Consider the following 123,174-nt stretch of genomic DNA (forward strand, 5'->3'; position numbering starts at 1 on the left):
CCAGTTAGTTACGGTACGCGCTACCACTGAGTTTTGACAATAAAAAGGCCCGGGAAAAAAAATCCCGGTTTTAACCATATTTGTTGACCGTTTTCAACCAAATAAAGTGCAATGCATTTCCCGTATATATTCCTCACAATCTCCGGACGATTCATAGGCCTAGAATAAATAATGAAATTGTACACTGACTGTCTGCACCCCGGGTCTCCACGCAGGCACTATCACCACTCTAGACTACCAGACCACTGTTTCCTACGTTACCTTAGTGATGACGCAAAGACCTGATTCACGCGTCGTAGCCTTAATTTCTTGGCTGCCAACCTTGATGCAGTGGCGGTAAATGGGGCGCGTAGATCTGCGTAGGGACGAAAAGCTCGTAAGATCATTATTAAATTATGCGCTGTTGTGCATCTAGATAGCCTGAATCATTTCTTGGCCACCTCGCAGTTGGCAGAAAACGGGGCAATGTTGCTCTGCGTAAGGTTTTTTAATGGAAATATTATTACGCGGTTCACACTGTCCTTATTACCCACAATGCCACTGCGATCGATTTTGCATAGCAACACGACAGTTTTTTATGTTATTCTCTTAGTTACCACCAATTTTTGCAAAATGAACCTCAGATGGTTTAATGGCAATATGTACCCGATCAATGTACCAATAAATCAGAGCTGAAAGTGAAATCATCTCTGAGTCTATTCGCGCACAAGATTTAGCGACTTCCTTTTATTTATATAGATGGCGGTTTGCATTGAAGCTTGCCTCAAATGCTTTACATCGTTTGGATTTTTCATTCATTCACTTGCATCTCCAAGCTTTTTCAAGTAACATTGGCAACTGGAATTCGGTCGATTCACAATACGATGCGCCTCCAGCGGTCGATGGGGAAAGGCCAAAATACGCAGTGCATCATGGGCAAATGTCGACATCCAAAGCCCGCGTAATACGAATACAAAGCTATACAACACAGGAACATGTCAATGTGTGTTTAAATGTCAATATAATTATGGCACACGCGTATGTACACCAAACAGAAGTTTACAATAATTGTATAGATCCATTTCCGATCAATTGATCACACGGAATCCTTTGTGGAACTGTTTTCAGCATTATTATTATCACACTCGCGTAAAACCCCAATGGTGGTTATGAAGGCGATGTCGACCCTGGAGGTCAAAGTTTGGACTAGCAAGAGCAACCGTTGGAGGCGCATTGTGTTGTGAATCGCGAGAATTCAAGTCGTTTTCAGAAAGCAAACTTGGAAATTCAGACATTTCTTTTATTGAAAAGCTGCTCCTCTATAGGGGGTGTGTACTTATTTTCTGAAATAGCCCATTTCTTCTCTAATTACGACAATTCAATAACATTCTAGTATTTTGCTCAGTCACTTGTAAGGATTGGGACTGTTCTTTCGGCTTTCTACGGATTTGAAAGCATCCAAAGTCGCTCTTCTGTAAAACGGGTTTATCAGAACGGAAAGAAGAATATTAATCGCAGAATACACATGAGTTCCATATCCCGTGAGTGCAAAGGTCAGATGTGCCTTACAGGAAAGCTGGAAATCGGTAAACCTGCGGATAGTGTTAAGAATTATTCTTAGTCAGTGGGATCGGGATAGTGGTCTAGTTCGTAGACACATTTTTGATTGGACACATTTCGGGTGCCGTTTATCAGGCCGTAGACGACCCCACGTCATCATGCGTCTTGATAATGTACGCTTGTAGAGGTGCGCGTATGTATCGCGCTGTATGCGTAGACTAGTGCGGAATACGCGACGCGCTAGCAGTACGCGCAACAGAATACGTGAAAGTTGTAAACAAGTTTCGTTCATTTTATAATGAGGGGAGTTTTATGACGGTAACTTATTTTTGCTTTAAAAATTGTTTACAGTTATTAAAATAATATTTAACTGACTAAGAATGAGAATAAACGATAGGAATTTTTATTTTGCCTATCCTCTACCTATGATAGACGACAGGCAGGTCCAATATTTTTATCGTAGTGGCATCCACTACTCAAAATATTGGACCTGCCTGTCGTCTATCACACGGTACAGGATAGGCAAAATAAAAATTCCTATCGTTTATTCTCTAAATAGCAGTCAAACGAGACAGCGATGACAACCGCGATAGATGAGTGATAACAAAAAGTGACACAAAATTGTTCTAAGAAACAACCGGCTCGTGACTCAAAATTGCTGACCTGAGACGAGATCAAATTGTACCATATCCCGCGATTGTCTGGTCCTGCTCTGTACAAGTTAAGAACGCGCCAAAATGACGGACCAATTTGAACGATCAGGTAAAGACAATCAGTAGTCATGGTAGTGGCTTGCAGAGAAAGGTAAAAGTTTGGTATCGTACGCATGCGATCCAAGCGAGCCACGACAAATAAAAACGCCAAGTTGATTATTAAACCAAATACAAGAATATATGGAACAAAATATTTTGTTATGAAATTGGCGATTTCAAATGAATTCACGAGACTTTTTGCGACGAAAACGTAACTTAAGTTGAATGTCACATCACAAGTAACCATAACGAGATTAAACTAGGAATAGCTCTCACAATGTTCGGAGACAATGTGAAACTGCCGCAGAGAAGAATCAACTGGTGTAACAGCTTAGCAGTGCGTAACAATATAAGAAAGTTAGTATGTGACCGGACCTACCTTCCTCCGACCATGCGCAGTAATTAGGCTTTTGGCGGAATACATGTGGGTAATTGTCTTTAAAGTAATTTTTTTCAACAAATAAATATCGAAGTCGGTAAAGAAATGCTGCCTGCCTCTGGTAGTCAAAGCTCTTGTGTTCCATAACTATTGTAGCCATGATCTTTCTTGATGATTTGTTTTTACAGTATTGACTCTTCCAATCGCTCACTGAAATTGAAGGAAAGATTATTGGGGCTGAGCGGTGGGGGAAAATAATTACAATACCACTAAAGTTGATGGATCCAAACTCTATTTAGAGACGTTGAGATCAGGATTGAATGGACAACTTGTTAACAAATGACGCCTTCTCTAAAATGACCAGAATGTTATTGTCATGAAGTTGTATATTAAATAATTTGTGTATGTAATGTTATGAAATTTGTGAGTTGTTAAACTGACTAAATGGAAATGTTTCAATGTCATGTGACGCGCATGAGAGGCTGGTGGGTAACATGAGGAGTATGTGGGAGCCTGTGATTGGCGCAAAGTTTGAAGAGGCTTTTCTTGATTCCAATCACGCGCGCAGAATGATAACAGAACTTGATTATGTGCTACAATATATCTGCATTGGGGCGCCAATCCCTAGTAAGGGCACAAATTGTTTAAACCTGGATTTTGACACGTCGCGCTTGCACGAAACGGAGGGAGGGGTTATGCGCTACCAATTGACAATGGGGTAGTGCTATATTAATTGACACCAAAGTCACCGTACACAGTTTAAAATTATTTGGAAGGAAGATTTGTAACAAAGTCTGGTATATATCGCATTTCCATAATCAGTGGACATTTCTCCTCTATACTATGTTCCCATAACCTTCTCAAGCATGCAGGAGCTACAATCAGACAATAAGATAAGTGGCACACTTGCTCAAAACAATTCAAATGCATGCAATACCAATGATATGAAGATGATATGAAGACGGTGAATCAAGTCTGTCATGTATTTGAAATGAAAGACTCTGTCCAGTATCTCATCCTTCCAGGGGCGTAGCCAGCTTTCTTGGTCGCGGGGGGGCAAAATAAAATTTCGGGGGGCACAGACGAAAAAAATTGCAGTTGCATCATACAATATATAGAGACTGTATATGTCTTCGAGCTTCCCGAAAAGGCCTTATTTGGATGATGTGCGCGGTAGCGCGAAAAAAATGGTATTTTACACTATTTTCGCCCATTATCCGGCTGAAAAGGGTTTTATTGTTACAATGTGCGCGCGTAGAGCGAAAAATTTTGTATCTTACACTATTTTGGCCTTAATTTTGCTAGAAAAGGGGCTCCTTCTTTTCCTTTCCCCTGCTGATTTTCTCTTTCATTTTTTGTCAGAGGGGCACTTTTTTCTTTAATTTTTTGTCAGGGGGGGCACTCTGACCCACCTGCCCCACCGCTGGCTACGCTACTGCATCCTACCCCATACCCTATCTTTCAATTTTGGAGAGGTTCTCGGGGAGTATGCAGTTGTTGGCCAATGCCCATAACAGGGGTCCAACTAACATACTTATTAAATACCCATCCTATACAGCTGACCTGATCTCCTAGCCCTACCAGAAAAAGCTGACAGAAGACTGCATTTATGTTTTGTCTTCGGCGAGTTGCTGCCACTTTTAATGAATCTGCAGGTTTCCTCAACATCACTCATTGGTGTTGCATGCACCAGGGGACTCGAACAGTGCAGTATTACAATCTACCTCAAATGGATGATTTTTATGATATTACTTTTTCTTTGGGTCATATCCCGGATAAATGAAGTGCACCAAAAACCTCTAATTCAAAACCTGTTTTATCATTCAATCAATTTTTTATCTGGACACTGATAAGAGTTTTATGCCATATACATTATTTAAGATGGAATTTTGTATTTACAACTAAGACAAGTAATGCATATTTACAGTCTATGTCTCTTTCCAAAAGTTTAAACTGACTTTCAGCACAAAAATTCACTAACTTTGAATTTTCGATGTGTGATACACATCTTCATCAGAAGAAATCCTAAGATGTTGTGATGGACTTGCCCTTTTGTTGATCATTGGCAACTTTTGGTCGGATGAGGGCGTTGTATAAGGTTGGCAATTCCAGTCCTTGATCGCGATTTAGTTCTGGCGATTTCTTCTTGATCTGGATGGCTTCCCGCACTAAACGGGGGTACTCTCTATCATCCTTGGCTAACACATTTGTGGATTCCCAGTCAATGTTGTGGTGAGACTCTGTTTTATGCTCTGCAACTGCAGAGGGTTTGCGGCTGGGGGCAGTTGACTTTCTCCTTCAGTCTATCTCCGAGTTGTCTACCTGTCTGGCCGATGTATGAACTTGTACATTCGCCGCAGGGAATCTCGTAAAACACACCTGATTTTTTCTCAGTTGGCGTGGGATCCTTAGGTGAGACTAGTAGTTTTCTCAGCGTATTGTGCGGTCTGAAGTTTGTAGCGACACCGTAGGATTTGAAAATACGCTGGAGTTTCTGTGACAACCCCTCTATATAGGGTAGGGTGATGTAGGTCGACGATTTCTTGCCCTCTCCTTGATTGGCATTTCACATGTTAAACCTTCCGTGTGGCTTCGTTATGTGGATGACACCTACGTTATCAGTCGCGAAACTGATGTGAAAATTGTTTATTACCAGCACGTATGAACTTACATTCGAGTCTATGTCTGGTTGAGAAAACGAAAATACAATGTCAATTATTCTAAGTGGATATTCGAGTTCCATTTTGTAAACCGCCCTCTAGCAGAATCTTTCAATTAAATAGTATGACGACTTAGATTACTATGGAACCCAACTGCAGCACGAAATTACATAAAAGCCATGGTAATACTTAAAAATGGCTATTTGTAGTACATTTTAGTCCTTAAGGCGACGAAAAAAGAAAACCCTGTTCTACGGGCCCGACCGAGCCAGATTTTGAACAAATTGGGAAAAAAAATTTCCTGTACAAATGAATACCGACCCAAATTTCGGGAATTTCAGGAATATTATTGTTTTGTGTGCATTTTCCCAAATTGCAAATATTTACAGATTTTGGTTATTTTTTGGGTTCATTTAAAAGGAATTTTGTTGTTGCCTACGCGACATTTTGACGGCCATGTTTTTAAAAAGAGCCCTTTATCGTTGCTTTTTATTTACAAAAGTAGGCTTGAGTCTATATTACACCATATCTGCAAATAAAATAAATTAAAAATCTAACCATTACTCCAAATTGCTATTTTAAATGCCATTATATGAGATTTTAAGGCATTTTGGCGGCCATTTTGAAAAAAGCGCCCTCAGTCAATGCTTTTTATTTGCCAAAGTCAATATTACACCATATTTGCAAAGAAAAGAAAATAAAAAAAATGAGCCTACTTCAAATTGGTATTTAAATGCTATTATATGGGATTCTGTGGGCCATTTTGAAAAAAGCGCCCTCACTGTTTAACCCAGGGTCGACATTTTTGCAGACAACCTGATTTCAATTCCCTGGGTAAGGTTTCCAAAAACAGTTATCTCCAAAAATCCCTAGGGGGGGGTCGGTTCCTAGCCCAGGGCATGAATAGTTTGCAACAAAATTGCAGAATTGTAAGAGACACAGCCATGAGAAAGGGACTCAACCATGAGAAAGGGACTAACTCAGATCGCGCGCCAAATAAATTAGTAGTTTAGTCTAAACTTTAGAACTTGAGAAACAACTTGAGTTGGGATTCAAAAGGTTTAATCGAACTCCAGTGCATGAAACAAATATCAAAGAATATCAAATCGAATTTATTTCCATATCATACTTCAAACATAAACATACCGTATACATGTAAGTCACTACTACTGTTGTGGTTATATTACAGTGTATTAATGTAGAATGATAAAATTGGACAAGTTGTTTTGTTATTATGATATGAAGGAGCAGTTCGAAACGCCAAAAGGCCAGCAGTGAATTAGACTACTCCGTAGTCCACTTGCCCATTGTGCATACTCTGGATATTGTATTTAAGCTTAAAACTCTGATTTAATTAATGTGTGCACAATTGATAGATTTTCACAACTGATCTTTTCAGTCACCGTACTCCCTCTGTTTGTTAGCTTTCGATTTTTAACTCGGACTTTCGCGATTAATAAACTGGTAGATTCTAAAATCAGAATTGTTCAGTATTGAAGTGCCAATATAATTATGACATTATGATATGTTGCATTCAATAATATAATATAAGCCTACGTACACTTTACTTTTACTGTCACTAATAAATTATAATTATATAAACCTTTTCATAACAATTTATACTAGTATTTTGATGTAATAAATATCAGTATAATTTCGAGTTCAACTGAATGCTTTCATCATGATTAATAACATGCTTTTATTTATCAAAAATCGATGATGAAAAAATGAATGACCCCTTACTTACGTTACGTTACGTTACGTTACGTTTCGTTACGTTACATTACCTTATATTATAACTTATATTAATTTGACAACAAACATGAAAAACCCAGATAATACCTTAACTATAGTCAACTAAGTCAAATATATAAACACGAATAGCCTGGACCCATGAAAGATTGCGAAATACTCTCCTGACTTTTAAATCTAGTAAGACATGATAATTGTATTTTTACATTGTGATTTAAACATACTAAGAGGTGTAAAAGTTTTGGCATCAGAAGAAATATAATTCCAAAGAATGGGGCCGGTGGTTCCAACTCCTTTAAATGAAAAAGTGGTGTTATTTCTTGCCAGTTGGTAATTATTAGCTATTATTGTACTGTATTTATAAATGTTTTGCATTAAATTGAAGTACCTAAGCAGTCCCATGGAATACTTACACAAAGATAAAATTTGTACATATCCTTTATTTTGAAAACCTTGAGATCTTTAAAAAAGAGGACTGGAATGAGATCCATAGTGAGACAAAGTTATATTTCTTAGTGCTCTCAAAGTCTGAATACTTTGTTTAAATAAATATTGTGAGAGTTACCTCAAGCCAAGAAACCTAAAGTTGTATTAAAAAGTTATAAATACATACACTCCAGACTTGTAGTACCCGTACTCGTACCCGTACTCGAGTCCCAATTTCCGCACCCTTACCCGTACTCGTACCCGTGGCTTCGGACACGTACCCGTACTCATGCCCTATTTTGACTTCGGACCAGTACTCATGGCACGGCGTGATTTTATTGATTAGCACGAAAAACTAGCGTCGTGCTTTCATTGATTAGAATACAAAAGTGCAACTTTTTATTTCGTATCTTCCTTTGGTTTTGGATCACCGTTTCTTTAATTCTCAACCAATTTCAACAAAGAAGGTCTTCAATCAGAGCTAAAGCGTACAGGCGTCGAAACACGTTGAAATCGTCCCTTAATAATTCATATATATATAATACGGGCCAGCACTTAAGCCCCAATATTGAATTTAAAAACCGTTATGGAGGGGAAGAGTGTAACATTATTTCATCAATAGATGCTGATGGAAAAAATTAATATCCATGTTAATTATCTGCATTATTTGTTACGTCCGTCCTTTTCTCGTTCACGTAAGCTTAAATCAGTGAGAAATACCACTCCTTGTGCCAGTTTACCAATGTATGCTGATATACTAAAGACTTGGAATGGAAGAAACAAGAAGTAAACCCAACGCACTAATCCAATGGAGAAAACTGTAAAAAAAAAACAAAATAAGAGGCAAAATTAAGCTCGTTTATATTAAGTCAGGCAACGGATTGTAAAGAGCCAACAAATAAACCTATTACTATTAGTCGTTTAAATGGCATACATAATATTGTAACATAGACAGAAAGGTGGTGTATATGTACGCGCATCGGACACCCAATTTCACTCAATATGAACAACACGATAGTTTTTTAGAGAAAAAACCCGAATTTAAGTTGATCAATGGTTACGGCATGTAAAATCCGCCATCATCTTCGCGGTAAACATATCTCAATACAACTTATACAACTTCCGGCAACTTTTTAATTCGGGGTTTTTTTCTTTTAAAATAATGCTGTTATTGTTATATCAAACGAAATTTGGCTAATGGGGTACCAGAATGCGCGTACCAAATGAACCCCCTTTCTTTCTATGTTTAAATTTTGTGAATACGATTTATGGTTCTGAAGCTATAGGCGTATTTGTAACGGCTCCTGTCTTACTTTTTCTGAGGTCTTTATATAAATGAAGTCGCCTCTGGACTTCTTTTGCAATAAAGTTTTAGAGATTGTATTTTTATTCGGGAAAATGAATTTGTGTTATATATACATATATTTTATGATACTAACCTGTAGGGCCATCAGTAAACCAAATGAGGTACTGAGCACAATCAAATATAGCCACAGAAATTACTGTCACATCCAAAACCCACTGAAAAACAAATCACAAATCCATTATCTCCATAATAACGGTACAATAGTTTTATTCATTCTGAAATGTCTTTTTGTTGTGTTAATGGTGGTGTGGTGAAAATAATACTAAATTTTGACCTTCCAAATTCTAAATATGCATATCCCAAAGTACAAAATGATATGGTCGACATTTAACTTCTGGGTTTCACGTACGCAATGCTTGTCGGACAATTTGGTAACAGTAACAGTTGAGGCCTATCAGGAAAATCCCGGAAAGCAATTCTGGAAGTGTGTCAGTGGGAAGACTTGTATTTCGCCTTGTACGACACTGTTGGTCGCATCACAGTTTATCTGACTTGAGCATTCATGGTCAGGGCGGTGACACTAAATTCACGATATTACTAATGTAAACCATTAACAAATTCCGCTGGTTTGCGAGCGACAAATTGAGGCAAGCTGTATGAATGATTCTCTATCGACCCCTTTCTTAAAGTCACCATAGGTTGCCAATTCAGTTCTCGTTTGCAGTTTCCCCCATGCACATACGCCCCCCCCCCCCACCCCATCCCTGTTGCGCCACATAGAGTGGAAGCTTATAAGTTGACTTACCGGAGTATAATAGATGGCCGTTAACCTGTTGACTTCATTTCCAGTTAACTTGTGCGTACCCGTATTCATCATAGCTGAGCTGTAATAAGAAGACAGGCGCAAATAAGACAATGAGTGACCACAAAGGTGTTTGGTCTAAAAAACAATCTTGAAGTTTAAAGTTAGCATGAAATCCACTAAGCAATTTTCAAAGTTTGCAAAGACCACCGGGTAAAGACACTTTTTGCAATGACTTTTCACCAAATCCCCTTTTCTCTTTTCATTCAAAGTCGAGAACAAAATTGAGTTAAAATACCCTTTTTTGTGGATTTTACATGACTAGAATTTCAAGCACTCCTTTTCAATAACACTACGGGAAGTTATGGACATATCTTCCTAACCATGCTGTCCCTAAGCTAACATGACGTCCGCGATTGCGCTTATTGCCCAGCATTCTTAAACCCCAACATCGAAGGGATGAGTATTATACATTTCGCCGAGAAATAATTGGGTGGTTCTGCAACGTTGAACCGTCCTCAGACCCTCTGTTGAGTGCCGCAATGGTCGACTTATAATTTCTTACAGTGTTCAACTACAGACCGGGATCAAACCTCTCAAAGGAAGGCATGCAGCTATTTGATGACGGAGTTGCTCTGGTTGGAGAGCAATTCGCCTCATCGCGTCACTGATAGTAGACACTCAAACGTCCAGAATACATTAAGCGTTGAGTTTCTCCTACTGTGGGAGACGATATTGGTCATGTAGTCAATGGCCTGAACTCCCGGCATTCGCAGGAGGTCTGTCAGCTACATGGATTGTACCAGAAGATCTACCATGGGTCGAAACCACAGATGTCTGGGCCAAAACCGCGATATTAACAGCACATTGTAGGTTTCGCGTGCTATCTTTCTACGACTCTCTAGCAGCGATATTGGTGCAAATGCGTAGGCAGTCATTCCCCTCCAACTCATTGACAGTATATCCACGCCTAACGCCCTCGGATCTCGCATCCTCGAGCAGTAGACTGACAGTTGGTGATTGGACGCTGAAACAAACAAGTCCACTGTCGGGTGGAACATCTTGGCGAATACGGTTTGTACTACTTGCGGGGACAGCAACCACTCGATTTGTTGGTCTGCCCCCCCCCCCCCGACCTCTGGAGAGGGATTCTGCCAAGATATTCGACACCCGTCAATATGAATCGCTTTGAGTGACATGCCCCGACGGTGACTTCGCTCCAGCAAGCATACACAGTCGAAGGGGACTTTGTGTGTTCTTTGTCTATTGATGCTACCACCGTCGAGTTGTCAGACTGAACTATGAACTTGCACCCTGTCAACTGAGTTTAGAACGCATAGAAGGTCTTCTTGCTACCCATAGTTCTAACAGGTTGATATAAGAACAGGTTTCAAATGCAGACCATTGTCCTGAAACCACATTGTCCTGATGGATTTCTTCGCGTTCAGATAAAACCACACTTCGTCACAACCCGCTGGACCAATAATGTGTTTCTGTGCCTCCTCGTGTGATCGACGACTGTATACCAGTCATTTGTCGAGATAGACACACAAATTGACCTCGTTTGTCTGAATACGCCACCACTCTTTCCACTAGTCGGCTAAAACCTCTGGTGGCAGTTAACAGCCCGAACGTTAAGCATTGGAACTTGAATGCTTGACTGTTCACCTTAAACCTGAATCAGTGCTGTTCTTCCAAATGTATAGGTACGTGTAGGTAGGTCCAGTCCAGTGATGATCGGTATACATAAAACTGATACCAGCATCTCCATCCATCCTGAATCTATGCGGTTTGATATACTTGTTAACCGGCTTGAGATTGAATAGGTCAAAATGTCAAAAATTGTATACACATAGGTCAAAATTTAAAAATGGTTCGATTTCATCGAAACTGGTGTCAAATTACTTCCCTTAACATAAGAAATCTCAAACATACACGTAATTTACCAATTTGGTGCAATTTGCATTGTCATGTCCCATTTCAGAGTTAATGTAGCCAAAGTCCAATAGAAATATGTACATGCGTAACCTTTGACCCATGGTTTCATCCGACTCAGAGGTTATAAATTTCTCAATCAAATTGTTTTCCTATTTCGTTTGTCAATAGGAGTAATTTGAGAAAATTCGGCCTCTGTGCATGAGATATTTGACATTTGACCTCATTTACTCCTGAACTAAACACCCTAGTGCAATATGACAATTGACTTTTTTTTATTCCTAACATGGAGAAGAAGAATTTGATGTATATTACAACATGATAAAACAAATTAACATTTTGTCCCCATTATGACCTTCGACTACTCTTGGGAATCACTTGAGGTGTAAGGATGCCAAAAATCATTGGTTCTACTAATGTAGCAAGACAAAATGCTAACCCAAATATATCCACAGAGCGTCCTGTACAAAACGTTACTTGGTTTCTTTACTAGTTCGGACTCAAACTCTATGCCATTAACTAAATCATCCAGAAAACGAGTTTGGCTACTTTTGACATTTTCGCGCATATCAATCTTGCATCGTGTAAAATCGACTACCAATGATTAGCAATTGCACTTTTGCTTTTAAGAAAAAACCCATGTGTTTCGGCATTCATAAAATGACCTTTGAATGAGTCCAGTACAAAACCTCATACTCCACAATTTCAGAAACATGAGTTCTGAATTTTAAATATAAGTTAATAACGATCTTCGCCATTGAACATGGGACCATGAGTGTAAAGATAATGATACAAACCCCTGCATTAACATCCAGTGGCTAGTTACTTTCAGTATTATCTGGAGCCACATGTAGAATTTATAAACTTGGCTCGTAGCTGCTGCATATGTTACTGTATACATTAATGCCATTGCGATGTGATCGAAAATGGCATCAAGAACTTGGCCAAATTTAGTACCTATAAAAGAACAAAGACAGTGGTTCATTATCAATCGCTTGGAAACATTAATGTTGCATTAAAGATCATTGCGTTTTTCAGAAAGGAGCTGGCATTTCCCAGCTTAAAAACCTTTGGCATTATTCAGGGACGCAGCTCTATACAGCCGCAGAACCCTAATCAACCTTTATATAAAATAACCATCGCAGCCAGGATCAGCTCCCCGAGTGACTGAGTCAATGAGCAGGGGAATTTCGATTTGAGATAACTGGAATTGTCGCGATTTGGGTCTATATATAAAACTATACATAAGTACCCGGGGTGGAGTAAGCCCCCGGAGTGGGCCTATATAACATTTATTAAAAGTTTATCCAAACTTCCAAACATGATAAATCTAGAAGAGTCTTTGATGTTCACTTACACTGATTGAAATATCTAGCGGCTATACCATCAGCATAGTCAAGAATCACGTCAGACAAATAAAGAACAGCAACAAGTAAGTAATATTCTTTACTTAACGCTCCCATCACAATGATTAACAAGATACGACTAAATGCTGAAAGACAAAATAAAAAAATGCAAGTGATTAACAACTGCAACTTTATATAGTTATATTATGTTGAGTTTAAAACAATAAATGTCTGAGCTGTGCAATAGTTATGAGCCATTCCAAACGGCATGCCAAAATGCTATCCCCCTCACGGCTTGTCAGTAATCGCCCCCCCCCCCTGGCCTGCCCAAAAATCTTTGCCTCCGCCTTTGCAAATGCCAATTTGTTTGGATATCATTCTTTTAGTAAATGCTAGAGTGAACAATAGCCCATGAGGAGTGACACAAGTCGCATGGGCCAATCAGTGGTTCACAGCAGCTTAGGAACAACAAGAGCGAATGTGTACAGTAACTTAAGCATCAGACACATGAAATGAGGTGCTTATGCACTCGGCTCTTGAAGGAGATGATTCACCGTTGCACACCGTCATCGTCCCTATATCTTCGTGTTAAAAATTGCCGTGATAGTACGATGAATCCTCACGTTTTTTCAATAGCTACGCATGGTGATTTTATTCGAGATAGGCCGAGCGACTTAGGCTAAGTATACAATTTGAGATTTTGAGAGCCTGCCACACTGTTTCTATTCTATGTTTTTACGATTTTCGCATGATCAGTATAGACGAATCCAACGAGCCAAGTCATGGTCAGGATTTGGTCGGCCATCTTTGGTTTCCCGCTAGCACCAACCTGGGGTTTTGAGCACCCGATTGTGCAAATAAAAACCGCCTAACACCTAGAGAAGATGCAAAGACGAGGAGGGTTAATAGAATAATAATATACAATAGAAGTAATCCTGTCGCATCTATTCATATACATAGTCCTTTTGTTCATCCATTTGTACATCTATGAATAGATGCGACGGGATTACCAGCGGAATTATCTCTATTGTATTATTCTATTAACCCTCTTCGACCTTCTCTAGGTGTAAGGCGGCTTTTATTTGCACAACTGTTGGAACTGTATTGTGTTGTAAACTTCTTTTGTCTACCTGTGTTTTCGCGGAAGGTGTAAAACGGGTGATGGAATGCAGTTTAAAATATCCGCCATGGCCGAATCATTTCACATTTTGGATGCATTGTAGCCGACGGGGACCCAACTAAAGGCTGCTAGTCGCCACAACGTGGAGCTGCTACGCGTAGCTTGCTTTTCGCTTCGCGGAGCTAAATTGACCAATCATGTTAGATCTTTTCATTACGCGGAGCCAGTGGATGCATCCTCGTTCCAGAGAGAGAAAACTCTTGCCAAAATTAATGTTTACTATGGGGATTTTAAATGAATCGATTGTAAATAGGATCAATACCATTGTTTGATTAGTGTATAGTCAATGTTACCTTGCATGCATGTGTCATGTGTGTGGCGTGTTTGTTTGTTTGTTTGTCTACTGTGTCAGGCCAGGATCACTGACACCCACGGTACTGATACTGTCATACTATCACGGTGATCATATTGTTGAATGTTGTTGACTTTAAAATAATCATGATGCAGTCATGTCTACAGTAGAATTCACCACGACCTTTGAAGGACTTAAACCCCATTAAAAGCTATTAAACCAAGATAACACTCAATGAAAACAGCTCAACTATGTTACATCAGATCTTCTCTGGTTAAATACACACTGCACTTGTGTCTGTTTTACCTGTGCAATGAGCAATGAGCTGGTATTATAGTTTCAGTTGGGTGAACGATTATAAAGCGAACGCAAGGTAACAATACTGTGGGCTTTTGTCTACGAAATGAGACAATAGTCTGCTTATTGTTAACCAGCGTTCTTGAAAATGAGAAGCTTAATGACTTAACACGGTTTAGAAATAATGTCTTCATATTTTTGGTGTTATCTGTCGTTTACATATCCTTCCTAAAACACTAAAGTACCAATATTTCCAAACACCTAAATTAGCTAAAAATTTAGACATGTTACAAAACTATATTTTCTAGAATTTCAGAGAATACTTTAAATATTGGCCGGTTATTTTTTACACAGTGACGTCAACTAGGCAATGGCCTATACTTCTAACATACACTATTTGTAGAGGTCACGCGTCAATGGTGAGCGCACTGAGTATTGTGTATAGGAAAACGGACAGTAACTACAGTATGTATGTCCTACTACTAGTATATAAAGTAAATCCGAACTGGTTTGCAGTTTGCTGAAGGTCGAATTCCGCAGGGACACCGCACAAGTTATACAAATTAGCTCCCGGCGATACACTGCAGATCGCAGAACTGTGTGCATAGTTTACCACCACTCTGCCTAGCTATATAGTTGTGTACAATACTGTATGAGTTTCTTATGAGTGCATGTCCATCTTAATAATAAGTCAGTTCGTACTTTTCATAAACTACTTTTTGAATCATAACTTTCGTGACCGAGGATATCTTGCAACTACGTGACGCTCGTCTGGCAAATTCTTAATGAATAAATTCGCTTCACGTAATGAGTAAGTCGTACTTAATTGGTCAGTTTTACCTCCGAGTAATGAAAAACTCTAACATGATCATGATTGGTCAATTTGGCTCCACGGAGCAAAAAGTCAGCTACGCGTAGCAGCTCCACGTTGTGGCGGTTGCGGCCTACCATATCAGTATCCCATATGATATTTCTATTGCAAGAAAATTTTATTTGTTGTCAGGTTTTATCTTAAATACACTAACTGGAAATTAAATACACTAATTAGTGAGGACCGGTATTTTGCTGTGGATATGTTTAACTGCAATTTGCGGGTAAAACATTTGAAATCCTGGGTAAAAATTGTGATCATATTCAACTCTTTGAGAAAATAATAATATAAAGGAATGGATGTAAAATCCAGCTGCAATACAATGTACATTATTGACACACTATCACTCTCTTTATCTACGGCAATAATAGAATATCGATTTCAATCGAATTGAATACGTTGCTCAGTTTTGAGTTTGTAGTTGACTACTAAGCGACCTAAGCGATCGATTGCTGGCCAATCAGATAGAATTCCTTTTATTGCGTTCGGTGAAATACCACTCGCCCGTCGCTCACCAACGGAGTATTAAATTTATATTTATCGTATAGGACGTCGACACTGTGCGTTGTCAGTTACGTCTCCGACTAGTCCATCTGGTAGGCTATTCCAAACGTAAACTGCAGTGTGGATGAAAGTCCTGCCAGTATATATATATATGGTTCTAGAAACTGGTACTGTGAGAGCATGGCAAGGCATGGACAAGCTGGAGCGGGTAGCTCTTCTGACTACAAATGGCTTTGGTAGCAGTGCCTTCAGATCTGGTGGGCACAAGCTGGTGTGCATTTTGTAGAGGACTGTTGCTGCAGCAACTTGACGTCTTTGATGGAGAGATGTAATGTTCAGCTCTGCAATCGCTTCCTCATCGCTCACACCCATGATTCGAAAGGCCTTCCTCTGGATAGAGTCTAATAATCCTAGAGTGGTAGCGCTGGCACTCATCCAAGACAGTTGAGCGTGTTCCATCACACTGCGAACTTGGGCCTTGTAAACGGTTGCTCTGCCTCTCACATCAAGTTTGTTTGCAACTCTCCTCAGAGAACCCTGCTTCTATCCTGCTGTGGATGTGACGTTGGAGATGTGCTTTGTCCAGTTCAGCTTGCTGTCAACTGTGACTCTCGGGATCTCCAGCTCCTCCTTCTCAGCCAGTTTTGTGGTACCAAAAGATAACAAACAGAAGATCTAGCTAGGTTGGATACCTCTTTCTTGATATTGTCATTGCCTTACATTTTGATGGCTCGAAGGTCACCTTCCATCTGTCTGCCCAGATCCTCAATTTCTTCAGGTCTCTGTTTAGGCTAACAGTAACGGCTTCGGGTTGTCTCTCGCAAAACAAGACGGAATCATCTGCGTAGAGGTATAAGAGCTGGTTTTCATTCTCATCACCCAGGTCGTCAATGAAGACAGAGAATAAAAATGGGTCCAATATTAACCCCTGGGTAACTGATGCATTGATGGAGGAAGTACTTGATGACTGGCAGGATAAGACAACTTTGATGGAACGATCTGTCAGGTAGCTCCTAATCTAGGTGAGCAGCTTGCCGGATACTCCTTTTGCCATGTTTGCCATGAGTTTTGAGCAAAGGTCATTATGCCAGACCTTGTCAAATGAAAAATCTGAAATCAATTGGTTTCAAGGAGGTACTTCTGGAGTTGGTTATGTACAACAGCCTCCATGACCTTGCCGATGATGCATAGCAGAGAGATAGGGCGGTACATAGATAGATTAAACTTCGAATCTTTCTTGATGACAGATGCAGTCTTCCATTGGCTTGGGAAAACTCCCTTGGAGAAGCAAAGCTCAAACAGCAGTCTGAGTGGGCTTGCAAGTTCTGCACTGCACTCATGGCCGGATTTACCATTGGGCCAGATGGGCCCGGGCCGGGAAATGTAGCAAAATTTTGCGCGCTTCGCGCGCACTGCCCCTTTATATAGCAAAATTGACCTTCATTTTGAGCTAAAATTGTCTGAAATTGAATTTTTTTCGGAACAAAATATATTCGTCCCTCTGATGTAATGCTTCCGCCCCGATCGCTCCCTATTTGTAAACCAAAACTTAGCCACTTGAGTGCACATATCTCTCTCATAGTGAGTTTGGGGCCTCCAACTTTTGCCTGGCCCAGGGTCCCCAAAAGGTAAATCCGGCCCTGCCTGCACTCCTTCAGGACTCTTGCAGGGTGCACAATAGTAATAAATTTCCCTATACTTTGTGTACAAAATGGCCTCTATTCAAATGGCTCTACCTACCTTACGAAGCGACTCAATTTTTCAAAGTGATGTTTTCCTGACTGACAAACATACAAGCAAGTAAACAAACTAAATTAAATATATTGGTGACCATTGAATTTTCGAGCTACCGGACCACGAATGCAATACACTTTTTTCACCCAATTTTCAAAATAGAAGCACTTGTGATTTTACCTAGAAGCAGCCGGTTTAAGAAATACATGAAAAATCTGAATAAAAGCCCAGCATCTTTTCCAATCTTGGTAGATGCTTAGATTCAAGCCTACATTTATTACCTGGCACAAATTTTTCACAAAATCTGCACAATTTTTTTGGTTTTTAATATTGATTTATAGTTGGTTAACTTTTACCGAAAAGTAAAAACAGCGCAGATCAGGACGGAATCCCACAAGAGACATTATTTGGTGATGTGAAATCTTCACGGACCTCAAGATGTTTGATTTTATAATTTCCTAAGAGTTTTAATACTAATTAACATTATATAACTTCACTTTGAGTGACCGATCACAAGTTGACATTTTTGGGGCCAAATTCAACTTGGCGCCAAATTCAAATAGGCCTAATGTGCTATCTACTGTAGATAGCACATGTAATGGAACAAATTAAAATCAATTTATTTTGACAATGTTGATCCCAATCTGTAGGCCTATAATGTCTGAGACATGAAGTTAATTTGGTAATGCACGCAAACAAACAAACATAAAGGCTGCAGGAGCTCATGACACGGGCCTTGGATCAGGTAAACTTACCTTATGTGTGTGTAGAAGGGGGGGGCAGGCAGGCTAAACCTATGACAGACAGCAAGACAGACACACAGTTATGACAGAAGCAGCAGGGAAAACATGACCACAAAGGCAAATGCATGAATTATACAAGTGTTGAATTACATGGGTCTTTGATCATGTTGGTGAAATCATAAGCTTAGCCTAGCCACCCCCCCAATCCAGGCAGTTACATAACAGTGCCACCATACCGATGTTTTCTCCATTTCCAATTTGGCTGCCTGTCATAATTATGCTTAGCCTACCCTACACACACACACACACACAAAAGGTAAGCTTACCTGTTCATGCATTGACCTAACAGTGCCTCTATACTGATATTTCTCCAAGTCTCCAATTTCGGGCCATAACTCACCTTAGCACTGATAGCCTAGTAGGCCTAAATGTTGCTTTTTTCTGTAATTTTAGCTATAAATTATATGAATTACAATCAAAACACCTCATCAGTCAATATGCAAATGCTAATCAAAACTTGTTTGGCACAGGTCTAACTTGCTGAATCAAAACGTCTTCCGTATAGGCTCACACACGTACTCTCGCTTGAGGGTGCACAATAGTAATACATTTCCCTATACTTTGTGTACAAAATGGCCTCTATTCAAATGGCTCTACCTACCTTACGAAGCGACTCAATTTTTCAAAGTGATGTTTTCCTGACTGACAAACATACAAGCAAGTAAACAAACTAAATTAAATATATTGGTGACCATTGAATTTTCGAGCTACCGGACCACGAATGCAATACACTTTTTTCACCCAATTTTCAAAATAGAAGCACTTGTGATTTTACCTAGAAACAGCCGGTTTAAGAAATACATGAAAAATCTGAATAAAAGCCCAGCATCTTTTCCAATCTTGGTAGATGCTTAGATTCAAGCCTACATTTATTACCTGGCACAAATTTTTCACAAAATCTGCACAATTTTTTTGGTTTTTAATATTGATTTATAGTTGGTTAAAATTTTACCGAAATGTAAAAACAGCGCAGATCAGGACGGAATCCCACAAGAGACATTATTTGGTGATGTGAAATCTTCACGGACCTCAAGATGTTTGATTTTATAATTTCCTAAGAGTTTTAATACTAATTAACATTATATAACTTCACTTTGAGTGACCGATCACAAGTTGACATTTTGGGGCCAAATTCAACTTGGCGCCAAATTCAAATAGGCCTAATGTGCTATCTACTGTAGATAGCACATGTAATGGAACAAATTAAAATCAATTTATTTTGACAATGTTGATCCCAATCTGTAGGCCTATAATGTCTGAGACATGAAGTTAATTTGGTAATGCACGCAAACAAACAAACATAAAGGCTGCAGGAGCTCATGACACGGGCCTTGGATCAGGTAAACTTACCTTATGTGTGTGTAGAAGGGGGGTAGGCAGGCTAAACTTATGACAGACAGCAAGACAGACACACAGATATGACAGAAGCAGCAGGGAAAACATGACCACAAAGGCAAATGCATGAATTATACAAGTGTTGAATTACATGGGTCTTTGATCATGTTGGTGAAATCATAAGCTTAGCCTAGCCACCCCCCCCCCAATCCAGGCAGTTACATAACAGTGCCACCATACCGATGTTTTCTCCATTTCCAATTTGGCTGCCTGTCATAATTATGCTTAGCCTACCCTACACACACACACACACACAAAAGGTAAGCTTACCTGTTCATGCATTGACCTAACAGTGCCTCTATACTGATATTTCTCCAAGTCTCCAATTTCGGGCCATAACTCACCTTAGCACTGATAGCCTAGTAGGCCTAAATGTTGCTTTTTTCTGTAATTTTAGCTATAAATTATATGAATTACAATCACAAACACCTCATCAGTCAATATGCAAATGCTAATCAAAACTTGTTTGGCACAGGTCTAACTTGCTGAATCAAAACGTCTTCCGTATAGGCTCACACACGTACTCTCGCTTGAGGGTGCACAATAGTAATACATTTCCCTATACTTTGTGTACAAAATGGCCTCTATTCAAATGGCTCTACCTACCTTACGAAGCGACTCAATTTTTCAAAGTGATGTTTTCCTGACTGACAAACATACAAGCAAGTAAACAAACTAAATTAAATATATTGGTGACCATTGAATTTTCGAGCTACCGGACCACGAATGCAATACACTTTTTTCACCCAATTTTCAAAATAGAAGCACTTGTGATTTTACCTAGAAACAGCCGGTTTAAGAAATACATGAAAAATCTGAATAAAAGCCCAGCATCTTTTCCAATCTTGGTAGATGCTTAGATTCAAGCCTACATTTATTACCTGGCACAAATTTTTCACAAAATCTGCACAATTTTTTTTGGTTTTTAATATTGATTTATAGTTGGTTAAAATTTTACCGAAATGTAAAAACAGCGCAGATCAGGACGGAATCCCACAAGAGACATTATTTGGTGATGTGAAATCTTCACGGACCTCAAGATGTTTGATTTTATAATTTCCTAAGAGTTTTAATACTAATTAACATTATATAACTTCACTTTGAGTGACCGATCACAAGTTGACATTTTTGGGGCCAAATTCAACTTGGCGCCAAATTCAAATAGGCCTAATGTGCTATCTACTGTAGATAGCACATGTAATGGAACAAATTAAAATCAATTTATTTTGACAATGTTGATCCCAATCTGTAGGCCTATAATGTCTGAGACATGAAGTTAATTTGGTAATGCACGCAAACAAACAAACATAAAGGCTGCAGGAGCTCATGACACGGGCCTTGGATCAGGTAAACTTACCTTATGTGTGTGTAGAAGGGGGGGGAGGCAGGCTAAACTTATGACAGACAGCAAGACAGACACACAGATATGACAGAAGCAGCAGGGAAAACATGACCACAAAGGCAAATGCATGAATTATACAAGTGTTGAATTACATGGGTCTTTGATCATGTTGGTGAAATCATAAGCTTAGCCTAGCCACCCCCCAATCCAGGCAGTTACATAACAGTGCCACCATACCGATGTTTTCTCCATTTCCAATTTGGCTGCCTGTCATAATTATGCTTAGCCTACCCTACACACACACACACACACAAAAAAGGTAAGCTTACCTGTTCATGCATTGACCTAACAGTGCCTCTATACTGATATTTCTCCAAGTCTCCAATTTCGGGCCATAACTCACCTTAGCACTGATAGCCTAGTAGGCCTAAATGTTGCTTTTTTCTGTAATTTTAGCTATAAATTATATGAATTACAATCAAAAACACCTCATCAGTCAATATGCAAATGCTAATCAAAACTTGTTTGGCACAGGTCTAACTTGCTGAATCAAAACGTCTTCCGTATAGGCTCACACACGTACTCTCGCTTGAGGGTGCACAATAGTAATACATTTCCCTATACTTTGTGTACAAAATGGCCTCTATTCAAATGGCTCTACCTACCTTACGAAGCGACTCAATTTTTTCAAAGTGATGTTTTCCTGACTGACAAACATACAAGCAAGTAAACAAACTAAATTAAATATATTGGTGACCATTGAATTTTCGAGCTACCGGACCACGAATGCAATACACTTTTTTCACCCAATTTTCAAAATAGAAGCACTTGTGATTTTACCTAGAAACAGCCGGTTTAAGAAATACATGAAAAATCTGAATAAAAGCCCAGCATCTTTTCCAATCTTGGTAGATGCTTAGATTCAAGCCTACATTTATTACCTGGCACAAATTTTTCACAAAATCTGCACAATATTTTTTGTTTTTACTATTGATTTATAGTTGGTTAAAATTTTACCGAAATGTAAAAACAGCGCAGATCAGGACGGAATCCCACAAGAGACATTATTTGGTGATGTGAAATCTTCACGGACCTCAAGATGTTTGATTTTATAATTTCCTAAGAGTTTTAATACTAATTAACATTATATAACTTCACTTTGAGTGACCGATCACAAGTTGACATTTTTGGGGCCAAATTCAACTTGGCGCCAAATTCAAATAGGCCTAATGTGCTATCTACTGTAGATAGCACATGTAATGGAACAAATTAAAATCAATTTATTTTGACAATGTTGATCCCAATCTGTAGGCCTATAATGTCTGAGACATGAAGTTAATTTGGTAATGCACGCAAACAAACAAACATAAAGGCTGCAGGAGCTCATGACACGGGCCTTGGATCAGGTAAACTTACCTTATGTGTGTGTAGAAGGGGGTGGTCGGCAGGCTAAACTTAAGACAGACAGCAAGACAGACACACAGATATGACAGAAGCAGCAGGGAAAACATGACCACAAAGGCAAATGCATGAATTATACAAGTGTTGAATTACATGGGTCTTTGATCATGTTGGTGAAATCATAAGCTTAGCCTAGCCACCCCCCAATCCAGGCAGTTACATAACAGTGCCACCATACCGATGTTTTCTCCATTTCCAATTTGGCTGCCTGTCATAATTATGCTTAGCCTACCCTACACACACACACACACACAAAAGGTAAGCTTACCTGTTCATGCATTGACCTAACAGTGCCTCTATACTGATATTTCTCCAAGTCTCCAATTTCGGGCCATAACTCACCTTAGCACTGATAGCCTAGTAGGCCTAAATGTTGCTTTTTTCTGTAATTTTAGCTATAAATTATATGAATTACAATCAAAAACACCTCATCAGTCAATATGCAAATGCTAATCAAAACTTGTTTGGCACAGGTCTAACTTGCTGAATCAAAACGTCTTCCGTATAGGCTCACACACGTACTCTCGCTTGAGGGTGCACAATAGTAATACATTTCCCTATACTTTGTGTACAAAATGGCCTCTATTCAAATGGCTCTACCTACCTTACGAAGCGACTCAATTTTTCAAAGTGATGTTTTCCTGACTGACAAACATACAAGCAAGTAAACAAACTAAATTAAATATATTGGTGACCATTGAATTTTCGAGCTACCGGACCACGAATGCAATACACTTTTTTCACCCAATTTTCAAAATAGAAGCACTTGTGATTTTACCTAGAAACAGCCGGTTTAAGAAATACATGAAAAATCTGAATAAAAGCCCAGCATCTTTTCCAATCTTGGTAGATGCTTAGATTCAAGCCTACATTTATTACCTGGCACAAATTTTTCACAAAATCTGCACAATTTTTTTGGTTTTTAATATTGATTTATAGTTGGTTAAAATTTTACCGAAATGTAAAAACAGCGCAGATCAGGACGGAATCCCACAAGAGACATTATTTGGTGATGTGAAATCTTCACGGACCTCAAGATGTTTGATTTTATAATTTCCTAAGAGTTTTAATACTAATTAACATTATATAACTTCACTTTGAGTGACCGATCACAAGTTGACATTTTTGGGGCCAAATTCAACTTGGCGCCAAATTCAAATAGGCCTAATGTGCTATCTACTGTAGATAGCACATGTAATGGAACAAATTAAAATCAATTTATTTTGACAATGTTGATCCCAATCTGTAGGCCTATAATGTCTGAGACATGAAGTTAATTTGGTAATGCACGCAAACAAACAAACATAAAGGCTGCAGGAGCTCATGACACGGGCCTTGGATCAGGTAAACTTACCTTATGTGTGTGTGTAGAAGGGGGGGTAGGCAGGCTAAACTTATGACAGACAGCAAGACAGACACACAGATATGACAGAAGCAGCAGGGAAAACATGACCACAAAGGCAAATGCATGAATTATACAAGTGTTGAATTACATGGGTCTTTGATCATGTTGGTGAAATCATACGCTTAGCCTAGCCACCCCCCCCCCCCCAATCCAGGCAGTTACATAACAGTGCCACCATACCGATGTTTTCTCCATTTCCAATTTGGCTGCCTGTCATAATTATGCTTAGCCTACCCTACACACACACACACACACAAAAAGGTAAGCTTACCTGTTCATGCATTGACCTAACAGTGCCTCTATACTGATATTTCTCCAAGTCTCCAATTTCGGGCCATAACTCACCTTAGCACTGATAGCCTAGTAGGCCTAAATGTTGCTTTTTTCTGTAATTTTAGCTATAAATTATATGAATTACAATCAAAAACACCTCATCAGTCAATATGCAAATGCTAATCAAAACTTGTTTGGCACAGGTCTAACTTGCTGAATCAAAACGTCTTCCGTATAGGCTCACACACGTACTCTCGCTTGAGGGTGCACAATAGTAATACATTTCCCTATACTTTGTGTACAAAATGGCCTCTATTCAAATGGCTCTACCTACCTTACGAAGCGACTCAATTTTTCAAAGTGATGTTTTCCTGACTGACAAACATACAAGCAAGTAAACAAACTAAATTAAATATATTGGTGACCATTGAATTTTCGAGCTACCGGACCACGAATGCAATACACTTTTTTCACCCAATTTTCAAAATAGAAGCACTTGTGATTTTACCTAGAAACAGCCGGTTTAAGAAATACATGAAAAATCTGAATAAAAGCCCAGCATCTTTTCCAATCTTGGTAGATGCTTAGATTCAAGCCTACATTTATTACCTGGCACAAATTTTTCACAAAATCTGCACAATTTTTTGGTTTTAATATTGATTTATAGTTGGTTAAAATTTTACCGAAATGTAAAAACAGCGCAGATCAGGACGGAATCCCACAAGAGACATTATTTGGTGATGTGAAATCTTCACGGACCTCAAGATGTTTGATTTTATAATTTCCTAAGAGTTTTAATACTAATTAACATTATATAACTTCACTTTGAGTGACCGATCACAAGTTGACATTTTTGGGGCCAAATTCAACTTGGCGCCAAATTCAATAATGTGCTATCTACTGTAGATAGCACATGTAATGGAACAAATTAAAATCAATTTATTTTGACAATGTTGATCCCAATCTGTAGGCCTATAATGTCTGAGACATGAAGTTAATTTGGTAATGCACGCAAACAAACAAACATAAAGGCTGCAGGAGCTCATGACACGGGCCTTGGATCAGGTAAACTTACCTTATGTGTGTGTAGAAGGGGGGTAGGCAGGCTAAACTTATGACAGACAGCAAGACAGACACACAGATATGACAGAAGCAGCAGGGAAAACATGACCACAAAGGCAAATGCATGAATTATACAAGTGTTGAATTACATGGGTCTTTGATCATGTTGGTGAAATCATAAGCTTAGCCTAGCCACCCCCCCCCAATCCAGGCAGTTACATAACAGTGCCACCATACCGATGTTTTCTCCATTTCCAATTTGGCTGCCTGTCATAATTATGCTTAGCCTACCCTACACACACACACACACACACACAAAAGGTAAGCTTACCTGTTCATGCATTGACCTAACAGTGCCTCTATACTGATATTTCTCCAAGTCTCCAATTTCGGGCCATAACTCACCTTAGCACTGATAGCCTAGTAGGCCTAAATGTTGCTTTTTTCTGTAATTTTAGCTATAAATTATATGAATTACAATCAAAAACACCTCATCAGTCAATATGCAAATGCTAATCAAAACTTGTTTGGCACAGGTCTAACTTGCTGAATCAAAACGTCTTCCGTATAGGCTCACACACGTACTCTCGCTTGAGGGTGCACAATAGTAATACATTTCCCTATACTTTGTGTACAAAATGGCCTCTATTCAAATGGCTCTACCTACTTTACGAAGCGACTCAATTTTTCAAAGTGATGTTTTCCTGACTGACAAACATACAAGCAAGTAAACAAACTAAATTAAATATATTGGTGACCATTGAATTTTCGAGCTACCGGACCACGAATGCAATACACTTTTTTCACCCAATTTTCAAAATAGAAGCACTTGTGATTTTACCTAGAAACAGCCGGTTTAAGAAATACATGAAAAATCTGAATAAAAGCCCAGCATCTTTTCCAATCTTGGTAGATGCTTAGATTCAAGCCTACATTTATTACCTGGCACAAATTTTTCACAAAATCTGCACAATTTTTTGGTTTTTAATATTGATTTATAGTTGGTTAAAATTTTACCGAAATGTAAAAACAGCGCAGATCAGGACGGAATCCCACAAGAGACATTATTTGGTGATGTGAAATCTTCACGGACCTCAAGATGTTTGATTTTATAATTTCCTAAGAGTTTTAATACTAATTAACATTATATAACTTCACTTTGAGTGACCGATCACAAGTTGACATTTTTGGGGCCAAATTCAACTTGGCGCCAAATTCAAATAGGCCTAATGTGCTATCTACTGTAGATAGCACATGTAATGGAACAAATTAAAATCAATTTATTTTGACAATGTTGATCCCAATCTGTAGGCCTATAATGTCTGAGACATGAAGTTAATTTGGTAATGCACGCAAACAAACAAACATAAAGGCTGCAGGAGCTCATGACACGGGCCTTGGATCAGGTAAACTTACCTTATGTGTGTGTAGAAGGGGGGGGGGAGTAGGCAGGCTAAACTTATGACAGACAGCAAGACAGACACACAGATATGACAGAAGCAGCAGGGAAAACATGACCACAAAGGCAAATGCATGAATTATACAAGTGTTGAATTACATGGGTCTTTGATCATGTTGGTGAAATCATAAGCTTAGCCTAGCCACCCCCCCCAATCCAGGCAGTTACATAACAGTGCCACCATACCGATGTTTTCTCCATTTCCAATTTGGCTGCCTGTCATAATTATGCTTAGCCTACCCTACACACACACACACACACAAAAAGGTAAGCTTACCTGTTCATGCATTGACCTAACAGTGCCTCTATACTGATATTTCTCCAAGTCTCCAATTTCGGGCCATAACTCACCTTAGCACTGATAGCCTAGTAGGCCTAAATGTTGCTTTTTTCTGTAATTTTAGCTATAAATTATATGAATTACAATCAAAAACACCTCATCAGTCAATATGCAAATGCTAATCAAAACTTGTTTGGCACAGGTCTAACTTGCTGAATCAAAACGTCTTCCGTATAGGCTCACACACGTACTCTCGCTTGAGGGTGCACAATAGTAATACATTTCCCTATACTTTGTGTACAAAATGGCCTCTATTCAAATGGCTCTACCTACCTTACGAAGCGACTCAATTTTTCAAAGTGATGTTTTCCTGACTGACAAACATACAAGCAAGTAAACAAACTAAATTAAATATATTGGTGACCATTGAATTTTCGAGCTACCGGACCACGAATGCAATACACTTTTTTCACCCAATTTTCAAAATAGAAGCACTTGTGATTTTACCTAGAAACAGCCGGTTTAAGAAATACATGAAAAATCTGAATAAAAGCCCAGCATCTTTTCCAATCTTGGTAGATGCTTAGATTCAAGCCTACATTTATTACCTGGCACAAATTTTTCACAAAATCTGCACAATTTTTTTGTTTTTAATATTGATTTATAGTTGGTTAAAATTTTACCGAAATGTAAAAACAGCGCAGATCAGGACGGAATCCCACAAGAGACATTATTTGGTGATGTGAAATCTTCACGGACCTCAAGATGTTTGATTTTATAATTTCCTAAGAGTTTTAATACTAATTAACATTATATAACTTCACTTTGAGTGACCGATCACAAGTTGACATTTTGGGGCCAAATTCAACTTGGCGCCAAATTCAATAGGCCTAATGTGCTATCTACTGTAGATAGCACATGTAATGGAACAAATTAAAATCAATTTATTTTGACAATGTTGATCCCAATCTGTAGGCCTATAATGTCTGAGACATGAAGTTAATTTGGTAATGCACGCAAACAAACAAACATAAAGGCTGCAGGAGCTCATGACACGGGCCTTGGATCAGGTAAACTTACCTTATGTGTGTGTAGAAGGGGGGGTAGGCAGGCTAAACTTATGACAGACAGCAAGACAGACACACAGATATGACAGAAGCAGCAGGAAAACATGACCACAAAGGCAAATGCATGAATTATACAAGTGTTGAATTACATGGGTCTTTGATCATGTTGGTGAAATCATAAGCTTAGCCTAGCCACCCCCCCCAATCCAGGCAGTTACATAACAGTGCCACCATACCGATGTTTTCTCCATTTCCAATTTGGCTGCCTGTCATAATTATGCTTAGCCTACCCTACACACACACACACACACAAAAGGTAAGCTTACCTGTTCATGCATTGACCTAACAGTGCCTCTATACTGATATTTCTCCAAGTCTCCAATTTCGGGCCATAACTCACCTTAGCACTGATAGCCTAGTAGGCCTAAATGTTGCTTTTTCTGTAATTTTAGCTATAAATTATATGAATTACAATCAAAAACACCTCATCAGTCAATATGCAAATGCTAATCAAAACTTGTTTGGCACAGGTCTAACTTGCTGAATCAAAACGTCTTCCGTATAGGCTCACACACGTACTCTCGCTTGAGGGTGCACAATAGTAATACATTTCCCTATACTTTGTGTACAAAATGGCCTCTATTCAAATGGCTCTACCTACCTTACGAAGCGACTCAATTTTTCAAAGTGATGTTTTCCTGACTGACAAACATACAAGCAAGTAAACAAACTAAATTAAATATATTGGTGACCATTGAATTTTCGAGCTACCGGACCACGAATGCAATACACTTTTTTCACCCAATTTTCAAAATAGAAGCACTTGTGATTTTACCTAGAAACAGCCGGTTTAAGAAATACATGAAAAATCTGAATAAAAGCCCAGCATCTTTTCCAATCTTGGTAGATGCTTAGATTCAAGCCTACATTTATTACCTGGCACAAATTTTTCACAAAATCTGCACAATTTTTTGGTTTTTAATATTGATTTATAGTTGGTTAAAATTTTACCGAAATGTAAAAACAGCGCAGATCAGGACGGAATCCCACAAGAGACATTATTTGGTGATGTGAAATCTTCACGGACCTCAAGATGTTTGATTTTATAATTTCCTAAGAGTTTTAATACTAATTAACATTATATAACTTCACTTTGAGTGACCGATCACAAGTTGACATTTTTGGGGCCAAATTCAACTTGGCGCCAAATTCAAATAGGCCTAATGTGCTATCTACTGTAGATAGCACATGTAATGGAACAAATTAAAATCAATTTATTTTGACAATGTTGATCCCAATCTGTAGGCCTATAATGTCTGAGACATGAAGTTAATTTGGTAATGCACGCAAACAAACAAACATAAAGGCTGCAGGAGCTCATGACACGGGCCTTGGATCAGGTAAACTTACCTTATGTGTGTGTGTAGAAGGGGGGGTAGGCAGGCTAAACTTATGACAGACAGCAAGACAGACACACAGATATGACAGAAGCAGCAGGGAAAACATGACCACAAAGGCAAATGCATGAATTATACAAGTGTTGAATTACATGGGTCTTTGATCATGTTGGTGAAATCATAAGCTTAGCCTAGCCACCCCCCCCAATCCAGGCAGTTACATAACAGTGCCACCATACCGATGTTTTCTCCATTTCCAATTTGGCTGCCTGTCATAATTATGCTTAGCCTACCCTACACACACACACACACACAAAAGGTAAGCTTACCTGTTCATGCATTGACCTAACAGTGCCTCTATACTGATATTTCTCCAAGTCTCCAATTTCAGGCCATAACTCACCTTAGCACTGATAGCCTAGTAGGCCTAAATGTTGCTTTTTTCTGTAATTTTAGCTATAAATTATATGAATTACAATCAAAAACACCTCATCAGTCAATATGCAAATGCTAATCAAAACTTGTTTGGCACAGGTCTAACTTGCTGAATCAAAACGTCTTCCGTATAGGCTCACACACGTACTCTCGCTTGAGGGTGCACAATAGTAATACATTGCCTATACTTTGTGTACAAAATGGCCTCTATTCAAATGGCTCTACCTACCTTACGAAGCGACTCAATTTTTCAAAGTGATGTTTTCCTGACTGACAAACATACAAGCAAGTAAACAAACTAAATTAAATATATTGGTGACCATTGAATTTTCGAGCTACCGGACCACGAATGCAATACACTTTTTTCACCCAATTTTCAAAATAGAAGCACTTGTGATTTTACCTAGAAACAGCCGGTTTAAGAAATACATGAAAAATCTGAATAAAAGCCCAGCATCTTTTCCAATCTTGGTAGATGCTTAGATTCAAGCCTACATTTATTACCTGGCACAAATTTTTCACAAAATCTGCACAATTTTTTGGTTTTTAATATTGATTTATAGTTGGTTAAAATTTTACCGAAATGTAAAAACAGCGCAGATCAGGACGGAATCCCACAAGAGACATTATTTGGTGATGTGAAATCTTCACGGACCTCAAGATGTTTGATTTTATAATTTCCTAAGAGTTTTAATACTAATTAACATTATATAACTTCACTTTGAGTGACCGATCACAAGTTGACATTTTTGGGGCCAAATTCAACTTGGCGCCAAATTCAAATAGGCCTAATGTGCTATCTACTGTAGATAGCACATGTAATGGAACAAATTAAAATCAATTTATTTTGACAATGTTGATCCCAATCTGTAGGCCTATAATGTCTGAGACATGAAGTTAATTTGGTAATGCACGCAAACAAACAAACATAAAGGCTGCAGGAGCTCATGACACGGGCCTTGGATCAGGTAAACTTACCTTATGTGTGTGTAGAAGGGGGGTAGGCAGGCTAAACTTATGACAGACAGCAAGACAGACACACAGATATGACAGAAGCAGCAGGGAAAACATGACCACAAAGGCAAATGCATGAATTATACAAGTGTTGAATTACATGGGTCTTTGATCATGTTGGTGAAATCATAAGCTTAGCCTAGCCACCCCCCCCCCAATCCAGGCAGTTACATAACAGTGCCACCATACCGATGTTTTCTCCATTTCCAATTTGGCTGCCTGTCATAATTATGCTTAGCCTACCCTACACACACACACACACACAAAGGTAAGCTTACCTGTTCATGCATTGACCTAACAGTGCCTCTATACTGATATTTCTCCAAGTCTCCAATTTCGGGCCATAACTCACCTTAGCACTGATAGCCTAGTAGGCCTAAATGTTGCTTTTTTCTGTAATTTTAGCTATAAATTATATGAATTACAATCAAAAACACCTCATCAGTCAATATGCAAATGCTAATCAAAACTTGTTTGGCACAGGTCTAACTTGCTGAATCAAAACGTCTTCCGTATAGGCTCACACACGTACTCTCGCTTGAGGGTGCACAATAGTAATACATTTCCCTATACTTTGTGTACAAAATGGCCTCTATTCAAATGGCTCTACCTACCTTACGAAGCGACTCAATTTTTCAAAGTGATGTTTTCCTGACTGACAAACATACAAGCAAGTAAACAAACTAAATTAAATATATTGGTGACCATTGAATTTTCGAGCTACCGGACCACGAATGCAATACACTTTTTTCACCCAATTTTCAAAATAGAAGCACTTGTGATTTTACCTAGAAACAGCCGGTTTAAGAAATACATGCAAAATCTGAATAAAAGCCCAGCATCTTTTCCAATCTTGGTAGATGCTTAGATTCAAGCCTACATTTATTACCTGGCACAAATTTTTCACAAAATCTGCACAATTTTTTTGGTTTTTAATATTGATTTATAGTTGGTTAAAATTTTACCGAAATGTAAAAACAGCGCAGATCAGGACGGAATCCCACAAGAGACATTATTTGGTGATGTGAAATCTTCACGGACCTCAAGATGTTTGATTTTATAATTTCCTAAGAGTTTTAATACTAATTAACATTATATAACTTCACTTTGAGTGACCGATCACAAGTTGACATTTTTGGGGCCAAATTCAACTTGGCGCCAAATTCAAATAGGCCTAATGTGCTATCTACTGTAGATAGCACATGTAATGGAACAAATTAAAATCAATTTATTTTGACAATGTTGATCCCAATCTGTAGGCCTATAATGTCTGAGACATGAAGTTAATTTGGTAATGCACGCAAACAAACAAACATAAAGGCTGCAGGAGCTCATGACACGGGCCTTGGATCAGGTAAACTTACCTTATGTGTGTGTAGAAGGGGGGGGTAGGCAGGCTAAACTTATGACAGACAGCAAGACAGACACACAGATATGACAGAAGCAGCAGGGAAAACATGACCACAAAGGCAAATGCATGAATTATACAAGTGTTGAATTACATGGGTCTTTGATCATGTTGGTGAAATCATAAGCTTAGCCTAGCCACCCCCCCAATCCAGGCAGTTACATAACAGTGCCACCATACCGATGTTTTCTCCATTTCCAATTTGGCTGCCTGTCATAATTATGCTTAGCCTACCCTACACACACACACACACACAAAAAGGTAAGCTTACCTGTTCATGCATTGACCTAACAGTGCCTCTATACTGATATTTCTCCAAGTCTCCAATTTCGGGCCATAACTCACCTTAGCACTGATAGCCTAGTAGGCCTAAATGTTGCTTTTTTCTGTAATTTTAGCTATAAATTATATGAATTACAATCAAAAACACCTCATCAGTCAATATGCAAATGCTAATCAAAACTTGTTTGGCACAGGTCTAACTTGCTGAATCAAAACGTCTTCCGTATAGGCTCACACACGTACTCTCGCTTGAGGGTGCACAATAGTAATACATTTCCCTATACTTTGTGTACAGAATGGCCTCTATTCAAATGGCTCTACCTACCTTACGAAGCGACTCAATTTTTTAAAGTGATGTTTTCCTGACTGACAAACATACAAGCAAGTAAACAAACTAAATTAAATATATTGGTGACCATTGAATTTTCGAGCTACCGGACCACGAATGCAATACACTTTTTTTTTTTTATTTTCAAAATAGAAGCACTTGTGATTTTACCTAGAAACAGCCGGTTTAAGAAATACATGAAAAATCTGAATAAAAGCCCAGCATCTTTTCCAATCTTGGTAGATGCTTAGATTCAAGCCTACATTTATTACCTGGCACAAATTTTTCACAAAATCTGCACCATTTTTTTGGTTTTTAATATTGATTTATAGTTGGTTAAAATTTTACCGAAATGTAAAAACAGCGCAGATCAGGACGGAATCCCACAAGAGACATTATTTGGTGATGTGAAATCTTCACGGACCTCAAGATGTTTGATTTTATAATTTCCTAAGAGTTTTAATACTAATTAACATTATATAACTTCACTTTGAGTGACCGATCACAAGTTGACATTTTGGGGCCAAATTCAACTTGGCGCCAAATTCAAATAGGCCTAATGTGCTATCTACTGTAGATAGCACATGTAATGGAACAAATTAAAATCAATTTATTTTGACAATGTTGATCCCAATCTGTAGGCCTATAATGTCTGAGACATGAAGTTAATTTGGTAATGCACGCAAACAAACAAACATAAAGGCTGCAGGAGCTCATGACACGGGCCTTGGATCAGGTAAACTTACCTTATGTGTGTGTAGAAGGGGGGGTAGGCAGGCTAAACTTATGACAGACAGCAAGACAGACACACAGATATGACAGAAGCAGCAGGGAAAACATGACCACAAAGGCAAATGCATGAATTATACAAGTGTTGAATTACATGGGTCTTTGATCATGTTGGTGAAATCATAAGCTTAGCCTAGCCACCCCCCCCCCCAATCCAGGCAGTTACATAACAGTGCCACCATACCGATGTTTTCTCCATTTCCAATTTGGCTGCCTGTCATAATTATGCTTAGCCTACCCTACACACACACACACACACAAAAAAGGTAAGCTTACCTGTTCATGCATTGACCTAACAGTGCCTCTATACTGATATTTCTCCAAGTCTCCAATTTCGGGCCATAACTCACCTTAGCACTGATAGCCTAGTAGGCCTAAATGTTGCTTTTTTCTGTAATTTTAGCTATAAATTATATGAATTACAATCAAAAACACCTCATCAGTCAATATGCAAATGCTAATCAAAACTTGTTTGGCACAGGTCTAACTTGCTGAATCAAAACGTCTTCCGTATAGGCTCACACACGTACTCTCGCTTGAGGGTGCACAATAGTAATACATTTCCCTATACTTTGTGTACAAAATGGCCTCTATTCAAATGGCTCTACCTACCTTACGAAGCGACTCAATTTTTCAAAGTGATGTTTTCCTGACTGACAAACATACAAGCAAGTAAACAAACTAAATTAAATATATTGGTGACCATTGAATTTTCGAGCTACCGGACCACGAATGCAATACACTTTTTTCACCCAATTTTCAAAATAGAAGCACTTGTGATTTTACCTAGAAACAGCCGGTTTAAGAAATACATGAAAATCTGAATAAAAGCCCAGCATCTTTTCCAATCTTGGTAGATGCTTAGATTCAAGCCTACATTTATTACCTGGCACAAATTTTTCACAAAATCTGCACAATTTTTTTGGTTTTTAATATTGATTTATAGTTGGTTAAAATTTTACCGAAATGTAAAAACAGCGCAGATCAGGACGGAATCCCACAAGAGACATTATTTGGTGATGTGAAATCTTCACGGACCTCAAGATGTTTGATTTTATAATTTCCTAAGAGTTTTAATACTAATTAACATTATATAACTTCACTTTGAGTGACCGATCACAAGTTGACATTTTTGGGGCCAAATTCAACTTGGCGCCAAATTCAAATAGGCCTAATGTGCTATCTACTGTAGATAGCACATGTAATGGAACAAATTAAAATCAATTTATTTTGACAATGTTGATCCCAATCTGTAGGCCTATAATGTCTGAGACATGAAGTTAATTTGGTAATGCACGCAAACAAACAAACATAAAGGCTGCAGGAGCTCATGACACGGGCCTTGGATCAGGTAAACTTACCTTATGTGTGTGTAGAAGGGGGGGTAGGCAGGCTAAACTTATGACAGACAGCAAGACAGACACACAGATATGACAGAAGCAGCAGGGAAAACATGACCACAAAGGCAAATGCATGAATTATACAAGTGTTGAATTACATGGGTCTTTGATCATGTTGGTGAAATCATAAGCTTAGCCTAGCCACCCCCCCCAATCCAGGCAGTTACATAACAGTGCCACCATACCGATGTTTTCTCCATTTCCAATTTGGCTGCCTGTCATAATTATGCTTAGCCTACCCTACACACACACACACACACAAAAGGTAAGCTTACCTGTTCATGCATTGACCTAACAGTGCCTCTATACTGATATTTCTCCAAGTCTCCAATTTCGGGCCATAACTCACCTTAGCACTGATAGCCTAGTAGGCCTAAATGTTGCTTTTTTCTGTAATTTTAGCTATAAATTATATGAATTACAATCAAAAACACCTCATCAGTCAATATGCAAATGCTAATCAAAACTTGTTTGGCACAGGTCTAACTTGCTGAATCAAAACGTCTTCCGTATAGGCTCACACACGTACTCTCGCTTGAGGGTGCACAATAGTAATACATTTCCCTATACTTTGTGTACAAAATGGCCTCTATTCAAATGGCTCTACCTACCTTACGAAGCGACTCAATTTTTCAAAGTGATGTTTTCCTGACTGACAAACATACAAGCAAGTAAACAAACTAAATTAAATATATTGGTGACCATTGAATTTTCGAGCTACCGGACCACGAATGCAATACACTTTTTTCACCCAATTTTCAAAATAGAAGCACTTGTGATTTTACCTAGAAACAGCCGGTTTAAGAAATACATGAAAAATCTGAATAAAAGCCCAGCATCTTTTCCAATCTTGGTAGATGCTTAGATTCAAGCCTACATTTATTACCTGGCACAAATTTTTCACAAAATCTGCACAATTTTTTGGTTTTTAATATTGATTTATAGTTGGTTAAAATTTTACCGAAATGTAAAAACAGCGCAGATCAGGACGGAATCCCACAAGAGACATTATTTGGTGATGTGAAATCTTCACGGACCTCAAGATGTTTGATTTTATAATTTCCTAAGAGTTTTAATACTAATTAACATTATATAACTTCACTTTGAGTGACCGATCACAAGTTGACATTTTGGGGCCAAATTCAACTTGGCGCCAAATTCAAATAGGCCTAATGTGCTATCTACTGTAGATAGCACATGTAATGGAACAAATTAAAATCAATTTATTTTGACAATGTTGATCCCAATCTGTAGGCCTATAATGTCTGAGACATGAAGTTAATTTGGTAATGCACGCAAACAAACAAACATAAAGGCTGCAGGAGCTCATGACACGGGCCTTGGATCAGGTAAACTTACCTTATGTGTGTGTGTAGAAGGGGGGTAGGCAGGCTAAACTTATGACAGACAGCAAGACAGACACACAGATATGACAGAAGCAGCAGGGAAAACATGACCACAAAGGCAAATGCATGAATTATACAAGTGTTGAATTACATGGGTCTTTGATCATGTTGGTGAAATCATAAGCTTAGCCTAGCCACCCCCCCAATCCAGGCAGTTACATAACAGTGCCACCATACCGATGTTTTCTCCATTTCCAATTTGGCTGCCTGTCATAATTATGCTTAGCCTACCCTACACACACACACACACACAAAAAGGTAAGCTTACCTGTTCATGCATTGACCTAACAGTGCCTCTATACTGATATTTCTCCAAGTCTCCAATTTCGGGCCATAACTCACCTTAGCACTGATAGCCTAGTAGGCCTAAATGTTGCTTTTTTCTGTAATTTTAGCTATAAATTATATGAATTACAATCCAAAACACCTCATCAGTCAATATGCAAATGCTAATCAAAACTTGTTTGGCACAGGTCTAACTTGCTGAATCAAAACGTCTTCCGTATAGGCTCACACACGTACTCTCGCTTGAGGGTGCACAATAGTAATACATTTCCCTATACTTTGTGTACAAAATGGCCTCTATTCAAATGGCTCTACCTACCTTACGAAGCGACTCAATTTTTCAAAGTGATGTTTTCCTGACTGACAAACATACAAGCAAGTAAACAAACTAAATTAAATATATTGGTGACCATTGAATTTTCGAGCTACCGGACCACGAATGCAATACACTTTTTTCACCCAATTTTCAAAATAGAAGCACTTGTGATTTTACCTAGAAACAGCCGGTTTAAGAAATACATGAAAAATCTGAATAAAAGCCCAGCATCTTTTCCAATCTTGGTAGATGCTTAGATTCAAGCCTACATTTATTACCTGGCACAAATTTTTCACAAAATCTGCACAATTTTTTGGTTTTTAATATTGATTTATAGTTGGTTAAAATTTTACCGAAATGTAAAAACAGCGCAGATCAGGACGGAATCCCACAAGAGACATTATTTGGTGATGTGAAATCTTCACGGACCTCAAGATGTTTGATTTTATAATTTCCTAAGAGTTTTAATACTAATTAACATTATATAACTTCACTTTGAGTGACCGATCACAAGTTGACATTTTTGGGGCCAAATTCAACTTGGCGCCAAATTCAAATAGGCCTAATGTGCTATCTACTGTAGATAGCACATGTAATGGAACAAATTAAAATCAATTTATTTTGACAATGTTGATCCCAATCTGTAGGCCTATAATGTCTGAGACATGAAGTTAATTTGGTAATGCACGCAAACAAACAAACATAAAGGCTGCAGGAGCTCATGACACGGGCCTTGGATCAGGTAAACTTACCTTATGTGTGTGTAGAAGGGGGGGTAGGCAGGCTAAACTTATGACAGACAGCAAGACAGACACACAGATATGACAGAAGCAGCAGGGAAAACATGACCACAAAGGCAAATGCATGAATTATACAAGTGTTGAATTACATGGGTCTTTGATCATGTTGGTGAAATCATAAGCTTAGCCTAGCCACCCCCCCCAATCCAGGCAGTTACATAACAGTGCCACCATACCGATGTTTTCTCCATTTCCAATTTGGCTGCCTGTCATAATTATGCTTAGCCTACCCTACACACACACACACACACAAAAGGTAAGCTTACCTGTTCATGCATTGACCTAACAGTGCCTCTATACTGATATTTCTCCAAGTCTCCAATTTCGGGCCATAACTCACCTTAGCACTGATAGCCTAGTAGGCCTAAATGTTGCTTTTTTCTGTAATTTTAGCTATAAATTATATGAATTACAATCAAAAACACCTCATCAGTCAATATGCAAATGCTAATCAAAACTTGTTTGGCACAGGTCTAACTTGCTGAATCAAAACGTCTTCCGTATAGGCTCACACACGTACTCTCGCTTGAGGGTGCACAATAGTAATACATTTCCCTATACTTTGTGTACAAAATGGCCTCTATTCAAATGGCTCTACCTACCTTACGAAGCGACTCAATTTTTCAAAGTGATGTTTTCCTGACTGACAAACATACAAGCAAGTAAACAAACTAAATTAAATATATTGGTGACCATTGAATTTTCGAGCTACCGGACCACGAATGCAATACACTTTTTTCACCCAATTTTCAAAATAGAAGCACTTGTGATTTTACCTAGAAACAGCCGGTTTAAGAAATACATGAAAAATCTGAATAAAAGCCCAGCATCTTTTCCAATCTTGGTAGATGCTTAGATTCAAGCCTACATTTATTACCTGGCACAAATTTTTCACAAAATCTGCACAATTTTTTTGGTTTTTAATATTGATTTATAGTTGGTTAAAATTTTACCGAAATGTAAAAACAGCGCAGATCAGGACGGAATCCCACAAGAGACATTATTTGGTGATGTGAAATCTTCACGGACCTCAAGATGTTTGATTTTATAATTTCCTAAGAGTTTTAATACTAATTAACATTATATAACTTCACTTTGAGTGACCGATCACAAGTTGACATTTTTGGGGCCAAATTCAACTTGGCGCCAAATTCAAATAGGCCTAATGTGCTATCTACTGTAGATAGCACATGTAATGGAACAAATTAAAATCAATTTATTTTGACAATGTTGATCCCAATCTGTAGGCCTATAATGTCTGAGACATGAAGTTAATTTGGTAATGCACGCAAACAAACAAACATAAAGGCTGCAGGAGCTCATGACACGGGCCTTGGATCAGGTAAACTTACCTTATGTGTGTGTAGAAGGGGGGGTAGGCAGGCTAAACTTATGACAGACAGCAAGACAGACACACAGATATGACAGAAGCAGCAGGAAAACATGACCACAAAGGCAAATGTATGAATTATACCAGTGTTGAATTACATGGGTCTTTGATCATGTTGGTGAAATCATAAGCTTAGCCTAGCCACCCCCCCCAATCCAGGCAGTTACATAACAGTGCCACCATACCGATGTTTTCTCCATTTCCAATTTGGCTGCCTGTCATAATTATGCTTAGCCTACCCTACACACACACACACACACAAAAGGTAAGCTTACCTGTTCATGCATTGACCTAACAGTGCCTCTATACTGATATTTCTCCAAGTCTCCAATTTCGGGCCATAACTCACCTTAGCACTGATAGCCTAGTAGGCCTAAATGTTGCTTTTTTCTGTAATTTTAGCTATAAATTATATGAATTACAATCAAAAACACCTCATCAGTCAATATGCAAATGCTAATCAAAACTTGTTTGGCACAGGTCTAACTTGCTGAATCAAAACGTCTTCCGTATAGGCTCACACACGTACTCTCGCTTGAGGGTGCACAATAGTAATACATTTCCCTATACTTTGTGTACAAAAATGCCTCTATTCAAATGGCTCTACCTACCTTACGAAGCGACTCAATTTTTCAAAGTGATGTTTTCCTGACTGACAAACATACAAGCAAGTAAACAAACTAAATTAAATATATTGGTGACCATTGAATTTTCGAGCTACCGGACCACGAATGCAATACACTTTTTTCACCCAATTTTCAAAATAGAAGCACTTGTGATTTTACCTAGAAACAGCCGGTTTAAGAAATACATGAAAAATCTGAATAAAAGCCCAGCATCTTTTCCAATCTTGGTAGATGCTTAGATTCAAGCCTACATTTATTACCTGGCACAAATTTTTCACAAAATCTGCACAATTTTTTGGTTTTAATATTGATTTATAGTTGGTTAAAATTTTACCGAAATGTAAAAACAGCGCAGATCAGGACGGAATCCCACAAGAGACATTATTTGGTGATGTGAAATCTTCACGGACCTCAAGATGTTTGATTTTATAATTTCCTAAGAGTTTTAATACTAATTAACATTATATAACTTCACTTTGAGTGACCGATCACAAGTTGACATTTTTGGGGCCAAATTCAACTTGGCGCCAAATTCAAATAGGCCTAATGTGCTATCTACTGTAGATAGCACATGTAATGGAACAAATTAAAATCAATTTATTTTGACAATGTTGATCCCAATCTGTAGGCCTATAATGTCTGAGACATGAAGTTAATTTGGTAATGCACGCAAACAAACAAACATAAAGGCTGCAGGAGCTCATGACACGGGCCTTGGATCAGGTAAACTTACCTTATGTGTGTGTAGAAGGGGGGGGTAGGCAGGCTAAACTTATGACAGACAGCAAGACAGACACACAGATATGACAGAAGCAGCAGGGAAAACATGACCACAAAGGCAAATGCATGAATTATACAAGTGTTGAATTACATGGGTCTTTGATCATGTTGGTGAAATCATAAGCTTAGCCTAGCCACCCCCCCCCCCAATCCAGGCAGTTACATAACAGTGCCACCATACCGATGTTTTCTCCATTTCCAATTTGGCTGCCTGTCATAATTATGCTTAGCCTACCCTACACACACACACACACACAAAAAGGTAAGCTTACCTGTTCATGCATTGACCTAACAGTGCCTCTATACTGATATTTCTCCAAGTCTCCAATTTCGGGCCATAACTCACCTTAGCACTGATAGCCTAGTAGGCCTAAATGTTGCTTTTTTCTGTAATTTTAGCTATAAATTATATGAATTACAATCAAAAACACCTCATCAGTCAATATGCAAATGCTAATCAAAACTTGTTTGGCACAGGTCTAACTTGCTGAATCAAAACGTCTTCCGTATAGGCTCACACACGTACTCTCGCTTGAGGGTGCACAATAGTAATACATTTCCCTATACTTTGTGTACAAAATGGCCTCTATTCAAATGGCTCTACCTACCTTACGAAGCGACTCAATTTTTCAAAGTGATGTTTTCCTGACTGACAAACATACAAGCAAGTAAACAAACTAAATTAAATATATTGGTGACCATTGAATTTTCGAGCTACCGGACCACCACGAATGCAATACACTTTTTTCACCCAATTTTCAAAATAGAAGCACTTGTGATTTTACCTAGAAACAGCCGGTTTAAGAAATACATGAAAAATCTGAATAAAAGCCCAGCATCTTTTCCAATCTTGGTAGATGCTTAGATTCAAGCCTACATTTATTACCTGGCACAAATTTTTCACAAAATCTGCACAATTTTTTTGGTTTTTAATATTGATTTATAGTTGGTTAAAATTTTACCGAAATGTAAAAACAGCGCAGATCAGGACGGAATCCCACAAGAGACATTATTTGGTGATGTGAAATCTTCACGGACCTCAAGATGTTTGATTTTATAATTTCCTAAGAGTTTTAATACTAATTAACATTATATAACTTCACTTTGAGTGACCGATCACAAGTTGACATTTTTGGGGCCAAATTCAACTTGGCGCCAAATTCAAATAGGCCTAATGTGCTATCTACTGTAGATAGCACATGTAATGGAACAAATTAAAATCAATTTATTTTGACAATGTTGATCCCAATCTGTAGGCCTATAATGTCTGAGACATGAAGTTAATTTGGTAATGCACGCAAACAAACAAACATAAAGGCTGCAGGAGCTCATGACACGGGCCTTGGATCAGGTAAACTTACCTTATGTGTGTGTAGAAGGGGGGGTAGGCAGGCTAAACTTATGACAGACAGCAAGACAGACACACAGATATGACAGAAGCAGCAGGAAAACATGACCACAAAGGCAAATGCATGAATTATACAAGTGTTGAATTACATGGGTCTTTGATCATGTTGGTGAAATCATAAGCTTAGCCTAGCCACCCCCCCCCCAAATCCAGGCAGTTACATAACAGTGCCACCATACCGATGTTTTCTCCATTTCCAATTTGGCTGCCTGTCATAATTATGCTTAGCCTACCCTACACACACACACACACACAAAAAGGTAAGCTTACCTGTTCATGCATTGACCTAACAGTGCCTCTATACTGATATTTCTCCAAGTCTACACTTTCGGGCCATAACTCACCTTAGCACTGATAGCCTAGTAGGCCTAAATGTTGCTTTTTTCTGTAATTTTAGCTATAAATTATATGAATTACAATCAAAAACACCTCATCAGTCAATATGCAAATGCTAATCAAAACTTGTTTGGCACAGGTCTAACTTGCTGAATCAAAACGTCTTCCGTATAGGCTCACACACGTACTCTCGCTTGAGGGTGCACAATAGTAATACATTTCCCTATACTTTGTGTACAAAATGGCCTCTATTCAAATGGCTCTACCTACCTTACGAAGCGACTCAATTTTTCAAAGTGATGTTTTCCTGACTGACAAACATACAAGCAAGTAAACAAACTAAATTAAATATATTGGTGACCATTGAATTTTCGAGCTACCGGACCACGAATGCAATACACTTTTTTCACCCAATTTTCAAAATAGAAGCACTTGTGATTTTACCTAGAAACAGCCGGTTTAAGAAATACATGAAAAATCTGAATAAAAGCCCAGCATCTTTTCCAATCTTGGTAGATGCTTAGATTCAAGCCTACATTTATTACCTGGCACAAATTTTTCACAAAATCTGCACAATTTTTTTGGTTTTTAATATTGATTTATAGTTGGTTAAAATTTTACCGAAATGTAAAAACAGCGCAGATCAGGACGGAATCCCACAAGAGACATTATTTGGTGATGTGAAATCTGCAGGGATTTCATCAGGACCAGTAGCTTTCTGGTTGCAGATTCCCGAGAAGCTTCCTAACATCTTTGATCTTGAAGGCTATCTTTTCCATTGAGCACGTTGCTGAATGCTGAACTTCAGGAGCAGATTCTTCTGCGCTGGCAAGCTGACATTTAGTGGCAAAGGTTTGACAGAATTTTTATGCTTTGTCGTTTAACGTAGTGTAGACTTGACAGTCATCCTTAAGCACTGGAATATCAACTCTGGTGGACTTACCAGCTAGGGTGTTAACAGTGTTTCACCATTTCTTGCTGCTGGGGCTACCATCTGAGAGTTATTTCCTCAACTTGCTGTTATAGCTCTTTCTACTTGGATTTTTTGGGACTTATGATATGTTTTTGTGTTAGCTTTTGGGGAAATGAATGCATGCAAAATGGATTCTGTTGCAGTTAGTGGTGGGTAATTTTGATAATTTGATTGGCCTAATACATAAAGATTGCTTTACGTTTTTACATTTCTGAACCCACGGACATAATAAGAAGTACAAAATTAGAATAATGATGATAATAACGAAATTTGATATAACAACAAATCATGTAACCAAAACGAAATACTAGTATATATAAATCATGATTTACTTGATCAGTTTAGCCGCGTTTACCCATCCGAAATACCGTTAGTGTTCACCAATCAGTTCAAGTTCACCTTGCTTTAGCCAAGTCCTTTATTTAATGTTTGTTTATTTTCCTAGTTTGCGCTTTGTACTTGGAGGGGCAAAATAATTTATTGGTGAGCACCTTTTTGTATAAGTAATATTCGTGAAAATGGTTAATTTTCAGAATTATTTTAGACTTTTTCCAACAAAAGTGTATAAAGTACACCAAATGGGTTCAATTGGGCCTTCATTTTGAAAAAAAGAAGAAAAAAATTCTTAGTGCCTTGTCTTGTCTTGATGAATACTGCCTAACACCCCTTTGCAGGAGTCACTCAAGCAGGTTTAGGTGGGCGCGTATAGTGATATTTGATGCTATTCTTCTTCCGTGTTGTTATACAGTTTGTTGACTGCTGATTTGAACTTTTGTTTCTCTTCTATGGTAGTGATTTCTTTGGGCAGATTATTCCAATCAATCAGTGTTCTTGGAATGAATGATTGTTTATAACAGTTTTTATTTGCTTGAATTTGTGTGAAGTTTCTTGAATTTGGTGAAGTTAGTCAAGTGGACCAATCCCCCTCTGACATCCCCTGCGTCGCATACGACGCATTAGCCGCCATTTCAAACTTTGTTTTCATTTTTGGGTGATTCTCTGAAGTGAACTTTTAAGTCCCGCGACTTTCGGCGCTCATAAAAGTTTTAAAAGCGGATTTCTTTTTTCTTTTTGGCTTAGTCATGGACTTTTGTATGTATAAAAATAGTTAAGAACATCCAAGTGGGGAAAATAAATTTCTTGGAGTCAAAAATTCTTCAATATCTGACGACCCCCTGAAAACCCCATGTCCCGATGTCACGCACCGAATTTTAGTGATTTTGTAGTATTTTTGTGAGCAAGTGTGGGAAGTGAAAATTACCACTGACTGGGGTGAATATCATGTCTAAGAAGGTTTAAATGCTTAAAACCACTTCTAAAGTCAATTTTATGGAATAATTCAAAATTTGTGTCAAAAATTGCTGTCCCTTAGTTTTGCATCATTGCCGTCACATTGGCATCAAAACGGCTGGAGGTGAAGACCAAATATCAGAGGTCAATAATTTGACCCCGTACGCTGCCGTTTACAGACGACGAAAAACATCAATCCGAAATAGCTGCACATTGGCACTCTTTATTCAACATCATCTCCAAACGTTTCTGATCAATTTGATTGATTTCTGATCAAGTGTTATTGTTGAATTTTCCCGGAAAATAATGATGGTTGAATATGTCCCACAAGCTGTTGTGGTGATATGTAACACGTGGGTAAGCTTAACCCTGCTATTAACCGTAAGCAATGTCTGAACCATCATCTCCGCTACATCAGTTGGCGTCACAATTTGCCGTGGCGAAGATGATTCTCTATAGGAATTCGTGTAGAAATATCATCTCCGTCACATCACCATCATCTCCATCACAGCAATGTCATCTCCATCACAATTGTTGTTGACCTTTATTTGACCTTTGACCCAGACAACATGGAATTTACTATTTGGAAATGTAATTGATATTGTATGTGTTTACTATGTCAATAGAAATTTATTTAGTTATTTCAAGCAAAATTATGAATATACTTAAGTTTGTATAAAAAAAAATACCAACAGACATGACTTTTTCCGTACAGCCTGCCTCACATTGTCCCAACTAAATGACGAAAGTACAAAATCATATTTTTTTAAATGAAAAAAGCAAACATGAATCAAGCAACTTACAAGTTATCCATAAAACTCATAATTAAGAGTTTTAACAATTTTTTTTTTCTTTTTTCCTTTTTGGCCTAAATGTGACGGAGATGATGGTCACCTAGCTGGCACAACCTGCAGATTACGCCCTCTATAATATAGAGGGCACCCCTAAAGATTGCGCCAAATATTGTTTTCATGCACTAGAGACTTACATCCTTACAGATATGTAAAGGAAACATTTTTATAATCATTTTCAAATTCATATTTGCCTATCTTCCAATAGTACACCTTTTCAGAGAATTACCATTTTATGTTACAATAGATTGGTAATCCAACTAAATAATTCGTGGCTATTAAAGCGTCTGGTGCACAGGGGCGTAGCAAGCAGGTGGACAGGATGGACGAAGTCCATGGGCCCGAGAGTTCAGGGGCCCCGAGCAAAAGCGAAAATGAAATAAGGGTTCAGCTTGAGGTTCAGATGGATGAAAGCAGAGCCTTCATGGCTGAAATTGTAACACTTACCATACTCTCACTTTATTATATGTAAGTGCAGTGTTTTGTCAAAACTAAAGCGATAGAGTTGTTTTTCCTATTGTACCATATCTTGATGGGCCCCTGTAAGATTCGCCATAAGGCAGTTTAATAAAATTACACGCCAAAATGATACTCTTCAAATTTATCATTTCGATCTTTGTGGTATTTACAATATTAATAGCAAGGGGCCCCTAGTATGTCGGAAATTCATGAAAATTGTGTTGCCATGTTCAAAATAATTAAAGAAAAAACAAAAAAAAAAAATTGCCTTCATCAGGCGTGGTACTAATATATTCAAGTTTGACAATTTTGTTATTGTCATGACTGTGTAATAAAGACAAATGTGACGTAGTTAATACGGTTATATTATGATGAATCTCAATACAAGGAAGTATAGTAATCTTGGTGTGTAGAAATTTGAAATATAAACTTTAAGGGAATAACCCAAGTTTGATGAAGTCATAATCGAAAGTCCTTTTGTTTAGGGGGTGTGGGTCAAAAAGGCCGAAGACGTTAGTAAAAAGTAGTTAAAAGCTAAATTAACCGTATATTTAAAGCCATAATGTACGATGTTTTTGAAACGAGTTTGGTCATTTTTTTGGTCAAAAACTGATTTTTTTGCCATAATTGTAATGTTTACACATGCCAGTCCCAATTGGATTCAACCAAATTCATTGTGTTTTGGGACAAAAGCACACTGCCGTTAAGCGGATGAGATAATGAGTTTTCTGTAACATTCGTTACCTCATTAGTTTGGATTAAAATGGCCAGAAAACTTTTTTTATAATATTGCATAATTGTTTGGCAAATAATAATCAAATTAAAATTTGACTGAAATCGTATATTAATACTACTATTATTAAAATGCATAGGTCCATGGTAAAAGCAGCCCTCTACATGTACGGTACGTACAAGTGTACGTGGGAGTTTTTTTCTTATTTCGATGTAAAATATTTTCTATAGAACATGTAAATCGTTGACATGGAATGATTCATATAACTGGGATTTATGTATACATTATTTTTTCAAAGGTTTCCATGACTACTTGATTCAAGAGAATACACATGAATAATTTTCATAATGATCAAATGACCCGTGAATTCTGTAAAGCTCAGAATAAAGTTCATTACACATGTTAGAGGTAGACTTAGGACTATTAAATTTAGTTACGATGATAAAGATATGGAATGACTTCCTCTTCAATTTTTTTGCAGTCTATTAAAGCTTCAAAATTCATAACCATAATTCAATACATTTTAGGACAGGGATTAGACTTTAGAAACGTGGAAATATATGAATTAATTTACATAGTTTACAAAATTAATATTATTGTAAATGGTTTTAATAGTGCACTTTGAAAATAAAAATGTGCAGCCTATGCAGTTTATTTCTAGCCCAGCGTGTTAAAAAAGTCGCCTACCCCTGCTTTAGATGGATGAGGATGACACTCTCATCATCACATCAATGACAGATGAATAAGTACGAGTACGTTTAGCATCATTCCTAGCCATATAATAAACCAGCAACAAAGATTCATAATGTTTGCCTGTTGTTTCATGTGTGTTAATTACTTAATGTAAAGTATTTTACAGCGGTCTTAAAATTCATATATTAAGGTGGTACTACACCCCTTGATAAATTTGTGACTATTTTTGCATTTTTCTCAAAAAATAATAGTACACTGATATCATAGTCCAGGAGCAGCAACCTCAAAAAAATGAGTTCGTTCATCCCCCACTACATACAAGGTTTGACACCATAGATAGTTAGTATGGACCATCTAGATCACTGCTAGGTAGGTAGTGGTCTCAAATTGTGGTATCACTTTTTTTACAGGTCATTTTATATATGGACGTATAATCGCATAAAATCACAAAAAATAGGACAAAATTAAGGGGTAGGGGAGATATAAACTCCAAGAACTCAACTTTTACTCGTGATTTTGAATTCATTTTGGTATCAATATGTAGCTAAATGATTTCCCTAACTTTCTAGTATTATTTTTAAACAGGTTTCATTTGAGCATATTTGGAAGTATATAGTCCATAAATGAGTGGTAATCTGATTTTTTTTTAAACCATGTGTGAAGTTTGACATTGACCTCAAATCTCACAACTATACCACTTTATATTTTCAAAATTGATTAAGTTTCCATTTTTAATTTTTTAAATTTCAATTTTAATGTTTTATTTTGTTTTTCATGTTAAGCATATCAAGGGGAAACATTAATGTAACAGTTCTGTGGGACGAGGTGTGTGTGTGTGGTGCAGGGTGTACATAGGGTATGTGAGGGATGGGGTGAGGGAGGGGGGTGTGTGTGTACATGTCTTATTATCTCACTACACTGCACCAACTTCCATTTACAAAATCCGTTAAGTTTCCATTGATGTAATATTTTGAATATTTATGTGTAGGACGTGAGTAACCACTGGGAAAAAAGACAAAAAATGTTTTAAAACACAAAAACAAAAAACCGACAACAAAAACTGATGTTGATTTCCCTCGTATATCAGCATAACATAGAAAAATATTAAGGGGTAGGGAAAATAAATCATCAGAACTCAATATTTTACTCATGATATTGACTTCATTTTGGTATTAATTCTATTCAATTAAATTCAATATGTATCTAATTGATTGTTCTAACTTTTTAGTATTATTTTAAAGCAAAGCGACCATTAGTTGTCAGGTAGATATACAGAAACTGCGAGGAAAAGGTAAATTTTCTATGTCTAACAGCGTAAAATGACAATATTCAGGGTAGGGGAAATTTATAACTGCCATAATTCAACTTTAACTCATGAAAATGTGTTCATCTTGGTATCAAAATGTATCTAATCGGCTGTTCTAACTTTCTAGTATTATTATAAACAAAGAGATCATTAGTTGTCAGGTCGTTACACAGAAACTGTCAGAAGAAGTCATTTTCTATATCTAGCAGCGTAAATATGACAATATTAAGGGGGTAGGGGAAATATAAACTCCCATAACATAACTTTTACTCGTGATAATGAATTCATCTAACGTTCTAGTATCATTAGTTGTTATGTAGATACAAAGGAAATGTGAGAAAAAAATTGATACCAAAATGAATTCATTTTCATCAGTAAAACTTGAGTTTTGGTGATTTGTATGTCCCCTACCCCTTAATATTGTCATATTTTACGCTGTTAGACATGGAATATTAACATTTTTCTCATATTGTATGTTTAACTACCTGACAACTAATGATTTAATTGCTTTTAAAATAATGCCAGAAAATGAGAACAATCAAATAGCTACATATTGATACCAAATTGAATTCATTTTTGTCAGTGAAACTTGTGTTTTGGTGATTTGTATGTCCCTTACCCCTTAATATTGTCATATTTTACGCTGTTAGACATGGGGTATTAACATTTTTCTCATATTGTATGTTTAACTACCTGACAACTAATGGTTTAATTGCTTTTAAAATAATACCAGAAAATGAAAACAATCAAATAGCTACATTGATACCCAAATGAATTCATTTTCATCAGTAAAACTTGTGTTTTGGTGATTTGCATGCCCCCTACCCCTTAATATTGTCATATTTTACGCTGTTAGACATGGAATATTAACATGTTTGTACATTTTATGTCTATCTACCTGACAACTAATGGTTTAATTGCTTTTAAAATAATACTAGAAAGTTGGAACTATCAATTAACTACATATTGATACCAAAATGAATTAATTTTCATCAGAAAAACTTGAGTTTTGGTGATTTGAATGTCCCCTACACCTTAATATTGTCATATTTTACGGTACTACACATGCAAAATTAACATGTCTATCCAGCTAAGAATTAATGGTTATTTTGCTTTAAAAGATTACAACAACCAAATAGCTATATATTGATGCCAAAATGAATGAATTATAATAAATAAATGTCGAGTTACGTTGGTTTGTACGTCCCCTAACCTTTAATATTGTCATATTTTACGCTGTTACACATTAGAAAATTAACATTTTATCATATTTTATGCCTATCTTATGGTTTTTCTGTCAAAAATAATACTGGATAGTTAGAACAATCAATTGAATACATGAATACAAAACCCACCCAAGTCCATGGGAAGTGATTTTAAGAGAAACACACGTGTATCGTTTTAATTCCTTCAGTTATATTTACCTGGTCAATATGGTAAGTTTTACGTGCAAATGAGTGGGTTACACTGTATTAAGTATGACGATTAGCATTTCAGGGACTTCGTGGGGTTCATTTTAAATTTTGGACTTGGGTGGTTTTTTGAATCATATACAAAGACAACAATGTTTGAATGAGATTACCACTAGTAAGATAATACAAAATAAAGCACACAGGTATGTATAATGTTGATAAGCATTCTGCCATGTAATATAAACCACACACTTTCCTTTATTAAACCCATTTTTTTTCAAAAGTCACTCTGAAGCAATGAATGTGTTACAAGCGGACTTTTATACATACTGGATTTCAATCAATGTGTTACAAAACTCAAATCATGGACTTGGGTGGTTCTTTCATACATGCTATTTTTCACATGCTCAATAGACACAGTGGATGAATTTGAGTTGTTTTTTCATACATATGACAGGCCTATGCATAGCAACAAAGTCCCATGCTTAAATCAATTTGGCCACAGTATGGACTTGGGTGGCTTTTGTATTCATATATTCAATTAGCTACATGTTGATACCAAAATGAATTCATTATTATGAGTTATGGTGGTTTGTATTTCCCCTACCCCTTAATAATGCCATATTTGACATGGTTATACATGGAAAAGTAACCTGTTCTCATATTTATGTCTATCTCTCTCTCTCTCTAGGTGCCATATCCTAAGATGTTGGCGATCATGTCATGCCACAATTCTCTGTTATAAGCCATCTCCAGAAGCTCTGTCGCTTTATGTTCAGCTCCCCTTCTTTTAGCCAGTCTTTCAGATTTGTTAACCACATCACTCTCTTCCTGCCTCTGCTCCTTGTTCCTTCTATTCTTCCTGTCAATACTAGGTTCTCGAAACCATCCTTTCTGAGGATATGACCAAGGAATTTGAGCTGCTTAACTCTGATTTCACGTAACAATTAATGTTAGCTTTGCTTTATAATAATACTAAAACGTTTGAACAATCAATTAGCTACATATTAATTCCAAAATGAATTCATTATCATGAGTTGAAGTTGAGTTATGATGGTTTATATTTCCCCTGCTGCTACATGTGGAAAAGTAACTATTTTTTTACATTTTCAGTCTATTTTCCCGACAAACAGCGGTTGATCTTACCCCGCACATATAAATATTCAAAATATTACATGAATGGCAACTTACCAAACAAATGTTGTTAATAGAACTTATATAGTTCAGCCAAGTGACATATTAAGACACGTAAACACCCCAACCCTGAACCCTATACACACCCCACACCCACCCCCACATACCCACACACACCTACCCCAAACCCACACAACACGCAAGCAAACATGCACATACATAATATTTGAACCAGAACATCAAAGTTTGCCTAGATATGCTTGATATTAAAAACAAAATTAAAAAATGGAAACTTAATTAATTTTTGAAATAGAAATTGGCACAACAGTAAAATTTGAAGCCAATGTCACAAAAACACACATCCTGCGCATTGTTGTGAAAAATCTGATTTTTCACTAGTGTATGGACTGGCCACTTCCAATCATGATCTAATGAAACCTAGGTTTGCTTTCAAATAATACTAGGAAGTTAGAACAATCAATTAGCTACATATTCATACCAAAATAAATTCATTATTATGAGTAAAAGTTGAGTTATGGGAATTTATATCTCCCCACCCCTTAATTTTGTCCTATTTTTTGTGATTTTATGTGATTATGCGTCCATATATAAAATGACCTGTAAAAAAAAGTGATACCACAATTTGAGACCACTACCTACCTAGCAGTGATCTAGAGGGTCCATACTAACTACCTATGGTGTCAAACCTTGTATGTAGTGGGGGATGAACCAACTCCTTATTTAGGGCCCCTGTGAGATCTTGCTCCTGGACTATCAAAAGTTATGTATATTATAGGGGCAAGGAATCCAGTTACTGCACTGGAATGTCGTTGACTCAAGACACGCGGTACGTTATTTATGAAAAGAAAAGAGGTAGCGCTACAATCTAACTCATTTCTTAACATATATATTGAACCACTCGTCTTGAATCACTAAAAAAATTCAGTGAAGTAATTGGATTAGTTGCCCCTATTATAGTATGGTCGTTGAAGAGGAAAAACAGTGGCTAAAAATTGGTAAAAAATTGGTAAAAGCTGATTTTTGCACCAGACAAGCAGAATATAGCATAGAACATTATATCCAAAATCCGAAAAAATCCTCCATGGGGAATTCGTTTTATCCAAGATGGCCGCCAAAATGGCCGCCACAACATATAATTAGCTGTATCGTAGCTTCTAAAGCAGGTATGATGATGATTTTAGTGTCTTTGAATAGGTGTAAGAGGTCAGAGAATTCAAATTTGTACAAATCTAACACACTGATGTCTTCAATCACACTGAAATTCAAGATGGCCGCCAAAATGCCCACCACCACATATGATTAGATATATCTCCGCTTCTGAAGCAGATATGTGATGATTGTTCTGTCCTTGAATACTTTTCAGAGGTCAAAGATTCAAATTTGTACGTATCTAAAACACTGATGTCTTCATTCACACTGGAATCCAAGATGGCCGCCAAAATGGCCACCACCACATGTTATATTCAGGTATATTTTGGCTTATGAAGCAGATATGATAATGATTTTAGTGTCTTTGAATAGGTTTTAGGTGACACAGAAGTCAATTTTGTATTTATCTTCATAAGTGTATGTCTTCACTGACACTGTAATCCAACATGGCCCGCAATATTGCTAAAATCAAACATGAACTAAATATCTCAGCTTCTGAAGCCAATATAATGGTGATTTTAATCTTTGAATAGGCTTTTAAGAGAATGTAGGTTTTAAGGGTCAGAGAATTGTTGCAATTACTTAAAACCCGGGCTTACAAGACTGAAGTACAAGTCGCAATAGAATCCCAAAAAGCTGCCACCACCTGTGAATATATATCTCAGCTTCTGAAGCAAAAGTAGCTCTCTTCGTTCTCATCTAAAAGTATAATCGCCTCAGCGTTTTGGCAATGTTCTCCTGTGTAATCTTGACAAGCTGTGACACATTTAAGTCCATTTTTGCGACAGGATCATCCGTTATTTTCACAAGAATTCCTGGAGGAAAGTTTACATTTGTATCGTACAAACTTAAGCAAGCTTTGTGGTGCTGCATCTAAATTTCGTAAGGACCGGTGCTAGTACGATGTCAGAGTGTTTCCAGCCCCATTACTTTAAATTGGAATCAAGTCATTGTTTGTTAGCTTTCTCCAAAGTATGACCTGTAAAGAACCCGCAGCGAACCGTAGACTGTTTAAAGACTCTTCTTCTACGCAACCATATAAGACAACAAATAATCTGATGCCAGCTGTACCAATCTGTTCTAATGTCGCCTCAGGATCGCTCATCTAGGATGATATCTGCTGCAATTCTTTTACCTTCTTCAACAAACTTGTCTTTCCATGTCCAAATGTTGCAGAAGTTGAGTTGCAACCACTCCATGCATGGATAAACAGGAGATGGGATGTCACTACTTCACCAGCTTTGTTAACAAGGTCTTGAACTTTCCAAACCACCAACCCTTTCTTCTCTGAATGGAAGTAGATATCAGCCATAGTCTGGTCTCAGTGGTACATCAAAAGGACAAGTATATCTGTGTCATCTGCTACTACAGGTACTTCTCTTCCTTGTCTTGCAAATTAAAGGGTACATTCCACTATTAAAGTGTCAGCATCTCCAGTATTATTGTGCACGATCTGACCATTGGTTTCCAAGTAGCGAGATAAACTGACTGTTGTTCTTCTCATTCGAGAGGAAGGTCTGCTGGTCATGGTGAGAACCTTCATAGATTCTGTGAGCTGAATATGAGAAGAACAAATGTCAGTTTATCTCGCTGCTGAGTCGATGGATGGTGCACAATAGTACCGGAGATGCTGACACATTGATAGTGGAATGTACCCTTCAAGACTCCTTCAATGTTCAAGACAAGGAATAGAAGTGCCACTGGGGACCAGAATATGGCTGATATCGGTGGGTTGGAAAGTTCAAGACCTTATTAACAACGTTGGTGAAGTATTGACATTCCATCTCAGGTCCTGTTTATCAATGCATGGAGTGGTTAGACTCCGCTTCTGCAACATTTGGACATGGAAAGACAAGTTTGTTGCAGAAGATAAGAAGAATTGCCGCAGATATCATCCTTGATGAGCGATCCTGAGGCGACATTAGAACAGATTGCATGGTACAAATGGCATAGAGTATTTGTTGTCTTATCTGGTGGCAGAGAAGAAGATTCTGCGGCCTGCGGTTCGCTTATTAATAGTATCATCATAAAGCATCACTTGATCCACAAAAGCATCCACCTAGTTAAAAAGATCAGCGTATTTTCACAGTCTGAGTGTTCTTTTGCAGGTCATACTTTGGAGAAAGCTCACAAACAATAACTTGGATCCAAATACAATGGGGTTAGATACAGCACCACAAGGCTTGTTAAGTTTGTACGATACAAATGTAAACTATCCTCCAGGAGTCCTTGTGGAAATAACGGATGTTCCTGTCGCAAAAGGGGACTTAAATGTGTCACAGCTTGGGGAGATTGCAGAGGAGAAAATTGCCAAAACGCTGAGGCGATTATACTTGCAGATGAAGTCGAAGATAGCTACTATTGCTTCAGAAACTGAGATATAGAAAATCATGTGGTGGCAGCTGTTTTGGATTCTATTGTTACTGAGCACTTACTTCCGTGTTTTAAGTAATTGCAACATTGAAATCTGCAATTGAAATCTGCAACCCTAAAACCTACATTCTCATAAAAGCCTATTCAAAGATTAAAATCATCATTATATTGGTTCCAGAAGCTGAGATATACAGCTAAGCATGTTTGATTTTAGCCATATTTAGGATCATCTTGGATTACAGTGTGAGTGAAGACTTAGTACTTCAGACAAATACAAAATTGACTTCTGCATTACCTAAACCTATTCAAAGACACTAAAATCATTATCATATCTGCTTCATAAGCCAAAATATACCTAAACATAACACGTGGTGGTGGCGGCCATTTTGGCGGCCATCTTGGATTCCAGTGTGAATGAAGACTTCAGTGTTTTAGATACGTACAAATTGGAATTCTTTGACCTCTGAAATATATTCAAGGACGCTAAAATCATCATCATATCTGCTTCAGAAGCGGAGATATATCTAATCATATGTGGTGGTGGCCATTTTGGCGGCCAGCTTGGATTTCAGTGTAATTAAAGACATCAGTGTGTTAGATTTGTACAAATTTGAATTCTCTGACCTCTTAAACCTATTCAAAGACACTAAAATCATCATCATGTCTGCTTTAGAAGCTAAGATACAGCTAATTATACGTTGTGGCGGCCATTTTGGAGGCCATCTTGGATTTCAGTGTGATTGAAGACATCAGTGTGTTAGATTTGTACAAATTTGAATTCTCTAACCTCTTAAACCTATTCAAAGACACTAAAATCATCATCATATCTGCTTTAGAAGCTAAGATACAGCTAATTATATGTTGTGGCAGCCATTTTGGCGGCCATCTTGGATAAAACAAATTCCCCAAGGAGGATTTCTTCGGATTTTGAATATGATGTACTATGATGTATTCTGCTTGTCTGGTGCAAAAATCAGCTTTTTACCAATTTTTTCCGGGTCAAAATGTCCAACGACCATACTATTAATATACATAACTTTTGTTAGCAGTGTGTAGTAATTTTTTGAGAAATATGCAAAATTAGTCACAAAATTTATCAGGGGCTAAGTAAACCATATAATTTTGGGCTACTTGGTTTTCATTTTTGCCTAGAAATACTGGAATTTTCGATATATCACATTTACGTTTAGCGGGAGGGGAGGGGTTCAGCCTCCTAACGAAAGAACGTTCGTTTATAGGACTTCATCGAACTTTCGGGTTGTTTCCTTAGGAATAAAGCTTATAAAAGAGATGTTAAAAGGGCCCCGTATTGCTCCTTGTCCATGGGCCCCCGAGGCTCTTGCTACGCCCCTGCTGGTGCAAATGGGCCAGGGGCCACGGCCGCCAACAAACACCAGTCCGCCACTGAACAAAATGTGATTAAGACTATTATACTAGTACATACTTATCAGATTCGGAATAAAGAGAAAGATATTCTCCTTGTCCTGATGACCGGCATGTTTGGTGTCCATTTCTATAGCTTCTTCATGAGTTTCTACATTTCGATGCATTTTCAATTGGCGTTGTCTGATATATCTTGCAAGAAAAATCAGCTATTTACACAACACGTCCAGTCTCCCATATACATGTAAAATAATATATAGGCCTATAGAATCAGCCAGTGTACATGTATATTAAAGCACCAATACTTCAAGTTTGGCCCGGCTTCCTGGCATGGCTTTCATCTCAGGTCAACTCTGGGTCAACATGATCAAGTCCATTTACAAGCTTTCACAAACACACAATATTTGGATTTTTAAAAGATCAACTTATGATAATAGATTCCCATAATTACAGAGCGTTGTTAAAAGGTTTTAAAAAGCATTGGACCTCGACCAGTAGTTGTCAGAAATAATGATTATAAATAGTTTTAAACGGAATTGAAATATATTATAGTGATGAGCCAGTCAATTGATATTTTAATATCTTTTCGAAAATGAAGGTTATTCCAAAATAATGTATATGAACAAGAAAAGTCGTGAAAAAGGACAGCACGTGCAGGTTATCAGGCCAAATTATTGTTCATTGTGCATCTCGGAAATCCCCGAGATTAAATTTAAATCTTGGATTTTGTCACTTTTTAGGCCAATAACTCTATGTCTCAAAACCGCCGCAAGTGTTCGTTTTTCTTAGCGCGCCCATGTCGCCTGAAACGGCAAATTCATATTTTTTTCAATACTTTACTCGATACTCGCATTGTTTAGGTTTAAAACAATTGATATTTGTACTTCAAATGTGTAAATCCCGGGGTGTAAATATACCAGTTTTATGCTGTGTACTTTTGAACATTCTAAAATGACATCTTAGGCCCTAATTCAAAATTAAGTTTTTAAAAATCTAAAAAATCTATAAAAAAAAATAATAATAAATAAATTTAAAAAAAAATTAAAAAAAAAAAAAAAGCATAACGCATTCGTTTGTGAAATTACCATGGGCTTTGAGACATAAAGTTTGTTTGTTTTCGATTGAAGGAGGTTTTTAAGGGACACACCATTAGATTCTCAGGGGGTAGGAAGTTGGGGTGGGGGAACATTTAGATTCTCAGGGGGTAGGGAGTTGGGGTTCGGGGCAAATTTTGCGGCAAGGTTTTTCTTTTAATTTTCATGCATTTATACACTGTGAATTAGGTGGGGAAAGTTTTTTTTTAGTGTTGGTGGGGAAAGTTGGTTTTTTTTGCTCATGTAGTGGGTGATTTTTTTTTTTCAAAAACTTCCTACCCCCCGAGAATCTAATGGTGCGTCCATAACTTCAGGAATAAACTGAGGAAGCAAAATGGTTTTGTAACAGTAAATCAAATTGTAACGGACCTGTACACAAAGAAAAAAGGGGTGTAGGCCTAGGCCAAGATTATTTATTATTTAGTGGGAAAACCACTTTTATCACCTACTATGCGTGCCGACGTAGCAACTTAAATATATCTTCCAAGATTATTTATGATATTTTGTTGCAAGTTCAATACGGTATAGATATACAGTCAGTATGGCATCCAATTGTAATGGACCTGTTAACGCCAAGTAAAAACTAGCCAAGATTATTAATGATATTTTGTTGAAAGCATGATAGATATACAATATGGAAAGATATTTGCAGTCTCAATTTCAAATTTACAAATGATGTAACATTAAGTTGGTTTCCGGATATACTAATACATGGAATTCTCGGAACAGATGAAATGCTGTTTAAAATGAATAAACGTCACGTCAAAACGATTTATGGTAATACTAATAAATTTCCCTATACTTTGTGTACAAAATAGGCTCTATTCAAATGGCTCTACCTACCTTACGAAGCGACTCAATTTTTCGAAGTAATATTTTCCTGAAAGATAAACAAATAAGCAAGTAAACAAACAAAAAGAAATATTGTTGACCATTGAATTTTCGAACTACTGGACCGCGAAGATTATCAAGTTTGTTCACCTAATTTTCAGAATAGCGTTTTTTGTTTGTTGAAATGAATAAAAATCTATAAACATTGAAATATAAAAAAAAAATCAGAATAGCGCCACTTGTAATATTACCTAGAAACTGGCGTCTTGAGAAATGCATTTAAAATCTGAATAAAAGCACTGAGTCTTTTTTAAATCTTGGCAGATGCTTGGATTCAAGCCTACATTTAATACCTGGCACAAATTTTTCACAAAATCTGCCAATTTCTTTTTGATTTTTGATATTAACTTTTACCGAAATGCAAAAACACTGAATCGGGACGGAAAGCGTTTAGAGACATTATTTGGTGATGTGAAATCGTATGTATTTTGCAATGAAGAGAAAGAGATGGAGACTAGACTGCTGCTCTTGTGATGTGACGTTTTTTCTGCCAAAACTAAATATCTACAAAAAATATAGACTTTGAAAGTGCATTTGACTCGATTTTTTATAGTTTTGAAACTATCTACAGCTCGATGAAAGTACACACCTGGTTCACTAATACCACATTAATGCTAGGCCTACTATGTTTTACAAAATGTTAATCAGAAAATATATTACTGGGAGATATTTAAATAAGTATAGGTTTTCATTTAAAATGTAAATCCATTTAATTGACTTGTCATTATTTTCACTTAGCTACAGCTTGATGAAAGTACACACCTAGCTCACTAATGTCAAGTTAACGATATTATAATGTTTTTAAAATGTTTAAAAACGTTATTACGTTTTTATGTTAATCAGAAAAGGTGTTATTTAGTAGGGTATGTTTTCATTTTAAATATAAATTCATTTAAGGGATCTGGAATGAGCGTTTTAAGCGTTTCGACAGTATTTTTTGTGGGACATGAGAGCACATCAGACATGTCGAATTGCATTCTGAATACGAAGCATGTCTTTCTGATATCAAATAATTTTAATTTTTTTAAATTCACGATATAATACAAATTTTATGACAAATTATTAAAATTTGATATTTTTCACATTGTTGATATACTAAGTATAACAGTCCTCGAAGTAAATTTTATAAATCAATGATATATTCTTAAAGTGTATGTAGCTGGGAGGAAAAGCCGACGATCAATTGAAAAAATTTTCCCCAAAACACCAAAAAAAATTAGGTCTTTTTGGGAAAAAAATACATATCTTCAATACGAAAGGTCAAAATTTTCAATTGATCGTCGGCTTTTCATCCCACCTACATACAATTTCAGTGTCTCCGGTCGAAGCAGGTATAGTTGAATTCGGCAGGCGATCATGCAAGGAGGCTTATAGACTTGAAACAGGCACTGCCATTGATTGGTTAGGGTCAGGATTATTATTAGAATTAGGATTAGGGTTATGAATAGGCTTAGGGTTATAGCTTATACAAAATAATTACTTGAAGGTTGGACACTGCACCCCCCCCAAGTTACTTGTTGAATCAAAAGCTATCGCTATAGGGAACCAAACAGATTCAAAGCGCTATGAGAAAAGTTTCTAACTTTGTCAAAACCTTCATCCTATCAGAATTTTTTGTATCGAACGAAAGCTAACACTTCCCCCTAAAAACACCTTTTCTCATAGGTGAACATAACGCAATTCAATGTTTATAGCAAGGCGAATGTGGTAAATCTTTTGAAAACGACCTATCACAGCACAATTTTTGACCAAAATGTCGAGCAAAATGTAGGTATTAAAAGTCAAAACCTCAAGTAGGGCCTATTCCTTACAATATTTGTCAAATTTTATGTCATTAAATGAAAGGGCACACTTTTATAATACTAGCCTCATTTACTAGAATGAGCAATAGCCAATTCTCTTTCAATTGCAAATCTTGTGCAAAAAGTTACTATTTTCGCCTGTTTTGTCATACGGTTGTAAATTCAATGAACTAAAGTGCGCTTACAAAATATGTGGATGAAAAAATAAAAGTGTCACAAACTCATACTGCTATAGGAGATCATAGGCTACTGCATCAAGCTGGTTCAAGTCCCTAAGAAACTTGAAACATCACCATGACTACATTAAAGGATAAAATCGGTGATAAATTGAGTGAACTAATTACAATTGGGGGTCTATTGGACCCCGAAGGTCACATTTTCATGGATCAAGAACCCGGGTCAAGAACAAGAGATTTTTGGCAAGTCAAAAAAAAAAAGGCGGAGCTAGAGACTTTTGGCACACATTCCGTCGGGGGTGCCTTTTAAACAAAACAGCCCATTTTGAAAATTTGACCCCACTCCCCGGCCGGGTCCTCACTACAGATAATTAATCATTGCACAGCCCCTAATAAACTAAACTAGCAGTGGAACAAAAGTATAGTTCAAGTGTCCAGTTTGCAACTAAATAGGGGTTCACTTTGGTCCCGGTAATTGGTGCTCCTACAACAACCGGAATTTTCACACAAACAAAAAATAATATCGAATTGCCCAACCCGCCGCTTTTGGTCATTTTCACGGATTCTGTGAAATAGACAAGGATTGTTTTTGTCGTTTCTGCGTAATTTACTTCAGAATGGAAGCTGCACCGCCTATAGAAAATATAGTTCATGCTGTTCAAACATTGTACCACAATCCAGATGCATCCGAGAAGGAAAGAGCATCTAATTGGCTTGACCAATTTCAGAGATCGGTGAGTTCATGAGTTGCACGGAACAGAATTCGGCATGTTTGTCATCATCATCATCATGCATCATGCATATGTTTCGTGACATAAAGTATCAGCATGCATGGTGCACTGCACTGCAGTATTGATTGTCTCGTGATTTTTTAAAGCACATGGTGACATGTAGTGTGTAGTATTGATTCGAACATGTATAGACTTACACATGTACATTTGTATGCTTAACTTAATCAAATTAAAAGTGTAAAAAAAAGCCAGTCTATTCTGTCGGTTCGGACATCCGGTTATCTCTAGTCTCGGCCCAAACTGCATGTGGCTCACGGTTTGTTGTGAACAACAGAAACCGGCTGTGAAGGAGGCTACATAGCGATATTGCTGGAGTGACCTTCAATTTCGGGAAAAACGACACTTTCGACCATGGAATTTAATTTTAAGTTTGTTAGTATATAAACGGTAAATCAAGTAAGTTTCTTCCACTCTGAAGACTTAGAAACGGTTGTATGATTCCACTGACTATTTGCGATCGAAATTTACATAACACCAATGACAGAAATCATTAACAAAAATCGAATCACGGACTTGTTTTCACTCGAACATCATCAACCGGAAGTGACGTGACACGGACCGACAATATATAGGTAACCCAGGCAAACCTTAGTTAACACATTTGCTAGTCAGCCAAATTCGCCGACAATGTCAATGCATTTTTACATAGAAATTTAAAACAAGTGCCCGAAGAAAGAAACCTACATAAATATGTTGTCTATACTTCACTTGACCCAAATATATGATTTTTTTTGTTCGAAATATTTACTAACGGTCAAAGCTTGCTTTGACCGTTAGAATCCGTTGGTACTGAATATCGGTCGGAACCCGGTGTATAAAAATGCATCGGGATATAAACACTGACATGACTGATAAAAATGCTATGTATTGGCTTACTTCACCAGCACATATTAATAAGCGTGTCATTATATAAGTTTTATTGTACTATTACCTACCTGTTTGCACTTTTGATGCATACGATCCTAACATTATAAAGGAAATATCAGCTAAATATTCGCAAGTTTTTCAGAGCTGGATCCGCCTGCACATGCTATTATTATTGTAGCTGTTTGCGCCCGTGCTGATGGTGAAACAGTCTCAACCTACGAGGGCATTTCACACACGTAAATTGTGCTTATTAATGACTGAATTTAACGTTTTGTGGGGTTGAGAATATTATCGACGTAACAGGCTCACGTGATAAGCAATTAGTTTTAAACCAATGTTTGTGTTTTTAGTACAAACCTAATTTAACATTACAAAATATTGATATAGTGTTATAAAATAGTCCAAAAACAAATCAGCAGTTAATGAAGAAGTAATTTCCGATATAATGTCAGTAGCAATTAGAAAAATGTATTATTTTTAAGAGTTTTGTTTATTAATACACATGTCTAGGGAAATGGAAATAACAAACTAGAAACAACAGTAAATTTCGTGAACTGACAGTTGAATCATCTCCGATCAATGGAAAAATGGGAGCAATTTTAGTGATGAAATATCCACGCAATTGCACTTGAAATGCGAAGTATTACTGAGAATTATGTTGGGAATGTGTATAGTAACAAATTGTTAGGTCATGTTATGTGGAAAGTGGTATTTGAGGGTATGCTTATTGAAGCAGTCAGTGGCCTATTGTATTAAGTATACGGTGTTATTTACATGTTTATTCACGCACTGCATTCAGATCCGAAAGGACACTAGCTACGAATGCGAGGGCATCCGTGAGCAAATTCGTAGCTAGTGTTTCTCGAGCAAGATTTTTTATGGTGATAAGTCACCCGCACATGGAATTTTAGAGGGATTTGGATAGCAGTTCCATTAAAAAAAGCTGCTATCATAAGAGATGTAACTTTGCTACGGAAAGTGCTATGAAAAAATGGTTTTCAGTTTTGGCTTTGTTTACTCAAGGGCTTTAATTTAATATATAAAATGATGCAGTTTGATGGCAAATTTGAATTCACCTAGCATACCTACATGTACTATATAGCTATGAGTATGAGTCTTAAAATTAAAACAGACTCATCATCATGTAAAAAACAGTACAGTACGGACATGATGATTGACGGTATTGCATGATTGTCAGATTTCGTGGTATACATATTTATATATGACATAGACTATGTCATAGTAGTACGATTTCGTAAAATGGTCATGATGGTATGATGTTTTTTTGTGATATTTTGTACGAATTTCGTGCTATCACCAGTGCTGTACGGTGCAAAAACTGATTGAGGAGCCAATGGCTCCTAACTTTATAAATTTAGGCGCCCAAGTAAAAAAACTGAGGCGCCAACTCCAACTTTTCTCAAGTCATTCTGCCACAATGTTTATATCTACGTCAATTTTAAGGGGTTTCCTGTCACAGCCACATGTTGCGTTGAATGAATCATACCTGCTGTACTCAATCTACATACTCCATACACAGCATGTACAGTGTAGGCCTATCTATATGTTTTCCAGAAAGTCCCCATTGAGATGTCATGCTATTCATAGCCGTACATGTGTACTATTGAACACTACATTATTTACACGTTTTGCATTTGCTGGCGAATAAAAGCTTCAACAGTTGGTCGCCATTGGCGCCAAGGATTGAAGGTTTAGTCGCATCAGAAAAAATCTAGTCGCCAATGCGCCTAAATTGGTCGCACCGTACAGCACTGGCTATCACCCGATCAGGTTTTACGTGCAGGCTAAACTTTTTAGGTATGCCAGGCAAACCTTAATTAACACATTTGTTAATCAACCAAATTCGCCTCAAACACAAAGGCACAATACATATTTTACATAGAAATTTAAAAGAACAGGTAGGTCAAGGAAACCTACATAAATATGTTTTCTATATACTTCACTTGACCCAAATATATGATTTTTTATGGTGATGAGACAATCGCACATGGAATTTTAGAGGGATTTTGATAGCAGTTCCATTAAAAAAAGCTGCTATCATAATGCACTTATCAAGTCTTTCCCGGCCCTGGGGACCCGGGACATAGCGGGAACATGCCGGGGCGTAGCCGGGATGTACATTAAATCATTGCCCATAGGCGGGAAGTTAGCCGGGACTTGGCCGGGGATGTACAGTAGATCGTCCCCGCTATGAAACATCAGTATACCAAGAACGGCCGATTTTGCATACTCATCTGTAATGCGCTATTTTCACGATTGTGGCGCTACAAAGCAAACTGAGGAGTGGGGTAATTACTTGTTTTAAGTAACCAATATTATATTAAAACCAATTTCGTGCATCTATAAATGAAAGTCTACTTTTTTTAAAACACTTTATTTTGTTTAAATCCTTATAATATGCATGTAAATTAAGGCTCAAACATGGTGATGTATTTAAAATTATCAGCATGCACTATTAAATCAGCCGTCTCGTGTACGATCACTGCTATCCAAATAATCCAATCGATCTTTTTTTATTAGGCCTATATTGTGTCGTTCATTCAATAATCGACACAGGTATACCGCGCTGCAAACTGACGAAATGCAATATTATTGCCCTAAAAGTTGAATTAACTTTGAACTTTTCTTCTTCTTCTTTTATCTATGCCCGTATACCGTATATTAAACTCTGCAAGATAGGCCAGGGCATAGCCGGGATTGTAAATTATTTTAACGCAAGCCCCGGCCCATTATTGTGCCGGGATTGTCACACTGTAGCCCGGCTAGCGGGGGCCGAGTCATAGCGGGGGATGTACAGAAAATTTATGCCCCGTAGGCCGGGACTTTAACGGGTCAGTGCCGGGATGTCACGCTGGCAAAATGTACTTCCCGGCTAAGTCCCCGCTTAGTCCCGGTCCCCAGGGCCGGGAAAGACTTGATAAGTGCATAATGAGACTAAGATCTAGAAACACCCCCGAAATGCCGTTTTGGGGAATTTTGCTAGCTGAATCTTTTTGATGAAAGTCAATCTTTGACAAAATGTAACTTTGCTACGGAAAGTGCTATGACAAAAAAGGTTTTCAGTTTTGTCAGATTTCTTTACTCAAGGGCTTTAATTTGATATATAAAATGATGCAGTTTGATGGCAAATTTGAATTCACCTGGCATACCTACATGTACATGTACATTGTAAGGCTATAAGTATAAACTTGCTCGAGGAGTCTAGCCAAGAATTTGCTCACCGATAGCTTCACATTCTAGGGCAGGCTAGAAACCATTGCATTCAAAATCTAGTCGGATTGTATCAGTATCGGTTGTGTCGGCAGGACAGAGGACAGGGTCACTCTGCATTTCACCAACTTCCGGATTGGCTGAAGCATGACACCGTGTAAAGCAATGGAAGTTCAGAAGTACACTCAGCCAATCACGGCAAGCGATTGCATCTAAAATGCTGCCAAAATTACACTTCAGCAAAATTTTAGACTGTCCAAAATAGGCACATCTTGCTTTAATCAAGTTTCGAATTTGCACACAACGCATTCGATGCTAGAGTGCTTTGCTATCGTTTTTCGGTCGGACAGCGGTGCAATTTTTTGCACCGGAGGTTATAATTCTGTTGATTTTGAAATTTGGATCAAAAGTTATTTTGATGAGTCAACTGTATCTTTTGAGCAAGATTTGTCTATTTTGGACAGTCTAAAATTTTGCTGAAGTGTAATTTTAGCAACATTTTTGATGCAATATGTTGAATGATTCATTGAAAGTTGTGTTTGACAGTTTATGAGCTTTTCTCTGTTACTTTTTGACTAACTGTAAAGGGGTTTTCTAGGATGATAGGTACAGACTACCAGCTCTAATCATAAAATTGTTTGACTGATTATGCTCAAATTAATGGTTTCCTCAACTTCCTTGATAGAGCCTAGAGTGGGTTGCAAGTTTTTTTGCAACCCCTTTGGAGTTTTGAGAGTGTCAGTGTAATGGGACATGGTGACAAGAAGGGGTTGTGAATTTCAAAGATCTGAGGTTGATGAATAAAGGATAGAAATCCATTCAACACAAGAACATAAAAAAAATTAAAATTTAGGCCTAAAAAAATTGTTTGATTGGCGAAACATAAAAAAAATTAGGGCCAGTCGGTCTGCAATTTTTTTTTTTTACACACACACTTTATGCTGTAAATTGTTTGTTTTCTTTTTTTTTTTTTTTAATTTTAAGTTGTTGTTTTTTAATGTAATTTTTTGGCAAAAAATAAGAAAAAAAGTCTAGGGTCGGGCCTATTTTTAGGGTCGGTCCGGTTACGCCATTCAAACAATTTTTTTTAGGCCTAAGCAGGGACTGTCTTTTGGAATTTGCAGGAGAGCATTAAAATAAATAGCTCTTCTAGAGCCTTCAAGAAGAGCTATTTAGTACATAAGCTAAAAATCACTCTCTTATATCAGATTTAAGGAGAGCAGTAGAGAGTGATTGATCTCACTCTCCGCAAAAGGCAGTCCCTGCCTAAGGGAATAAGTAACATGGGAAGGGGTGGGTCTTAGTAAAGATGTGGGTATGGGGATGTGTGGCAGATTGGGGGGTATTTTCACTTATTTTTCAACCTTTTGGGGATCAATGTCACTTTTAGAAACTGGTTTAGAGATGAGTTGTTTTTCAAAGGTTTCTCCAAAAATCCAGATTCTTCAGCAAATGTGAGAATTGAGCAAATTTTACCATGTAATCTTGAACACAAATAATCAATAAAATATATTTTTCATAAAATTTGGTATATTTTTGGGGTATGGTTTTAAAATGCCAGCCGCACATTAAGGTAGGGACTGAGTCCTGAATTGAGTCCCGCCGGGTAGCCTAGTACCGGGCAGGAAATCCATGCCGGATGCCGAAATTCCAAAAAAAACAAAAACAAAACATTTTTTTAATTTTTTCGGCTTTGTAGTGTCCCTGGACCTAGTTCTATATGCTAGGATCATTCGTGGTTGACTTATATATTGACTTGCAATTTCGGGTACCCGCCCGAAAAATAAACGGGTACCCGGGCACGAAATTACCCGAAAATCCCAACCCTACCGCACATCCCTACCCAACCTCAATCCCTCCCAACAATCTAAAATGCATTGTAGTATTCAGTGGCAACATTGACATGCAGACTGATGCAGTTACAGAATTATTTGTGACATGATCAAGGGAAATGAGTCGGATGTCGCTAATATTGATTTTGAGATATTGGCAAAGAAAGTGTTAAAATTCTTTTGTTTTCTGTTGTTTTTAGCCATTGATAAATTGACGTAACTTCACACAAAAAAGTCGATCAACATGGGTTTTTAGTTTTTGAAAGCTCTATATGTCCTCTTTAGAAACCTATTATGTAAAACTCATTCTCAACCAGAGTCGACATGTGACTCATTCCCCTTGATCATGTCACATTTACATGTAGATACTTATAATAAGAGGTTTAAAAGCAGAACTATGTCCAAAATTAATATTATAATTTAGTCTTACTGGTTTAAGCCCTCAATTAGGCTCGGTAATTTTAATGTTGTATGTAGACCGATGAAACAAATCAGCTAGAAGAATAAAATCTCTATTGGCTCTAAATATCAATGCGCCCATCCCTATTTTCTAGATGATTTTTAAAAATCACAATACTTTTTTTTTGCAATATCACTCATGAATACACTTGCTAATTCAAAATTTTCAAGAAAAATAATAAAAGTTTGTCAGCTTTCCTCCCTTCTGCTGCACCAGAGGATCTCTGCAAACTGATACTTACACTATCGATTAACATAAATAAATTGAGTTGCCTTCCTAGAACCAGAATCTTATCCTGCAACGGATGCAATTAACACTCCTGGGATTTTAGTGGGCGGTTATTTCAAAATTGACAGTAAAGTCTTTAGGGACAGTGTATGCAGCAGGCTGTCACTGCAAAGTAAGATGTATGTCATCATGGTATCCCATGCGGGTTATGAGCTCATTGATAAACTTCCTGTCAAAGGATAACCTGCGAGGGATTAACAAGTTTACCCAAACCAGCCAAAATATGAAATGAAGAAAAGGTTTTACAGCACTTAATAGTAATACTGGTTCAGCAAGAACTAAATAATGAAAAATCATACAATACTAAGGTGTTTTGTTTCATGAAGTTAAGTTTTTATTTTAAATTAATGTATAGGCCCAAGCTATCTCCAGGATACATGTTAGAATTCTGTACAAGGGGTATGGAAAAATATTAGCACTTTTGGAAGTTATCATAGAAGAATTACCCATTGAAAATAATGGAAAGTAATGGAAAAGTTTACAAACATATCTTGAAAATTAAGATGTACATGTATACATGTCAAAAAAATAAGCTCTTAACTTTCAAATACATGTCAAAATATTTGCTGGCTGGCCACACCTATTAATACCACAAAATATCAAGATGATAACCACTGTGCATGCATGAATCCCATGTGATGCGATGACGCCTAAGTGCTATGCTCGGGCAATTGCTGGCCGAGTCAGCGCAAGCCCTGTGGCTACCGGCCGGTGATCGTGTGCTTGGCACCTGAAGGGTCTAATGTTCAATCTGGGGGGTACTAAGTGACTTCTTTGTTTATCTTCTCTCCTTTTTTGTTTCTTTTTCAACTTCCGATAGCAAAAAGCAGTGTTCAGTGTCAGGGTTAAAACCCCACCCAATTTTTGCGTGGTTTAGGGTCAGTCGCAGAGGGCAACGCAACATTTTTCAGTCTGCTTATTTCAAGGCTTGGGCCTAACCTGTGATAGAACTCATACAAGTCTTTGGACTTGATTATCAACACTCACAGCATATATGTGACACGATCAAGGGGAATGAGTCGGATGTCGCTAATATTGATTTTGAGCTTTTGGCGAAGAAAGTGTTAAAATTCTTTTGTTTTATATTGTTTAAAGCGATTTATAAATTGATGTAACTTCACAAAGAAAAGTCGTATCAACATGGGGTTTTCAGTTTCTGAAAGCTCTAAATGTCCTCTTTAAAAACATGTATAAAACTCATTTTCGACATGTGACTCATTCCACTTGATCATGTCGCATATGAAAAACACCCTGAGATGCATGTTTTGGGCCTTTATTTCCATTAAAATTTCGACTTTTATTGCCCATTAGAACTAACTGGATAAATTGTTTTATCCCAAAAAATAACTGTATTTTTCTGGAATTGGGAGTAGGTACAAACTGAACATAATAGGTGGAGGAAGTAAAAAACAGAAGTTGTTGATTTATTTCACTTGACATCATCTAAGGTCAGTTAATACCAGTAATTTCCTTGGACTTTGCAGAGCACTACATGTAGTTTGACTAGTTTCATATGATAAATTTACTGTTTGTACTCAAGGGAGTCGGTGCAACCTATAGTATCCACCCACTTAAGAGAAATGGATGAGATAAAATTTTGTATAAAAAAAAAAAAAAAATTAATCATGAAGCCCATGGATGGAAAATTTCATGATTTAAAATTATGGAAAAGCGAAATGGGGAATTTATATTACACACACAATGAAAAGGGCGCTTTAGACAGAACTTGCGCAGGGTCAGAAATTCGCAACCAAGTACGAGAATCTTTTTGGATTCTCCGAGTTGAATTTTGCAAGAATCCATGTTGATTCACGCCATATAACTTTGTATGATAAATTGAAATATTTTCGAAAATTCATTTAGATTCTTGCAATTTTGTTGACAAGAATCTTTGCGAGAATCTTTGGATTCTCCCTGAATTTCTGACCCACTTGGAAAATTCTGTAGCTGGGTGCTTAATAGGGGAAGGGAAGGGTGCAAGGTAAATAAAATATATGATACATTTTTAAGTTTCTCTGGTATTATTTTGTTTGTGCAGGTTCATGCATGGCAGCTGTCAGACCAGCTACTGAGGATGAAACAAAATGTAGAAACATGTTATTTTGCTGCACAAACAATGAGGACAAAGGTAAGACATTGAAATGTTTGTTTTCCATGTGAAATGTGTGAGGGTCAATCATCAATGTGATACCCTGTACATTATAACCGGGGACCTCTTGGGAACCGGGGACCATCCCCATTTTATAAATACATGTAAGTGCAATGGGCTGCAATTGCAAATAATGTATTATAAAACAAATACAGAGTGTGTCCTTATCTTTAATCAAAAAATATGTCCCTGGTTGATAAGTTTAATTTCATAAAAAATTGTGTAACGTCCCCGGTTAACCGTTGAAAGTCCAAACATTACCGTTGGAAGTAACGGTTTCACGTAGGGGTGTGTCATGGATGGGGTGGGTGGAATAAATTATGCATATTAATAAATATTGCATAAATTAAGTGACACAGTTTGTGCTATTGGACATTCTGATTTCTGTCAAGAAAATAGCTAAAATTGCATACAATATGGTGGTGTTGGTGGCAAGGGTGTATACAATACAAATGTATGTCGTGAATATACATTATGTGTTCAGAAATTCAGATTAAATGATAGAGTTTGGAATATATATGAAATGATAATAATAATCAGGTAATCAGGTATTCATCTTCGTATTATAATTCTCTTGTGTCTAGATCCAATATTCCTTCCATGAGCTGCCTGTTGATTCTCACCAATCGTTACGAGACTCCCTCATCAACCACATAGAGGTATTGAGCGATCCCAACTACCAGGTGATCTTAACCCAACTCTGTCTAGCACTGGCTGATCTGGCACTGCAGATGGTTCAATGGAAGAACTCCGCCACAGACCTCATTCAAAGGTAAGAAAGTGATCCAGTTATTGATAATTGTTAAATCTAACTGAGCTTGGGCCTACAAGTAGGGGTAGGTTAAACAGCCTTTTAAAAAGGGAACCAGCTTATTTGATGCGGCATGATCTCCTGAGCAATTTGACACCTTTTTCATCCAAATCGGCCAAAAAATGAGAAGGTGCCGCCAAAACATGTATTTGGACAGGGGGGTCTGTTGGGAGGTCTGAAAATCAATATTTTCATCAATAATCATTATTTTATGCCTAATTCTGTTAAAGTTGGTGATGGTTTGCAGGTAATTGATGTCTAGAATCCCATTTTTGAAAGTTGTTGTTTTCTTAAAATGGCTGTTTTACGTCCAAATAAGGATGTGAGGGCGCTTTAGGAAATTCTAAGGTATTAGTTTTAAAATGATCATAGTCAACCTAATTTTCTGCCAATTGATGTTTAATTTTCCAATGATGACAAATATCATATGTACTGCAGCTGGCTGCTGCTGCATTTGTGCAGGTAAACGTATAAAGGAAGTGTTGCTAACTTGCGAAAGGAAGAAATAAAAATGAATTGTCAATGTCAAATTATAAGTTTGCTCACATAATGTAGGCCATGTGTATTATATCATCTGTCACAGGGAAGGAATGAAAATGAATTGTCAATGTCAAATTATATGTGTGCTCACAATTTAGTGTAGGCATGTGTATTGTCACATCAGTTTCAAATTTTCAGATTACATGAACTTGAAAAGTTGAATTTTTTGCACTAGATTTATTTCTATGCTTTTGGCATTTCAAGCAGCCACCAAGAAAGTAACAGCACACAAATACGTTCCTTTAGTGTACATACATCAATGTAAGGAATTTGAAGCTTAGAATAAGTTTCTTGATGTCTATTGTGGGTTTGGTCTTTTTTTGTGTGTTTTCTTATGTAGCAAAATAGTTGTAAAGAACTAAGTGAATCATATTTTTGTATCCAAATACAATAATTTGGCTCATATTTACCACTAAATCATGACAACACGTTGTGACATGGACGCAGCCATTTAAAGAAATTGAACCAGAAATTGGTGGAACTTCGTAAGAGAAGTGAGATGAATATCACATTTTATGCCTCTCTTTAAGCCTACATGTATTATGTTTTATTTTGTCCTTTACTTGTTGTTTTGCATTTTTTGGAAAACATGCATTTTTTGCTCATAAATCATGCCAAGTCCAATCCTTGGCTTAAAATCAGGAATTAAAACCAACGGAAACAGTTCTAAATAATCTCAATATTGTACAGCTCTAAACATTTATCAATATTGTTCTCTTTGTAATGACAGATTTAGTGGTAATGAAGCCCATATCCCAGTGTTGATGGAATTACTAACGGTGCTACCAGAAGAGATCCACAGTCGTGCCCTGAGACTAGGTTTGAATAGACGAGAGGAGTTCACACAAGAACTCAGCACATCAGCACCAACAGTTCTCAATCTTATGGTAAGACAGTTATTTGTTTGTTTGAAAAGGGATATATTACAGATTAGTGTAAAATTCTGGATTATTGAAAAGCAACACAAAATATTTCATGATTGAAAATGTGGAATTATCTCAAACTGGAAAGAGGTGAACTGAGCGACTTCTGAAACAGGAAAACTGATCTTCAATTGAAGTTTTATCACTTCTTTTATTTGCATTTGTGACACAATCTGGTCCATGGGGGCCAAAGGAGGCATTTTTGAAAATTGAGTTACTGTACTTATTACATTATACATAGGCTATCGTTTACTGAAAACACCAAAGGTCTAGCATGCTTGGTTCTAAAGTTATGAAGTTTTTTGATGTCTGTTTTCTTATGTATTTTATTGTTTTTTACTCCATATTTTCACCTTTATCTCAGTTTCAAATTTGCCACCTTTGGCCCCTATGGACCAGATCATGTCAAATTTTACTCTACCATCCTAGGCCTTTACATTCGGGGGGAGTGGGTACTTGTAATATTTTTGACAGAGTATGTGCCCCCATGATCTTCCAAACCTTTTTTAAATTGCATAATGTAGCTCTTTTACAAATGTAGGGTGATTTTTTTCATGGATACAGGTCTAAGTCGTTTAGCATATTATGGCTCTTAAATATAAGAGTGCACAGTGCATTAATCAGTAAGTCCCATCTATTTACCAGACACTTTGCATATTATAAATTTCACTTTCAGACTGTGTGTTCAGAGAGATATCTAAGTGATGAAAGACTTCTTGGTAAAGTGTTCAAATGCCTTGCCAGTTGGTTCTATCTAGGAGTGGTGCCCAGTAATGACATAGCAGCTAGTAAACTACTTAATCTCTTAATACAAATATTGGTAAGTCTAGAACTTTTTTGTTTTTCTTGATGTGATTGCTTCAAGTCTTTAGGTAAAGTGAAAGAAATCCTACTACTTCTTTTGGACGTTTAACGTGCAGTTCTACACATGGACATAAAATCATAATTCATGAATTATGACTTTATGTTGAACTTTGCTCTGTTGACTTACAAATGCAACAAATTTAATGATACATGCAATTAATCTTGATTTACAAAGTGACATCTGTATACAATTCTTTTTCACAGAAAAAGTACGAAACGCCATCAATGTTACATGAAGCAGCTAGCGACTGTGTATGCTCAGCATTGTATGCAATGGAGGTCAGTACAATCTATTCATTATTATATATCACTGTGAAAAGGAAGTTTAAACCATGGACTAAAGAGATTCAGAAGAACTCCCAAAGAGTCAGTCTTGGCATCACCCGATAATGAGGGCTAATCATTCCATGAAGTGCAACAGATGAAACAGCTATGCACATATAGTGTTTACGCAAAGACTCGCAACACACTATCGCATATACGCGAAGGTGCGCAAAGCTGGCATGATTGTTGGACACAAACGATCGGCCCTCATGAATAAGCGAGAATTCACTTTCGACTGTTGGTAAATAGTCTGTATTAGTCTATGGTTTAACCATAGAGCACAATTTGAATGATAAGTCTGCTTTTAACTAAAAACAACCCTTCAGCAGCATTGTCGTCATTTTGCTTGTTTGGGACACATTTTGTACCTGGGCACATCCCATCACCAAATTCACCATGTATGCCATTTCCAAATTAAATATTTGAAAAGCACCTGAACTTCTACCAATATCCTGTATTGGGATGCTGGGAAATAACAGGATAACCAATTCATTATGTAGTAATTAGCATTGCGGGTGGAAACCAAATGTGTATTATGTGGTTTAATCACAAGAGACCTGGCATTGAAGAAAACACCCTTGCACGTGATATGGTATGTGATAATGGAAAGCTTTTTTGAGTGTGTTTACAGGCAAGATGTTTAGAGCATGGCTTAATGGTTAGGGTGCTCGCTTTCAGTGCATGAGGTCCTGGATTCAATTCCCTTCCCGATGGGGGTTCAATTCCCTTCCCGATGGTGGTGACTAGCTGTCTAATGATGCAACCCCATTAATTGGACACGAGTAGTTCGGCTATTCAATTTTTTAAGGGAAAATGAAAGATAAAGTTAAAATTATATTTTGTTTTCAACAACTACATGATAAAAATGGAATAAAACAAACATCAGTTATTTTTCGGGTATGAGCTTTGATGTAACTTTTAAGCATATTAAAAGATGATGTATATATGATGTATGTCTGTGTGTGCAAAAAATGTAAAGCTTTTGCTGCTTTGATAGATTTCAATGCCACCAACTTTTTTAAAATTATTTAGTTGCACTATATAAGGCCAATGAAAGTCGATTCCGAGTTTATCGTCCCCCGCCCGCGTCACTTTTTGGAAACCAAAATTACCCGCGTCAAATTTTCAAAAATGCCAAAATAATTCATTATTTTTCAAAGTATCAGTGTTTTCACCAGTTTTAGCAATTGGAAACATATGTTTTTGTTTGTAAAACCTATATTCATAACTTGGAAGCAAAACCATGCTCTTTTCTAACGTTTCTAGTCCTTACCCATATAAAAAACATGTTTATAAATCACATATATGAGTTTGGCTTTAAATCAACACGCATTTTAGGTCAATAATGAAATCTGATGAAATAATGAAAAATGAAAAATGAAAAAGTCACCTCACCAACCTGGCAAAAAAAAGGGACGATAAACTCGGAATTGACTTTCATTGGCCTAATACATGTACCTCTTTTACTGCTGAAATAATGCATTAATGTGATTCTCATCGCACAATATTTAAGAAGTAGTAGAAAAATGAATCCAAATGCTCTTTATATAGTTCTGCAAACAATTGCCAGTATGCTTTAGTAGAAATATGTAAAAAGTTTCATATGTTTATTATTTCCCTTTTTGACTAATAGTATTAAACATTAAAATCAGTTGTAGTTTCCTTGAGTATGTTACATATATTGATATGACATGTATTATGTGTGTATGATTTCCTATCAGGATATTGATGATCATTTAGTCTTGGCTGAGGCATTATACAGAGGTATAATGGAACTCCCTGAAGCCTACGCTATTACAGTAGCTGAGGAGGATGTCGACAAGTAAGTTAGTCAGTCAGTAATTGTTTTTTGTTGTCAATTAATTAAGATGTGTCATCCTGTTTTCCATCTGTTCTGGTTTTGATCAATTTGGCTGCAGGTGGTATGTCTGACAAAATTCTTCATCCCAATTTCTTAAGGGGGTACTACACCCCTGTGCCAATTTTTTGCCTATTTTTGCATTTTTCTCAAAAATTATAGCATATTGGTGACAAGTAAGATATATATATTATAGGGGCAAGGACTACAACTACTCCACTGGAAAATTCAGCAACTCAAAGCAAGTAGTTATTGATTTATTGATCAAATATTGGTTTTCCCTCATTTCTGACTGTAACTCCACAACTGTTGTCTGCGCTGAAATAAAATTTCCAGTGCAGTAGTTGTAGTCCTTGCCCTATAATATACATATCTTACTTGTCCCCAATGCGCTATAATTTTTGAGAAAATGCAAAATGGGCACACAATTGGGCAGGGGTGTAGTACCCCCTGAAGTGGAAATCAAATAGCATTACATCTCAAATACTAGTAATATGATGTTGCAAAATAATTTAAGTTATTCTATCTGACCATGCAAGAGAAAATTCTAACTTGTAAGAGAAATAACGTGTGGTGCTGCATTATGGTATCGTTCATGGATGAATAATGGTAATGTGCAATTTAACTCAAAACTTGCAGTAAGAATGTTTGTGTGATGGGTCTCTGTGGGAGGTTGAAAACACCATGTGTTACCGTAAACGTTCGCCTAATGGCGTTATGGGCTCCCTTGACATAACTGGAATTTTAGATACAAACTAAAAGTGCCCTCCCATAAAAATCCCACCAGCAAATAAGGGCACATACCCTTAATTTGTGTTGGGATTTTTATAGGAGGGAGCTCTCTATTTGTACATGAAATTTACCCCAAGGCAAAGGAGCCCAGGTGCGCCATTCGGTGAACGTATATGGTATACCCATCTGATACTGAAAAGCGATTGCTGATATGTAATCAATAAGTTGCTAGCATGCCCTAGTGTCAAATCTCAACCAGTTTCCTTGAAGACAAATTTGATGCTATGTCCCTTGCCACGACTGAAAGCTGGTAGCGATTATGCAGCATTTGATCACTAGCACTCTTAAATTGCAAGCTACGAGTGCTAGTATGGTAGTGGCATTACAATCGGACAACCCAACCTTTAATACACTTGTTTAATCATTTTAATTTCTCTGTTTCTTGTTTATTTTCAGAGCTATCAATTATTGTAGAATATTCACAGAGCTTGGTGAAGCATTTATGGAAGTCATGGTGGACACTCCAGGACAGGTTTGTACAAGAATGTTTACCTCAAATTTTAACTTCTACGACTATAGTAAGAATTCCAATTGAATGAACGCAGCTTTCAATAGCGTGACGATTTTTTGCGTACACTGCGCGATGTACGCCAGCGTGTGCGACTGTGCGTGAGTAACGCGGTAGTGAATCCAACCATGCCAACGCAATCGTGATTGGTTAGCATTGTATCCAAGGTCGTGCTTTCGCGTTGTAGTTTGAAATACGCGAAATACGATCGCGGTTGTATCGAGTACAGCTGTTGAAAGCTGCGTTCATTCAATTGGAATTCTTACTATAGGCCTCAAATTATATTTTTTGGGGCACTTATTTTCAAGACCACTGGGCAAAGACAAAGAAGGGCACCAAGGCCAGCAAGTGATGAAGATAGAATACCTTGAAGTTGACAGCAATGGCCTTGGTGGCATCCATGAGATTCATGAGATTCAAGCCCTGACTACGGCTATTGCGAACTACATGTTTGTGAACTACAAGTACACGTTTGAAACGCTTCAAAAAATTCCTTCATGTAAATGAGCTTAAAAAATCCTACTTAATACTTAGTACCAGAGGGCTGACAGTAAATTTCGCTGATCCCTCCTGTTCTTTTCTATGTCGATTTAACACACGATTCCCGCTGTTGTTTTGGTTCCACTTTAGCACCCCGGTACATGCATGGAGGTCGCCATTTGAGGTTTTAGCACCCACTTTAGAACCCGGCTACCACGACTATGCGTTCAGCATCGCGTACAGTACGCATTCCCAACTGTCAATCATTTGGGGTCAATCACCTCGAGCTTGACAACAATATCTGAATAGACTATCGCCAAGTCTTACGTGTATGCGCGAAATTTAGGTTAATTTTCGTGATTGAAATAGTATTTTTCTTGTATAAATCTTGGCCCGGATAGCGGGATTGTTGGTTGATTTAATGCATTTGATAAATTAAGTTCATGGGTGCACTAAAAAATATAATTAAAAGTATTCAAAAACCTGTTCAACATTTGAAAAAAAATGCACTGTAGCAGGCTTGAAAAAGTCTAACCGTGGATGCAGCAAGCCGTGATTTTTCATGACTTGAACGCAGAGCACGGACGCGATATAGCCGGTAGAAATCGCGGTAGTGTTCCAGGCCTACGCGATGGCAGGGTAATGCGGCCCTGATTTGGTAAAACGATCTAACTTGAAATTTGAACATTTTGAGATAAATCCATATCATGCGTAATGTGAGGGCGCTCTTTCCATTGGTGATATCCTCAAATCACCACCATGCCACCAAATAATGAGATTTTAATATTTTCCTAAGACATTAGATCTCAGTCAGACGGCAGGTCACGATCTATGCATTACGAGGTCACAGTTTCTATGCTCGCAATTTCTCAACCCAGTCACCGCACAGATTTTTCCGAAGTTTGCCGAAGTAAAGGCCCATCTTAAAACCATTTTCTGATAGTTATGGAGTAGTCATCAGTTGTTTTAAAAGCCTCAAAATTATGTTTGTAGGTTTGTCCTTGTCTTATTATGCAAAAAAATGGTATTCATAAAATATTTCTGGAAAATAATTGCGTTAAGATAATATGATAAATTTGAAGGTTTCATGAACTGTGCCCAAATAAACCGTGGACCTGACCGCTTACAACCTTCCCTAGAAAATAACCATAGGTAAATTGCTCATAAAACATTGATCTGTCAGTTAATAACAAAATCAGAAGTGTTCAACGGTTTTCATTAGGACAAAAATGGAAGTAAAAGTATATAAAATTACGACTAGATCGGCTTTTTACGCCATAGAATATTATGGAATCTGCACCCTCATAAACATGACAAAGTCGGGCAGTATCACACTGGATTTTGTGTCTGATAAAGCCATTGCGACTTTATGCATGTTTTGTTGTAGCAGGTCTGATATTACACAGTTTTCCGAATACTACGAGTCAATCCGATCGGTTGAATTCACGCGCCTGTATAAACTCCACGCACGATTGGTTCTATGTCCTTGTCTACTACAAAAGCAATATTGATTGATTCCGTGGCTTCCACACAGACGCAATTTTGACAAAATATTTTATATGCGTTTTTGGACTATTTTCGTGGATTTGACCGTTTACAACGTTGATATGATATAATTTTCCTGGCTTTTGGAAGGAATGATGTAAAGTTTGTACACTGAAAAAATCAGAAGTATCTGTCTGCTGGGGGTATTCTTTAAGACAAAAAAACTACCCGACTTTGTACCCAAAAATTGAGCAATCAGTTTTGTTCCAAAAATCACATTTCTTCACTCATTTTCGCTAAAGTGAAATCTGGTAATGATAGATTGGACCCTTTACAACCAGAAAACCTTTATTATTTGTCATTCGAAAATTAATAGCATTGCAAAATTAAATAAATACAAGGTTATCTCCACTTAATTTCTACAATTTCACAGAGGATAGACCAAGTCAGATGCACTCAGAAAAAAGAAACCAAGGCCTATATCTGTGACCGGCCGGTTGACTGATCTGTTTAATAATTTATTTTATTCAAAAAGAAAAACGGCAAGTGTTCAAACTTTTAAGCTCTTTTTCTCGAAACAGCGATTTTAATTTCAAGTTAGATCATTTTACCAAATCAGGGCCGAATGGCGGCTTCCATACTTGAATTACTTTTATAACGAGCTGTCTACGGGCTGTTAGTACTTACTTACTTTTGTTCAACCTGTCATGCCAATGCAACCATTTTTGTATTTCCTTTAAGATGAAGCCCCGCTTTTGGTCTAAGTTCCTTAGGGGATTAGTCAAGGTTAAAACGTATCCATGTAAATTCTGTTCTGTCTGTCATCAGAGTAACAGGTGTAAGTCAATTCTTCTGTGGAGAACTAGCCAAGCGGGCTTCCTGTTTAAAAGATACTAACTAACAGAAAGAATGAAAATCAACATTTGATTTATTAAATTGTTATTATGTTAATGGATTTAATTTTTTGCTGTCAACAGGGTCTAGGAGACTTGAAAATCTTAGATGCAGTTCTAAACTGTGTAGGCAACTGCCAATATGAAGTAGCTGAAATCACCTTCAACTTTTGGTACAGACTGTCAGAGATACTGTATAAAAGAGACAATAAAATACTAAATGATATCTACAGGCCTTATATAGAGAGACTAATTCATGCACTGGGTGTGCACTGTCAAATGGACCCTGATCATGTAAGTATGATACCGTAAAACCTTGTCTACAAGCATATAGAATGATTTTGATGAAGGCTATATTAAAACGAAGCAGCCATAAATATCCCAATGCAATAGATTGGTCTTACAAAAGTACTTGCTTGTATACGCTCGTATCGGTAATTTATTTGCTAAATCTCCATAATGTTCTAATATTGTCGATGGATGGCGCTCAAAAGCACTCTGTATGCTTGTAGACGAGGTTTTACGGTATTACTTGTAATATTTATAATTCCGACAAAGATTCTTGTCATTTGATTGATCATTTAATATTGATAAGCTGTAAAAAACCATTGTGCTGCCTGCAAGTGCATTTATTATTTTCCATTGTTCACCACGATCCCAGAGGCATGCTTAGAATATACACTGAATGTAACCTATAATATCCTTGTGTGGCCATGACGAAAGAGTGTTGATCTGTCATTTGCTGAAAATGGAAAGGATCCTATGGCTCTTTCATATAGACTTCTAAAAATAATGTATGTGTCATGAAATCTTGTTAATACCGCATATTGAAATTTTGCATGGGGGAAATACTTAAAATCATAATATGAAGAGCTTCGTTGCAAAACCCCTTACATCCACTTGCCCAATTTTGAGAACACATCAAAAAATCATCAAAAATATCACTGATATAAGGGGTTTGCAACAAAAGCAATTATTGGCAGGATGCTTGGGTAGGATGAGATAAAATTGGGCAAGTGAATGTAAGGGGTTTTGCAACAAAGCTCTTCATACATTCCGCACAGGACAACACATTACCCGTTTTTTGATGTCAACATATTTTGTATCTTGACGTCGACAGTGTGTCGACATACATTTGGGTTCCGAAAAAATACCAGGACTTTTTTTCTTTCATGATTTTATATATTTAAAAAAATTTAACCTAAAACTATCTAGAAACACCATTGGCAATTTCAGCATAATTCAAGATGGCCGTCTTCATAGCGAGCACATAGCGGTAAAGTGCAATTTACACCGGAAAACAAGGCAAAATACTGCCAAAAGTATGACCCCTGAAATAACATGAAAAGTTGGCGAAATAGTAGGTAAAAGATAAGATTTGGCATTGCATTTTGTTGAAAATACATTGGAAATGGCCAATATTTTGAGTGAAAATGAGCTTCCATGACGAAGTTTTACTGGGCCATTGCCTGAGCACTATGTTGACATGGACGAAGTACTGTCGATATGTTGACATAATTCACTTTGTCGACAGGATTCCGACAGAGGACCTGTCGACGCCGCCCTTACTTTACCTTAATCATAACTATAAGGGAATCATTCACATTTACCGTTGTTGATTACTTCAGGAGGGTATCCCAGATGAGAGCGATGACTTTGGAGACTTCAGGATACGAGTATCGGAGCTCATCAAAGATGTGATATTCTTAGTGGGGTCATCGACATGTTTTGCACAAGTAAGTACAAAAAATAATTGCTTTGTATTTAATGCAAACTTTTCTTGTATTCACGATTATAGACAAACTTCATTTCTATCAGCATGCGTTGGGCTATTCTATTTAAACTTCACACACCCCCTGTGGAAGATTACACAGCCATCATTGCACCATGAGTTCAAGCCAGCTTGAAATATATGCACATTTTTTGTTGGTGTTAAATTTCTAGAATATTAGCTCCGACTCATTTCATTGCAGCTGTTTTAAAAGACATTCAGAGATCCGCCAATCCCAAACTATTTTTGCAGTTTTAGAATATTTACTAATTAGAGGAATTTTTGTTTTTACTATCCTCTACCGTGTGATAGATGACAGGCAGGTCCAATATTATGAGTAGTGGATGCCGGCGCAATTCTCATTCTTAGTCAGTTAAATATTATTTTAATTACTGTAAATTATTTTTTTAAGCAAAAACAAAGTTACCATCATAAAAGCTCCCCTTATTATAAATTCTATTACCCCCACGACCCATTATTCAAAATCGCGCACTGTGATTTGTTGAAACGCGTCACGTGAAAGACCATTAATTAGCAATAAAGTGGCCAGAGCAACGAACTTTATGTTCTTCTCGCATCACAGCGCACAACAAAGCGCGATGCAGTATATTAGCGTCGTTACGCATTCTACGCAAAGCATTACGCTTGGTTACGCGTTCTGCAATATTCGCTATCACTTACGCTTTGGCTACGAGTAGGCCCTCCACCTTGAGGTAAACAACTTGAAATATTTGTGCAAAAAATGTGATATTTTCTCTTTAAATTGCACTATTTTGGGTAATAGAATAGAAATAAAGGGTGCAGCATTATCCTTTACATAAATAATGTGCCTTGCAGTAAAACGCTTAATAATAGGTTCGGCTGCGCCTCACCCATTATTTACGTTTTTACTGCCTTGGACACATTATTTGCGAGTAAAGAATAATACATTACCCTTTATTTCTTAAATGAACGAAACTTGTTTACAACTTCATGTATCCTGTTGTGCGTACTGCTAGCGCATTCGCATATTCTGCACTTGTCTATGCATACAACGCAATACATACACACACCTCTACAAGCGTGTTACGCGTTTTCAACGCTCATGATGACGTGGGGTAGTTGGCACCCGAAATCATGCAATTGTCCAATCAGATTATGTGTCTACGTACTAGACCACTCCCACTGACTAAGAATGTATAGTAACTTACCCCTACAAAGAATAAGCTACACACATTAGGTTTTCACATCAAGAGTAATTAATCTCAATTCTTTATGCCTTTAAGCCTGCAAATCCACCAGGGGGCACTAACTAAAAGACTGGGTATTTCCCAGATTTATCAACCATTTTTTGAGTGACTTCAGACAATTATACAGTTTGCTTTTTGGGTCTGTGTATGATCTCTGTATAAAAATTCCCTTTAATAATATAATTGGGATATTACATTTAAAATCCATACTACCCCAAAATATTTCCAAAATCTTCCACAAGGGGAGTATGAATTTCAAAAAATGGAACACATTAGGTGGCTCCGTTTGAATCTCATACACCCTCAGAGAAAGATTCAACCTGAATCTTCCATTGAGGGAGGGTAAGTTTCAAATGGAGCTGCTAATGTGTTAATTCCATTTGAAATGCATACTCGCCACATGGAAGGTATTTCCAGAATCTTCCACAGGGGTAGTGTGGATTTTAAATGGAACAGCCTGTTATACTCTTTTTTTCCCAGTGATTGGGAATGGCTAAGATTGGTATAAGTTTTTTGTCCATCAAGAAATGGTCAAGTTTAGATGCAAACACAACAGTTTCAAAGTTTTGAGTTACGGCCACCAATATTAAATTATGTGTTTGCTCACTATTATTTCTCGCCTGCCTGTTGCCAAACGTTATAAATAAAGTAAAATTAATACATATCTGCCCTTTAATGATAGCATTAAATTAACACCCTACTTTAAAAATTCCAGAGTATTATTTTGATAAAATGATCAAAAGGAGCACATATTTTCTTATTATCTACTTAAATTTGACCAGAAGTGGCTATATCTCAAATTGAGAAAAATGGGTCAGTTTTTGCATCTGAAAGCTTCAAATATGTACACAGCAGAATCTAGAATTTGTCACTATGCCAAATTGAAGAGGATAGTACCCAGTGATACAGCACTTTTACTATTGTGTTTTGTTTTGCTGCAGATGTTTTCCAATCTAGCAAGTCAACAAGGTGCCACATGGGACGCCACAGAGGCAGCCTTATTTGTGATGACAGCAGTAGCAAAAAATGTCCTACCGTAAGTATTCAAAAAGTCACATTGAAGATTGTTGCTTATTGGAACATCAGTAATTATTATTGTAATATGTTTGCTTCCATAAGTCAGCATGTTTGATTCTTGGAAATTTTACAAAATTTATCACCATCCTGAAATAAAGCTCAGAATCCTCTCAGTCTGTTGGAAAAATTCCAAATTATGAAATAGTTAGTGCTTGTCAACTAGACTCATCATGTTTTTGATATTTTGTTTTTAAACACAAATGTTTGATGATCCTAGTGATTCAATCCAAACCACATGTTAAAACAAGTCTTTAAAACTGAATCTTTGTGTGTAAGTCAGAGAAAGTTTGTTGAAGTGCCAAACAATTTAAAGGTTATCTGGGGTCATTTGAGGTAGAATAAGCAAAGATTGTTAGAATTTCATACATGATAGAAATGAACTCTGCAATGTCATCAAAGGTCAATTGAGTAAAGATTTTTTTTTTCAGGGATTTAATGGAGTCAATGAAACTGACATCACACATTGTAATTACAAAAGCAGCCAACATTTGTGGTTTGGGAACCACCTTGTTTCATTATTGTAAGAAATTAAAGCTTTTTGCTTTGAATTTGAAATTGAAATTTTGAGACATTTAAGTCTTAAAACACCTAACATATGTTTGAGTATTCATTCTAAATTGTGCATATTATAATTTTGCAGGGATGAAAGTCAAGTAGTTCCTCAAGTTATTCAAGCAATCATCGGTCTACCAGAAGATACTCACATAGCTGTCAAACACACCAGTATACATATGGTTGGAGAGCTGTCCGAATGGATTAAAGAACATCCAGAAGTATTAGGTACAGGAGAATAAAAAAATCATGTCGACAAAAAATTTTTTTTAGTTTTCAAAAAATATTTTTGGCCAGAAAAGCAAGTTATAGGCCCAAATTGACTTGTTATTCAAGGTTGGAAACCAGAGAAATACTGCTACTAAAAAAAAAAAATAATGCCAATTTTTTTTTACAAAGTTGGATGAACTTGTACATTTTGATTACCTTTGCTTCTATTGAACAGTCAGGGACACATTGAATTAGTATGCATTGCTAGCTGTTCAATAGAAACAAAAGTAATTCAAATGTACAACTTTTTCCAACTTTGTAAAAAAAAATTGGCATTTAGGTACAGGAGAATAAGAAAATCATACTCTTTCTGTTTACTCTTGTAAATGAAACATGGTTTAAACCATGTTTTTTCCCTACTTTGGAAAGTGGGCAGAACACTGAACACTATTACTAAGGAACAAAAAGAATTTTCTTTTGGCAAGAATGCAAGAACTTTTAATTATATTTAAGAAATTCAGGGCATTGGTGTTCATAGCTCATGTTACTGAAATGTGTTATATCAAATACAAAAGGTTTTAAAGGACTTACGTTCAATGACTCATTTACAGTTAAGTTTTTCATGAGCTTTCTGTGTTACCTCTTATTGTTTGACCTGCTATACTTGAATTTCTTCTATTTTTGCCGTTTTAAACACACAAAAACAGGTTAATGCTACTTTTCCGGCAAAAACTGTTTTTTCTGGAAAAAAGCGAATCCTTGTTATGAACCAATTCATGCACTTAATGAAGTAAATTAATAGGCGGCATTGTATTTTTTAAACCCGTTTCTTGTCGTACCACCTCCTACATTGGCTATCACTGTAACATCAACTCCATTAAGCTATGAATCTTGTTCAACAAGTTCATACCAAACATATTATCTGGCTCCAGATTGGACCAGTGTGGTACAATTGGAAGAATAGTATACAAATATTGAATGTGTATGAGTACAATGGTAAGAATATTTTCACGAGGTGAAATATGGACTGTTCCATTCAACGAGGCTTTGCCCAGTTGAATGGAACAGTTCATATTTTACCATGAAAATATTCTTTCTATTGAACAAATAAAAACATTCAATATTTGTTTTATATAACTCATATAAAAATTCCTTTTCTTCTAATTCATGTTATAAATCACCAGGAAAACAAAATAAATCAAAAATATGTTACAAACTGTATTTATTTTAGAAGCACCCATACCTATAATTGGCAAGTCAAGGTAGTCACCGTGCGTGATATATTCTTGTGTCTGTCAGGAGTGTCAGCGTTGCCATGGTTGCTTCGCTTGAGTGCAATGGAAAATGGACTTAAAATATTGCACTGGCGAGAGTGCAATAGTCTTTTTCTATAAATATAAAAAATAATCAATAGTAATTGACCAATCAAATGATAAGAATCTTTGTATGAGTTATATAATTTCTATTATCACACTATGCCACCTTGCTTGATCCACATAAGAACTGTAAAAAAAATATATAATGAAAGGGTTTTTTTTTCATAATACCTTGTGCATAACCAGTTCCAGATAAGAAACTCTCCCTTATTTGGTTACTTCACAGAACCTGTGTTAAATTTCCTCACCTCCGGCCTTCGGCACCGTGAACTAGCGTCTGTGGCTGCCACATCGATACAGAATATCTGCTCACAATGTCAAGAACATATGAAGGATCACTGCGATGGCTTATTACAAATAGCACAGGCACTGGATGCATTTAACTTATCTAATGAAGCAGCTGTAGGAATTATCAAAGGTAAGAAAATTGGGCTATTCCATTTAAAATCCACACTACCCCTGTGGAAGGTTTACCTAAAAGTCTTCCACAGAGGGAGTATGAGTTTTGAATAAAATAGAAAATTGGGTAACTTCCATTTGAAATACTCACTCCAGTTGCGGAAGATATAAGTAAAGCCATAATACAGGGTAGAATGGGTTTCTAAATGATAAACCCTGATCAATAACATTTGAAAAACGTACAGCCCTCTGTGGAAGATATTTCCAAAATCTTCCACAGGGGTTGTGTGGATTTTAAATGGCATAGCCCAATGATGGTCATATCAAATAGTGACCTACTTAGAGAATAAACGAATGGAATTTTGGCCCCCACACATGTGGAGCTTATGTTATCGCCCAGATGGTTGCCTGCCTGGTTGGCTGTCTGGGTAAAACAAAATCATTAATCAGCTCTGCAGTTTCAATGCAATAACCTATCAACTTCAAACTTGGTATGGTGATAGTATATGGTGGCCTGATGTGCTGCATAGTTTTGTGTCATGTTATTTACATATTTATTATTTGTATTTACACACCGTTGTGTGGGGGCTACCTTAATTACAAACTGGATAATTCTAGTTATAGTTAAGTTAAATTATAAATCTGTTCAACTGGACTAACTGTTTTTGTTGACTATATAGTATCACATCATATCCATGACACACAGTGTCATCGCCCCGATATCTTCATGGCAGAAATCACCATGGTAGATCGAATCCACTTGTTCTCCAATAGCCATGCATTTTGCTCCGACCCGTTTAATAGTTTTGAGACGCATAATGGGTTGAGGGACATCCGACTAAGGCTATTGACAATAGCCTGGTGACTGACCTCTAGATGTCAGTGAGCCTGGTACGTCATCTGCATTAGACTACCTCCACCAGTGATCCACATTGCGCTTGTAACGTGATATGTTTTGTTACCTTGATTGTTAGTCTCCTTTTTTGAATAACGGCCTTTATCTCTAAAATAGTGTGCTTTTAAAAGTAGGAACTGAAGTAAGATACTATTGTGTGCAGAATTAGTGCACTCTTTACAAGTGGTATCTGTATGTAAGAAGTTCTGCTTGTTAAACTTGACCCCACCTGTGCTTTTGATTTGTGTATTACAGGCACTGCCATTGTACTAGCAATACTACCTATAGACAAAGTGGAAGCAGGTCTCAGGCAATTAGTACTGGTACAAGTCAATCCATTATCTCAAGTAAGTACATCATTTTTTTCAAAGATTTAAAGTGAACACATACTGATCAGGGCCTAGACTTCGACAAGAATCACAGAATCAATTCTCGTAATGATTCTCATAAGATTCGGTTGCGAGAATCAACTTCTCTCATTGTATCATACAGTAAATGCAGTGACTATGATGGATTTTGATTCTCGCAAACCAAGACAAAATCTAGGCCCTGCTGATTTTAAATAATGTTGTGATTTCATTTCCCATAGCATTTATCTGCCTTTTTTCCCGTTATTTTCAGATAATAAAAGCAGGTGCACCAGCAGGTGCACCAGCAGTGCCCAAACACGGAACCCAAAGTGACCCCACAGTATGGTTAGATCGATTAGCTGCAATATTCAGGAATACCAACCCACAAATCACCAATGGCCAGGTACACCCGTGTCAGACCATACTCCAAGAGATCTGGCCAGTGTTGTCAGATACGTTTTCCAAGTACCAAGGAGATATCAGAGTGATCGAGAGGACCTGTCGATGCATTAGATTCGCTGTGAGATGCGTTGGGAAAGGGTCGGCGGTGCTACTTACGCCTTTAGTAACACAGGTATGGCTTTAATTGTGGATAAGTTAATGGTCTTATAATAATTGTGCTGATTACTTATGTAGCTGCCAAGTTTAAGGTAACAGTGTAAAGTTTATAGGCTTTTAAGACATGCAGATCAAACTTATCAGTTGCAAGACTGAAACAATGCTTTTTTTTTACCTAGAAAAGTGGGAAGTTATTTTATTTTATTTTATTTTATTTTATTGTTTTTTTATTTTTTGTTTTTTTATTAATTTTTTTTTCTTTCTATTTTCTTTCTTTTTTTTCTTTTTTTTTTTTTTTTGATTCCCAATTTTCTTAGTTTTTGCTCTTATATCTCCAATTTCTTATTTCAGATGGTGACAATATACCAAATGCATCAGCACTCGTGTTTCCTATATCTAGGCAGTATACTGGTGGATGAATACGGAGGTGAAGCTGGCTGTATACCAGGGCTGGTAGATATGTTACAGGTAGGAAGGGATGTATAGGGTTAATGATATGGGTAAATGATGGGTAAAATGCCTTGGTCAACAAAACCATTATAAAGCCATTTTATCATGTTTTATGATGTACTGTTAAGAACTGTCAATGTTAGGGTTTTGAAAATTTTTATGATGCCCGAAAGTTTACATAATTCCAGGGTTAAGACCACCCTTAAAGATATTCTGAATACTAGTAGCAATTAATCTCATTTTGTATATTATGTATTCCAAGTAAAACAGCATTGCCTGATGGAAACCTTTTGATTCTCCTAAAAATATTTCACTCATTGCAAACTTAAGGGCTGGGGTATGAACGTTTGGACGTAAGGGCTGGGGTATGAACGTTTGGACAGTATTTATTCTGGGACATTAGAGCACATCAGACATATCGAATTGCATTCTGAATTCGAAGAATGTCATTCTGATATCAAATAATTATGTTTTTTTGAAATTCGCAATTTAATACACATTTTATGGCAAATCATTAAAAATTGATATTTTTGATTTTTAACAGTACTTGAAGTAAACTTTAGAAATCTGATGATTTATACTTAAAGTGTATGTAGGTGGGATGAAAAGCCGACGATCAATTGAAAATTTTGACCTTTCATATTGAAGATATGGATTTTTTTTACCAAAACACCAAAAAAATAAGGTCTTTTGGGGAAAAAATCCATATCTTCAATATGAAAGGTCAAAATTTTCAATTGACCGTCCGGCTTTTCCTCCCTGCTACATACACTTTAAGAATATATCATTAGATTTATATAATTTACTTTGAGGACTGTTTCAAAATTTGAAAAATATCAAATTTTTATCATTTGTCATAAAATTTGTATTATATTGTGATTTTAAAAAATGAAAATTATTTGATATCAGAAAGACATTCTTCGTATTCAGAATGCAATTCGATAGGTCTGAGGTGCTCTCATGTCCCACAAAAATACTGTCGAAATGCAATAAACGCTCATTTTGGATCCCTTTTTATATGTATTCCAAGTAAAACAGCATTGCCTGATGGAAACCTTTTGATTCTCCTAAAGATATTGCATTCATTGCAAACTATTAATATATATGTATTCCAAGTAAAACTGTATTGTCTGAAGGAAACATTTTGATTCTAAAAATATTTCACTCATTGCAAACTATTAATACATGTATTCCAAGTAAAACAACATTGTCTGAAGGAAACCTTTCGATTCTCCTAGAAATATTGCACTCATTGCAAACTATATATCAATTTTGATTAAGACAAAATATTCTGAATACTACTAGTAGTGATCAATCTCATTAAATATAATATGTTTTCCAAGTAAAACAGCATGTCTGAAGGAAACCTTTTCTATGATATTTGTGCTTTTCCAAAGGTATGAACAATCACATCAATTAGAAAATTGATGATATCATCACATGGTTTAAGACAATTGCTAAATTTCAGTCCTTTTTTCCTGATTTTTTCGATACTTGATTTTTATCGATATATCAACGTCTTATACTTACTGTATTGTTTGTTTGCAGGCATTTATCCAGCCCACATTCCAGTTATTTCAGGAAGAGAATGGTGTAAGATATCACCCGGACACAGTGGATGATTTCTTCAGGTTATGTACTGAGGTAAGCCAAATAAGTTTAGGTGGCCTATAGAGTACCAAAGTGTGACATCATGAAATTTTCTTTTTTGCATTTCAGCATTTTTTTCATGACCATATTTCAGTAGAATATGATGAAAAACATCCACAGTCCAAATTTGGTGGGAATCGGATCATGAGGGCCCGAGATATGGCTGCATGAATACCTAATTAGCCCCATTCAGTGTAAATTGGCCTGGTTCATAACTGTTTGGAACCAGGCCAATTTACACTGATTTCAATGGGGCTAATTGGGTATTCATGCGGCCATATCTCGGGCCCTCATGATCCGATTCCCACCAAATTTTGAACCTAGATCACATCAAAACTCCAATGGGGGTAAAGCTTTGTCAGTCTCAACACAGGGGTGTGAAATCTCCTCTTTTAAGCTGAAATCCTCTTTTTTGGAAATTTCTTTGAGGCAAAATTTTAGCATTTCCCATATTTCAGTGCTTTTCCTCTTTTTTCCTCATTTTTGAACAAAGTTCCTCTTTTTTCAATAGAGGTCACTCACACCCCTGTGACAACACTATGCCTTTTGTAATTAACTAGCAAATGATATCAAAACAATGTCAACATTGACACTATAATAGAAAATATATAAAAGATAATGAGAATGAAATGCAATTCTGTCGGTCCGTGCCACGTCACTTCCGGTTGATGATGCGACTCACGGTCGAGTGAAAACATTCGATTTTTGTTGATGATTTCTGTCATTGGTGTTATGTAAATTTCGATCGCAAATAGTCAGTGCAGTGGAATCAAACAACCGTTTCTAAGTCTTCAGAGTGGAGAGAAACTTACTTGATTTACCGCTTATATACTGACAAACTTAAAATTAAATTCAATGGTCGAGTGTTGTTTTTTCCGAAATTGAGGGTCACTCCAGCAACACCGCTTATGTAGCCTCCTTCACAGCCGGTTTCTGTTGTTCACAACAAACCGTGAGCCACATGCAGTTTGGGCCCGAGACTAGAGATAGCCCGGATGTCCGACCGACAGAATAAAAAAAACTAGTAACAAAATAATGAGAAAATATGCTCCTACAGTCTGAAGCTCCTACAGTCTGAAGCAATATAAAGTCTGCACAAAAAGTAACGCAGCTGTTATAAATACATCTATAGATTCAGAACTAATAATTGTTTCCACAATATTTCTACATAGAAAGAAGGATGATTTCTTTACGCGCATTTTGATACCCCATTTGTCAAATGTCGTTCAATATTAACAACACAGTATTGCTTTTAAAGAAAAATATAGGAATTTAAAAGTTGCCGTTTACAGCAATCAACGGTTATTACGCAAGCATTGTGGCACGTAAAACCCTCCATTATCTTCGCGCTAACTTTAAATCAATACAAATTAGCCACAACTTTTAAATTTGAGCATTGTTCGTTTAAAACACTGCAGTATTGGTAATATTGATATAAAATTGATCGATTGAGCCCATATTTATTGGTCGAGCTATGAGTTTTAAAATATTGGACGAGGCGTAGTCGAGTCCAATATTTAAAACTCATAGCTCGACCAATAAATATTGGGCCTAAAGCATCCCAATTTTATCAATATTATGTTTTGATCCAATATTTTCACACACTTGGATTCATCAAAACATAATAATGAACGAAATTGGACAAATGGGGTATCAAAATGCACGTAAATAAACCATCCTTCTTATTTCTATCTTAAAATATTGTGAACACAATTATTAGTTCTGACGCTACAGCTGCGTTACTTTTTGTGCAGTCTTTACATATCAACTGCTTGACATTGTCAACTCATGGGATAACAGTTCTCCTCACAGCCACACTAACAGAATGCAGTTGTCATAGTGAAACAATGACACTGCAAATCACACTGAAGATATAAGAGTAACACGGAAAATGTCTAGGAACAAAAGAACAGTGGAAAACATTTTCAGAGGTGTTTCAATGCATATTTCAGTGTTGTAGCATGTGGCTATTATCTGCTTTGAGCACTAATCCTGGGCAGTATCAAAACAGGCTAACTGTGCATTTCTATGAGGTTTAAATATGCCTCAATGAAGAGAAGAGAGGTCAATTAACCCTAACCCTGTAAAGGGCTATTGGAAAAAAAGAAGGAACAAAAAAGGAGAGAAGGTGAACAAAATAGTTCCATGGTACCACAGGGTTTTGACCCCAGGCCCCCCGCGGGCCAAGCAATGCCTCGTCGACCGGAAGCATCGGGTGTTGCACTGGCCGGGCCAACAAAACCATGTGAATAAAATGCCTTTGGTGATTACGTCACCCCATTATGTGGAATGCATGTATGTGCAGTGGTTTTGCTTTGTTAGATTAGTTAGATTAGATATTGTTAGGGTTAATGATTAGCCTTAACCCCTGAGCACTACCTGCCGATCTAACATTGCCTCTGATTGGTCAATTACATGATATCTTCACTTTAATCACCAATCAGAATGGAGCTTTGCAAATAATTCACCCCAATTTTTTTGTGTGGTGAAATTTTTCTAACAATATTGCTGATTGGTCCAATTGATAATGAAAACTTCTTTTAGGCCAATTGGCAGGTAGTTCTCATGGGGTTTATTTCCACAGGCATTCGGCCTATTTTCTGTGTGTGTGTGTGTGTGGTTATTGAACTTCAACTAAAAAACACATTTTGTCTCATTTCAGTGTTGTTTTTTGTTGTGTGAGTTCACAGTGTGGTTTTCAGAATTTTTTTTATTCAGCAAAATTATAGTATGAAAGTGTATGTAAGTAACTATATGCAAGTTGTATGTAGCTCATTGTATTCATTGTATTTTGTTTTATCGACAGATTTTTACAGAGATGTCCCACAGCTATTCTGCAGTCGACAGCCGTGAGCCCATCATACAGTGCTTGAATAGCTGCCTCCAAACTTGACCATCGAGACGCTAATGCATCTGTCTCTAAATTTTTTCATGAACTCATCCGTTCAGGACAAATCAAATGGGTAAGGGGATAGCAAGGAATAAAATCCAGGAAACATAAAACTGTCAATTCTGTGCTGATGTAATTTGATATTGTACACTTGTTTAAATTGTGGGCATAACTGTGATGGTGCAGGCAAAAACATTCCCAAAGGGGATGATAGTGGACTTTATACATATACATATCGTCACTGGGCGGGAAAAACCTTGTATGTACTTTTGGCCCTTGAACATGGATAAAGCCTTGTAGGTGTAGACTTTATATTGAAGAGGTTGCTTCATCCATGTTCAAGGGCCAAAAGTACATGCAGGAAACACCTCATATTTACTTTTGGCCCTTGAACATTGATACAGCCTTGTAGGTGTAGACTTTATATTGAATGGTTTGCTTCATCCATGTTCAAAAGGGCAAAAAGTAAAAGTACATATGAGGTTTTTCCGCTATATGTATTTATAACATTCGGCTGAAGCTGCGCAAAGCTCAATAGTGCTCAGAGGCTACTGAATTAAAGGTATGCCAACCGAATATGACGGGACAGGGATATGGGAAGAGGGCTGAATTTATATTAGGACTAGAAGCAGGAGGAAAACCGTAGCACCCACAAGAAGCCGGCCAGGACGAGCATGGATCGGCAACCAAACTCACAAGTGGCAATGCAAGGAATTGAAGCCGGACGGCGGTGGTGAGGGGCGAATGAGAAGACCACCACACTAACCCGTATAAACTGCAAACTAAATTACAGACTTAGGAGTGGACAAGGTTCATGTTTTTGCACCCTATAACAAATTACACAGTCCAACCTCTCTTATCTGGAGCTTATACAGATCTCTCTGTTATCGGGCTGCGTGATCTTTGTAGAAAAACATGTTCATAATACTTTTACACCTTCAATTCATGCTCTGAACCATTTGGAAGGACATTTATTTCTGTTTCACTCATTTATATATCACTCAAAACCCATCTTGCAGTGTTAGTACCCCATGAGTAATCTTTATTTGTCCCAAATTAAGCGCTTCACTCTTATGCATAACAACTTGCAGAGATGCCGCTTTTCCGGAAAACCGGATTTTTGAAAATTTGACAAATTTTCCAGAAAAAATTTAAAAAAAAAATTATTTACTTTGGAGAACCACTGGACTTATTCTGATGTGCTAGGATCATTCACAGTTATTAATTTGAAGAAGAAAAAATTGGTAAAAAAATTAAGAAAAAATTAGTTTGTTATCCTTAATATGCAAACCACAAACTAATGTTTACCTCTTTATCTATCATATTATAAATGCATGGAAAACCAATGTTCAGGAAATGTTTTAGCAACTCTGTGGCATCTCTGAACTTGTAATTTCCTTATCCAGATTTGTCACCTATCCGGCCAGTCCCATCATGGCCAGATAAAAGTGGTTGGACTGTATTATGTCTTTCAAAAGTTTCCTATTTGAAAACTCTGTATTCTAATCTTGTTTCTACCCCGCATTAACAGGAGTCTGAAGACTTCCAGACAAGGAAAGCCTTAGTAGAGAACCTTATCAAGCAACATGGTGCTGCACTAGTGCATGGAATCATTGATGCCTGCGTCTTCTATCTGCCATCCTATATGATGCCTGACCATGCAGAGGTTCTCTTTGATCTTATGCAAGTAGATAGGCAGGTAAGCGTTTCTCAAGTGTGACAGTAGAAACAGGGATGTGAGGTTTCTACTGGATGGTACTACACCCCTTGATGGGTGTGTGACTATTTTTGTAGTTTTCTCGGGGGATAGTCGTGCATGGGTGGGAGGAGTCGTGTGTGTTGTGGGGGGGGGGTGTCCGGTTGCTGCGCTGGAATTTTCGGTGGCTCAGGAGGGCGGTGCATTTGTTTTGTTTTAGGAAGGAGGTACCACTAGAATGTACCTCTTTTTCTTGACATATGGGATGGGCCGCTGGTCTTGAGTCGCTGGGTTTTCGGTGGGGAGATTGGGCTCCTTGCCCTTGTAGTGTGCATGGCTTTTTGTTGCCGGTGTGTGGTTGTTTCTTGGGAGGAGTGCGAAACTGGTCACGGGATTTGTCAGGGGGTGTGGTACCACCTTGATGTGTGTAATATCATATGTAAAGTGCAATCCAAATATTTCTTTACTTTTGTACCTTTAAGTCTTAGGCTCATCAAGGACCACAGTGGAAATAAGTGTGCTTTTAAATGTATTCTTTTCTGTGTTTTTTATCCTTGGTTTGAATCCTAAATAAAATGAAATGAAATGAAATGTAAGGTTTTTGGATTTTTAATGTGAGCAATGCGAGTATTCTGGATTTTTTTTTCTAGTAATATTTCCAGAGAAATTATTGTCAGTGTTCTAAATTGGTAAATTATCGGTATTTTACATCGGTAATTACCTGGTTATTTAACAAATTTTATTTTACCGAAAAATAAGTAAAATATAAAGTGATTCTAGACTTAAAGAAAATCTCAGGTAATCAAAACATTATGCCTTACATGTTAGGAAAATTATTATCAAGCACAAATCACATGGTTTTATTTCAAACAACTCATATTGACCATAAAAACGAATAAAAACAGCTGTGTCTTAACACCCGATATATTGAAATTCCTGGGGCACCAAAATTGTCTGGTGCAATGATGTCCCAGTAATACAATGAAGGCTGCCAACAGTTGAGCACAAATAACCATGACGTCATTGCCCTAGACAATTTTGAATATCGCGTGTTGAGAGACGACTGTTTTTATTCGTTTTTTTTATGGTCAATATGAGTTTGTTTTAAATAAACCTAGTGATTCATGCTTCATAAATTATTTTTCTAACATACAGGGTGTCCCAGAATGATTTACACTATGTTGATATCAAAAATATATAGTGAACAGTGTATCTAATTTTAATAAGTGCAATACAATGACACATATGTCTCCTGCTTATATTGACTTTGATGGAAATAGCTTGATTCGTTTTGCTATTACTGAAAATTGACGAAAACTGCATGTGCGTAATTTACAGCACAAAGGCATCATAACACATGGATCCTTGATCACCACCGTCCAGCCGCACTGTGCGATATATTGGAGAAATCCTACATTCTTTTATAGGAAATACACCAAATTTGGCACAGATGTAGAGCTTACAATGCTGAATAATTCTTGATATGGGATTAAGTGAAATGGGTTTATTTGGGCAAAAGTATTTTGCAATTTTATCCTAGTTTGCATGTTATTTCCTACAAAAAATGGCCATATTTCATTTTAGAGACATCCCAACATTCAATTTAGAAAAGGTAAGGTGGAATACCCAGCAAAGTAAGGCTAATTTTAAGTTAAGCCTCTGGCATGCATAGGTAAGATTTCAGAAACTTTGATGTAGACTCCTCCTGTTTACTGTCATTTACTGGAATGTGACAAAATCCTGGATTCGCAAAATTAAGTACTCACGAAAATGGTGAATATCGGCGATCCGCGAAATAAAGTACCTGTGAAATTTAAGTGTTTTACAGTACATTGTACAAGAATGTTTCAACATTTTTACTTGCAGACCAAAGGAACTTTTTGTTTTTGCAAAGTCAGCAGGCCTGCATGCATATATATGTACATGTAGCCTATCATTCAAAGGAGATGTTTGAGAATAAGCATTTAAAAATAATTATACATCTGGTATCGTGCAGGTCATTATTTACCAAATGTTATATTATTTATGCACAACTCAAAACTTGCATAATTTGTTGCATCATTTTTAAAAAAAAAAAAAAAAAAACTTGATGAATAAAAGTGCTACATGTAAGGACCTTTTCCTGAAGCAAACCTTTTGATTTACTAACCATGCATAATGTTTTTGATACCTTTCTCTTTTTGAGACCTTTTTGGACCATTTGGCCTCCTTTATTGCATTAAACTATTAATTTTGATCAAAACAAAAGGTACTATATTAAGATGTCCTGAATACTAGTATCAATTAATCTCATTTAGTATAATATGTATTCCAAGTAAAACAGCATTGCCTGAAGGAAACCTTTTGATTTTCTAACCATGCATAGTGTTTTTTGAGAACTACTAGTACTAGTAGCAATCAATCTTACTTAGTATACCATAAACATTCGCCTAATGGCGCTATGGGCTCCCTTGACATAACTGGAATTTTAGACATAAACTAAAAGTGCCAACCCATAAAAATCTCACCAGTAAATAAGGGCACATACCCTTAATTCTTGTTGGGATTTTTAGAGGAGGGAGCTCTCCTTTTGTACATGAAATTTACCCCAAGGCAAAGGAGCCCAGGTGCGCCATTAGGCTAACGCTTCTGTAATATGTCAGAATTTTCTGAAGGAAACCTTTCAATTTTCGAACCATACATCTTGTTTTAAGACATCTCAAAAATATCTTTTCCTTTGGTGTCTTTTATTTTGAACCAAATTTTACGGTAAATTAACTCAAGTGTGCATGTGTTTGTATGTATGTATGTATACATTACATATAACCTTGAGATGGATGAATGTTTTTAAACTTACCGTATTTCGTCAAATAGTCACCCCCCCTCAAATAAACGCCCCCCACCACTTTTTTCAACCAAGATGTTTCAAAAATGCCGATATTTCCATGCTATCTTGTGTAGTAAGCTTACCAAGTTGCCCACATGGTCGGTAATAGCGTCAATAATTGGCGAAAATCTGGATTGGAAACCCGGAGGTGCAGAAGTCAGTGTTTCTAGTTCATAGTTCGTCATTTTAGCGTGTGTTTTAAGTATACCTAATGATTTTAACGGGAATTATCGTTCTTAAATTGACCTTGAATAAACGACCCCCTTGGGAAAATGTAACGAAATACGGTATGTCAAATAATTGAGATAAAACTTGGTATTACATCAAGAATCTTGCTCATTGGAATCAATTGGAAGGCATTTCTTTACAATACATTCAGTGCTAATTATTGCAATGTTTTTGTTTCTACTTGTTCATTGTAGTCTGTGTGTACATGGTTAGAGGTAGCTCTTAAAACCCTGCCAGCTGAGTACTCTGATGGACGTATTAACGCAACGCAAAAACAGTTGACAGATTTCCACAAAGCAGTCACAAGGTAAGTTGTGAAACATGAAATTTGTAGCTCTTAAATCAAATGTGAATCCACTTTTTATTGATTTTTCCCCGCCCCCTGAAATTCACTTTGCCCCCCCCCCCCTCCCATGCCCCTCAAAAAAATCCTGGCACCACTGATTATGTAAGGCTTATGTCGGTAATTGTAGTTTGGATTTAGAGGGAGGACATTTAGAAAAACTGAATTGATATGCATCGCTGAGTGACGAGCAATTGGCACCTGACCAATGAGGTAACGTACACAACAAAAATCGCTCTACCTCATTGGCCAAAAACTATCGCTAAGCAATATACGCTGGCGAAGTGACGTAATAAATCGGATTAAGGGATCTAAAATGAGCGTTTATTGCGTTTCGACAGTATTTTTTGTGGGACATGAGAGCACCTCAGACCTATCGAATTGCATTCTGAATACGAAGCATGTCTTTCTGATATCAAATAATTTTCATTTTTTGAAAATCACAATATAATACAAATTTTATGACAAATTATAAAAATTTGATATTTTTCAAATTTTGATATATAACAGTCCTCGGTAAATTATATAAATCTAATGACATATTCTTAAAGTGTATGTAGCAGGGAGGAAAAGTTTACAGTCAATTGAAAATTTTGACCTTTCATATTGAAGATATGGATTTTTCCCAAAAGACCTAAATATTTTTTGGTGTTTTGGGAAAAAAATCCATATCTTCAATACGAAGGTCAAAATTTTCAATTGATCGTCGGCTTTTCATCCCACCTACATACACTTTAAGTATAAATCATCAGATTTATAAAGTTTACTTCAAGTACTGTTAAGTATCAAAATATCAATTTTAATGATTTGCCATAAAATGTGTATTAAATTGCGAATTTCAAAAATCAAAATTATTTGATATCAGAATGACATTCTTCGTATTCAGAATGCAATTCGATATATCTGATGTGCTCTAATGTCCCACAATAAATACTGTCCAAACGTTCATACCCCAGCCCTTAACTACCATAGCAATAGGTGAAAACAATTTTGAATATATCGTGTTGCACTACAAGCAGGTTTTACTCATCATCTGTGTATGTCTGCAGCCATAGATTGAATACAATATCAGTCTTTTAAGATACTAATCTTACAGGTGCAAGTGAACAGCATGATATGGTTCAATGGAGAGGTACCGCATGAATGTATCAGTGCAGCGCAGTATATTAAAAAATTGTTTTGACCTATTGCTATGGTAGTTAATCCGATTATTACATCACTTCGCCAGCGTATACTATAAATTCAACTTAAAACAATATTGGTGGAAAATATTGGTATGATTCTCAACAGAAGCTAAAAATAAGGAGTGATATAACAGGCCAAATGAGAAAGAAAACAGAGAAGATGCAAAAAGTATGGGTGGCCATTCAGGTCAAACAGAAAAGATTTATGTTGTCTTGAAAATATTAATGAACCATGCCATAAAATTTTTTTATATATCCCCTACAGTGCTGAAGAACTGAAAGCAGTCACCTATGCAGTAAGAGACTTCTGTCGACTCTTCAGGTAAAACCAAGCATCTCTTGTACATGTAACGGACTATGATTATTTGCTACCTGCATAAATCCATTAAGAATATTATATGAGTTGGAAGACGACTTGCTTGTTGCATCGTGGCTGCTGCTTGAGACGTTTGAAACTGACACAAAAGCATGGTGGCTTACCAGCTACATTCAGCTTGATGGGGTGGTGCAAAACAAAATTGTATGTTGTCGGTTTTAAGAGAACATTGTTTTTAGGGGCGGGAAATAATTTATTTTTATTAGTGGAAACAGGGCAACCAACGATATCTGACGCAAGACGGGAGGAGTGTTTGAGAAGATGTTCTTTCGTGGTGTTTTGTACAAAATGTGGCCAAACTTCCTCCATATTGGATTGAGATTTAGTAATGCTTGTAAAAGTGTGAGTTATAAACTTTGCAGGAAATGACATATTTTTAGTTAGATGCAAGTTTCTATCATCATGACACCGGCTATTTCATTGCATTTCTAATCACTGTAAAAAAATATTACAAATATTAGTTTTAAGTTGGAAATTCCTTTTTGTCTTTTTAACTATGCATTTTAATTATGAATATTAATGAACTATTATTAACCTTTGATAACGATACATCGATAGCAGTAGCACTTAATTGGTCATGTGTGACTAGCTTGTGAGGTTCAGTGGTTGAAATTTGATTGTGATCATATCATATTGCTGGTCTGGTAATTTGAACAGAAAGAGAAATAATGTTATTTTTCTGGTTTTTCGCATGCTGATGAATCCCAGATTAACTATAAACTGACCCTTTGTATTAAACTGACTATAGAGGGTGATATTTCATATATTTTCTCATACTGATGAATCCTAGATAACTGTAAACTGACCCTTTGTATGAAACTGACTGTAGAGCAGTAGCATAGGCAGAGGGGGGGGGGCAGAGTTCTGACAAAAAAAAAACGAAAGAGAAAAGTCTGACTAAAAAGGAAATCTTTTAACAAAAAATGGAACAGAAAATCGGGAAGGCAAAAAAAACCGATATATGTATATCCCATCAATAATATCAAGTTAAAATGATGCAACTGGGATTTTTTTGTCTTTGCCCAAATGTTCCCCCACCAAGAAGGCTGTGCTCCTGCTGTAGAGGGCGATGTTTTCACATTCGGTCTCATACTGTCGAACCCCAGATCAACTATAAACTGTCCCTGGCTATTAAACTGACTGTAGTGGGCGTTGTTTATACATTTTTTCCCATACTATCGGATCACATTGCAGAGAAGTATATAATTTTTTGCAGTTCAAAGCCCTCTCTTTATGCCATGGTGAGCACTCTTGTAGGACACTACCACAGGTTATATATATAGGAATTGGTATGCTTAAAAATAGATAACATAAATTTGAGATATTTTCGAGGATACATGCCTCATCTTGCAGCCTTATACATATACATAGATAATAGTAAAGTTGATTTTAACAATATGTGTTGCCATTTTCAGCTTGGATATCTGGCGTAAGTCTAGAAACTCAGTGGGTGGTCTGCCTATAGGTTTCAATGGCAACATGGCAAATGTCACCATTTTTCTGCTGAAAATTTGTATTTTTTGGTTGAGTTTTACTAATGTATACCTTAATTACAAGAAAAGATCTGTAATTCTTTCGAGTCCGATGTAAAAGTATTAATAAATATTGTTTTGTGCATTGTATGTGAAACAATAATATGATATTTTGCAGGAAGCTGTTGATGTAAAATTCACTAAAATGTCCCAAATAATTTGTTTGTGTGTGTAGCTGCCACTGGGTTCATGGTTCTAAAATGGCTGCCCTTGTGACCTATACTTTATATTATCTATGTATATTATAGGGCTGTTTAATATGATACAGTCAATGAAGAAAACTTGCATTTAGCAAAATAAAAACAAGAGAAAATGTTTCAAGGAAAATTTTTCAGAGCAAAATATTATTCAATATATTACTTTTACAATTATTAGGGGATTATCTACTCCGGGTCTCATTTTGAAACTGATGTCGTAGTTGCTGTTTCTGCATGCATGTGACTTAGTTCTTCAAAAATGACTATCAGCATAGGTTAAAATCTATTAACAGCGAGGCCTCGTTGTTCGCCTTCGCCGAGCCCCCCCCCCCCACATAGCCGAGGTCACGGCCTTCGGCCTCGCTTCTCGGCAACCCTGTCTAGAGTGCTCTCATGAACACTTAGATCCAGGATAGTGGTGATGAATTACATTAGGTACTCAAAGTGTGCCAGCATTTGTATATAAAACTTTAAGCAGTTCGATTTGGATCAAACAGCATTCATGGAAAAAATCCCAGTGTTTAATGCAGCTTTGGCTAGGCCATAATTTTCATTGCTATTTGATTGCATGCCCTTTCTATGCCACTAATGCTATTTAACATAAAAACATTAGTTTCATTGTGAAATGCAGTGAGTACAAAGTACCACATCGGACTACTTTGCAGTCCTCTTTTCTCCTCTGTTTGAGGGATACATGCAACAGTTTAAAGGGTGATTGCCAGTTTAACAAGTGGACTTGTCACTTTTAATTTCATCAGGATGGGTTTAAAAACTGCCATTAAGAATATGAACGTTTTGTTAATTGTTAATAAATTTTAATCAAATCACATGATTTAGAACATTTTTAGACTTGTTTAACTTGAGGATGTTACATTACACTCGGCTTCAGAGAAGAACGGCAGTCCCTTGCTCAGTTTGACACGAGCGTCCTGTATAATGAGGGACATACGCAGAGCTTTGTGTGCGTTGACCAACGTTTTGACGCGAATTGGGCCAATCAGATTACAGGATTGTCAGATGATTGAATCAGCCAATCAGAACCCCACTTTTGTGTTTACGCTGTGCACACTCTCAGAATGTAAACAACCTGCTGTTCTTCTTGGCCAGAAACTATGTCTTCAAATGGGCTAGTGGAAAGTCCACTCCATACATGACTTGGACAGTATAAAGCCAAATGGATTCAACAGCACTATATACAGCATAAGCTCAGTTAGAAATAAATGATGATATCATGACATGGTGCTGTCACTTTGTCTTGTCAGTTCCATGATAAAAAATGAAGTTCACTATGGAGTAGTGTACTACTTCATTCAGGGCTGTCAACTTTTTGGAATTGCTTGGCGTGAGACAGAGCCGTACCGGGATTTGTTTACTACAATGTTCATTTTGATCCATGAGTATTTGAGCCATGGCGTTCGAGAATCTGACAAATTCTGGGGGGTTAGGGACAACAAATTATTTTGACGATGCGTGAGATTTTACTCATTTTCCAGCATTTTGTGTGAGATTTACTACTTGAGGAGTGAGATTATACTACCTTGGCGTGAGACCATGAGTAAATGACCCAATGCGTGAGACTCGCGGCCAATGCGTGAGAGTTGACAGCCCTGACTTCATTGCCTATTGATAAATTTCGATATTAAAGCCATAATATATGATCTTTTAAAATGAGTTTGGTCAATTTTTTGCACATGTTCCAACTTACTCCTAATTGGTATGGTACTAATAATATTTCATAATATTTGGCAAAGAATAACCAAATTAAAATTTGACCGAAATCATATATTAAGGCTTTAAATACGAGTAATCATGCAAATAAACATGTTCCCATGGACAAAGATACCGCGCTACATTGAAGTATGTATTTAAGCTTACGGTACCATGTTTTTTATAGCTTTAGTAAAAATTCATTTTGTTTGTACAGACTTAAGTCGGCGATTAATGTTTACTAAAACCATGAAACATTCACTACACTCGGTTTCAGAGAAGAACGGCAGTCCCTTGCTCAGATTGACGCAAGCGCCCTGTTAATGAGGGACAGGGAACGTTTTGACGCGAAATGGATCAATCAGATTACCACGTCTGTTGTAATGATTGTCAGACGATTGAATCAGCCAATCAAAACTCCGCTTCCGTTTTTACGCTGTGCACACTCTCAAAATGTAAACAACTGCCGTTCTTCTCTGGCAGAAACTGTAGTCTACTATAAATGAGAGATAGTGTTGAATACTACAGAATAGAGAAGAGGGGCAATATTTGGTTATAATCATTGCCCATTAGTGATTGTCAAAACTTGAGGTTAATGAATATGTATGGTTGGAAAAGAGAAAATCTGCCATGTTTTTATTTGTGTGTATAAATGGTCATTTTGTTTTCCTTTTTGTTGATTTGTTTGTTTTCCCAAAAACTCAAAAACAATTTGAATGTGCAATTTTCAGTTTTTAACTTTAATACCCAGCATTGTCCTATTAGAGGGCCAAATCTGGTCTGCTAACCTTATTGTCCTTGCCTCTTGAATTGCTCTGAAGAAAAGCGTTAGAAATGTGTATTTGGCCCTCAAGTACATGTAGGTACCCCTAAAATATGTGTGGGCAGTGGAGGCCCCACTTTTGAGGCAAAACCCCCAAATCACGTAAATTTCCACTTTTTATGGCAATTTTGTGCAAAATTTGATGATTTTGCCCCCCACGATATTCACTTTTCCCCCATGCCCCCCCCCCCAAAAAAAAATACTGGCACCACCACTGTGTGTGGGCTTTCATGGCCCATGAATATTTGTAATTGAGAGAACCCCTGCCTAAAAGCAATTTTTTCCACAAGGAACTTAGGAAGCAAATTTATTGTCCTATCACAAAATGAGTAATTTTTAATATTGTGTGTATGGAAAATCCAAAGGTACTTTGAAACTGCCTCTTGCTATATAAGTTTAAATAAAGAAAATATCATGATAAGATTTAATTGCAATAGATTTTGAATATCAAGGGTTAGCTGCGACTGCTTCAATAAAATGTGGTCTTTTAACAAGACTAGCGGTCACCCGTCTTTCGCGATCAGGGTCTTTCGCGGTTGGTAAATTTTGTTATATTTTGTGTACATGTAAATGTTTTATTTAATGTGATTAATGGTATGAGAGGAGATTATCGTTTAGAACTTAGAAGTATAATATTTAGTATCTTTTCCATATAAATCAATGGCTTGAAATTGCAATTAGATCATGATCGAAGCAAGTCTTCTTGCCACCATATCATATCCACCGTGACTCCGTGAGAAGTCTTGCCCCTGTGGGATGCTGGCCGCTCTGCTATTTAAGATTTTTATGCATTTGTTTCTACAGTACTTTTTAGCCCATTTTGGACAAATTTGTTGTACCTTTTAGCTCATTTTTTATCATTTTCATCCAAGTTTGTTCCCCACCTTGAAATGTAGCTTGCTGCCCCCGCCTCATGCAAAAGTCCTGGCTACATCACTGAGCAGATGAAACACAATTTTATTCACATCCCTCTTGGCCCCTGTGGCCTGCTGGCTGATCTGATATTGTAGATTTCTATGCATTTGTTGTACTTTTTATTTGTTAGCCCATTTTGGATAAATTTGTCGTACTCTTATAGTCCATTTGTGACAATCCCCCCCCATGAAATTTGCCTTGCCCCCCCCCCTCTTTCTCTCTCTCTCTCTCTGAAAAAGTCCTGGCTACACCACTGTGCAGCTGAAATAATTTTATTCACATTTCCTTACACTCTATTTCATATAAAGTTATGATTTTTTTTTTGCAACCCTGATTAATTTGTCCTTCAAAAGTTTCACTTACAAACTAATTCAATAAACAAACACTCTACTGTTGACTATAGGTTCTCAATAAAAACACAGAATACATGCTAATGTTGATAAATTAGTTGAATAAACAATAGATGTTAATTGAGTTTCTACTGTGTTTGAGACTACAGGCATATTTCTACTGTGTCATGTAATAGTTGAGACTACAGGCATAATATCCTCACACCGATGACAGGATCTTCTCTGGTCAACATTAGTGTATTGTGTTGGCCTGAAAAGTTTTAGCATGGAGGTGCTCTGGTAGTGGCTTTGAAACTAATTAACATAATTTGACACCCTTAACGTAAACAAAAACAAAATTGGACGTTTTATTGGGGTGCGGACAACTTTACTCTACGCAACGCAAAAATCCGTTTTCCGAAATAATGTAAAACGTAGAAGTTTTTAGCCTTACCAAGTCGCCAAACTCAGTAATTTATTATAGATATTTATGAATAAAATGCATCTTTCTTGACCACATTACATTATGTCATTTTCTACAGGGTTTTTCCGTTCAATGTCTTAATTATTAACCAGAAATTCAAGAAGCTCCATCCTGAGAAATTCAGCACTGTATTCTGTCGGTCAGAGTGTTGTCTTACTTTCTTCAGGATATTCAGGTGCTTTTGCTCATCCTCCCTCTGATGATGGTGTGGCTGGTACTTTCTTGGCTATTCCAGTGTTTTTGCTCAACCTCCCTCTGATAATGGAGTGAAAGATTGCTGTTGTGGTGAATGGGATAGTTAAAATAATTTGAAACAGTAGGCTAATCCTTTTCATGAAAGAGTTACAACCTGTAAAGTATTGTCCAGTTTGATATTCTCTCAATTTCTGTTCATGAAAATGTTAATTCATTGTGTCAAACTGGAAAGAATGAGTAAAAACTGTAATTTCCCTATACACTCCAATGCATGGTTTCACTCCAGGTCTGGGGAGTAAGAGAGATAGATGGAGCAAAAACCTGGATGTCAGACTGTCAGAATATGTATATACACAAAAATAAGTAGAAAATAATGTTGTTTTTTCTTGGTCCTCCCCAGAATAGATTATAATGAATAATGAAATAATTGCCTGCCTTGCTTTCTGAAAATATGTGACTGGAAACTCAAAATTGACTTTGCCCCGTCTAATTACAAGTAAGGGTCAGCTCTTTTGAAATCAACCGAAATATGAGAACTTCAAAAACTTACAACTTCAGCAAAATAAGTGCCAAGTTTGGAAATGCCACTTAAAGCTGTGTTATGTCATGCAGCCGATATGGTCCAGACCTTTTTTAAAATCTTAAAGCATTTGTAACAAAACTTGCAGTAAGTTTTGTGACAGTATGTATTCTCCCAACTTATCCAGAATAGTTTGTTTTGTCTCAAGTAACATATTTTGATATGCAAGTGTGTCTAACACCTGTTAAGGGCAGGAACAAAACAAGTAGTAGTCTTTATTTTCTTAAAGGCGGGTGGTCCAATATTTTTTGTTTTCTATCATATGATACATTGAGGCATACCATTCAAACGGTTTCAAAAATTTATATTGCTCCACAAGCCTGTAAGAAGGTGGCGCCAAAAAAGTCCCCTATTTTGACCAAAGAAATAAAGGGTTTTATTTATGCCTTTTTGGTCAAAAAAGGTCCCAAATTTTGGGAAAAAGTCCACTTTTTCAAAATCCCCCCTTATCCACTTTTTCAAAATCAGCCATTCCCCCAAATAAATCCTGGTTACAGGTCTGTTACTCCAGCAGTTTTGATATGAGAAGCAAATATGTGTATAACAATGTCTTGAGATATTACATACTTCTGGTGGTTGTTTCCAATTTTTACCATATTTTTTTCACATCATCTAAATGAAACATCTGGGGCAGGAGCATTAAATTTTACTGGAGTAATGAGGAAAATATGAAGATTTTACTGTACTAAAATCTCAGTTTTGATGAGGAAAAATTTGAGGTGAGGGTATCAATTATATCATACACCCTTAACTCATAAAAGCTGGTAACCCAAATGTGGCCCAGGATGCTCTATATGTATTTAGTTGTCTGTTCCATTAAGTTACATTTGGTTTCAAGTAACAAGTTTGATATGTTAACATATCTAGGCATTGTATCAGTTGTGAAATGAGACATTTACCTTAACAAGTGTGGTGAAGAGGCACCTATTAAAGAATACAATTGCATTATTACAAATTATGGGGAAACTATTGATGGCTTGGCCCACAATTATGTTTCGAAGCAAGTGTTGTGAAGAGCCACCTGTTAAAGAATCAGTGGCTCCGGAACCGGGGGGCTCCCAATAATTTGGATGTCTATGGAAAATTACCATTGGGCCCCCCAATAATTTTGGCCAGGCACCATTGGGTGCCCCCCAATATTTAACATCTTCCGGAGCCTCTGAGAATGGAATTGCTTTCAGTACTACTGATGTGATACATGTGTAGGGCAAATCTATATAATCATAACAGGTGTAATATTGAACTTTCTGTATGTTTTTAGAATCTGTCCACTGCAAAAGTAAAATTGTATCTGCCATGCAATGATTTATCACAAAGTACACTGCAATTAAGAGAGCATAATGTCTGACATCAGGATGTTCATAATAATTATGATTAAAATGTATTCTGCTGATTTTACTTTGAAAACTTGCAATTAGTAAAATAAGATTTTAGTAATTAGTAAAAATAAGTTAGGAATTGTCACTTTAAGCCATGTTACCTCATGAAGCTATGAAAATATTAATGCATTTGTGACCAAACTGACTGCATCTCCCAACTTGTACTATTTTGTTTAGTCTCAAGTAACATATTTTGATATGCAAGTGTGTCAAGCACCTGTTTGGGGTAGGGACAAAACTCACATTTGTGTAGTCCATATTATGTTCTTAATTCATTTATGACAAACCCAAAATGTGGCCTAGGATGCTCTATATTTATTTAGTTGTCTGTTCCATTAAGTTACATTTGGTTTCAAGTAACAAGTTTGATATAGTCGAGACATTGTATCAGTTGTGAAATGAGACATTTACCTTGTAACAAGTGTGGTGAAGAGTCACCTATTAAAGAATACAATTGCATTATTATAATTATGGCTTGGACCACAATTGTTTTGAAACAAGTGTAGTGAAGAGCCACCTGTTAAAGAATGGAATTGCTTTCAGTACTATTGATGTGATACATGTGTAGGGCAAATCTATATAATCATAACATGTGTAAAGTTGAAATTTCTGTATGTTTTAGAATCAGTCCACTGCAAAAGTAAAATTGTATCTGCCATGCAATGATTTATCATGAAATACACTGGATTTTGACTTGAAGAGAGCATAATGTGTAACATCAGGATGTTCATAATATGATTAAAATGTATTTCGCTGATTTAACTTTGAAAACTTGCAAAAGAAAAATAAGATACATAAAGTTAGGAATTGTCACTTTAAGCCATGTTACCTCATGAATCCCGTACAAAATGTATGGTCCAGATTTATATAAAATCTTAATGTGACACAAATGTGACTGCATCTCCCAACTTATACTATTTTTAGACTCAAGTAACATATTTTGATATACAAGTGTGTCAAGCACCTGTTTGGGGTAGGAACTCACATTTTTGTAGTCCATATAATGTTCTTAATTCATTTATGACAAACCCAAATGTGGCCTAGGATGCTCTATATTTATTTAGTTGTCTGGTCCATTAAGTACATTTGGTTTCAAGTAACAAGTTTGATAACATGTCTAGACAATGTATCAGTTGTGAAATGAGACATTTACCTTGTAACAAATGTGGTGAAGAGGCTCCTATTAAAGAATACAATTGCATTATTACAAATTATGGGGAAACTATATTCATGGCTTGGCCACACTTGTGAGATGTTTGTCCTATTGTGTACCGGTATCCTATTCAGATAAGAGTTGACAGCGGTGAGTTTTGATTAAAGAATGGAATTGAATTGACTATTGTGATTTTACGTGTATAGCAGTGGTGTAGATTTCTTTTTGACATGGGGGGGGGGATTTCATGAAAGTATAGGGAATGCAGCCCCTTTTGGCAACAAAATAAGCTTTTAGTAGAAATGCACACAAAGCATGCAAAAATGTTGGAATATTGAAGCTAAACTGGTGCAAAAGTGGAATAAATTTGTGCAAAGCATGCAAAAATTGACACTGAGGTTAATTTGGTCAGAAACCCACATACAGGCATCAACTTGGGGGGATGATTGTACCCCTATCAAAATATTGGGAGGGATTTATCCCCCATCCCCTGGGATCTACGCCTATGCTGTCTAGGTCAGTGTCTAATGTGTGATCATAACAGGTCCCCATGTATAGTGGAAATTAATAAAATTATGCATATAGCATAATAATATTTTAGAAGGTTCTCATTTGCAATCCCCATCAGAAACCGTAAATAGCAAGTGATGCTCTTCATCGAAAGTGCCATCTATTTTTCTTAACACCAGGGTTCTGATCAAGTACAGTTTTCCAAAGATGAAAAGGATTCACTCTTGTTTTATTGCACATGCTTAACTCGCAAAAGATTCTTGTTATCTTAGAATAATTGAATTTTTTTATTGTGTTGGCTATTTAAATGAATTTCTTGGCATTGCAGTAAAGGAAACTAATATTATTCTTGGCCTAAGAAGTTACCTCAAAGGATCAAAAGAGGTGGAAATGTTACACAGAAAATTAAAATTCCTGTTGTTATTAAATGGCAACTACACAATCATTGGTTAAGAAATTTCTAGTATAATTGAATAATTCATACCGCAGCCAGTGGAGATCTATAACTTTCTGCCTTTGATCCATAAAATTGCATTATTAGGCACATCATCCTAAATAGTTTTGATATTATGTACTTAAAATCATTGTCATCTTTTATCGCTTTTTTATTGTGTATTATTTTCTTTTTAAGACCAAGACTTGGTCAATTGTAATTATTGTGTACGTAAACATGTTTACTTATGTCAAATTGATTTGTCAGAAATAAAATTGAGAAGAAACAATGTATGAATGCTTGTGAATACAATGCAAGAAATAAAAGAGAAGATGACAGTTTTCAGAAAGTATCTTATGCTGCAAAAATCTACACTAGTCAGCCATATCAGTAAAACGGGATTTTTAAATATTCAAATATTAAGTGTCTGTGAGTGTGATCATGGTCAAAATATAATCACAAAGTTAAAGATAAATTGTTCCACAATTCCACAAACTGGAATGGATGAGTGGAATGATCTATCACTGAGTGATTATATTTTGACCAATACACAAATTCAAGACAATCAATATTTGTTTGAAATCACTCGTACATAAATTCTATTACTTACAAATTAATTTAGGTGGGCAATACCAATCCACTCCTAGATATTAAGAACCAAACAGAGCAAACATTAGTAAGACACAAGGTGTGCACAAATATTGTATAATTGCACGGGCGCACGCTCCGGGTAGTATGCTGACGGGGCTTTTTGGTGCTGGGGAAGAAAAGAAAGAAGTTTTAAAGGAAGAAAATGAGCAAAGAAGTGGTTTCTTTCCCGTTGTATTCAAACCCCAGACCCCTTAGGTGCCAAGCACACCATCAGCAACCAGTAGCCAGAGGTGTTTCTCTGGTCTGGCCAACCAAACCATGCATGTGACTTATAATACTAATAGGTTGATTGCATGTGCATTTTCCGTCACAAACATTTTGTATATATTTTGACCAAGTTTCTATATGTTACTTACACTGTGTGGCTTTGGGTTGTCGCTCCAGTTGCAAAGAGATTGTGACTTGCAGGACGTATATATATGGGTTAAATGACAATGATAAACTATATTATGTCAAAATACAGGAAAATATACAGTCTTGTTATATCCTCTTACTAATAATATAGGCACTATAACCTATATGATAGGTACACTGTAGGAAGTTTGACAACCAGGTAAATTGAGTCTATGATTTGAATAACCAAACAAGCCAGAGGGTGAAAACATATGGGATAGTCCAGATCTGTTATATTAGTCCTGTTTCAAGGTGGCATGAAACATTTAAGTCAAGGGTGCACGACTGAACAAACAAGAAGTTGAAAGCACACTAGATCTGTTAATGGTAGTCATGCTTAGACTGGCATAAACCATCTGGATTCAGATAGGTAACAGCAGGCTACATCTAAGTTCTTCAAAAAGATCCACCTTTATTGATATAAACAGAGGGTTGGGGGAAAATGGAATTTTAATGTTAAATCAGCCCCTTTTGGATCCAGTTTTCCGTCCTGACCAAGTTCTGTTTATTTAAATGGTCGCCCCATGCAGAACACACTTGAGTCCTAACCAGGCTCAAGGAAAAAGACAATATACCTTATTATGTCTGAATTGCCTGTGCATGGTTTCACTTAAGCAGTATTCAGACTTTTTATTGTACGTACAATATTGTATGTAACATATATACGTTATTTAATCTATTGCCATTCTATTTCCAGCCATGTTTAAGTTCTAACGAATGTTTGATGACGAAAAATCGATAATATATTTCTGCTAGATATTGTATGTAACATATTATCGATTTTTCGTCATCAAACATTCATAGAACTTAAATATTACTGGAAATAGAATGGCAATAGATTAAATAACGTATATATGGTACATACAATATTGTACGTACAATACTCGGAGTCTGTGGAGCGCTTTATGCATGGTGTATAATACAATTCCACTCAAATTGAGCATTGAGCCAATTCAGGCATAGCACGGGCAATCATACACAGATACGTCTCTCTGCTGCTGAGTCATATTTTAATTGAATAAAAGTGGTACTACACCCCTTGATAAATTTGTGTGACTATTTTTGCATTTTTCTCAAAAAATAATAATACACTGGTAACAAAAGTTATGTATATTATAGGGACAAGGAATCCAGTTACTTCACTGGAATTTTAGTGACTCAAGACAAGCGGTACATTATCTATGATAAGAAAAGAGGTACGCTAGAATGTACCTCATTTCTTAACATAAGGAACCACTTGTCGTGAATCACTGAAATTTCAGTAAAGTAATTGGATCCCTTGTCACCTTTGTTTACCAGTGTGTAGTCATTTTTTGAGCAAAATGCAAAATTAGTCACAAAATTTACCAGGGGGTGTAGTACCACCTTAAGGAATGTGGCTGTGCAACTATAGGCCTATTGCTGCATGAGAATGAAACAATTCAAAAATTGTATCGATGTATGCTTTACCTTGATACAGCTTGTTAGCCTGCTATAATATAACTGACAAATCCATCATTGCTTAATACTCCCACCAAGAATGCCAACCAAACTTAACCATTCAAATCGTCATTTTGAAAAAATACAAATAATTGTGATTTCCAATCAAAATTTCATATTTATAGCAATTATTTTGCAATACAAACTTGTTTTAAAGATCTTCCATAAATTTGTACTATTTTTTTCACAGTTGGAAATCCAGATTGAAATTTCTTCTGTAAATTAAAAATTTGTCCAAATCCTCTCAATTGATTATAAAATTGTTTGGAGGGAGTGTTGGTTAATTGGTGGAAGAGCCCAACAGTGGCACATTCCATTTAACCTGCACAGGTGGGCCTTTGTGAAACCGATCTCCTGGAAGATGAAGAGAGATCCAGCCAGACATACAAGAAGAAAAATGAAGATCATAAGAGGAAAACATTTCTGAAGACTAACCCAGGACATCGACAATGAGAATTGACAACATGACTTAGCAGTCCAAGAGAACGCTAAATATGGATCAGCAGTATTACATAATAATACCCTGCTATGACAATAGCTGCACTAGGTTAATCGTATAATCTCCTTATGTGGTTAGCATGGCTGGGCCAGGAAATCCACAAGGTCAGCCAGTGTATGTACATGTATTCGGTACATGTGCCATATCTTTACAATGGGTGATAAATTTCTGGTTTGTTTTATTTCAAAAGCGCAACAGTCGATATTCTAAAGCTTGGTCCAAATCCAAGAGAAGAACCAACTCTAGTAATTTATGTGGTTTCAAATTATATCGGCCGTTGCCTTTATGATAGAAATGGTGTTTGTTGATGTCCACAGTTTCCCATTAGATCATAACATGCTGTTGTACATCCAAGGTCAAAGGTCTTTTAATCCATATTTGGCGTTGTTCTGGGACTGCTTAGTGGAGGAGTCACTGCTGTTATTATTATTGTTATTATTATGAAAACATTTCTATGGCGCTCTACAAATTAAAGTGCAGAGCACCTTACAAGAAAACACATATCATTAGATTTATACTTTAAGTACATATCATTATTATTTTACTTTGAGGAGCTGTTTAAATGTCAAAAATATAAATTTTTAATAATTTGCCATAAAATTTGTATTGCAAAATTTAAAAAAATCAAAATTATTTGATACCAGAAGGACATTAATCGTATTCAGAATGCAATTTGGTGTGTCTGATGTGCTCTCAGGTACCACAAAATACTGTGCAAACGTTGCTATCCGATTCCTTGAGTGTATCCTTCATGTACATGTAAGCATATACAAAATTAGCCTATTGTCATGGCTTGATTGAGGATTGCACAGCTTTATTCCATGAAATGTATAATTATTGTCTTAATACAAGGCTAATTCTGAGTATGATATGAAGGTATAAAGATTCCACTTCATTAGTGCTGGAATCCTTTATATACGATATGAAAATACAATGGGTTCAGGGCAATGTGACAAGTGTGAGGACTTTTATGCAAAATACATTTAATACAATATGTGAGTCAAGTGTGAGGATTTTTATGTATTGCATGTAAAAATTGCTTATAAAAATCATGGGGTGGAAAAAAGTGAATGTTATTTTTACAATTTGATTCAAGATACATGTTCTGGAAGATGTTTCCCTAAAAAGTATTTTGTCGTACATTATTTTAAAGCAAAGTTTATATTCATGTATTTTGCAATTTTGGTGCCATGAAATCTAATAGTCTGTGAGTCACATCAAATGAAAAACCTATTTTTCGATTTTTAATCTGGGTAGTTTTTTGTCTACCCTGTAATCAATATTTAAAAGACTTGGTGTTCACTGAATACTAAGTAACGCTGCAAGGGAAATAAACTGCTCAAATAAAGAAAGTCCGCAGTCATGTAACCCGTCCTACACCAAAACCTGATCTTCTTATGAAAATTTGATTGATACGGTTGTGTGCAGAATCTTGTTAGCTCTAATTTGATACCAAAGTTGATACCAAACACTCAAAAGTGACAAAGACTGATACCAGTTTATGGCATTTGGTGCATTTTCAAAAGTTGCAAATCAAAAGCGATAACGCGGTCGAAATTGCTTAAGCGTGGCAATGTGGTCAAGCTTGCTTGCCCACGATGAACCCATGTCGACTATCCCAAGTGCGCGCTTTATTCAATGTTAATTTAAAACGCATGGATTGCTACAGTTCTTTACTGATGAATACTAGGGCTCGATCGATCGATATGACCTAGCGGTTGTTTCGGCTTTATCAATGGTCGCGCTGTGCCATTCACCTCTATAGCTCGCGTGGTCCATTTTTTTTTAATTTGCAACTTTTGAAAATGCACCAAATTTCATATACTGGTCTCAATCTCTCTGAATTTAGAGTTTTTGGTGGCAAATTTGGTATCAAGTTGGAGCTAACAAGATTCTGCACACGACTTTATCAATTAAATGTTCATAACACGATCAGATTTTGGTGTAGGACGGGTTACATGACTGCGGACTTTCTTTATTTGAGCAGTTTATGTGTTTGGCTCTTGTTTTTTCCCCGTTTTTTATGTTGTTGTTGTTGTTATTTTATTGTAGTTGTTTTTTTCTATTAATTTTTTTTACTCGCAAGTTGGCTAATTAAGAATAAATGACAACAAGAAATATATAATTATGTTGTAACTGATAGACTACTGATCCATTTCCTTCTCGTCCACTCAAATTGTTTCACCTAAACGACCGTGACTGATCTTGGTGAAACGCACTCATGTCGTGATAGGTTCTTACAAAATGTGCTAGTGCTGTTTCGAATGATATATCTGAATTTCATGACTTCCGATTTATTCTGTACCTTTGTTCTTGTGTTTTTACTGTAGACCTTTATAGTGTATATTTGGTGTGAACTTGCACAGTGTTTATTATTTTGGACCGTAGCATGTTGGCACCAAATATTCGACATGTTGAGAGAATGCCGATTGTGATTTTTGATTATTAATGTTTATAATGTTTTGTTGTCGATGAAATCATGAATTCCGCTAACCGTTTGTCTCCACAAAAGGAGATAATGAATTGTCAATAAAATGTGCATTTATAGCATAATTAGTGAAATGTTATAATAGATTTATCTGTTATTCTTTTTGAGACCGTGTCTGGAATAATATTCGTGTGTGTGTGTTGGTGATTAAAGCCATAGTTTTCGATTTCGGTCAAAAATATGAAATAATATGTGATGCGATCAAGCAAAATCAGTCGGAACTCGGAAATATTAAAATTCAGTTTCTTATAGGATAGTAAAACACATTTAGAAAGCTGTATTTTGCATAAAACCCCATTGAAATTGAACAACCAGTTCCAAAGATATGAGCAATTAAAAGAGTTTCCAAAACAATGGGAATGGCTATATCTCAAAATCAATATTTCCGAGTTCCGACTGAATTTGCTTGATCGCATCACATTATGACCATTATATTTTATAAATGACTGGCAGGAAGGTTTTTTGTCCATGTCAAAATAAGAAACCCCACTTACTATATTGACCGCTTATTTGTGGAAAATTCTGGGCGATTTCATGTCTTCCAGTGGCGTAACCAGTGGGGTGGCCGGGGGGGGGCAAGCTGCCCCCCGGACACAAAAAAACTGGGAAGAGGAGCAAAAAATTGGGAAGGGAAAAGGGGGAAGGAGAGAAAATAGGGAAGAAAAAAGGGAAGGAGAAGAGAAAAAGGGGAAGAAGAGAAAGGGAAAGAAGAAAAGAAAAAAGAGGGAAGGAAAAAAGGAGAAGAGAAGGGGAAGGGAGAAGAGAAAAAAGGGAAAGAAAGAGGGAATTTGAAATTTGTACTCTGAAACACTGATTTTTAGCTTCTAATATGCCAAAAACCAGGAGCTTCAGGGGCTCCGCCCCTGACCCCCCTGCCGGGCCTTTGCCCCTGCCCTGGACCCCACCAGGGCCCCTAAGGCGGGCCCCTGGACCCCACCCGTTTAACGCTTTGCGACAAGCCGCTCGCGACTTTTGGTCAACAATTGGGACATTTTTCAATCTTGCCCCCCCCCCGGAAGGTCAGGTCTGGTTACGCCCCTGATGTCTTCAATAAGACATTCAAAAAATATATCTTATACACTTCTCATTCGCTCCTCACCGCTGTGGCCCGAGTTCAATTCCCCGTGTTGTCACATGTGAGATTGGTTGCCGATCCATGCTCGTCCTAGCAGGTTTTTCTCCGGGTGCTCGGTTTTGCTCCTGCTTCTAAAATTGGACCTCTTCCCATAACCCTGTCCCGTCATATTCGGTTGGCATCCCTTTAATTTAATAGCCTCTGAGCACTTTTGGGCTTTGCTTGGCTTCGGCCGAATGTTATAAATAAATGAAGTTGCGATATGTTACACATTACAAATTTGTATGCCAAAAATAAATCGTGTTTTAAAGGTTTGTACCGAAATCGTTTGAATATAAGCAAAATATATAAATTTCAACTGTATAAGATTCAGAAATGCCCCCCAATATATCACGTTGAAAATGAAAGTATGTACTGAAACATTTTCAAGCTAGACAAAATGTATTTCCCAGCGGAATGGGAAGTTGATTCAACATGTTAAAAGCCTTATAGGGTTTAACAATGAAAAGGGAAGGAACCTAACACTGTTCTTAGCTAGCGGGTCCAGGCTTTCAAATCGAAATTCCGCTACAAGAAGTCACGCATCTTTACAAAATACTGATGTCACGGTTACGGTTGCTAGTATGCTGTCATCTGGGTTAATATCAATGGCTTCAGTGGGGGTAAAATGTGTACTTGCTTCAAGATATTTTGCACAAAACTGATCGTACGTCAGATATTTGAGATAAAGCTTACTTTGGATTTGGGATTTAATGGTTGCTAGAAAAGAATGAAAAATGACATTTGAGACGAAGTGAATGAAAAACGATTGAACAAAATAGTAATGATGGATTAAAGAAGAAGAGATAACTTAAAATAAAATGACGATGAAAATGGATGAGGACGGCGATGATGATTGAGACGGAACTGATAATGTCGATGTTGAACCATGGTCAGGTTCAGAGTTACCCACTAGTATTCACTCGGTCGGACATCCGGGAACATTGTCCCCTTCGTCCCCTTTGCACCAGCGAGCGCATATATAGCAACCAGCTCGAGAAAGGGGAACTGCACATGCGTACACTGGTTTTAAAAGGCTATTTCCCCTTTGTGACGTCAGCCCGACCAAGAGAATTGTTTTTCAGCATTTGGTACTGATTTAAGAAAAGTGTAGTATACTGAAAATGCTAAAGAAATGAATATACTGATTTTGTATGGAAACTGGAAAATACTGACAACCAACTCCGCAATATACCAATGACAAGAAGTTCATGATATGACACTAATGTGCTAGTATCAAAGCACTGTCACTGGGTTGTTATTATTCGGCACTCTACTAATAATAGAATCGTGCAATTATTATTGAGATAGATTTTGTCAAGTTTTATTAAACGCCATTTTGTGCTGACATTGTCACGTTTATTTCTCGTGCTTGGTTTACATGCTCTAGGTTATTGACCGAGTAGATCACTTTATCTTGGATACACACAAAACTGTGATAAGTCTCGATTTAGAATGAGTTATATTAAGTGCATTTGCCGTTCTGGTAATTAGAAACAGTACAGTTACCAGGGACTCAGTACGTTTTAAAGCAAAATACATCGTTTTCAGTTTTCAAATATGTACCTGCAATGTCAAATTGAACACATATATCCATGTTATATTGAAGTGAGCCCCCGGGGTTTTTCTCCGGGTGCTCCAGTTTTGCTCCTTCTAAAATTGAACCTCTTCCCATATCCCTGTATCCGTCATATTTGGTTGGCATCCCTTTAATAAATAAATAAATAAATAAATAAATAAATAAATAAATAAATAAATAAATAAATAAATAAATAAATAAATAAATAAATAAATAAATAAATAAATAAATAAATAAATAAACAAATACATTTGGGACATGTTAATGTTCAACATTATAAATTTATATGCGAAAAATAAATCTGGTTTAAAAGGTTTGTACCCAAATCGTACATTATGGTTTGAATATAAGCGAAATAAATAAATTTCAGCACTTTTGGAAAACTGTATAAGATAAAACATCAGAAATGTCCCAAGAAATCATGTTTAAAAGCCAAGGCAAATAAGAGTACTGGAAAAAAGCCAAGGCAAATAAGAGTACTGGAACATTTTCAAGCTAGAAAAAGTGTATTTCCCAACAGAATAGCAAGTTGATTCAACATGTTAAAAGCCTTAAAGGGTTTAACAATGAAAAGAGAAGGAACCTAACACTATTATTAGCTAGCGGCTCCAGGCTTTCAAATCGAAATTCCGCTACAAGAAGTCGCGCATTTAGACAAAATACTGATGTTACGGTTACGGTTGCTAGTAGTAGTATGCTGTCATCTGGGTTAATATCAATGGCTTCAGTGGGGGTAAAATGTGTACTTGCTCCAAGATATTTTGCACAAAACTGATCGTACGTCAGATATTTGGTATTTGATATAAAGCTTACTTTAGGTTTGGGATTTAATGGTTGCTAGCAAAGCTGTTGAATGCCATTTGAGACGAAGTGAATGAAAGACGATTGAACAATAGAAAAAATGGATTAAAAAAGAAAGAGAGATAAGAAGAACTTCATAAAATGATGATGAAGATAGAAAAGGATGAGGATGGCGATGATGATTGAGGCGGAAGTGATGATGATCAGAGTTACCCACTAGTACTGCTTTTCAGTGAAGTATACTGGGAAAAAAATGAAATGAAAATACTGATTTTGTATGGAAACTGGAAAATACTGACAACCAACGCCGCAATATACCAATGACAAGAAGTTCATGATATGACATTAATGTGCTAGTATCAAAGCACTGTCGCTGGGTTGTTATTATTCGGCACTCTACTAATAATAGAATCGTGCAATTATTATTGAGATAGATTTTGTCAAGTTTTATTAAACGCCATTTTGTGCTGACATTGTCACGTTTATTTCTCGTCCTTGGTTTACATCCTCTAGGTTATTGACCGAGTAGATCACTTTATCTTGGATACACACAAAACTGTGATAAGTCTCAATTTTGAATGAGTTATAAAAGTGCATTTGCCGTTCTGGTAATTAGGAACTGTACAGTATATTGCTCAGTACGATAAGGTTAAGTTAACACAGAATTCGATTTGAAAATATTAGCGTACGTTGTTTTTAAACTCTAATTTCTAGATTTTTCTATTAGATTTGTTTTAAAGCAAAATACATCGGTTTCAGTTTTTAAATATGTACCTGCAATGTTAAATTGAAGTTAAGGGCTCTGGTATGAACGTTTCGACAGTATTTTTGTGGGGCATGAGAGCACATCAGACATATCGAATTGAATTCTGAATACGAGGAATGTCCTTCTGATATCAAGACCTAATTTTTTTGGTGTTTTCTTCAATACGAAATGTCAGCATTTACAATTGATCGTCGGCTTTTCATCCCAGCTACATACACTTTATCATTAGATTTAGAAAGTTTACTTCGAGGACTGTTAAATATCAAAAATTATTAATTTTTAATCATTTGCCATAAAATGTGTATTAGGCCTATATCGCGAATTTCACAAAATTATTTGATATCAGTATGACATTCTTCTTATTCAGAATGCAATTCGATATGTTTGATGTACTCCCATGTCCCACAAAAAATACTGTCGAAACGTTAATACACCACCCCTTAAGGACAAATAGTGTGACACGTTTTTAGACCAAATGGCATTCCATCTTTCTTATAATTTTATGATTCAGTCCATTTTCTAATATAATATGCACGATCAAATAATATTCAACCTTTCCTGCGTGCAAATAAATAAACATTGGAGAAAGTTGGCTCCCCACACCTTTTTTTTAAATATATATTCCTTCATGTCCCATTAAATATTTTCATAGGAGCAAAAAGAGATATCTCGAGGTTTCACACATACACCCCGCCGTCGAGGCTCGATGGCCGGCCTTATACCATGTTCCAGGGAGTATTGCTGCATGGTGGTAGATCTGTTACGTTAAAATGAGCGCAAAGATGGTCCCACAATTAGTCGAGTCATTTGGTACCTTTCGTCGGTAAATCCGAGCGCTTTAACTATTAGCAGAGTAGATGCAGTGACGGCGTCAGAATATTTTTGGAATGGAGAAGGGGAAAAGTGAAATCTGGCTGAGGGAAAATGTAAAGATTGTTTAAAACTTATTTGCTCCAAATAGTGCGCGTTTCAGTGAGTTTGTTGGTTCTGGCATGGGGAGGTTTCGTTGAAATGCCCACATGTCCCGTGGCGCATATGCAGGGATGTAAGTTTTTTGGATTAATCCTGAATTCAGGATTTTTTTGTGTCCAAATTTCCGCACTTTTATTTATTATCAGCCTGTTTTGGGGCTTTTTAGCCCAAAATCACGTGCTTTTCCCAGATTTTTTCCAGATTTTCAGGATTTTTTTTTCTTCAGTCCTACTTATTTACCTGGAATATGGAAATCCTTTATACCTGGATTAAAATTTCACTCTCCTTTAGGCGGGCGGGTAAAAATAGATATTTGCCTTGATCAGTTGATGTTCTCTAGTTTCATAGCGTGAAATCATCTTCATGCGCTATTACCAGAGGTCTTTCTACTACCGCAGAATCTTGTAATTGCTTATTAGTCAAGTTCACGGTTGTGGAATTCATAGTGTCATATGATACGAAACCCGCGGTCAGACTGTCATGAATTCCAACACTCGGCTACTGATCTCGTTGGCAGGTAATCCACACTAACATTTCATGTGTTTTTTAGTAATGTTATCTGAACTTGAAATATATACAATATACCTGTCAGAAGGCGTGAAGGTATATTAATTTTGCTTTTGTTCCCCCGGGGTGAGGGACATCCCTCCCCTACGGAGGCGTACTTATGACAACCTTGACTTTTGAACATTTTACTAGAACGTTTTTCCTGTGTTATTCGTCAAAATAAAGCTGGTAATTATGGTTATAGCTGATGATTATTAATTTTTAGCCCGATAGTTTTGTCGCACTCGATGACCATCTATTTAACATGTTTAAAGACAAAAGTAAACATGATAAAACTAAGAATAACACGATCAGGGGACAAATCGACCACTTTTTTCTGATTTTCACTGATGCCAAAAAGAAAAAGAACAATATTCGCTGAGTACAAATTTGCTAAACATCGAGGACCTTTAAGCTCATTACCCAGCAAACATAAAAATGTTTTAAACATGTTATATTTTGGGTTTGGGTTTAGATAAAAATGTTTTGATAACATTAAATGTCGGGTTATAAAGTTCATGAAAACGTTTTAATACGTTTTGTATGAAAATACACTACAACAATATTTTTAAAATGTTTTCAAAATGTTATTATAAAATATTTTGGCAAACATATTTTGCCAAATATTTTGTCAACATGTAAATAACATTATGTTAAAATATTTGCAGTAGGTATTCTAAAAATGTTTTTTAATGTTATAAAAACGTTTTATACCCTTTATATGCCCTTTATAAAACCCGACATTTAAACGTTTACTGGCAACATGTTCTAACCTTTTGCAGATGATATCGAAACGTTTTGTGTTTGCTGGGTAAGCATGTTTATCATTTTGATTGGATGAAACTTTGTGAAGGTAAATAGGATAAAAGTGGAAAAATTGGAGGAGGAGGATGGGGCTACGAGTATGAGAACCTCAAATGATGATGAGGAGGAGGAAGCTCACGAGTGACCATCATCATCGTCATATCATCGTCAGCTTTCTCATCATCATCATCACTTGAGGTTCTCGTCCTCCTCCAATTGTTTCCATTTTACCATGTTAATACTTGTACATAATTTCAGGAGGAGCCTGAGGAATAAGATGACGAGGGTGTTATTCGTGATGACGACCACGATGATGATAAAAAATTAATCAGGTTAATAAATAAATAAAAAAACAGAAAGCAATATAAACGCGTTAACGTCCTGACAGACCTACATTTTATGTGGGCCGGTTTCCAGACAGTGCCAGTCAGGCAGTGATCCCAAAGTGGAAATGACGATCATTCTTCCCTCGGGTCAAAAAACGGTTTCACTGAGTTGCATTGAAGGTTATGAATGCAAAGTTTTGTTTTCATACTTTGTTTTCATCTCAAAATGTCAACTTTGGGATCTACAAACAGATCACGTTCAAGAGAAATTGTCAGTGGGAATTAAGAACGATTGCCAAGAAGTCAGTCCCGTTTGGATCAAAAATTAAATTGTCATATTGAGGATTGTTAAAAAAATGTCACACTCACATTATGCCAGTACAGTATATCAAAGCATTACACCAAAGTATTACACCCAAATGCTTTGAGTTTATGTGGTACATGCATTGGAATGGAGCTCCATATTAATCAACACTGCCGTTTTTTTGGTTTTGCCCAAATTTTTCATATGAAGAAAAAAAACTTCGTGAGATGAAAATTGTATTAACATATCCTTCAATTTTAACAAGTTCATACAAATTTGTATTTTGGTTACGCATTCGCTACTATGATAGTGTCTTTAAATGCTTATCTGCACATTAATGCCAGGAACAGTTATTACGCTTCCGTGTTTCATCATCATCATCGTCGTCGTCATCATCATCATCATCATCATCATCATCGTCGTCGTCGTCGTCGTCGTCATCATCATCATCATCATCATCATCGTCGTCGTCGTCGTCGTCGTCGTCACTATCCTTTCGATTTTTCATCCTCATAACATCGCCCTGCCGCCCCCCCCCCCCCATCTCTTCTCCATTT

General features: G+C 36.9%; 3 protein-coding genes across 3 annotated transcripts; 2 read left to right on the plus strand and 1 right to left on the minus strand.

The window, feature by feature from the left end:
- Positions 1-7,064: 7,064 nt before the first annotated feature.
- LOC140165952 (CDP-diacylglycerol--inositol 3-phosphatidyltransferase-like) lies at positions 7,065-57,045 on the minus strand. Its single transcript, XM_072189293.1, has 6 exons — positions 56,561-57,045; positions 12,909-13,043; positions 12,349-12,508; positions 9,620-9,698; positions 8,948-9,029; positions 7,065-8,326 (listed from the first exon to the last, which is right to left on the minus strand). The coding sequence occupies exons 1-6, from the start codon at positions 56,664-56,666 to the stop codon at positions 8,172-8,174; spliced, it is 717 nt and encodes a 238-aa protein (XP_072045394.1). The 5' UTR covers positions 56,667-57,045; the 3' UTR covers positions 7,065-8,171.
- A 3,945-nt stretch (positions 57,046-60,990) lies between these two features.
- On the plus strand, positions 60,991-92,968 carry LOC140166706 (transportin-3-like). Its single transcript, XM_072190205.1, has 18 exons — positions 60,991-61,196; positions 69,970-70,059; positions 70,665-70,852; positions 72,162-72,318; positions 73,031-73,174; positions 73,423-73,497; positions 75,264-75,364; positions 76,589-76,664; positions 79,643-79,852; positions 81,187-81,294; positions 83,500-83,594; positions 84,276-84,415; positions 86,000-86,191; positions 87,323-87,414; positions 87,689-87,991; positions 88,327-88,443; positions 89,974-90,069; positions 92,882-92,968. The coding sequence occupies exons 1-18, from the start codon at positions 61,080-61,082 to the stop codon at positions 92,966-92,968; spliced, it is 2,388 nt and encodes a 795-aa protein (XP_072046306.1). The 5' UTR covers positions 60,991-61,079.
- LOC140165953 (transportin-3-like) lies at positions 92,886-113,073 on the plus strand. The gene is made up of 5 exons (XM_072189294.1): positions 92,886-93,038; positions 94,497-94,664; positions 97,950-98,062; positions 99,548-99,604; positions 112,609-113,073. The coding sequence occupies exons 2-5, from the start codon at positions 94,611-94,613 to the stop codon at positions 112,637-112,639; spliced, it is 255 nt and encodes an 84-aa protein (XP_072045395.1). The 5' UTR covers positions 92,886-93,038; positions 94,497-94,610; the 3' UTR covers positions 112,640-113,073.
- The last annotated feature ends 10,101 nt before the right edge of the window (positions 113,074-123,174 follow it).

This window comes from Amphiura filiformis, chromosome 12 (assembly GCF_039555335.1).
Source record: "Amphiura filiformis chromosome 12, Afil_fr2py, whole genome shotgun sequence".
NCBI classification, from domain to species: Eukaryota; Metazoa; Echinodermata; class Ophiuroidea; order Amphilepidida; family Amphiuridae; genus Amphiura; species Amphiura filiformis.

Bases quoted from the DNA above. Each gene is read 5' to 3' on its own strand.
- LOC140165952 (XM_072189293.1), bottom strand. From the start codon at position 56,666: ATGCATCGAAATGTAGAAACTCATGAAGAAGCTATAGAAATGGACACC. The intron at 9,699-12,348 runs GTTTGTATCATT...TTCTTATTACAG, and splicing joins CACTGGATGTTAATGCAGGG to CTCAGCTATGATGAATACGG. The intron at 8,327-8,947 runs GTTAGTATCATA...TTTTTTTTACAG, and splicing joins GTTTACTGATGGCCCTACAG to TTTTCTCCATTGGATTAGTG.
- LOC140166706 (XM_072190205.1), top strand. From the start codon at position 61,080: ATGGAAGCTGCACCGCCTATAGAAAATATAGTTCATGCTGTTCAAACA. The intron at 72,319-73,030 runs GTAAGACAGTTA...TTTCACTTTCAG, and splicing joins CAACAGTTCTCAATCTTATG to ACTGTGTGTTCAGAGAGATA. The intron at 88,444-89,973 runs GTAGGAAGGGAT...GTTTGTTTGCAG, and splicing joins GGCTGGTAGATATGTTACAG to GCATTTATCCAGCCCACATT.
- LOC140165953 (XM_072189294.1), top strand. From the start codon at position 94,611: ATGATGCCTGACCATGCAGAGGTTCTCTTTGATCTTATGCAAGTAGAT. The intron at 94,665-97,949 runs GTAAGCGTTTCT...TGTTCATTGTAG, and splicing joins TTATGCAAGTAGATAGGCAG to TCTGTGTGTACATGGTTAGA. The intron at 99,605-112,608 runs GTAAAACCAAGC...TTTTTTTCACAG, and splicing joins GACTTCTGTCGACTCTTCAG to TTGGAAATCCAGATTGAAAT.